Here is a 139,722-nt window from a genome sequence, read left to right as displayed (position 1 = left end):
GGAGGCTCTGGGAGAACATGGTGAGGATTAAGGAGCAGAGGCTGTTCACAATGCAGAGTTGGTTTCAGTTTTCCCATCTTGCCACAGAAATGGCCTACAATTCTCTTTTGCAGGAGCTGCCGCGTGGCCCCTCTCATCCAGTGTGACTATTGCCCCCTCCTGTTCCACATGGACTGCCTTGAGCCACCGCTCACTGCCATGCCCCTGGGCAGATGGATGTGTCCGAATCACATCGAACATGTGGTGGTAAGCGCAGCATCAGCGTCGCCCCTTCACTTCTCTCTGGGCACAGCTGGGGCATGGACTGATTCGGTAGAAAGGGTAGGGTCAGCTTTGTACAGAGTTCACTATAATCTCTCAGATACTAGATTCTGCAGACCATCCTACTCAGTTCTGATTGTTTTGACATGCCTCAGCTGTGCATTTCGCCTTTTCCCACAATGCCTTGTTTTAGCTGTACAGGCAGACGTGGTTGTTGATGCATAATTTCTTCCACAGTGAATTAAGCAGCTGATGTTACAGTTCTAAAAGGGGAGTATGTTAGATCCAACTTTTGGGAATAAATGCTCTCATGGTAGTTGCTTCCGTATTTTCCTGCCTCTTATTTTTAGAGGAGACAAACTAAGAAACTCTAAAACGTTTATTCTCCTATCTCAGGAATTATCACAGGCAGTCAACTCCCAGTAACTCGGGAGAGTTGAAGAATTGGCGTGGATAACAGTGTTCCAGTCAGCCATTTATTGAACGCCGATGTGTCCTAGGCACCACATGAGGCTCTTTCCTGTCTCTCTAGTTTTTAACACCCACCTTGTCATGGTACATAATAGGTATTCAGTAAGTAAGTCATTGAATGAGTGAATGGTGTGAGGGTCCTTTTATCTTCTCTCCCGGGAGTCTTGGGTGCATTTTCCAGATGCTTCCTGGGGCTCAAATGGAACTGTCGTTTGCTCTCTCCAAAAGAGGCTTAAGCTTAGTCCCTTTCCTGGTAGGCCCTAAGAACAGTCATTTACAAGGTTGAATGGGTGAGGGCTTCAAAAGAGCAGCCCTTCCAGATTCACAAAGAGATTATCGCTTAAGACATTGTCTATCAGATGGTAATATCTTTTGACCCTCAGCTTGACAGTGTGCTCTTCACGTTGCACTGAGGGACCGTAGTTATAGACTTGCACACGTGGGCAGAAAGGTTGCTTTTGGCCTCTTCATTTGGCTAACACTGCTCAGAAGGGCTTAGCTAGGAGGAAGCATCTCTCTGAGGCGCAGTTATGAGTGTTTCGTTTTGCCTCCTGCTGAACCAGGAAAAAACAACCATGAGCAATATGCCCAAATATGAATCTTAAAGAGCAGCTTTCCAACAGATGAAAAATTAATTAGGTAATTTTTTTATTAGCCACTTAGGGGTTTTTCCTACTTGACTAATTAGGCAGCTGCGGCACAGATCTTTTCTTTTGAATTAAAGTGTAGTGGACCAGATGTGTAGAAGCGGAAAAGCGGCACAGGGTTTATGCGCCTTCTGTATGCCGCTGTGTCAAATTCATTCTTCCCTCCCTTTGGCCTCTTGGAGCAGTCCAGGTTTTCCACCTTCTCTAGGGCAGGACTGTGAGATCCAGGTGGACTCGCTAATATTCCCTGGTATGTTGGAAGAGGAATAGGGCAGGGCACACGGGATTCTGGTGCTGATTCCTCCTGTCAGCCAGGCTCCTATATAGGAAACCGTCCTGCTTCCTGTGGGAGAGAGTGCCTTCTAGAAAGGGAGTCTGGGTGTCGAGGGCCAAGGCCTACATCTCCACTGAAACCTGTGCTCTGTTAGGGTACACTGGCAAAAGGCGATGCGAGCTGTCAGAGGCTGAATTTGAAGGGCATTTCTTGGCTAATATTCTATTTCTTGTCTCCCTCAAGGCTCTCTAGGGAAGAGAACATACCAGTTTTCCCTTGCTAGACCAGGCAGAGCTGAGGGAAAAAGTTTTATCCGTGTTCCTTGGCCCCCTGACAGGAGTGTTGACATACCAGCTCCTGACAGAAGGAACCTATTTGGCCAAGGGCTTCTATTTTTCGAACCTAGAGAATAGAGGTTGTTGGGAAGGGGATGCCTTTTGAGGTTCGTTGCAAGAGTGTGTCTGCTTTGTCCCTAGCTGAACCAGAAGAATATGACGCTGAGCAATCGGTGCCAGGTTTTTGACCGTTTCCAGGACACCATTTCACAGCATGTGGTCAAAGTGGACTTCCTGAACCGAATCCATAAGAAGCACCCTCCTAACCGCCGTCTGCTCCAGTCAGTCAGAAGAAGGAGCTTGAAGGTGAGTCCCCAGCCTGGTGCGGGCAGAGTGGTGGGCTTTGATTGTTTCCAGGGATAGACAGGGTCATGGGCCCAAATTGATAGACAGGGAGGCTGAAGCCCTGACGTTTGTCTCTGGTGTCTCAGCAAGTGGTGAACGTGACCGTATGTTGTCATACTTGAGGATAGAGGTCAGAATTATGAAGGCCAAGCCCCAGACTCTACGAGTTTCCAGTTCTCCTGAGGATCGGTGCTCTTTAGCCCCTTCCGCCAAACAGAGGTGCTCTGCTGTTGCTAACCCCTCAGCGGGCACTCGTGCTCTCTGTTCCTGGGAGACGGCCCCTTTCCCAGAGCTGCCTGGTGGCCTGAAGGTGAGGGTGATGAAGCAGAGGACCATATGGAAAGTGAGGAGCTATCCCAGCTGAGGAACTTAAGAGGAGAATGACTGTTGTTCCAGGCTGCTGGTAATACATCATGAATACTCCGAATTGTGGCCTTGGCGGTAATAATACCTAACATTTGTATACACTTGACAGTTTGCTAAAGTGTGTCCGCAGAGATCAACAGAAAAAATCCCTTTGTTGAAAAGCATTTGGGGGTGTTGAGGCTGTTTTCATAGACCAGTCAGTTCCCTCATTCGTTTAACCTGGAGAGCCCAACACTGTACACCCACACATATGCTTGATCTTCTCTTCTGAGAAATCCCGCAGGCAGTGAGTGCTCTGTGCCGGTGGAAACCAGCAATTCTCAAATATGGCCACTTGGTGGCAGTCTCACTTTAATTCACTCACACCACTCCCGTCACTTCCAGTGGATGTCAGCACCAGCAAGATGGTAGCTGTTGGAAATTGTATAACAATCTCTTAACTGTGTAAATATTTATACTTCAGTGCAAACACCAGTTTCCAAAATTAAGTCAAGGTGTTTTCAGTTGGGGGTATTATAGAGGTGGCGTGTCTCATACCTTAGTGAAACAGATTTAAAAGTAATCTAAACTGTAGATTTGGAAGAGAGCCTGGTCGCTGAAATGAACAGGCCAAGAGGCCCTGATGAAATCCTGTCATTTTATAATGCCGCCTCCCTCTTTCTTTTTTTTTTCTTAGAAGAGCGGCGGTGGGCGGGGGGGGGGGAGGGGGGCAGAGAAAGGGGAGAGAATCTCCATGCCCAGCACAGAGCCCAACACTGGGCTCGATTTTACCACCCTGAGATCATGACCTGAGCCGAAATCAAGAATCGGACACTTAACCAACTGAGCCACCCAGCCCCCCCCCCCTTTGTAAAGGTTTCCCTGTTCTTGAGGAAAATCCAAGGGCATGAATTGCCTGAAAAGCATTTTGTACTTAGACAATTTGAGAGTGAATTGAGGACAGTGGTGGAGAACTGCTCAGCTCTGTCCTGGAACATGTTTATCGCTGATGGAGCGCAGTGCAGCAAAATCAGCTTAAGAACTTTGTGTTTTTGTTGGGGATTCCTCTTCCTGCTACCCCTTCACTCTTCGCCAGGGATTTGCCTACCATTCTATTCCTCCCCCTCCCATTCCTGGGTGACTTCGGACAAGCCCAGGGCACCGGCCATCACTGTTAATGGTGCTGACTCTCAGTTCCACCTGCCTTGCCTTTCTCCTGTCCAGATTCATATCTGCCTGCCCATCCCACAGACACTCCAGTCTCAACTTGCCCAAGACCAAAAGTCTTCTGCCTCCAAATCCTCTCTTCCTCTTATATTTCCTGTTTCAGTAAATTACCACAATTTCCACCCAGCCCCTCAAACCAAAATTCTGGAAAGCATTTTCAGCTCTTCTTCCCTTATCCTCCATAAGGACTCGGTCACCAAATCTGTCCTCCAAATGTTTTCCAAATCCACCAAGTGCTTCCACACCTCTATGCCTTATATGCTTCTCCCCGACCCTCACTTCCCCTTCGTCTGCCTGGAAGTTCTCAACTTCTAAGGCTCAGCTCTAATACTGCTTTCCTATAAAATCTTCCCTAATCCCAAATTCCTTTGCCACCCCCCCCAGACAGAAATGAACACTCTTCCTCTGTGTTTTTTATAGCTCCTTAGCCACCTCTCTATCCTAGGACCCGTTACACTGTGTTATAATGTTGCTCTTTATCTCTGCAACTAGACTGTGCGCTCCTTGAGGGCAGAGCTTAAGTTTTATTCATCTCTTGGATCTCTAGGACTTGGGGCAGTACCCAGACTCAGGAGGTGCTCAATAAATATTAGTTGAATGTATGAATGACTCTTTGCTTGTGTGGCTCTTTCATTCTTACATGGTATGATTCAGAATGTGTCTTCTGTCTTTGTACAACAAAGAGGTCTTCAGTTGTTTCATTAGTCATGAATGAATGGATGAAGAAAACTGACCTTGACTGAGTGCTTGTCACAGGCCAGGCCTCTTGCTGAGCATTTCCACTGTGAATAGGACCTCCTTTAACTTTGTACCTCTCCTCCCACACTTGATGCTGAGCAGCCTAGAGTGCCACTGGGAAGCTGTGTCCAGAGTCAGGCTTACACTTCTTAGGCCAAGGCAGTGGTTTCTGGCTTCTACTTGATGAAGAAGCGCTCGGGGGGTGGGCAGGGCCCATGCCTGCTGTTTCCAGTTCTGTGCCTTCTCAGGCGTGTGTGTGTGTGTGTGTGTGTGTGTGTGTGCCTTCTCAGGCGTGTGTGTGTGTGTGCCTTCTCAGGCGTGTGTGTGTGTGTGTGTGTGTGTGTGTGTGTGTGGCAGCCCACTGAGCCTTGTCCCAGTAGACCCCAGACAGGCGTGTGTGTGTGTGTGTGTGTGTGTGTGTGTGTGTGTGTGTGTGGCAGCCCACTGAGCCTTGTCCCAGTAGACCCCAGACTGCGTGACGGTCCCAAGATGCGGCCAGGGCAGAATCCGCGGGACGTGTCAGCACCATCTCCCTCCTCCTCCTATCTATCCTGAACAGGTTCCTGATGCTATCAAATCTCAGTACCAGTTTCCACCCCCTCTCATTGCACCCGCGGCCATTCGGGATGGGGAGCTGATCTGCAATGGGATCCCTGAGGAGTCACAGACGCACCTTTTGAACTCTGAGCACTTAGCCACCCAGGCAGAGCAGCAAGAGGTGAGTGAAGGCAGGGTCGGGGTTCCAGAGCCAGTCTTCCTTCCATCTCACCACAGCGGTGACTGGAGGTAGCCTCAGTGCCATTCCCATCCCCATCTTCTGCAACCCCACCCACCCCCACCCTCATCCCCCAAGAGTTGACTCTTCCAGAGAGAACTCCTGGCCGATATTCTGAGGCAAGTAAAAGAAGTACAGAGTCAACCTGTCTGCTTCTCTCCATTGGCCCCCCCAGTGTGCTGCGGGACGGGCACATCCGTCTCGTAGAAAGAGCTCAGTAGACCCGTAGAGAGGTTAGGCGGTAGTGCTGAACACACAGCAGTTGCTGCATATTGGTTCACAAGGTGAACCTTAGGGGCGGAGCCCGAACGGGAACCCCAGGCTCTGCTGACCAGGGTGCTGCCTGCTGAGCGTACCAGCAAGTCTCGCTTGGGACTGGAAGTGGAATCCCGGCAGAAGTCAAGCACACCTTTCCTGGGCATTTGCGATGGGACCTCGGAAACAGTGCTTATCAGCTATGCTGTAGCCCTGGCCACTGGGGCAGGAAGGACCAGCGCCTCCCAGGCCTCTCACCCTCCTCTCCTCTCCTCTCCTTCCGTTGCAGTGGCTCTGTAGTGTTGTTGCGCTCCAGTGCAGCATATTGAAACATTTATCTGCTAAGCAGATGCCTTCGCATTGGGACTCTGAACAGACAGAGAAGGCTGATATTAAGCCTGTTATTGTGACTGACAGCTCAATCACCACCTCCCTGCAAACAGCTGACAAGGCACCTACACCTTCCCACTGCCCCCTGTCCTGCCCCTCAGGGATTAGCACCCAGAATTCCCTGAGCTGCTCTCCACCCCACCAGCCCCCAGCCCTAGAGGACATCAGCTGCAGTTCTTGTGCGGAAAAATCCAAGAAAGCCCCCTGCGGGACTGCCAACGGGCCAGTGAGCACAGAGGTGAAAGCCAATGGCCCACACCTCTACAGCAGCCCCACTGATTCCACGGACCCCCGGCGACTTCCAGGCGCCAACACCCCCTTACCAGGCCTCTCCCACCGGCAAGGCTGGCCCCGGCCCCTCACGCCACCAGCGGCTGGGGGGCTTCAGAACCACACCGTCGGCATCATTGTGAAGACAGAGAATGCCACTGGCCCCAGCTCTTGCCCCCAGAGGAGTTTGGTTCCTGTCCCAAGCCTGCCCCCTTCCATTCCCAGCTCTTGTGCCAGCATCGAGAACACCAGCACTTTGCAAAGAAAGACTGTCCAATCACAGATAGGACCTCCGTTGACAGAGTCAAGGCCACTGGGCTCACCCCCAAATGCCACCCGGGTGCTCACTCCCCCCCAAGCAGCAGGAGATGGTATCTTGGCCACAGGAGCCAACCAACGATTCTGCTCACCAGCGCCATCATCAGGTGAGTGCTGCTCAGCCTCGGGGTAATTTGGATCCCGTCCTTTCATGTTCTTCCTGGCAGTTAAACTTCAAAAAAACACTTATATTCCTGTGAATATTTCAGAGGACTTCGGTCTCTCTCTTATTTGCCCTCCCCACTTGTATGTAAGAAGAGAAGGCACGTGTTAACTTGTCCCCGTTTCACTGGTGGGATTGCTTAGGCTCTGAAAGTGTAAGTGATTTCGTCTAGGTGACCTACCGAGTCAGTGGCAGGATTGGAACTACGGCATATTCCAGACTCTTTTCTCCTGACTCCCCTCCCCAAACCTTTCAGGCCTAGTCTTCTGCGTGTTTATGTTCTGTCTCCTTAGAGGAAGGCAGCCTGCTCTGTGGAGCCACTGTAGCCAGCCTGAGGTTCTAGGCGATGGCCTCCGTGTTTCAGGATCCACACCAGAGACCAGATCACACCTGATCTAGATTGGCAGAGCCCACTCATGTGAAGGAGATTCCAGGTCAGGGAAAGCAGGGATAGAAAGCAACACTGCCTTTCAGAATAGCTGCAGAGCAACATGCCCACAGAGGTTGGCCTGGCCCAAAAGCTCACCCTTGGGCCACACGCAGAAAGGCAGTCCCTTCTACCCATACTTGGCCTAGTGTGGACCTGCTCTCTCAGCCAGCTATCCCCAGTCAGCACTCCGGACCTCGAGATTGCTGACCCCAGCATCTGAACCAGGTTTCAGATGCTGCTGGAACCCCCTGTGGTCTCTCCTGTCTGAACTGAAGCTGGCCTCCTAGTCAGCTGGGAGTCTCGGTAACCAGGTGACTGTGACTTCTCTGCATGGGGGCCCCTGGTCCCAGGATGGCCCCTACCTTCAGACTCTTTTTCTGTCTCTGTTTACCTCTCAATACAACCAGGATAGGTGCTGCGCCCTGTGAGTGGAACTCCAGGAGGCAGGAGTTACAGGGGCAGGCATAGAGGCAGCCGGGAGGTAGTGACGGCCCAGAGAGCAAAGCCACCCCACCGCGTTCCCCAGAGCGGTAGATTTCACTGGTTCTCGGTGCTCTGGAGACTCCTGCGTGCCCGGGTGCCTTGTCGTTCCATCTGCCCTTCCTCACCACACATTTTTAGCTCTAGGAGTTCCAGATCCTATGGGGTGAGAGTCAAGAAGGGAACATCACCTTGGGTCCGAAATCCAGACCTGTCTCGGCAGTGGGGGATTGGACCGGTGGGTTTCCCTCAGGCGACGTAAGTAACAGTCTTCCTGCTCCATCCCCAGATGGCAAGGTCAGCCCCGGCACGCTACCCATAGGAAGCGCTTTAACCGTACCCTCTTTCCCAGCCAACTCTACTGCCATGGCGGACCTCACCAGCTCGCTGCGAGCGCTCACGGACGCTCATGGAGGTGAGTGAGTGAGCTGTGCCCTTCCACCAGCTGCTGCGGGAAGGTGCCGTCCCTGCGCAGCCTTCCAGCCCGGTTGGTTCAGAAAGGAACCGAAGGGATGCCTGAGCTCCCAGGGCTGGGGAGGCAGGTTAAGAAAGCAAGCCCCTCGTACCCCTGCCTTCCACACCTCATAATCAAGTGAAGGGAGAGCAGAGCCAGCTGAGCTTGTGAGGCCGACTAAAACCAGGAGGGCCTTGTTCCCCAAGTCGGAGAGAACGGAGGCACCGCTTGCCCTCTGTGAAGAGAGGGTGGGTAGAAAATCTAAGCCTCGGTGTCAGCCAGCCAGCCCTCCCCGCCGCATGCAAGCAGGGGATTTCTCTTGCTCTGCTTCCCCAGGACCACCGGACCTAAAATCAAGCCTCCCACCTCCAAGGGGCAGCTGCCCAGGTGGCGCCGGGGCCCATCTCTCACTGCAACATGGCTAGGGAGATGCCCAGCTCTGGATCCTTAGGCCACTTCGTACTCTCTGCTGTTCGAGAACAATCACTTGGTTAGATTTTAGAAATGCTAAACTATTTGCTCTGTGACCCTCACCTACTTCCGCCTTCCATTTCCTCCTCAGCTGCTTTTTAATCTTTTTCTTTGGTTAATAGAAATCGAGATAAATATGCTGGACGAGAAGCTGATCAAGTTTCTGGCCTTGCAGAGAATACATCAGCTTTTCCCCTCCCGGGTCCAAGCTTCACCGGGCAGTGCCGGGGCACATCCACCGGCTTCTGGAGGGCACCACACAGAAGGTGCGCATGCACACACCTGCCACCACAGCACACCGTCAGGTCTCCCCTCTGTGTGTGAGGGCTCTCGGTTTTCGGTATCTCAGTGCACCATGTGTACCTTTAACGGGCTTAATAAAGCACCAGGGTTTCTTCCCTCAGAAAGCAGGAACAGAAAGGCAACCACAACTTTCACGTCAGACTCGGTCAAGTCTGCTGTGACTTTCTTTCATGCTCAGCCACTTTGAGACACAGAGCGGCCACGAGTGCCTTTGGGGCTATGTGGTATGCTTTCCGCTGAACTGCTTTCAAGTATTTGGGTTACAAGTTTCCCAAAAGGGAATTTTTCAAGTTCAAGGTGAGAAGCAAAATAACAGTAACAGTTGAGCTAGCCTCCTGGAAGTTCTTCCCAAGAGTTTACCTGTTTAGGCTATTCCTTTGAGCATTAACCCTTAATGACCCTTACTGATTGAAATCGTGGGAAATGCAGAGCTCAGGCCCCACCTCTGACCTACAGCATGAGAATCTACATTTTAACAGGATCCCTAGTTGATTCATATGCACACGGAAGTTTGAAAAACGCTGCTCTGTGCGTTGTGTTTTGCATGGCCTCCCTATGGTATCATCTGGTCTATCCCCGATAAGCCGGTCAGCAGCCCAGGAACTTAAATTACTTTCATCTTTGAATTCTGTGACCATCTTCAAAGATGGCCCCTCTTGCCCCGTGTTGGAAGTGCTGTGGGTGGGGGGAGAAGCATCACCCCGAAGCAGCCCAGTGTCCAAGGTGAGTTGGGCAAGATGACTCATCTAGTGGGATTATTTTCTCTGGGCCACGAGCCGAAGGCCCGGGTTCTTCGGGTTTATGTTTGAGGCCTCAGGTTCTGAGTTTCTGAATGATCCTATCCCTGTGTTTGTCTTGTAGTGCAAAGAAAGGAGGTACAGGCCCGAGCTGTGTTCTACCCTCTCTTAGGGTTGGGAGGAGCTGTGAACATGTGCTATCGAACCCTCTACATCGGGACAGGTGAGCCCAGCTGAGAGAGGCACCGAAGCTCTTCAACCCTAAATACTAATAGCCTTTCCCACAGAGGCCAGAAAGGGGTGAGGGAAAACCCTCTCCAGGGCTGAGTGGTTTAACCCAGCAGCTATCCAGGCAGGAGGGACTAAGAAAGATTATCAGCTGCTTCTCTTCCCTGGCTCAAGCCCTTTTGCTCTGGGCCCAGCCATGACCTCAGGAGAGAGGAGAGTCAGCTCTGATTGCTGCCCAGTGAGCCATTTTAAGCACGCAGGAAATAACCGAGCAGAGGGCACATACTTTGTCCCTGGAAGTCTTTGAAAAAGTGATGGGGCTCACACACCCCTCACCTTTACTTAGTCATGTATCTTGTACAGAGGGACAGTCTGCTTAGCCCACGGCCCAGAGATCTCCTTTCTTTGCGATGACAGGCTTTATGAGCCCTGCACCCCATGTCGTGCTGTCACGGTAATAACCCCCCTTTTCAGGAGCTCACTCATTCCTTCTGGGCAACAGCCACACGTCCTAGACGAGATCAGCTGGCAGGGACAGCCGTTCTTTCAAAGGGGATTGGAAAAGAAACCCGTTTTTGTTCAAAAGTACAAGACTTTCGTACTTTTGGGGCCCCGAGCTAGCCCTTCCCCCCACTGAGGCCTTACAGTACCCGCCCAGGCACTGACTCCCGGCCCCCCGCCCTCCTCATGCACACGTCTTACAGTCTTGTTCTCTGCCTGCCTTTACCTCTCTTGCTGCCACTTGCAGGAGCTGACATGGACGTGTGCCTTACAAACTACGGTCACTGTAACTACGTGTCCGGGAAACACGCCTGCATATTCTACGATGAGGTGAGGGGTGGGGATGGGGTGGGAGGGAGCTCTCCCCACCTGAGGCCTCTCCTAGGCACTGGGGTTTTTTGTTCAGTGTCCTGGGTGAGGGGAAGGGGGGCGGGGAGGTCTTCTCCTCCTCTTCCCTCCCTGTCATTCCTGGAGAAGAGTCTCGGTGTGGAAGGGCGTCTTACCGTGGCTACCGCTCCCTGGGAGCAAGGCTGCCATTTCTCCTGAGATTGGTCACAGGCTCAGCAGGGGGAGCCCGCCTGAAAGTAGGGCAGGGGACCAGCATAGAAGGAAGCCAAGCCCTCTGCCAATGAATAGCATTTCAACAGGAGCCAGTGCCGAGGAGGCAGAGGAAAGGAGCAGTGGGAGAGCAGGGGTGGGGGTTGGGGAGCACTGGGAAGGAAGGCTTCCCTGAGGAGGTGAGTCTTGAGCCCTGTTCTAAAGAGACAGGGAAGGAGCGCCTGGGTGGCTCAATAGTTAAGCGTCTGCCTTCGGCTCAGGTCGGGGATCGAGCCCCGCATCGGGCTCCCTGCTCCGCAGGAAGCCTGCTTCTCCCTCTCCCACTCCCCCTGCTTGTGTTCCCTCTCTCGCTGTGTCTCTCTCTGTCAAATAAATAAATAAAATCTTAAAGAGACAGGGAAGCGGGGCTTGACTGGGGAAGAAAGAGCGCTCCCCAGGTAGAGCAGCACAGCCTTCTCCATGTGTCCTCTCTCCCCTTAGCCCCAGGCCCCACGCAGCAGACCACACATCTTATCTTCCCTCCTCCTCCTCAGAATACCAAACATTATGAGCTGTTAAACTACAGTGAGCACGGGACAACGGTGGACAATGTGCTGTATTCCTGTGACTTCTCTGAGAAGACCCCGCCGACCCCCCCAAGCAGTATTGTTGCCAAAGTGCAGAGTGTCATCAGTAAGTTGGACCCTGTGGCCCCAAAGCCGGCCGTTTTTGGACACATTGTGTTAAGACCCCCGTCAGGGTGGCTCAGGCTTGCTGCCAATGACCGGCTCTCTTGCCTTCCCGGTCCCGTTGGCCAAGCTCTCCTTGCTTGGGGGCCCAGGGAAAGCCACAGAGAAGCCAATGCTACGCGTGCACCCACCTGCCTGGGGACTTCAGACTCCCCTGGTCCTTTCCCGGTGTCCCGCAGCCATGGCAGACAGCGCCGGGTGGGTTGGTCGCTTCACTCTTCCTCTCCCGGTGACCACGCTCCTTCTTCCCAGGGCGCCGCCGGCATCAGAAGCAGGATGAAGAGCCAAGTGAGGAGGCAGCCATGATGAGCTCCCAGGCGCAGGGGCCACAGCGGAGACCCTGCAACTGCAAAGCCAGCAGCTCGAGCTTGATTGGGGGCAGTGGGGCCGGCTGGGAGGGCACGGCCTTGCTGCACCACGGCAGCTACATCAAGCTGGGGTGCCTGCAGTTTGTCTTCAGCATCACTGAGTTTGCGACCAAACAGCCCAAAGGCGATGCTGGCCTGCTGCAGGATGGGGTCTTGGCCGAGAAGCTGTCTCTCAAGCCCCACCAGGGCCCCGTGCTGCGCTCCAACTCCGTTCCCTAGGACTGGCGGCTGCCCCATCAGCCGCTTGTCTGCCCAACCCAAGACTCCTGCAATGCAAAAATGTACACAAACCAAGCCCGGGTTTTTTCTATACTCCACCAGAAACCCTTCAACTACAATCTTTGCATGAAATGAAGAAAACCTTTTGACTGTTTTTTAAAAATCCTTTTTCTTTTCTCAAGTTCTAGGGGGCATTTGCACATATATTTGTACTCAGCATTTCATGGGAAAGCGGCAGACCCGAGCCGAGGAGCAGCGAGGGCAGGGGGGGAAGGCCGATGGTCTGGACATTTCCTCCAACACGAAACCGTTCCCCACCCACCTCCTGCTCCCTCCCCCTCGCCCGCCGTTGTAAAATAATCAGAAACTTGTTCTATTTTGTGGCAGTGACAATAGTTTTATATTAAAAGAAAAAATACAGTTTTCATACAGCAAAATCTATACAATATCATTGTTTTATTTAATATAAAGATCGCTACCCACCCTACTTCCGTGGTTCCCACCCTCCAAGTTATTTTCCCTTTCTGCAGCGGTTGCACTACAGGTAGCTACTGTGTATTATGGACAAATGAGAAATGAATTCTTTTTCTGGCTGTCCATCTATTTTATTTCAAATAAGGAAAAGTGTATTTGGATTTTGTGTAAATACATCTAGTGATGACATTTTTTCAATGTTTTTAAAAACTGTACAGTACTACATGTGGTAGAGCGTTTTCCTCAAATTGTCTATTGTAGCAAAAACGTTTTTGTCGTAAACCTGTTTCGTCTCCTTTTTTTGTTCTCTTGCCACTTCTCTCCTGTTCCTCCCACCCCTGGCTCCCTCCTCCCCCCCCCACCCCAAGTAGTACCGATGTACATAGTAATTGTAATGTTTTAGACTTTACAGAAACTTTCCTGTATTCTGTATATAAAAAAACAAAAATACTTCAAATTATGTTTTCTGCCTGTCTGTCCTACCTGTCATCACACTTAGAGGGGACCCTCCCCAAGATCCTGGTCGCAGTGTCATTGAACTAGTCTCATTCCTAGACACTCAGTCCCCAAGGGAAGGCAGGAGAGCGGGGGTCTGGGAGAAACGTGAGCCCAAGGTGGATGTGGGAAAGTGGAGGGCTAGGGGTGCATCTGCGGGGTGGGGCCGGGGGGGGGGGCTCTTGTCTGGCTTTATGGGTGACTTGAGGGAATCATTTGACATGACCACATACTGCAAGAATCCGAGAGTGTGCAGGCCCTCGCTCTTCCCTGTTGACTCCCAAACCAAGATAATAAAACAGGAGCTGTCTTTGAGACCTCTGCATTCTGGTCTAGAAACTTTAACCTCAGGAGTTGGGGCTGCTTTTAGTTGCAGTTGTTTGCTATCATATTTGATTTATCAATCCTGGGAGAAGTCAACACCTGGCTCTCTCCCGCTGTCAGCCTGAGCGGGGCAGGCAGCAACTCCTTCAAGTATCACTTGAGTCCCTGCTCTGTGCATGGCCTTTGCTGGGACTTTGGGCTTGGTCTACAGAACTTGCTGTGAGCAGTCAACTAGACAGATGGGACTCCTGCCTCTTGGAGCTTAGAATGTAGTGTGGAGCAATCTGTCGATTCAAACGTCTCTGGGAAGCACCATGAAGAAAAAGGAGAGATCCGATCTCCAGACCAGTGGAGCCACAACTTACGTGACTAGCAATCCTAACTTCCCTACAATTGCAGCTCCTCATCAGAAGAGGAATCTACTGCATTACCTTAATTCTGAGGCCCTGAGAAGCCTCTCATCAAACCACGCCCCCATCCTTTCCACCTCTCAGACCTGACATGAGAAACTTGTTCTGGGAAGTTTTTCCTGAAGACAAGTCTTCGACTCCTTAGATAGAGATCACCTGTGTGTCTATCCCAGCAGTGTTCGAGGACGTGGTACCTGTTGGCATGTCGGGAATTTGCCTTGAGGATGGAGAATGCGCCCATTTGTTTCATTAATATTCCATTCCCAGCTTCATCCCACGGCGTCTACAACTGAACCCCAAACCCATGGTGCAGCCAAGTAGGAAACTTCTCCCCTCCCTGAATCAGGTCTGTCTCTAGCTTCCACCTCCCGCCTGGCTTTATCTCCACCACTCTGCTCCCCCTGCCCTGATGGGCAGGAACATAACATTGTTCTGCTCAGTATTTCCACGGCTAACCACACTGCTGGGCACACCATAAGTGTCAAACAGTGGGTGCTCAGTTGTAAAGGTTTTCTCAGGCAAGTCCTTGTCCTGGCAAGTCGCCTGGCCAGCAGTCCCCTTACCCGTTCCTCCCTAGCTGTACCCACCCACCTTGCCATCATAGTCACTTCTTCCACTGAGTCATGGAGCTTCTTTACCTGTTTATACCACCTGTGAGGACCATCCCAGAGAAATTTCCTCCTGGAAGTCAGGGAACAGATTTTGTATTTTATTCTCTTCCTGCTTCCCTTCGGAAATGTAGGGGATGGGGGGGTGGGGGACGAGCAAAGGCCGGGAGATAGAAACAGCTAATGAATGAGTGAATCCTAACAGCCCTGAACGGATGGTGCCACCCTGACCGCTGCGTCATCTCTCTGACCCTTATAGGAAGAACAAGGAAGAATTCTAGAAGCTGAGGGCTGGAAGTGAGGATAAGGAATCGAAGGACTTGTTTGTGGGGGGCAAGGCATCCAGGACCGGACTCTCTCTCTCTCTCTCTCAGACATAACAGCATTCGTGTACACGCACCTCTCCAGAAAGGAAGGACTCTGCTACGCACCGATGACACCCAGAGGGCTCACACACACCCTGTGAGCCCTTCCTGCGAGTCCTAAGCCACGGGGCATGCGCACAAAGGACACGGACATAGATGTTCGTTCGAGCTCACACATTGACAGAGACCACTGATGCATGCACACACCTGGAGGGGCTCTTGGCGCACATAGGCACAAACCTGTAAAAGGTGGTCACGCAGGCACCCACACCTCCGGGGTACTTCCTGGGCCTACAAGTACACACACACCTCCAAGCTGCCCACACACAGGCTCCAGAGGCGCACCCAACCTGAAGGGCAACCCCAGGGTCCATGGACACATTACACAGAGTCATTCACACACTCAGAGTAGGTGTGAATGCACACAAACACGCATCTGGAAGGAGTTCACGCAGGCACACACCTAGAGGGCGCTGCCAGGGCCCAAATGCACACGCGCACCTAGAAGGTATTCCCACAAGCACACACCCAGAGGACCAAGACGCATGCCTAGGGGGCGCTCGCAGGGCCCACGCTCACACGCACGCACACACACCCCTGCCCTGCCTCTCGCCCGCCTCCGCCTCCGCCTCCGCCTCCGCCTTCAGGGAGGCCCGAGCGGCTGCGGGGCGGATCGGCAGCCGCCGGGCGGGCGGCGATCCAGGGAGGTGCGGGGCCCGTGCGGGGGCCAGGCGGCGCGGCCGGCATGGAGGCGCTGCTGCTGGGCGCGGGGCTGCTGCTGGGCGCCTACGTGCTTGTCTATTACAACCTGGTGAAGGCCCCGCCCTGCGGCGGCATAGCCAGCCTGCGCGGCCGCACGGCCGTGGTCACCGGTGAGTGCCAGAGGCCCGGCGGGCGGCGGGGTGGCGGGGAGGCCGGGCGGCGGGGTCAGCGGCCCACGGGGCTCAGCGCGGCTACCGCCCGCCCACCGCAGGCGCCAACAGCGGCATCGGGAAGATGACGGCGCTGGAGCTGGCGCGCCGGGGAGCGCGCGTGGTGCTGGCCTGTCGGAGCCGGGAACGCGGTGAGGCGGCCGCCTTCGACCTCCGCCAGGTGAGGTGGGGGGAGGCCGGAGACGGTGAGAGGGTGCGCGGAAAACAGACACCCCGGGACACAGAGGGGCGAACAGAGCGCCTTCCTTAACTGGGCGTTAAGCGCAGAAGAGAGGGTCCGCGGGTGCTCTGGCCATACAGGGAAGGGGCACCAGACGCAAGCTAGGAAGTGGGCTTTCCAAAAGAAGTGATCGTTGTTCTAAGACGTTTCAGGATCGGTAAAACTTACATTAATGAAAGATGGTAGGGAAGGGAACAGCAGAGGGAACAGCATATGCAAAGGCTCTGAGGCAAGACAGCTGAATCGATTTTTAAAAAGAAAAACTGAAAGCAAAGGTTTATTGAGGCTGGATGGAGCACAAAATATGGGGTAAAGAGGCAAAATGAAGAGCCTGGAAGCTCTGAACCAGGGCTAGATTCTGGAGGCCCTTATAGACCCTATTGAGGAACTCAGATTTTATAGGATGAGCAGTGGAGGTCCCATGAAGGGTCCTCAGCAGAGTGTGGACTGTCAGAATAGCCTTCTGGGAGGAACCCTCAATGGCTGTACATGCCTGGACTGGAGGTGGGGGGTGGGGGTAAGAGTGGGTGAGGAGAGACCAATGAGAAAGAAGTCTGTTGTAGATTTTAGGATAAGCAAAAATGGGCAGAGGGAATGATAACTGTAATAGCAAGTACTACCTACACAGTGCTGACTGGGTGCCAGGCACTGTTCTAAGTATTTTACATATATTAACTCATCGAATCCTCACAACAACTCCATGAGATAAGGCATTACATTGTTCCCATTTTACAGGGAGAAAACTGAGCCCCAGAGAGATTAATGTCACAATTGTCTAACGTCACACTCTAATAAAAGACCAAGTCGAGATTTGCATCCAGAGTCCACATACTTGTCCACTACATTCTAATGCACAGGGGCAGATCTTAGTAAAAGTAGGAGAGGGACTCTCAAAATTTGGTACCTGGGGAGAGGGAAGAGGAGAGAGGTGCCTGGTGACAAGCCCAGCCCTTGCTGCCCCACAGGAGAGTGGGAACAATGAGGTCATCTTCATGGCCTTGGACTTGGCCAGCCTGGCCTCCGTTCGGGCCTTTGCTACTGCCTTCCTGAGCTCTGAGCCACGGCTGGACATCCTCATCCACAATGCCGGTGAGGGGCAGCAGGCCCTGCAGGGGGTGGTGGCGGGTGGGCAACTGTCCCCTCCAGCCAGGTCTTGCCAAGGGCCAGTGGATGCGTGGGAAGGATGCCCCCTACCACTCTCTCCCAGATGGGGACACCGAGGCCTTCGGGGATCCCTGTGGAGCAGTTGCTCATATCGAGCCCCTGCCCCAGGGATCAGTTCCTGTGGCCGGACCCACAAGCCGTTTAACCTGCTGCTGCGAGTGAACCACATTGGCCCCTTCCTGCTGACACACCTGCTGCTGCCCCGGCTGAAGACCTGCGCCCCTAGCCGCGTGGTGGTGGTATCCTCAGCCGCCCACCGGCGAGGGCGCCTCGACTTCACACGCCTGGATCGGCCGGTGGTGGGCTGGCGGCAGGAGCTACGGGCATATGCCGACAGTAAGCTGGCCAACGTGTTGTTTGCCAGGGAGCTCGCCACTCAGCTTGAGGGTACTGGTGTCACCTGCTATGCAGCCCACCCAGGTGAGGCCTGGCTCTCTGCTCTGCTCTGCTTTGCTTGAGTTCCCCGCTCCCATCCGCGACCCATCCTGTGCACCCCCAGCCTCTCATTGAGCCCCAGAATCGCAGAACAGGAAGGAAGCACCGTACAAGGAGAAACCTGTTCCTTGCTGCTCTTGGAAGGAGGCTCTCCTTGTCTACGTTCTTCCTCTCACACCACTAGCCTGGATGGTGACTACTGGATAGGGTATGGTAATGAATAAAGCCCAGGTTCTCCCCCCAGGGAGCCATCCATATGACTGAACTCCCTATGATATGAGGATAATGATGATGATGGCTAATAACTACTTATTCATTCGAAAAGCATTTACTGAGTACCTATTATGTACCAGGCATTAATCTTGGTGCTGGGAATATAGCAGTGAACAAAACAAAGACCCTTTCCTTGTAGAATTTACGTTCTAGTTTAAGGGAAGGGGAGATTGCTAATAAATATATACAGTGACAGATGGTGATAAAATGCTATGGAAAAGGTAAAGCAGAGTGAGGGGGCTTGAAATGACAGGAGGTGCTGTTTTTTTTTTTTTTGGCAGTCAAGGAAGGCGTATCTGAACAGGTGACATAGGCCTGAAGGAGATGAGAGAATGAGCCATGTGGTTTTCTGGGGAGAAGAGTGTAAAGAACAGAGCAGAGGGCAAGTGCAGAGGCCCTGAGGCAGAAGTCCCTGGTATGCTAGAGAAAGAACAGGGAGCCCCACAAGGCTGGAACAGAGTGAGAGAAGGAGAGTGGCAAGAGATGAGGTACAGAGATGGGCTGGGTCATCTAGGGTCTAGAGGTCCACTGTAAGCATTTTAGCTTTTAGTCTGAGTGAGTTAACTGATGAATAAGGCCCATCTCTGCCTTATGGAACAGATTATAGGATAACAAGATCTGTCCTACCCTTATTACCATACTGCATTTTTTTAAGATTTTATTTTTAAGTAATCTTTACACCCAGCGTGGGGCTCAAACTCACAACCTGGAGATTGAGAGTCATATACACCAATGACCAAGCCAGACGCCCACCATACTGCACTTTAGATAGTCATTGCCTAAGGCTCACTACTAATTATAACAGTGACAGTAATAATCACAACTAGCATTTATAAGCCTTTATTACACTCCCCATCTCTAATGTCCAAAACAGTGGCTGGGCTACCGTAGGCGTTAATACATGTTTGCTGGTTGAACAAAGGAGTAGGACTTGAGCTAGAAGAAAAGAGGTCCCCTCAGGCAGGGGATGCAACATGAGGGAAAATCTGGGACATGGGGATGTACAGGAGCTAAGATGGAGGAGGAGGCTTGCTGTTGAAATGAGTGAGGTCTCGTCGTGGGGACCCTGAATGCCCACTCAATACTGTCCTGGTCTGTCTGGAACTGGACTCTGTTCCCCACTCCCTCCTAGCCCTGTGTTGTTGCTCTGCCCCTGGGCCCTTGCCCACCATCCACACTCCTTCCTTTCTTCCTGTCCACAGGGCCTGTGAACTCGGAGCTATTCCTGCGCCATGTTCCTGGATGGCTGTGCCCACTTTTGCGCCCACTAGCTTGGCTTGTGCTGCGGGCCCCAAGAGGGGGTGCCCAGACACCCCTGTACTGCGCTTTACAGGAGGGCATTGAGCCCTTCAGTGGGAGATATTTTGCCAACTGCCACGTGGAGGAGGTGCCCCCAGCTGCCCGAGATGACCGTGCAGCCCACCGGCTGTGGGAGGCCAGCAAAAGGCTGGCAGGGCTTGGGCCCAGTGAGGAGGCCGAACCTGATGAAGATCCCCAGCCTGAGGACCCAGGGGCCCCATCTTCCCCGAGCAGCCCCCACCCTGAGGAGCTCACAGTTTCTGAACCCCACCCCAGCCCTCAGAGTTCACCAGACTTGTCTAAAGTCACACGCCGAATTCACGTTAAAACTGAACCTGAGCCCTAAATCTCTTAATCCAGGCTGGGATACTTTCCATGGCACTCGGTGGCCCTTGAAAACCTTAACTGCATGCCAGGCCATGCCCTGGGCACTGAGGGGTTTGCAATTTTTACCTCCATGGTTCCTTTCTGGGGCTTCAAATTGTGTTCTGAACAGCCCTTTTCCTGGTGGAAGGAAATCGTGGGTAATGATTTCTTCCTGAGAATAACAATAATCCCAGATTGAGAGGTGAGGGATAATGTGCCAGACATTGCTTCTGAGGAATTTGAATTCTGTACTTCCAGCCCCCACTCTGGGTGATGCTGATCCGCTAGGCTCTGGATGAGGGCCTGGGGGCGAGGGGGGGTGTAATTTGTAATTACAGTGCAACACTGAAAATTACTGAACTGGGCCCTTTGCAGCCATGTAGCCACGTGGTTAAATGACCCCCATCCGCCGAGGCGGGATTAGGTTGCAGAGGTAAGGGACTCACTCGGACAAGGTCTCACCGCCGCTAAGGGGGTAAGGGCAGGAGCGGTGTGACTCCAGGGCCGACGGCGGTCAGATGGCTGCGGGGAGAGGTGCGGCAGGGCCGCGGGAGCCGGGGGCGCCCCCCGCCCCGGGGGTGCTGCGGGGCTGGGCCCGGGGAAATAAAGCGTGTTGACTGCCGCGCCTCGCCTCGCGCTCGCTGCCGCCGCTGTCGCCCGCCGGCCCCGCCCTCCGCCGCCACACTTCCGGCGGGGCTGCGAGCGCGGAGGGGCGCGGGCGGGCGGGCGGCCGGCCGCTGGGGGTGGCGGGATAGGCTGGGCGCGGCCGCTGGTGCGCGCGGTGCGGTCCAGGTCCCTGCGGTGCCCGCGGGCCCTCCGTCCCGCCGGCGCCATGGGCAATTGTCACACGGTGGGGCCCAACGAGGCGCTGGTGGTTTCAGGTGAGAGGGCGGCGAGGGAGGTGGGGCTGGGGCTCCGGGGCTGGGAGGGTGTTGGGGTGCGCGGGCTCTGCCCGCGAAAGGTGGTTGGGGAGGGGGCTCGGGGTGGGTGCGGGGCTGGGGAGCGAGCGGGGACGGGCTAGGCCGGGGAAGGAGGGTGGAGGGCGGTGTGGAGGGTGAGGGACGGGGTAGGGGGCGCCGGTGTTGGGCCTGAGAACCTTCCAGGAAGGCCCCCCATTCTTACGCTTGCGGTGCTCCGCGCGCTCGGGACTCCCCCTCCCACTGCGTGTTTTCCCGTGTTTATTCTCTCCTTTCTCCGCCCCCCTCCCTGGGCACGGTCTCCTCCCCTCTACTCCACGGTGGCCTAGGGGGTCCCGAACTGAGGCCGTAGGGAGGAGACCCGTGGTTACTGGAACACAGCGGTTTGGCTGGATTCCAGCGCCCGGGCCTTGGGGCGGGTTTCGCAGCTTTGGAGGGCAGGTGCCTGCCTGGGGAGGGGCCCTGGTCCAGGGATCCCTGTGCTCCCGTTAATTCTGAGCAGGTTGGGGCTTGCTGGGGTTTACTGGCACTGCCCGCCCCGGAGGTGCGGGTGTGGCCTCTACAGGTTGAGAAATCGGGCTCTGGGCTGTGTCGCCCCGATTGAAAAAATGCTACAGGCTCCAGAATTTCTGGGAGCTTCGGCGGGGCCCGGGGACTGCTGTGCTGGGGAGGGAGGAGGTACCTTTGCCTTAAGGCTGCTTTTTAAATTGTATATTCGGGTATCTTGAGAGGTGGCTGAAGCCTTTGAAGCCCCCAGTTTGTGAAGCCCCTGACTCGCGGGTGCCTGGGAGGGTGGTGTTTCCTGACAGCTTGGAGGCCTGCAGCTGCGGGAATCCTTCAGGTCTTCCCACTGTGGATGCCAATTTCCAGCCTGTGTGCAGAGTTGTTAGGGCTGCCTGTAGAAGGGGGTACTCTAGACCAGGGTTTGTAGCTGCGCCTGGGGGAGGTGTGATCAATCCATTGGAAACTTTTAACCCAGAACATGGCCTGTGGCTGAGTTTGGATCTCAGAATCAGTGTCTCCCCCCAGGACAGGAAATCCCCACTCTCCCTGATGGGGGGGGGGGGGTGGGGGGGCGGGGGGAGAGAACAGTTAAGACCAGAGGTGGCCTTGGGATTAGGAAGGAGACCCCTCAGAGAGCACTGAGGCCAGACTTGGACCTGTCTCCCAGGCCCTGATCCTAAAGACAACTTTTAGAACCCAAATCTGCACCACACTTTGTCTCTCTTGTAGAGTTTCTTTCTGGAACCCAAGACTCTGGGCTGAGGAGACAAAAGCTCCAATCCAGTCCCTGTGGAGAGCTTTGAGACAGGGCTGAGAGGAGCACCGGACCCTTGCTGGAAACCTGGTTTTCTGGCCAGAGGCCAGGGCAGTGCTAGCTTCAAAGCTGTCTTAGGGGTGGGGAGAGGAGACTGTGCTGAGAATGGAGGGTGCTGGAGTCAAGGAAGGATGGGAGGGAAGTGGGAGGGGTAGTGCCCAGCATCACAGTACCTGGGGATTTGAGGTGGTCCAGCAGAGATGCAGCTCCCTCCGGCACGGAAGTCCCCGCAGAGCGGAGCAACCACTCCCAGCCCTGACCCCACCTGGTTCCTTAAGTGGGCGTCCAAGTCCAGAGGCATCTCGTTCGGCCCAATTTGAAAAGGATGCTGATGCATCTCCTGGTCACTTTCTCCACCTGAAAAGGCTAGAAGTTTTTCTGGTTGTCTTACCTCCCTCCTTCGGTCTGTAATATAACACCCTTTTCTCTATTTCTACTGTCGGGAATTTAAAAGGGGAATCCAAACACCATATACCTTTCTCTTGTCTCTATAGTAAGTCAGAGGTTCTTAACCTGGGGTTTGTGGGTAGAATTTAGAGGTCTGTGCATTTGGATAGGGAGAGACGTGAATTTTTATTCTCACTAACCTTAATCGAAATTTAGCATTTCTTCGCATTATAAATGTCAGCCACAACCCATGATAGTATTAGGAGATATTTTCCTACCACACCGCAGTTTTTGTAGGTACCTTCAAAATCATTCATGCTCATTATGACTTTGAAGTTAAGCTAATTATTAAATCTACCACTAGATTTTATTATTTAATGTTTTACTGTATCACACGTATTACCATGTATTACCTATCACACATTTGGTTATTTTAATATCCTGACAACTTTCAAGATAATTTGTTTCCTATGTATTTTATGCATTTATGAACATTCCAGCATTGCTGGACTACTAAGGGGGGTTGTGGCTCAAAAAAGGCTAAACCCCCCTGTACAGTCTGGTCTTCTGGAGGAATGGGAAGAAGGGAGAAAAGATCCAGGAAGGGAGGGAAGTATTCCTGAGAAGGCAGAGGGATGGGCTGGGTCTGGAGGGGCTGAGAACGGGGCAGAGGTTATCATGGGATGTTTTGTGATTCTCTCTCTTTTTTTTTTAAGATTTCATTTATTTATTTGAGAGAGAGAGCATGAGGGGAGAGGCAGAGGCAGACTCCCCACTAAGCAGGGAGCCCGATATGGGACTTGATCCCAGGACCCTGGGATCGCTTAACCGACTCAGTCGCTTAACCGACTGAGCCACCCAGGCGCCCCTGTTTTGTGATTCTTCAGCTTGGGTGAAGACAGGGCAAAGGAAAGTAAGTTGGCTTAGAAAAAGTGAGATAAAACTACGAGAAACTTCCAGGTCTAAAGAGAGTGAGAGGGGCGCCTGGGTGGCTCAGTCGGTTGGGTGTCTGCCTTCAGCTCAGGTCATGATCCCAGGGTCCCAGGATCAAGTCCCGCTTCAGGCTCCCTGCTCAGCGGGGAGCCTGCTTCTCCCTCTCCCTCTGCTTGCCACTCCCCCTGCTTGTGCTCTCTCTCTGTCAAATAAATAAATAAAGTCTTTAAAAATTAAAAAATAAAATAAAAATAAAGAGAGTGAGAGCAAGGGAGATCAAGGAAGGGGCACCTACGTGGTCTCTTTGGGGAGTGGTGCTCAGACTCAGGGTGACCAAGAATCTGGGAGGAAGATGCCTTCCAGGGGAGGAGGCTGCCGGGGGCGGGGCAGGCTGGAAGGCCCAGCTTCCTGTTGTTGCTACTCCTGGGAACCTGGCCATGTTGCCCTTGGCCAAGGCCCAGCTTAAGTGGTGACAGCCTGCTCCCAAGGTCAAAGACTAAGTTAAGGGTAAAGCGTGGACCCCCCCCCCTTCCCCTACCCTCATTCCTCTCCACCACTACCACCTCCACCCCCAGCACACGGAGAAGCGCCCTGGAGCGGGCCAGAGGCAGCTGGCCCCCAGCCCTCACTGGGCTGGACTGAAACAGGCTGTGATGTGTGACCCTCTCAGTTTCTCTGGACCCCAAGATGGCTTAGGTTTCAGCTTGACTGCTTGCCCTTAGAGGCCTCCTCACCCCACTCCCCAGGGCCGAGAAGCCTGCAATAGCTTCCCTTAAGCAGCAGCCCTGTGGGCTGGTATTTCCACCACAGAAGCGGACAGAGCTCCTCGTCCCACCCCCGACTCATAGTGTGGGGCTGCTCTTTGCTCCCTGGACTTCTGGTGAGGCTCCTTGTGCACCGTGCGGGCCCTGGAGGCAGAGGGGGCTGCCCAGCAATCTGGCTCAGATGCCAGCTCTCTGTACCAACAGGCGCTCTGCACCCCCTTCGCCTCCACCTGTCCAGAACTCGTCTCCAGCTCCCTAGTCTCTCTGTTGTCTCTCTTTCCCTTGTTTGGCTTCCTCACCCACTCCGACCTGGACTCCAGAGCTGCACCGATATGGTAACCACTAGCCCCTTAAATTTAAGTTCATTAAATTAGAAATTTAGTTCTTGGGCCGCCTGGGTGGCTCAGTCGGTTGGGCGTCCGCCTGAGGCTCGGGTCGTATCCTGGGGTCCCAGGACGGGCCCCACGTCGGGCTTCCTACTTGGCGGGAAACCTGCTTCTCCCTCTCACTCTGCTCCCCCCGCCCCCGCTCGTGCTCTCTCCAATAAAGAAATAAAATCTTTTATTTTTTTTTAAGATTTTATTTATTTGACAGAGAGACACAGCAAGAGAGGGAACACAAGCAGTGGGAGTGGGAGAGGGAGAAGCAGGCTTCCCGCGGAGCAGGGAGCCTGACACGGGGCTCGATCCCAGGACCCTGGGATCATGACCTGAGCCGAAGGCAGACGCTTCATGACTGAGCCACGCAGGTGCCCCAGAAATAAAATCTTTAAAAAAAAAAAAATTAGTTTTTCAGTCACACCAGCCACATTTCAGGTGCGTGGTAAGCCCATGTGGCCAGTGGTTGCCATATTACACACTGCAGCTATAGAACGTTTCCACCATCACAGAAAATCCTCTTCCACAAGATTGCTCTGGAAGTTAATCCCTAATATCAGCCACCGTGTCTTGCTTAGGTCACTGCAGAAGGCTTCTACCCAGTCTCCTAGGCTACCCCAGCCCTATCTTCCTTGTGCCAAGCAGTGTTTCTAAAATGCAAGTGTAATTTTGTTGCTTCCCAGCTTAAATCCTTGTATGATCCCCCCATCACACACTCTCTCTCTCTCTCTCTCTCTCTGTCTCTCTCTCTCTCTCACACACACACACACACACACACACACACACACACACACACACACACACAGCTTCTTGGCCTGATACCTGAGACATCCCATAATCTGCTCTCTCTGCTGTGGGTCCTCAGAGACACTGTAACCCAGCTACATGAAACTACCCCTGACCCTTGCCCATTGGGGGCACACACCCCAGGGCTTTCCCGAAAATTCAAGTTTGTAAATACAGACATGACGACACCCACTGGCTTTTTCCCAAATCACATTTCCTTTGAATCATCTATTTCCTGTACGTTTGTTTGTTTTTTGTTTTCTTGTGGATTTTTTTGCGCTGCAAGGAAACTGCCCCTCTAGCTTTTACTAAAGTTTCCTTGAACTTGATGACTAATTTTGGCATTCACAGGAGAGTTCACAAGAATTTCAGGAATTGGTTTTTCTCACTTCTGCATAGACAGCATGCCGGACATGTCTACAGCTAGATCCAAGTTGAGGCCTGATTCAACATTCTGTTTAGCTGACAGAGTTTTCAGGCACCACTTCCTTTTTAGACCTTTTCCCTTTCCCTCCACTTCTCCCATGGGTGCCACAAGCTAGCCTTTGTTTTGAGGCCTTGCCTTCCCCATTCACTCTACTTCCCAGAGGTACACAGTCACTGTGCAGCCCTGGGAATAGAATACCAGCCTTACTGAGATATGTCTGCTGGGCATGAGCAAGGATCCCATCTTGGCTCCGAGACTCTTCCTTCCCATCAGCCTCCCAGGGCCCCCCAGGGCCCCCCAGGGCCACCTGCGTTCCCTCTTGGTCTGCACACGCCCTGATAACAGGCAAATCACACGGTATTAGTACTAGTTATCTCAAGGAAAAGTTCCCAGCTCCTTTAAGATGCGAATTGTATTTTCATCTCTGAATCCCTAGCACAGAAACCTACTCTACTTGTTTGCCGAATGAATGGTTGAATGGAAGATCGAAGTCTTTCCTGCTTGCCCCTGCCCACTGACTTCTTCTGTCCTCTGAACACTTACATTCAGAACCACTCATTGGATATCTTCCTTTTTGTGCAAATTACCTGTCTACTGAACTAGAGTCCCAGGCCCTTACAAGCTCTCTCCAGCTTCTGTGTGACCTCAGCACCCAACAGTGGGAGTTGTCAAGTGTCAGGGCAGGTAAAGGGCCAGAGTTGCTGTTGAAGGGACAGGGACCCAAGAACTGACTGACCAGCAGTGATTTGCTTTGCTCTCCAGGGGGCTGTTGTGGTTCTGACTATAAACAGTACGTGTTTGGCGGCTGGGCCTGGGCCTGGTGGTGTATCTCCGACACTCAGAGGTAAGGGCTCGGGGGCCCCCGGGGAGCCTGGCATCCAGGTGGGCAAGGGAGAAAAGGATTTCCAGCCTTCCCTCCCCCCGGCCCCCCAAGTCAGCTAGAGCATCCACCACTTGCCACATTCCATGCTGGCGCGGGGGGCCTCCTAAGACCCAGGTGAGACAGGTGGCACAGGGGTGCAGGGGGTCCATCTGGGTACCTTCTCCTTAGTGGGGGTGCTTTTTTCCACTGGAGACATCAGTTCTGTCCCAGAGAATCTGGGGGTCGTGCCCAGGCAGAATCCTCATTCCCTAGGTCTAGTTCAGTTATTCACAAAGCCTTAATTATCCTCCCTGTGGAGAGGAGAAGCTGTGCAGGCCCGGACAACGCAGGCCATGGCCAAAGAGCAGGGAACGGATCTGCAGTCTGAAGCGGCCCTGTGGCAGTGGCCGCTTGGGGACAGGGGGAGGAGAGCTAAGGAATTGGTGCTGGGCCGGGCAAAACAGATCTGGACCTCCACGGTCAGTCTGGAAAGACTCACTAGAGGAAGGAAGACGTCATCGGGCTCTCCGGAGCTCTCCCAGGACCCCCAGCAGGCCCAGACTTGGCCTGGGCCCTCGCTGCCCCGCCCCAGGAGGAGATAAGTCAGGCCAGCCACCTTTCCACCATCACCCCCTTCCTGACCGTGCCCAGATCCTTCCAGGCCAGGACCCAGGCAGCAGGGGCAGCAGAACTGGGAAGGTGTGGGAGGGGAAGTGGCGGTCACCCTGAAGGGAAGCAGTGGTGGTTCCGGTGGAAAGCCCCATCCTGCCCTGAGGTTGAGGGTGTCAGCTAGGGCCAGGGGCAGGGGAGGGAGGTCAACTTTTTAACTTCACTGATTTCCCAGTAGCCCCCTCTGCTCTCCCCTCACTTTGCTCCGCCTGAATTGAGGGATCCTGGGGGACTCTTATGGCCAAAGATGTCCGAGAGTAACGCTGCTGGTCACAACTTCCTCTCAGGAGTGGGCCAGTTGGCCTGTCAGAAGCCACGGGGTGCCCTCTCCAGAGGCACTGCCACCCCACCCCACAGGCCATGCAGTCCTGGGATGACAGAGAATCTTGTCCGAACACCTTGACACGCAGCCAGGCCTGGAGAGTTTGCAGCTCACCCAGACACTTGTCCTGCGAGGGCAGCCACTTCTAGGGCCACACCCCTGCAGCCCTTTCTCAAATGTTCTTGGCACACACAGCACCCCTTGCTTCTTGCTCCAGGGAGCAGAGCCCCGAGACCGGTGTGGGGGGCGGGGGGGTGGCAGGCTTCTCTGACAGTAAGTTTGGAAGTAAGGAGAAGAGGTCTTTGTGCCGTGTCCTAGGAAACTGACCTCCCACACCCAGGCTTAGCGTTCTCCCTGTGGTCCCACTCGCTGGGGAGTCTGAGCCTGCGGCCCCTCCCCTTGTTGGACTCTGTTTCTGAGGGCAGCCCCTTCCCTGACCCCTCGCCCATTTGAAGGACATCTGTACAAGCTGGGGCCTCCATTTCCCTAGGCCGGCAGGAGCCTCTCAGGTCAGAGTAGAGACTTCTAACCCAGCCTGGATCCCAAGCCTCCCTTCGCACAGCCACCGTCCGTGCCCCCCACCTCTGTTGTCAGCCTTTCATCTCCAGGCTCAGTGAAGTCCCTCCTGCTGCACTTTGCGGCCACGTCCTGTGCGATGCTGAGGCCCTCAGCGGCAGCTCCCTCTCCCTTACCTGAGTGAATCCTCCACCTCCGGTGTCTGAGCTGCAGCCTCCTTCCCTCCCTCCTTCCTTCTCTCCTTCCCTCCCTCTCTCCCATCTCCCGCACTCCTCCTTACCCAGAAGAGAGCTTGGTGGGTTCCTGTCTGAGCGGGTTCTAGAGTCCTCTCAGGCCTAGGAATGCTAGTATCAGGGGCTCGAATGAAGGCAGTCTTTGCACCCCTGCATGGCCGGAGCTCCCGGGGCCGGTACTGCGACAGGTGAGGGCAGGGCTCCACTCAGCCTGCTGCTCCCATCCCCCAGTCCACCTGCTTCCGCTCCTTCGGCCTCCGCCGCTGTCCTCCTTTCCGCTGGTTTCAGGAAACCTCCCACACTGCCCACAGCCTGGCCCGGCACCGTGCACACTCACATGCACACACATGCTGCGCTAACGGAGGCCCGGCTAGGGTGGGCTGAGCAGCTTCAAGGCATCTCGCTTTCGTTGCCGTAACTCTCTCCTCTGCCTGTGCCCAACTTTGGAAATTCCAAAGTGAATTACTCCATCACCCCCCTGTTGTCCCGGTGAATATTCTGGCAGGGATGCACTTCCTCCCCCAGCCTTCCTTGACACCTTGCCCCCCAAAGCAGAAAATCCCAGGTTCTCTCTGGGCTTTCCTGACCCTAAATTGCCTTCTTAGTGTTAGGTAGCACAAACCTAAGCAGGATTCGGTATTTGCTGTGGCTCACTAATCCGCAGAGTGGCCTCTCCTGCCCAGTTTCTGAAAACATGGGTTTGCCTGTGTTTGGAAAGTAGAACTGAGGCTAAGTCTCCCAGACTGTGCCCGGACTGTCCTGGGAAAGTGAGGTGGTGGGCAACCTAGGTGCCCTGCGCACAGGCCTCCCCACCTCAGGTCATAGGCCCAGGGGGTCAGCAGGCTTTACCCCCAGCCCAGCAGCTCCTGCTTAGACGGGTATGGGGGCTAGGGAAGACATCCAGAGGCCAGCAAGGGGGTTTCCTCTGTCCCCCTACAATCCTAGGCTGAGCTGGCAGGAGAGGGCTCAAGTACTGAGAGCAACCCCCCCCCCCCGCCCCCAGGCATCAGGCATCGTTTGCTTGTCTGGTAACCACTGTGTGTGTTTGCTGTCCCCTCCTACCCCTCCTTTCCCTACCTCTCCCTCCCCCTGGCTGCTTCTCAGACTGTCTCTGGAGGTTATGACCATCCTGTGTCGCTGTGAGAATATTGAGACGTCGGAGGGGGTCCCGCTATTCGTAACAGGGGTTGCACAGGTAATAACCCACCTGCTTCCTCCTCTGTGTCTAACCTTCTCTCTTCCTGCCCTGCGGGGCCCGGCAGGCAGGAGCCAGATGGACTCTCCTCCTGAGAGTGTGCCTCCCTCCCCTCTGCTCCCACCTGTGCTGCTCTGGGTGCCAGGATGGAGCCCTGTAGATCCCCCGCTCCCCTGCCCTCACCCACTGGGGCTGCTAGTGGGGAAAGAGCAAGGGAATCTGGAAGCTCTGCCCGTCAGCCAGGGGGTGTCCTTGGATGCCAAGGGGTAAGTTGAGGCAGGAGACACAGGCCCCCACGTGCCAGAGCGAGGCTGTCTGGGTAGGGAGGGTTCAGTCCAACCACTCCAGGCACTGTGGAGCCCCTTGCTAGCCAGCCCCCACCTGTCCATGCTGACGCACGTCAAGCCCTAGCCCTCCTCCCAGAAGATGGGTCCCCTGAAGAGCTCTGTTCTACCAGCTCCTTGGCCTCCTCCGATCTCTTTGACAGGCCCTAGCAAAACGAGTCTTGGCTCTTCCCTGCCCCGAATTTTTGGCAGAAGCCTCTGAGCAAATCCCTTGTGACTCGTGTTAGTGTCCTTACGTGTGAAATAGGGGAATCCTGCCCACTCTGTGCTTTGTAGGGATATGGGAAAGGCAAGTAAAGCAACATGAGGGCTCTTTGGGATTTTTGGAAAAGTGCTGCAGATGGGGAGCACCTGGGTGACTCAGTCGGTTGAGCGTCCAACTCTTGATCTCAGCTCAGGTCTTGATTTCAGTGTCCTAAGTTCAAGCCCCGTGTTGGGCTCCACGCTGGGCATGGAGTCTACTAAAAAAAAAAGACGACGAAGTGCTAGAGAAACCCAAGCTTCATCATGAATCCAGTCTCCCTTAGAAAAGCAAGTGACTGGATGTCTCACTCTTCGCTGCCAGCGGCTGTAGCCGGTGCAGCCCTCTCCTGAGCCGAGGTGCGAGTGCCTCCCAGTGCTGTCGTTGGGCTGTGCCAGCGCTCACCTTGGTTGCCTCCCTCATCAGCTCTCTCTTGGGCTCCTTCCGGGTTCCGGGCACTGTGGACGCTGCCGCGACCATCAGAAGGCCCCGCCCCCTCAGAGCCTGCGCGCTGGGTCCCCAGACCGGAAGAGCCCTCCTCATCATCTTATCCGTGTCCTTCCCTTGCGTGAAATCGCCTTTGGGCTTCTCAGGCAAAACCCTACACTACCTCTAGCTCCCTCGCCCGTCCTGCGGGCTGTCCTCGGGCAGGGGACCGTCCCCACCTCATCCACTCCTTGTAGCCTCCAGCGGGCGGGCTTTAGCACAGAGGCCCGAGAAGCTCAGAGCACCCAGTGTGGAGCGGGTAGGGTCCCGGCCTCCCTCGACAGCCCTGGCGAAAGTGTCCCCGCTCCCCCTCCAAACTGCTGCCTACTTAGAACAACCGCAAAGGCCCACATCCCTTTCAGGCTAGGTGTTACGGACCCTTGAGGTGGTCTGGGCAGGGAGTGCTCGTGTGACCTCAGCCCTCGTTTCCACTTGAGCCACCTGGGCCCAGCCCCGGAGGGTCGGCTTCAAGGCAAGCCTGCCGCCACGTGAAGGGACAAAGCGGGACTTCCCCGGCAAGGGGCAGATGCAGGATCACCTCCATCGTGGTCCAGCAGTGGGCAGACTCCTAGCATGCCAGGCTAGTAGGCAGAGCTTTCCGGGGAGCCGTCCGGGGCATCTCGGGGTACTGAGCAGACCCAGGGAACAGGTGAGGGCCCCTGAGGGATGTTCCCGTGGCCCCCGTGGACGACCTACACAGGCACGGCCTGGGGCACCAGCACTTCCGGGGCGTTCCCAGGCCATACGCACACAGCTCCACCTGCACCCCCCCCCCACCGGCCCAGACCACCCCCAGCCACTTCTCTACTTCCTTTCCTCACGCCGCCGCAAGCCTGGCTGCTCTGAGCAGGGGACGTGTGCCCTGGGTAGCACGCTGCAGCCACGCTGCTCTGCCTTCCCACCATCTCCTCACAGACTCCTGACCCCAGGCCCTCAGAGTGCCCTCCCCACCCTCTGCAGCAGGAACCCCAGCCCGGCCCAGCTGGAACACAGAGGTACCGGACTCTTCCCCACACCCCAGGCCCTGGGCCCCCAGACCCATGCCCCTGTTTTGCATTTCTTGGCAGGATTTCCCTAGAGATTATGACGTTGCAGCCCCGCTGCGAGGACGTAGAGACGGCCGAGGGGGTAGCTTTAACTGTGACGGGTGTCGCCCAGGTATAGTAACTCAGCAGCCCCGCGCATGTCCGTTGAGCTGCCTCGTCCCTGTGCTGGGGTGTGGGGGGAGGAGGAGAGGGTAGCAGCCAGGGCCAGTCTCTCTCCAGTGCCCCTGCCCCTGCCCCCCTTCCACGAGAGGGTCGTCGCCACCGGAACGTGCTCGCTCGGCCCCTTGGCCACTCAGCAGGACTAACAGACACCCCTTCTCTCCTCAGCGGGCCCACGAGGGACAGAACCAGTGCTGAGGGCTCCTGTCTCACTAACCCCACGCGATTCTTTGCAGGTGTTGGAAGTGCCACACCCCAGAATCCAGGCCTTCCCTGTCCTCTGGGTAGGGGGCTAAAGGGGCGGGGACCAGAGCACAAGACCCTGTGAGGCAGAGGAACTCTGTCGGAGGTTGCTTTTTATTCCCAGCTCAGGGCTGGGCGAGGGGCTTCCTGCTCTCGTCCAGTTCTCAACTTCACAGGGCGGCGAGGCACAACCGTGTTAGAGGCCTCTGGTGAGGGGGTGGTTGGTTTAGTACTTACGGAAGGAAAGGCAGGAAGATACCCACCCTTGGTGGCGTCCCTCTGGACCTGTCTCCTGCCCTGTCCAGGCTCTCTTCCCTAGCCTGTATATCTGTGTCCCTATTGCTCATTCTCCTTTCCACCCTCTCTGCCCCTCAGCCTGCAGGTCTCCCACCTGTGGGGAGCCTGCGTGGGAGGAACCGGCTAATGAGGGAACAGTGAGTGGGCTGAGGGGTGGGGAGGTGAGCCCCAGATGCCTAGCAGACAGGCCGTGTCAGGGCCTGAGGCTGCCAATGAACATCAGATTTGTCAGTGTAAGAATTCCTGGTGTGCTCTCCCCACCAGAGGCCTCAGCCAGACTCGGCCCCCTCCTGGCCCCTAGGCCTGCAGGTCTGAAAAAAGGAGGGGAGGGGCACAGCCACCATCCTCCACACCTCTGGGTCTGGGGCCTCCGTCTGCCCCCCTCCAGCCTGGTTCAGACATCTCTGTGACCACTGGCAGGTGAAGATCATGACGGAGAAGGAGCTCCTGGCAGTGGCCTGCGAGCAGTTTCTGGGCAAGAACGTGCAGGACATCAAGAACGTCGTCCTGCAGACCCTGGAGGGGCACCTGCGCTCCATCCTCGGTAAGGCCCCGCCCTACCCAGGGACCCCTCTGCCACCTTCGAGAGCTTCACAGGATCTCCACGCCAGGGCCTGGGAGGGGCGCAGGGCAGGGAGGTCTGTCAGTCCCACCAAGACTTTCTTTTCAAAACTTCAGGTGACCTGAGGGAAGGGGAGGGCACTGGGATCAGGCCCCTGGTGGTGCTTGGGACGCTTTTGCCCTTCCAGCCTGGGCTCTGCAGAAGGAGGCTCAGCATTAGTGCACAACCCCCAGAAAGACCCAGCTCACACTCTACAACGTGTGCATGCACTCAGACCACTGCTTGCCTGCCTCCTCCTTTTCCTAGGGGGCTGGGCCCCCGGGGAAGCCAGCCCACGATCACTGTGTCCCCAGGGACCCTGACCGTGGAGCAGATTTATCAGGACCGAGACCAGTTTGCCAAGCTGGTGCGGGAGGTGGCGGCCCCTGACGTCGGCCGCATGGGCATCGAGATCCTCAGCTTCACCATCAAGGTGACGTGTGATAGGAAGGCTGCAGCCCCCCACCTCCCTCTGGGTGCTTGGCCCCTTTGTGCCTGTGACTGTTCCCAAGGATGACTCCCCCTTCCCTCCCAGGATGTGTATGACAAAGTGGACTATCTGAGCTCCTTGGGCAAGACACAGACTGCCGTGGTACAGAGAGATGCGGACATTGGGGTGGCCGAGGCCGAGCGGGATGCAGGCATCCGGGTACACAGGCTTTTCTTCCCGCCCCCGGGGACAGGGAATCTCAGGGGTGGGGGGACCCTGGTGGCTTGGGGGATCCTCAGCACCTGCTCCTCCGGTTGCCAGGAAGCAGAGTGCAAGAAGGAGATGCTGGATGTGAAGTTCATGGCAGACACCAAGATCGCCGACTCCAAGCGAGCCTTCGAGCTGCAAAAGTCAGCTTTCAGTGAGGAGGTCAACATCAAGGTGAGGCGCCGTCGGGCATCCCAGGTTGGGGCTCAGGGCTCGGCACCTGGCAGCCAGCCTCTGACATGGCTGCCCATCGTCCCGCCACAGACCGCCGAGGCCCAGCTGGCCTATGAGCTGCAGGGGGCGCGGGAGCAGCAGAAGATCCGGCAGGAAGAGATTGAGATCGAGGTGGTACAGCGCAAGAAGCAGATTGCTGTGGAGGCGCAGGAGATCCTCCGCACAGACAAGGAGCTCATTGCCACGGTGCGCCGCCCCGCCGAGGCTGAGGCCCACCGCATACAGCAGATCGCCGAGGGTGAAAAGTGAGCGCCCCGGCCGTGGCAGGGTGGGGACTAGTCGGGCTTTCCCGGCCCCAGCTTGGAAGCCACCTCGCCCTGTGCCTCCTTACTGACTGTGAGGTGGAGGTGACCTTCCTCCCCCATGGGCTTGGCGCTGGGAAGACCGGAGGAGATAAAGGAGGTTTGAGGGCCCACTATGGGGCTTGGCTCAGTGGGCATCCTGGCTAGTGCCCCCCCCCCCATTTGCATCTAGCAGCCAGTGGCCTCCCCCTGGCCAGAGCCAGAACCTCCCTTCCTGGGTCCCCACGCCAACCCCGTCAGAGCGGAGGGCTTGAGGGTTTGCCAGCCCAGGCAAGGCTTGAGGGGCCCCTGGCTCTCGCCACTGATCCCGCCCGGCCTGAACTCCTGCAGGGTGAAACAGGTCCTCTTGGCTCAGGCAGAGGCCGAGAAGATCCGCAAACTCGGGGAGGCGGAGGCAGCGGTCATCGAGGCGATGGGCACGGCAGAGGCTGAGCGAATGAAGCTCAAGGCCGAGGCCTACCAGAAATACGGGGATGCAGCCAAGATGGCGCTGGTGCTGGAGGCCCTGCCCCAGGTGAGCCCCACCCCCACCCACCCACCCCCGCCCTGGGGTGGGTCCGGCGGGGCCTTGGCAGGAGCGCAGCCACGGGCTGGCTAGAAGCATTCAGCGCGGAAGTACCCGGCAGCGGGGCAGGACCCCTATAGCACGCACAGGCTCACCTGGCCCCCTGGGCCTCCCTGACCATGGCTTGCAAATAAGAGAGCCACCCAAGCTGCGCTGGGGTTGGGGGAGGTGGAAGAAGGAGGGAGAGATACCGGGCGGGGCAGGTGGACCCAGTCAGAGCACCAGCCACGCTCTCCTCCCACCCCCCACCCCCCACCCCCTAGATTGCTGCCAAAATCGCCGCCCCCCTGACCAAAGTCGATGAGATTGTGGTCCTCAGCGGGGACAACAGCAAGGTGACATCAGAAGTCAACCGACTGCTGGCCGAGCTGCCTGCCTCTGTGCATGCCCTCACAGGCGTGGACCTGGCCAAGGTAAGTGCCTGGCTAGCCGCGGGTGGAGCCGTCCCGGGGGCCCAGGGCCCCGGCCTCACGACATCTCCCGTCCTGGCAGATACCCCTGATCAAGAAGGCCACCGGTGCGCAGGCGTGAGGCTCCCGAAGGCCTGCACCCCTCAGCAGCCGTTTTCCTACCACAACGACAATGGGAACGCTACTGACTCTGGTGCCTTATTTTGTAGGGACCAGACGTGCTGCGTGCTCAGGCCTTCTCCGGCTGTGTGTCCCCGCCCCCCCTCCCCCCCCCCCCCCCCCCGCCCCATCTCTGGCTCTCTCCTTTTTCTTCTCCCCTTCCCACACCTTCACTCTCACTGCCACCTCCATCCGGTTTGTCTCTTCCACCCTCGTCTCCCATCTCCCTGTTCATCTCCCTCTGTCTGTCTGTCGTTTGCTCTCCCTCTCTGCTCCCGCTCTCTACACACCTCATGTAGTTTAAGCTGAAGACGTTTATTATGACCACTGTCTGTCTGTGGGGGGTAGTAGCCCTGCTGCTCCTCAGAATCCTGGTGCCTTGAAGTTCTCTGTGCATCTGTCCATCCTCCCTGTGGCCCTTGCCAAGACGTGGCATGGGTGCGGAGGGTCGGGGTAGGATGGCCACCCTCCCCTGCCCTGGCCTGGTCTTCCCAGCCCTGAGTCCTACCCGGAAGTCCCCAGCCTCCCGCACTCCGGACCCCCTAGGTCTCGGCCATTGCCCTCCCCAGCCCCAGGCCTGCTCTCGGACCTTACCTCTCTTTCCTTACCTAGGGGCACAGAGGCAAGGCCTCCTGTCTATAGCAGCTCCCTCAGTTTACTACTGCCTTAGGAGGCCCCTGCTTGTGCTCAGGGAAGTCCCCTTCACGGACATATCCCTACTAGGTGGAGTAGGGCTTGGTCCCAACTCTGTTAAGCCTTTCTGGGATCAGGGTCTAGCCCTGTTGGGGACTAGAAGGTGTGTAGACCCTCTTCCTGCTAGGCCTGTGCTGTCCTGGGTATGGGGCCAGGCCCTTCCAGTGGGCATGGCTGCACCAGCCCCCTGCAGAATTGAGTGCTGTAGACTGGCCAGACTCCATACCCCTTCTGCACTTTTCCCTTCTGACCAGAGTGATAGGGTTCCAGCCGTGGGGAAGCAGCCCAGCCCTCTGTCTCCTGGCTCTCGTGGAGACAGAAGAACCCAGAGCCCAAGCATTCTGGCAGGGGTGCTGTGGGTGTCCGGTGGTCCCAGTCTCCCACTTCTGGCTCTGCCCCAGCCTGTGTAGCTGTTCCTGCATGTGGATGCTGCATGTCTGGTCTGGGGCTTCGATGCTGCACTGCCCCGCTGCCTGTCCCTTCTAGTAAAATAAAGATCTGTTATGCCTATGCCCTGGACTATGTCTTCTGTGAGGGAAGAGACTAAGGAAGCAGGGACGAACCAGGTCCCCACCCATACACCCATTCAGCCTGAAGGCTGCATTTTGTTCTTCCCCAGTATAGCCACTGGGGGGCATCAGCACACTGGCCTTGTCCCCAGTAGCACCCTGGGGCCGGATGGCCATTGGCCCAGGTGCTGCGGCCAGATCTGAAGATCTGAGCCTTGGCAAACCTGGCTCCACTGCAGGCAGATGATGGGGGTGGGGGGCGGCCTGCCGGATTTGCTGCACCTCTGTGTCCATCCTGAGCCCCACTGAGCCCCACTCAGTAATGGAGCCCATTTCTCAGGCTTAAGAGCATGAACTCTGAAGTCAGACTGCTCGGGTTTAATTTTTAGCTCTGCTGGTAATCACCTGTGTGACCTTGAGCATGTAACTTCATCTCTCTGGGCTTTAGTATTCTTATTCATTTTACAAACTTATCTAATGCTTGCTGTGTGTCAGGCAGGCATTGTCCTACTAGATGGTGAGGAGACCACAGTGGACAACACAAACCGCTAGCTTTTAGAACCTGCATTCAGGTGGAGATAAAAGAATAGGAAGTTGGGGGGTGGGAACGTTAGGGCGTCAAAGGAAGGCCTCATTGAGAAGGTAGCGCTGAAGAAAGTAAAGGAATGAGCCATGCCTGGAGAGCTTCCTGTCCAAAGACCCTGAGGTAGAAGTGTATCTGGCAGGATGCCTGGTGGCTCAGGCTCAGGTCATGATCCCAGGGTCCTGGGATGGAGTCCGGAATCGGGCTTCTTGCTCAGCAGGGAGCCTGCTTCTCCCTCTCCCTCTGCCCCTCCCCATGTTCATGTTCTCTCTCGCTCTCTTTCTGTCTCTCTCAAATAAAAAAAAAATCTTAAAAAATAAAAATAAAAGAGCCCATTCCAAAATGTTACATACTGGGCGCTTGGGTGGCTCAGGTCATGATCCTGGAGTCCTGGGATCGAGTCCCACATCGGGCTCCCTGCTCAGCAGGGAGTCTGCTTCTCCCTCTGACTCTCTTCCCTCTCGTGCTCTCTATCTCTCATTCTCTCTCTCAAGTAAATAAACAAAAAATCTTAAAAAAAAAAAAAGAAATGACAGAATTTTAGAAATTAGAACAGATTGGGCACCTGGGTGGCTCAGTTGGTTAAGCGACTGCCTTCGGCTCAGGTCATGATCCTGGAGTCCCGGGATCGAGTCCCGCATCGGGCTCCCTGCTGAGCAGGGAGTCTGCTTCTCCCTTTGACCCTCTTCCCTCTCATGCTCTCTATCTCTCATTCTCTCTCTCTCAAATAAATAAATAAATAAAATCTTTAAAAAAAAAAAAAGAAATTAGAACAGATTATTGGCCGCCAGGGGTGGAAGTGGCAGGAGCGAAGTGGGTGTGGTTATAAACATTAGGGCCCCTTATACTGTAACTGTTTGGTAACTTTACCGTGGTGGTGGATACGTGAATATACACAGGTAATAAAATTGCATGGAACTTACCACACACACACACACACACAAGTGAGCCCAAGTGAAGCAGGAAATCTGAATAAAATGGGTAGATTATATCAACATGAACATCCTATGATATTTGGCTGTGGTTCTGCTATGATACTGTAGTTTTACAAAATGTCACCATTGGAGACAGTGGCCAGGGTATGCAAGGAATCTCTCCATATTATTTCTTACAACTACCTGTGAATCTATAATTACCTCAATAAAAACTTCAATTAATACTCATGCACCTGCGCTCACATGAAACCCCATTGAGGGAATGAGAAAACAAGCCTCAGGAAAATGGGAAAAGACGTCTGCGATATGTATATCGGGGGGGCGGGGAACTAGCATCCAGAATATATTTTCCAAATCAATAAAGAAAAAGGCAGATGACCCTGCAGAAAAAATAGACAAACTGATGGGCTCAGGCACTACACAGAAGGGCCGATCGACATGTGTGGCAGATCGTATTTCCAAAGATGGTGGCAACAGTATCATCTATGTCTTTTTCTTATGGTGACTTTGACAGTCCTTCTGATCAGAAGTAGAGCCTATGCCCCCTTCCATGAAATTGAGTAGGCTTTTGTGACTATTCAGGTCAATAGAATATGGCAGAAGTGATACTATGTGGTTTCCAAGGTTACATCACAAAAGACGATGTAGATTTTGCCTGATTTGCTGGAATATTCTGTCTTTAAGCCTTTAGTCACTTGTAAGCAGTCTGACCGTTCCGAAGCAACCTCACTGTGAGGAAGCCCAAGCAGACAGACCACAAGGACTGGCCCTGAGCTCCAAGAAGAAAGAGATGCCTGGCCAGCCCCCAGGTGCTTCAGCCCCCATCTGACCGCATCCTCACGAGAAACACTAAAGCAATCTCTTGAAATCCTGACCCTCAAAAACTGAAACAGTGCAAGATAGTAAAGGGACTGTTCATTGTCCGAGCTTCTACATTCGGGAATGATTCGTTACACAGCAATGATGAGAATAGCAGCCTAACTCCATTAGTCTTCAGGAAAATGCAAATTAAAACCAAAATGAAAAGAAGAAAAAGGTATCCCCACACACCCACCAGAATGACCAAAATGGGAAAGAGTGACAATTTCAAGTGTAGGTGAGGATGTGGATCAGTTGGAACTTTCATATACTGCTGGAAGAAATGTAAATCGAGGGCGCCTGAGTGGCTCAGTCGGTTGAGCGACTGCCTTCGGCTCAGGTCATGATCCTGGAGTCCCGGGATCGAGTCCCGCATCGGGCTCCCCGCTCAGTGGGGAGTCTGCTTCTCCCTCTGACCCTCTTCCCTCTCATGCTCTCTGTCTCTCATTCTCTCTCTCGCAAATAAATAAGTAAATAAATAAATAAATAAATAAATCTTAAAAAAAAAAAGAAATGTAAATCAATACAACCACTCTGAAAACCCACTTGATGGAATCCTACAGCTGAACATAAGCATATCTTTTGACACAACCATTCCGCTCCTAACAGAAATATACACATATATCCATACAAGAATATTCTTAGCAGTATTATGAATAATGGCCCCTAAATTCAAACAAACCAAATGTTTAAAAATGGTAGAATGAGTAAAGTGTAGTATATTCATGACTTTGAATGCTCTGCAGTAACAAAAATGAACTATTGATACATGCAACAATTTGTATTTTTTTAAAGACTTTATTTTTTTAAGATTTTATTTATTTATTTGAGAGAGCAAGAATGAGAGAGAGAGAGAGCACATGAGGGGGGGAGGGTCAGAGGGAGAAGCAGACTCCCCGCCAACAGGAAGCCCAATGTGGGACTCGATCCCAGGACTCCAGGATCATGATCTGAGCTGAAGGCAGTCGCTTAACCAACTGAGCCACCCAGGCACCCAAATTTGAGCTTGCAAACATAATATTGAGCCAAAGAAGCCAGACAAAAGAATACATAGTGTATCATTCCATTATATGAAGTCCAAAAAAGCAGGCAAAGCTAATCTATGCCTTTAGAAGTCGAGATGGAGGTCACCTTTGGACAGGAAAAGGGGAGTGACTGAGAGAGGACACAGGAAGCTCCCGGGAATATTCTGGTAATATGCTGCTTCTTGGGCACCTGGGTAGCTCAGTTGGTTTAGCATCTGCCTTCAGCTCAGGTCATGATCCCAGGGTCCTGGGATCGAGTCCCGCATCGGGGATCCCTGCTCGGCCGGGAGTCTGCTTCTCCCTCTGCCCCTCCCCCCGGCTCGTGCTCGTCCTCTCTCAGAAATAAAAAAATAAAAACTTTTTAAAAATATACTGCTTCTTGACCTGGATGACTGTTACATGGGTGTGTTCACTTTGTGACAATTCTCTTACAAGTTGTACACTTTTTTAATGTATGTTGTCTTTCAATAAAAAGTTAATTTCGGATACCTGGGTGGCTCAGTCGGTTAAGCGTCTGACTCTTGATTTTGTGCTTTTTGGGGGTTTTTCTTTTTAAAAGATTTATTTATTTAAGAGAGAAAGAGAACCCTAGAGGAGAAGCAAGCTCTTGGCTGAGCAGGAAGCCCGACACAGGGCTCGATCCCAGGACCCTGGGATCATGACCCGAGCCGAAGGCAGACGTTCAACTGACTGAACCACCCAGGCGCCCCCAACTCATGATTTCGGCTCAAGTCACGATCTCAGGATTGTGAGATTGAGCCCGGTGTCGGGCTTTGCGTTCAAGGAGTCTGCTTGAGATTTTTTTCTTCTGCCCCTCCTCCTGTGCACGTGCTCTCTCTCTCTCTCTCTCTCTGTCTCTCTCTCTCCCTCTCATTAAAATAAATAAATCTTGGGCGCCTGGGTGGCTCAGTTGGTTAAGCGACTGCCTTCGGCTCAGGTCATGATCCTGGAATCCCGGGATCGAGTCCCGCATCGGGCTCCCTGCTCAGCGGAGAGTCTGCTTCTGCTTCTCACCCTCCTCCCTCTCATGCTCTCTGTCTCTCATTCTCTCTCTCAAATAAATAAATAAAATCTTTAAAAATAAATAAATAAATAAATAAATAAATAAATCTTTTGGGTGCCTGGGTGGCTCAGTCGGTTAAGCGACTGCCTTCGGCTCAGGTCATGATCCTGGAGTCCCAGGATCGAGTCCCACATCGGGCTTCCTGCTCAGCAGGGAGTCTGCTTCTCCCTCTGACCCTCTTCCCTCTCGTGCTTTCTATCTCTCATTCTCTCTCTCTCTGAAATAAATAAATAAAATCTTTTTAAAAAAAATAAATAAATCTTTTTTTTTAAGATTTTACTTATTTGAAAGAGAGAGAGACACAGCGAGAGCAGGAACACAAGCAGGGGGAGTGGGAGAGGGAGAAGCAGGCTTCCCGTGGAGCAGGGAGCCCAATGCAGGGCTCGATCCCAAGACCCTGGGATCATGACCTGAGCCAAAAGCAGCTGCTTAATGACTGAGCCACCCAGGCGTCCCTAAAATAAATAAATCTTAAAAAAAAAAAGAGCAAATTTAACAAACCTCCAAGGTTTTGGGCCTGCCTGGAAGAATGGAGTTGTTATTTACTGATACGGGGAAAACAGTTAAAGGAGCAGATTCAAGGTGGGATCAGGACCTCAGTTTTGGACTTGCTAAGTCTAGTGCTTATTAGAGAAACTGGCAAGTAGGAGATTCACTCTTTAAGTCAGTGTAGCGGAGAGGCTTGGCCTGGACGTATGGACCTGGAAGTCACCACTATGCAGATTGTATATGAAACCTTGAGATGAAAGGAGATCAGTGAAGGGATGAGTGCAGGCAGCAGAGAGAAGAGGTTCAAGGATTGAACTTGGGGCCATCTATGGTTGGGGTTGTCATGAGAACTAAATGACACAGCTCATGTTAGCATCAAGCATGGCCCTTGGTGAGCACTTAGAATGTACTACCTGGTATTATTTGCTCGCAGCTGGCTTATAAAGTCCACTCACAGGTATTTCTTTTTTCTTGTTATTTTTTGTCAGATTTTATTTTTTTATTATTTTTTTGTCTTTTTTTTTTATTAACCTTGTTTCAAACTTTATTCCCAGGCTTTTTCAGCTTAATTAGCTGCAAAGAATGAATTGTGTATAAGCAAAAACTGAAAAGAGCAGCAGTGTCCAAGAGGCTTGGGCTTAAAAATATTAGAGATCTAGATTTTATCGGATCCATGAGCAAAATTTTAAAAAGCAGTCATAATATAAAATAGCAGCTCCCAGTAACTTCTTCAAGTTTTATCGTCTTCAGAAGTTGACTCAATTCAGTTCACTTCATTCTTGGAAGCTTCATCAAAATTCTCCACAAGATCTGGAACCTTCATCATCATCATCATCATCCTCTCTGGTAGCACGTGGTGCTGTTCCGTCCACAGACTGTTTGGGCAGAGCTTCAGCCAGTCTTCTTCAACTAGTCAGACTATCGGCTCCGAGTTGGTTTAAGATCCTGGGTAGCCTTTCTGTCCGCTGCTTTGTCTCAGCGTGGCCTGGAATGGTGGAAGTGTTCGTGGCAAGCGATGCCTGAACTTTGGGGTTGTTAAAGTGGAGCACTGGTCCTTGGTCTGTGAACATATTCACTTCTTCAATACCAGAGATACTGTTTACCCCGAACTTCTTTAAGGAGAACTGAAGTTTTGGGCGCCTGGGTGGCTCAGATGGTTAAGCATCTGCCTTCGGCTCAGGTCATGGTCCCAGAGTCCTGGGATCGAGTACCGCATCGGGCTCCCTGCTTCTTGGGAGCCTGCTTCTCCCTCTGCCTCTCTCTCTCTCTGTCTCTCATGAATAAATAAATAAATAAGGAAAAAAAGATTCTATTTATTTATTTGACAGAGACACAGAGAGAGAGGGAACACAAGCAGGGGGAGTGGGAGAGGGAGAAGCAGGCTTCCCGCGGAGCAGGGAGCCTGATGTGGGGGCTCGATCCCAGGACCCTGGGATCATGACCTGAGCTGAAGGCAGATGCTTAATGCCTGAGCCACCCAGGCGCCCCAAGAGCTACTGCTCTTTTATCAAATGAGGAAACAGAGGGGCCTGGAATTAAAGGAACTTGCCCAAGTCACAGTGTCTGAGCCAGAACCAGGACTGCAAGCCAGATTCGCAGACTCCCTGCTCCCGCTCTTTTCACTCCCTCCTGCTGACCTTCAGGAAAGGGAGGCCCAGGGAGTTGAGTGGGGCCCGACTAGGACTCGGTTCTGGTTAGCCTTAGTATCTGGGACAGTGGCTAGCCCAAGGAGATGAGCGAAGTGGCCCGGAAAAAGGCGGGCAGCAAGAAAATAGGCAGGAGCCCTGCCGACAGGGGCTTGAAGGATGCTGCAGAGGAGGAAGGAGCCATGATGTGGGGGTGGGAGGAGGGGGGTGATGTACTAGCACCTCTGCTGAAGCCAATGGACCCCGAGAGTGCAGCCAGGCCTCCGTCCCCAGAGCCTGGAACTAGCCCCGGGAAGGGGGAGTAGAGAGTATAGGGCCTTTGGTCTAAGCCCTTAAAGGCCTCCCAGGGTTGTCCCTCCTTACCCTAGGCTGCCATGGACCCAGGAAGGGCAGGAGAGGGCCCAGTGTGTAGACTGGGCTCCTGGAGGACACAGGTGATACTGTACCCCACTTCCTTGTGCTCATGACTCCAGTCTTGGGAATTGGATATGGAGGCACAGGGCCTACCCCCTTCCCTGCTCTTCCTAGTTCCTGGGCCTGAGGGCCCAGCACAGATGGGGTTAAGGGCCCTGGAACCTTTGCCTGGTGGAGGGGGGGCACGGGGAACTGTCACGAGGAGCCTTGTCTGGCCCGATAATCCAGGCAGCCTATCTCTTCCATAACAGCTGTGAGGCAGACAGGTTGTCCTGGCCAGGAGGGAGGGAAGCAAGGGCCTGGCTGATGGCGGGAAGGATTTGAGGAGGGAGGGACGCCCAGGCTCCTTGGGGATCCTTTCCCACCCCATAGCCATCTTCAGGACTGTGCCTGCAGACCAGAGGTCAGGGCCCAGGTCTGAACGTGGGGGTTCCTACTAACCCAGAGACTAGGAGGTGGGAGCTGATGAACAAACAGACTCAGGGAGGTGTTGATTGGGAAGTTTCTATTTCTGACTCAGTGCGGGCCTGGGCAGGGGTGTGAGGGGTACACTATCACATGCATCTGCATAGGCGTCTGAGTGAGCACAGGGGCTCCCATGGGCTCCTGCCACACTGGAGAGGGCCAGTAGGGAAAGCCCACTGCAAAGCCAGAGGGAAGGAAATCCGACATTTGTGGAGCTCCTATATGTGAGCCAGGCTCTACCTAGAACTTTCCCTCTCTACTATCTATCTCATTTCATCTGCACACCAATCATGGAAAAGAAGGCGTTTTAAGCCCATGTATCTGATAAGGAAGCCAAGGCTCCAAGAGCGGGCAAGGGCCCGGGCTACCCAGGAGGTAGGAGTGGAGTCCAGGGTCTCACAAATCCAGAGCTGTGCTTTTCCTTTTGGGCTCTGAGTCCCTCCGGGGCAGGTGGTCTGGAAGAAAAGGAAGAACTCTAAGGCACAAGCCCGGAACTATACAGGCTAAGGCTCTGGTTCAAGCCAAGGATGGCGTGTGAGTCCAGGGCATGTGAGCTCCAGGCAAGGGCCCGGCTCACAGGAAGCAGAAGTCAGAAGAGAGAGGGTTATTGCTGGGTTGGAACAGCTGTGGAAGAGGCTAAAAAAGGGGTTGGACAGGTGGGAGATTCTGAGCTAGTGGGAGTGAGGAGGGCATCCTGAGTCACACAGAGGCTTCACACACATTCTTTTGCCAAATTTCCCCAGGGTCTCGCGAGGTATTATTGTCATCCCCATTTTAGAGATGAGGAGACCAAGGCTCAGAGAGATGAGGCAACTCACTCAGAATCATATTACCAAGTGGCCAGAACTCAGGTCTGATTCTCTTGCCTTTGAAACTCAAAAAGTTGGGGCACCTGGGTAGATCAGTCCGTTAAGCATCTGCCTTCGGCTCAGGTCATGATCCTGGAGTCCTGGGATCAAGTCCCGCGTTGGGCTCCCTGCTCAGTGGGGAGTCTGCTTCTCCCTCTGCCCCTCACCCCACTCAAGCTCTCTCTCAAATAAATAAATAAAAACTTAAAAACAAAAACCTCAAAAAGTTCTCACAGAGACACACACAAAATCCACCTCATTCATAGCAAGTTTGTGCACAAAGCCTGGGGCCTGGAGTCTGGAGAACAGAGTTGTAGTCCTGCCTCATCTCCCAATTTACCGGATCACGCAGGCCATGTGTTTACTCCAGGAGCCTCAGTTTCTGTACAACAAAATTGGCCCATAGGGGCGTCTGGCTGGCTCAGTCAGCAGAGTGTGTGACTCCTGATCTCAGGGTTATGAGTTTGAGCCCCACATTGGATGTAGAGATTATTTAAAAATAAAATCTTTGGGGCGCCTGTGTGGCTCATTGTTAAGCGTCTGCCTTCGGCTCAGGTCATGATCCCAGGGTCCTGGGATCGAGACCCACATCGGGCTCCCTGCTCGGCGGGAAGCCTGCTTCTCCCTCTCCCACTCCCCCTGCTTGTGTTCCTTCTCTCGCTGTCTCTCTCTGTCAAATAAATAAAAACAATCTTTAAAAAATAATAATAAAAATAAAATCTTTATCAAAAAAATAAAATTGGCATGTAGTCATCTTTTGGAGACTGATGGACGGACATTGGCAAAGTCCCCAGAGAAGACAGGGCTAAAACCCCACCGCATCTGTGTTCGTTGTGCGACACGCACACGTGCCCATGGGGCTGGCTGAGCGTCCCGGAGGGTGTATGGGAGTGTGTCGGGTACTTGAGCGCTAGCACGGTCTGTGGGGTAAGCATCTTTCCAGTGCAAACGTGCTCTCTGAGCACCTCGCAGGATGAGACCCGTGAGGGGTGCTGCGGCCACAGAGAAGAATCCCACAAGGTGCCTGCTCCCGGGGTAGTTGGGGACAAATAAGGGATCAGATGAATTCTCCGTGTGATGAGAAAAACCGAGCAGGTTCAAAGCCTGGACTTAAGGAGGCAGGTGTCAGGGAGGGTTGGGAGAAGCTTCACAGGCTGGCCACGGTGAAACCAAGCAGTCATCTCTGATAGGTCCCCCAGATCTCAAGCCCCAATCTATCACATAGAGAATAAAGATTAGAACAGTGTTCCAGCTTTTCTTTCTCACACCTGGTAAGCTCCTGGGGTTACACCAGCCTCTTGCTTTGGGTTCCCAGCATGTAAAGCAAAACAGGAAAGCAAGAACCTCCCGGAACTTCTCAAAGTCCTTGGTTCCAGGATGAGTTTTGCTGTTGATTGTACTTTGAGTGGGACACTAGTGACCCTATGATTTGGCCACCATCATTGTGCAAAACTGTCAACTCCATGGAACTTAACAGAGTAACGACGAGGGAATTGAGAGTAATTTTACTAGCTGAATCTAGTTTTTTAATATGTGTGCTGTGTATTTCTGTGTGTCTGCGTCTATGTGGGCATTACACATGTGTGCTGTGCACGTGTGTGCCACGTGCTGTGTCCGTGTGTGAGTACTTGCAGCTGCTGTTCTTCTTAGGCTCACGGGTTCCCAGGTGTGGAGAGGTGGAGGGGACGCTGAAGCTTTGGGGGGCGATTCGCTCCCCTTCTCTAGGCCTCGGTTTCCTCTCCTCTATAAAGGGATTACTTGAATTCCATGATTTTGAAGGATTCTTGCAGCTCTGACCATCCTTAACTTTGTCATTCACCATATGGTTTAAGGAGTTCATCTGAAGATCAAAATAAGAGTCAAAGGCTCAAAGCTGCTGCGGCAGGGACTGAAATTAGACATGAGAAGGTTAAGGTCCCAGACCAGTCCACACTGGCCTCAGGAAAGCCAATGGAGCTCCTGATTTGAAGCAACAGTTGTTAGAATGCAAGGCCATGGGCGCCTGGGTGGCTCAGTCAGTTAAGCGTCTGCCTTCAGCTCAGGTCATGAGCCCAGGGTCCTGAGATCGAGCCCCGTCTCAGGCTCCCTGCTTCTCCCTCTCTCTTTGCTGCTCCCCCTGCTTGTGCTCTCTCTCTCTCAAATAAATAAATAAATAAAATTTAGAGTGCAAGGCCAGGTCCAAGGACCTGGATTGTGTCCCCGAACCCCATGCTGGCCAGGGAAGGGGCAGAGTCTCCATTGGACTTCCAGAAGGGTTCCAAGGAGGCAAAGGGATGGAAGGGCTGCCATCCAGGAGACAGCTCTGGGCGGGAAGTGTCCTCAGGCCCTCGTGGCCCCTGCAGGCTCCCGATAAGCACAGGGCCTCCACCCTGATAGCCCCAAGTCCACTTATCAGGGTCCCCAGACTACCCCACCCAGGTTCAGACTCTGCTCCAGCCCACACCCTGATGACAGCACCCTCCACCCCAGCCAGGCCAAAGCCACAGGATCTCTGGCTGGCTGAGATATCTCTCTCTTCTACCTTCAGGACCCCTGGTTTCTGCCCATGTTCATCTTTGGTCTTAGGACTAAGCAGGGACTAGGCAGAAGCCTAGGCAATGAGTGGCGTAAATCTTGGTCTCGGTGCATGAAGCCTTTACTCTGGTGAAGAAGCCTGACCTGTCTGTGGGGTCTCTGAGTAGAGGTGGCATGGCAGGAGGGGTCACAGGACAGGAAAAGGGGCAAGGAGCAGACATATGATAATTTCTCACCTGGCTAGAGTGCCTGGGTTTGTAAATGTTTCTCAGCCATATTTCTCATTTCTTACAACATGGTGAACTATGTGTTACCACCAAAGCTCAGAGAAGTGGCACTTTGCCTCTAGTCAAACAGCTAGTGAGTGAGACAGAGGAAAGAAGGGAAGGACATCAACATTGGTTCCACAGGTACTAAGTCTGACCTGGGAGTCTGAGATGAGCACGCACATGACCCTGGTCACCCCCACAGGAGCTAGGGATGGATTGCTCCCATTGTACATACAAGAAAACTGAAGCTGAGAGCACTCCATCTAAGGTTAAGGTCACAGAGCTGGATGTGGCGGCCTGTGGGGACTGTCACTCGGGACCTGTGCTTCCTTCCTCCCTCTCTCCATCCCTCCCTCCCTTTTTCTTTCTTTCTTCCTTTCTTTCTAAGATTTTATTTATTTTTTTTAAAGATTATTTATTTGACAAAGAGAGATAGCGAGAGCAGGAACACAAGCAGGGGGAGAGGGAGAGGGAGAAGCAGGCCCCCCGCAGAGCAGGGAGCCTGATGCGGGACTCGATCCCAGGACCCTGGGATCATGACCTGAGCCGAAGGCAGATGTTTAACCAACTATGCCACACACGTGCCCTCTTAAGATTTTATTTTTAAGTAATTTTTTTTTAAGATATTATTTTTTATTTGTGAGAGAGAGAGAGCACAAGCAGGGGGAGCTGCAGGCAGAGGGAGAGGGAGATGCATGCAGGCTCCCAGATGAGAAGGGAGCCTGACATGGGACTCTGATCCCAGGACCCTGAGATCATGACCTGGGCCGAAAGGCTGATGCTTAACTGACCGAGCCACCCAGGCGCCCCTATTTTTAAGTAATCTTTATACTCAACGTGGGGCTTGAACTTACAATCCCGAGGTCAAGAGTCACATGCCTCACTGACTGAGCCAGCCTGGTGTCCCAGGGCCTGTTATTTCTAAACCTGGGCTCTCTCAATGGCCTTGAGCGGCTTTCAAGAATATTCCATGAAGGGCATTTGGCTAAGTGCTTTGCCAGTAGCTAGGCACCTAGCTCACAGTTCTGAATTGGGGACTGTTGTTACTGCTGTCTACAAGGAGAACGGGAAGGGTCTGAGAGAAAAAGACTTGCCTAAGAGCTACAGTTTTATTTGCCTGCCTCCCCAGGCCAAAGTTTTTCTCCTCCATCACATTGAGTTTAGCTCCATGTCAGACATTTTTGATATGATTGGCCAATAACCAGGCCCCCGTGATTATTTGCCTAAATGATTAATCACACAAATAAATGAGCCCATAACAGGTAGATTTAACTAGCCTGCAGAGGTGTTACTTACATATGAAGAGGGAATAGGAGTTAACTAGATAACAAAGGAGGGAAGATTGTGCCAGAGGGAAGAGCAGGGCCCCTGGTTGCCTCAGTCGGGGGTCATGGGGTCGAGCCCTGCATTGGGGTCTGCACTCAGCTGGGAGTATGCTTAAGATTCTCTCCCTCGGGAGCCTGGGTGGCTCAGTTGGTTAGGCGACTGCCTTCGGCTCAGGTCATGATCCTGGAGTCCCGGGATCGAGTCCCAGGCTCCCTGCTCAGCAGGGAGTCTACTTCTCCCTCGGACCCTCCCCCCTCTAAGGTGCTCTCTCTCTTACAAAATCTTAGAAAAAAAAAAAAGATTCTCTCCCTCTCCCTCAGCTCCTCCTACCCTGCATCCCCCCCCCCCCCGACCTCATAGGCACACAATCTCTCTCTCTTAGATGAATAAATAAAAAACGAGGAGTGCCTCGGTGGCTCAGTTGGTTAAGCGTCCGCCTTGGGCTCAGGTCATGATCCTGGAGTCCCGGGATCAAGTCCCGCATCGGGCTCCCGGCTCAGCAGGGAGTCTGCTTCTTCCTCTGACCCTCTTCCCTCTCATGCTCTTTCTCACTCTCTCTCTCAAATAAATAAAATCTTAAAAAAATAAAATAAACAGAGCTCCCTCCCCCATTCTGAGAAGTCTCCACACCAGGAATCTTGCCTAGCCCAGAGGCAGAGAACTGAATACTGCAAGGCTCACACTGTAAGTGGCTTGAGCTCTGAACAGGCCCCTACCCATTCTTATGCTGGCTCTCAGAAGAGCCTGAATTCCCCTGCCCTCAAATGACTCGCCAAGGACCCCGTCCCCCCAGGGGAACTTGCCATAGCAGAGGTAGCCTAGGCCTACCCTCCTTGGGCTCAGCATAAACACAGGCAGGGGCCCAGGAACTGAAATTTAAGCCTGAGCTTGCCCCAGGAATCCAGCTGTCAGGACCCTTCCTGCCTTACAGAGTTTCAACTAACAGTTCACCGCCACCACTGCCACCACCATGACTGCCACCACCAGCTGGGCTACAGCCAACAATTAAACCCTGAAGGATGGGGTGAGGCTGTTCCTCCTCCTCCCAGGCCCAGCAGAGAGATGATCAGCTTCACGGGGAAAGGAGTGAAAGACCCTAGTCTTAGCAAGGGCCATAACATTTATGGGAGAAAGGGCCTAGGAGAGAGAGGGGCCAGTGACCCTTGTTCCAAGGAGTCCAACAGGGAAAGGGTTAAGAGGCGGGGCTTTCTAGAACCAGGGGAAAGTGCCCCACCCAGGGGAGGGGCCAGTGGATTAAAAGGCCAGCAGCTTGCGTGGAGAGGCAGGGTCAGGGCCTCCTTACCTATGAAGGCCTCCCCAGTCTGCAGTTCCAGCCGGAGGTAAGTACCCTCTCCTGGGCCTGTCTGTCTGCTTTTTGGTCTGACCAGAGGGAACCTTCTGCCTCACTGTGTGATCTCCAGCTTGTTTAATTCTGACACTGGGTCCCCAAGGAGATCTCAACAGACCCTAGCTCTGCAGGGTTCTCCAGGCCAGGCCCCTTCCCTACCTGACTCGGGCTGCCCTTGACCACAACCATCAAGGAGCTGCTGGCTCAGGAGCTATGGAGTGGGGAGTGGGGAGCTCTGTGTGTCCCGCACTGACCTGTCCTGCTCTGTCCCAGCCCCTGGCCCTCCCTGCCACAGCGCTCTCCAAGCCATGCTCCCTGTGCCTGCTGCAGGGCCCTGGCTGGGATATCATCATATACTGTAAGTTTGCAATGAGATACTACAGTATAGATGATGTACTAGTCCGGGTCCCCACAGCTCTGGAGCCAGATGAGGGCAGGGGATGCTGCAAACCCGCCGGGCTCGCCGCTCAGCCTATCACAGCCTGCTGACCACCGGGACACTTGGGGATGGCGAGGAAACCGTTACCATTACTGAGTTTAGTAATGGTAACGGTTCTCTTGCTGTACCCAGAATACGTGCCAAGAAGAGAGCTCAGGACCCTGGAGCAGACCACTGGAAGGGAGGGAGACTCCAGCTCAGACAATAGGGTCGGGGTGAGGGAATGGGTTCTCTCTTTCTGCTTATAAGAAACAAAGATGAGGGCGCCTGGGTGGCTCAGTCGGTTAAGCGTCTGCCTTTGGCTCAGGTCATGATGCCAGGGTCCTGGGATCGAGCCCCGCGTCAGACTGCCTGCTCAGTGGGGAGTCTGCTTCTCCCTCTGCCCCTCCTCCCACTCGTTCTCTCTCTCTCTCAAATAAATAAATAAAATCTTTAAAAAAAAAAGAAATAAAGATGAGAACCAGTATGCTTGTTTTTTAATTTTATTATCATCCAAGACTGGGGAGACAGATGGAGTGAGCGGCACTATCTCACTTAGGACCCACAGGTTCTTATACGTGGCTTTAAGGTAGAGGAACTGAGTGGATAGGAAAAAGTCCTCTCTGCTAAAACTGGCAACTCAGGGAGGAACTCTGGGTTCGCTGCCAGCCAGAAGTGGGGTGGCATTGTTCCTACCAAAGAGCCAACTTCTAGACCTAAGCAGCTGGGACCCCAGGCAGGGGAATGAGCTGGGAACTGAGCTAAGATAAGTTCCTTCCTCCAACAGACGTGGTCAGGCAGGGGCTAGGCAGACTCAGTAAGGCCAAGCCAGCCGTCAGTCAGTCAGCCAGGCAGGCAGTGCCCACGCCTCTCACCAGTCCCTGTCCTTGGGCAGGGGCCGTCCTGGTCAGTGGGCCTGCCAGCAGCTCTGGCTGAGACACCCTAGGCGAGGCAGCAGAGGGTGGTCACTTGAGAAGCCTCACAGAGAGGCGGAGCCGAACATCGCAGAGGAAGATGTCCATGAGGTGGCGGCCCACCTCCTGTGCAATCTGGGAGATCAAGTGCCCCTTTGGACCAATCAGGATCCTCTGAGGGTGGGGTGAGAGAGAGAGAGAGAGAGAGAGAGAGACACAAGCCTGCTCTCAGGGCTCCCAAGCAGCGGAGGAAGAACCCCTGCCTAATGCCCTGGTTCTTTCTCCAAGCCTAACCCGGCTTACCACATGAGATTCTTTGGGCACCAGAAGCTTCTGTTCGATCACCAGCTCCCCGCTTGGCCCTTCCTCCCACATCACTGTCCTCTGCACAGGGAGACATCATGATTAGTCAGACAGACCCATATCCCTACGTCTCCGGGCCCCAGGTGTTCTGTCTTGGGTGTGTGCATGGTGAAGAGCCCCCAGATTCCTTCATTGTGCCAGCACCTGCTGCACACTATAGGGCATCTCCTGGGGCAGGTGTTCTAGGAGCTTCTCTCGGATGACGTTGGCACAGATCTCCTCAGGCGTCTGGCTAGTGAGGACTCCACTGTGGAATTCCCAGGGTCCTGGCCGGGCCTGTGCCAGGAGGTAATGCTGTGGGTACAGAGCGGGGTAGATGGGCAGCTCAGTCCCAACCAAGACTTACCTACTCATTCTCACTATCAGGAGGGACTCTGAGGCTTGTCTTCACATGGCAGAAATCAGAGGCCAGGCTATGGCCAAGGCTAACTGACCTTTAGTGTTTTCACATCCTCCTGGCTTAGGGCTGACAACATGAAGATCTCCTGGAAGTGGGGCCAGCCAATCCTCTGAGGGCCTCCCACAGACCCTGTTTTTGGGCCCTTAGCTGCTGGGCTAGGGCAAGGAGTGCCAGGCTGTGAGCGAAGGGCCTGCCGCATCTTGAGCTTCTTGCCATTGACCACACCTTCAGTAAGGGCTGCTGTGAGCTCCAGGAGAACAGACTTCTGCTTCAGGCAATCTACCTGGGCATGGAGGACGGGCAGAGGGTGTGTGGTCAGTGAGATGGGCACCATGGAGGAAAGTAGACCCCTTCTTCAGGTAGGTGGTGCTCACCTTGTTCATGACAAGGATGCTAGGGACTTGGGAGAACTGGGTCAGGCACTGGAGCACCTGGGGCCTGAGCTGGTTCCGAGTCCACTTGTCTGAGACATCCACAAGGACCACAACTAGAAGGTGACAGGGTGGGCAGCAGGACAAATATATGACCACTCTCTCCCCACCCCCCCCAAAATGTCCATGATATGGGCTCTGGGCCAACCCCCATCCCCCATCCCCCAAACTACCAGGAACAAGAGGTCATGACCATGTAAATTGGGCTTCAGATTCCCATTATGAGTCTAACCCAGATCAGCAGATTCCATGCTCTTCCATGGATCTTCCAACAAAGAAAGCTCCAGATGGTGCCTGAGGGACAAACTTAGGTCAGGAAGGGTCTTATGACTGGTATACTCCTAATGAGGGATAGGGTATGATAAGGGGGTTTTCCAGCCCCTATGATGGAATCTCCTCACCTTCTCCTCAACACCTTTCCCTCTACAAACCTGTTTCCACAGCTATTACCTTTTCTGTTTAACAGGGCTGATGAGGCCAGGTGTGTCAAGTAGAATCTAAAATCAGGAAAGAGAGATGCCCACCCCCCCAGATGGAACGATTATAACTGGCGAGTGAGAGAAAGGCCACCATTGATGTCAGAAGCCTGCACCCACTCTAGGCCAGGATGACTTTAGATTTTTACCCTCCAGCTGTTTTAATTCTAGATAGGATCCAAGAAAAAGATGATGACTGTAAATACATGGAAGATTAGGAAGGATTTAAGAGGGAAGGAGATCTTTCTGACTAGATGCCAGAGGGGGGAAGTAGAGAGAACTGCACTAGGCCTAACGAAAGAGGAGACCTCCTTCCCTCAGAAAAGTGAATTTAACATTTTCTTCAGGTCTAACTGTAAGGGAGACCCTCTTAAGTTCACCCGCTGTCCAGTTTCCTGGACTTCCTTTGCAGGTACCCACCACCTGGGCCTCTTTCTCTGTGATGACCCCCAGAGCTTGGCAGCGAGTGGTGTGCACCTTCTTGGAGACAGGGAAGACCTGCCAAAAACAAAGAAGTCCCAACTGAGATCCCAGATCACTGCAGGACAATTCATGAAGAAAGAGAAAAAAGTAAGAGATAAGGGAGGCGGGGGGAGTGTCAAGGATGCAGCATACTTTCCGACCCAGCAGCTGGTTGGAGAGTGTTGACTTCCCTGCATTCGGGGCACCCAGGAGGACCACTCGTAGGACCCTGGAGTTCTCAGGCATGTCGGGACGATGGACCAAGAGGAGATCCTGCTCATCTGTGTGTGGGGGCAGGAGGGGAGTGAGAGGTAGTGCAATCTGGATCCCTTGTCAGGTACTCAGTCCTACCCACCCACAAAGGAAGTAGGGAATACAAGATTAGTGGACCAGGTTGAAGCTGAGACCTGGCTTTGAGACTTAGCTTGTCCATTAATTTGTTTATATGATTGTATCAAATTCTCTAACTTCTCTAAGCTCCTCAGTTTTCTCACATGTAAAATGGAGATAGTATTAACAATACCTACTTAAAACCTTCTTTTGACGGGGCACCTGGGTGGCTCAGTTGGTTAAGCGACTGCCTTCGGCTCGAGTCATGATCCTGGAGTCCTGGGATCAAGTCCCGCATCGGGCTCCCTGCTCAGCAGGGAGTCGGCTTCTCCCTCTGACCCTCCCCCCTCATGTGCTCTCTCTCTCTCTCTTTCAAATAAATAAATAAATAAATCTTAAAAAAAAAAACCTTCTTTTGACAATTGGCAATTTTGTAGAAACAATCAACACAATGCCTGGCGGTTACACAATACTCAATTACTGTGTGGAATTGTACCGTGCCTGATAAATATATGTACGTGTGTGAAAGTACAGCTAGGTCAGATAATGCCAGAAATCCCTCCAGCTCGGACAATCTCACCCTACTAAGGGTGTTATGAAGGCTTTACAAGGTTTCTCAGTATTTATAAGTATTAGTTTCTTATAAAACTGCATTACAATGACCAGTTTTTGGGTGCAGTCTCCCTACCAGAGTGTAGTCTAGCTACTTGAAGAACAGAGGGTGCTATTTCCCAGGTGTAACTCAGTCTCTTGACAAGTAGATGGGGCACTTATGGGACCAAGTTTGCTTCCCATCTTGGGGCAGAGAGCCACAATTCGGCCTTGCTTGTGGCCCTTAATCTCTTGCTCTTTCTGAGCGTCTCTGATTGTGACCATAACGGTTCCCTCTGGCTCCCAACTCTTAAAACCTGGTATCTCTTTCCTGTGAGATCCTTCAAGGCTCGCCTCTCTATCGAGGCCTCAAGATCGTTTTCCACAATATAGGAACAATGATGATATCCCCAGAGACTGAGGAGTTTCCCCGACCCGGAACTTTCACTGCTAAAACCGTGACAATCCGGGACAAGCCTATCCGGGCCCTTTACCTCTGTGCATGGACACGCCGGGAGGGTGAGAAGTCAACGAACTGTCTGGCTCAGAGAGTCCAAGGAAGCGGTCCAAGGCTGAGCTCTGCCCATAACGGCGAGAGGCAGAGGCTAGGCGGGGACCAGAGAAAGCGGAGCCCGCGAAACAGGACACGCACCTCCGCTGACAGTCAAAGAGCGAGGAGAGCCGGGCCCCCCACTCCCTCACGGCATCTGGGCCCAACTGCCGGACCCCTAACACCGCCCCAAGAAGCGCAGCCGCGCGCCGGCTGGGGGCAGCCATTACAGCCGCAAGGCACTCCGGGAACTGACCAGGAACTCACCTACGATTGGATAGAGCGGTGGAAAAGCGAGCGAGCAGGAGAAAGCTAGATTGGCCCAGAGTGCGGAGATACACGGGATGTTGGAGGTGTGAAGGAGGGGACGCTGCTCTGGAGACTGACCGAGGCTAAGGAAAAGGAAAATGTGTATTTAGAGTTTGCGTGGACATGATGATCGTTTTGGACTCCCATACACATCCTGTTTTCTTCTTCTCCTGCCAAAGTTTTGTAAAAGGTCCTTCTAGCCCAGGCTTCTGAGAGACTACATCTCCCGTGAGGCCAAGCGGCAGAAATCTTTCTCAGTTTCTGACTTCTCCCAGCTGGGGAAACTGACGCATCTAAGGAGGAAAGGTCGTGAGAGCCAGAACGGGTGCTTTTTGGTTCTGCCTGGTTTCAGGCTTGCAGGTTCTCTCCCAGTATCCCCCTGGCTTGGCCCAGCGGTCCGCAGCGTTCTCCGACAGTCTGCATCATTGTTTCATACGAGCCTCCTGTAGGGAGTACTCCCCGGGTCGGTGTTCCCGAAGAGCTGCCGACCCGATTTCCCAACTATGAACCTCCGTTACTATCTCCTCCCTGAGGCCATTCCTTTCTTTCTTTCTTTCTTTCTTTCTTTTTTTAAGATTTTATTTATTTGAGAGAGAGAGAATGAGAGACAGAGCACAAGAGGGTCAGAGGGAGAAGCCGACTCCCCGCTGAGCAGGGAGCCCGATGCGGGACTCGATCCCAGGACTCCAGGATCATGACCTGAGCCGAAGGCAGTCGCTTAACCAACCGAGCCACCCAGGCGCTCGAGGCCGTTCCTTTCTGAAGAAAAACCAGAGGGTCTGTAAAGGGGAAGACGCTGCGTAGTCACCTACAATCCCCCAGATTGCCTTAGCGGCCTGAGGAACTTGATATAAGTCGTTTTGCGGCCTGAAGCCTTAGTCATTCTTTGAAGCCTCTCAGTCAAACTCTTGAAATTGAGAGAGAAATGTTGCGAGGATTGGAGGGATGGGGATTTATTCATATGCTATGTACAGGCCATGTCCAGGTGCGGGGATACATGAATTAAGAAAATGGGGGAACGCTGGGGTGGCTCAGTCGGTTAAGTGTCTAGACGCCTTCTGGGATCGAGTCCCGCATTGGGCTCTCTGCTCCGTGGGGAGCCTGCTTCTCCCTCTGCCTCTGTCTCTCCTGAATAAATAAATAAAATCTTAAAAACAAACCAAACCAAAAAAAAAGAAAGTGGACAAAAATCTCTTTCACAGGACTTGTGTCCTGGAGGCCATGCGCGCGCGCGCGCGTGTGTGTGAGAGAGAGAGAGAGAGATGAGAGAGAGAGAGATGTTCGTGACCTGACAGGAACAGTTCAGGTAGCACGGTCCAGGTGAAAACCTACATGGATTGAGTTTAAGAGAGAATGAGAGATGGGGCACCAGGCTGGCTCAGTCCGTAGAATATGTGGCACCTGATCTCAGGCTTGTGAGTTTGAGCCCTACCTTGGGTTGGGCATAGAGCTTACTTAAAAAGAGAGAGAGGGGCTCCTGTGTGGCCCAGTCAGTTAAGCGTCTGCCATCGGCTCAGGTCATGATCCTGGGGTCCTGGGATCGAGCCCCCTGTCTTGCTCCCTGCTCAGCGGGGAGCCTCCTTTTCCTTCTCCCTCTGCCTGCTGCTCCCCCTGCTTGTGCTCTCTCTCTCTCTCTGTCAAATAAATAAAATCTTTAAAAAAGAGTGAATGAGAGGAGATGTAATTGAGGGAAGCCAGGAAAAAAAAAAATATGTATATATATATATATCTTTCCAGGGGAGCAGAGCAAAAGGGAGTGGTAACAGAAGAGGAGAAGAGAGGTCGGGTTAAGAAAATATTTTTTCTTTTTAAAGATCAGAGATTTTTGTTTGCTCGTGGCAGTGACCAGGTGGAGAGGAGAAAATTGATGATATAGGACAGAGAGAGCAGAATTGTTGGGAGGATGGTGGGAACCAACTGGCTGGGCTGCTCTTGTGGGAGCGGAGGCTAAGTGTCCAGAGTAGCTCTGAGTGACACAGGATTGACAGAGACTGGCCGCTAAATGCACTGATGGTTTGCAAATGGCGCCAGGCTCTAGTTTTCAGGCTGCCTGCTCTATGAGCAGAGGAAACAACCTTTCTGGAACATGATATTCTGGATGTTTTTTGGGCATATGGGTGCCCAAAGAACAAAATACCACTTAATACAGGGCAGCTGGTAATCAGAAAAATACGAATCTTCTTCCATGGACACTAAGGTGAAATGCCATTTCAACTGTAATTAGGATGAAGGGCAATTTCAGGTTAAATGGTGGTTGAAGAGCTTAATTAAATAAATGCAAAATCACCCAAGGAACACAAACTAAGTACTACAGCATTGGCAACAAATAACACCTTGGGACAATCCCTGGGATGACACAAAAACTTAGAGGAAATGTGTCAAAGTGCTTTGTTAATTCTCTTCTTTCCCCCAGATTTTCCTTCAAGGATATTGTGGGGAAATGCATTTTGTGAGATTAGGAGAGGCTAATCAAATGAAATAGACTGCATGGGTTCATATGTTAACTTGCTACTTATTAGCTGTGCAAGTTTGGACAAGTTATTTCAACTCTCCAAATGTCAGTTTTGTCATCTGTAAAATGAAGAAAATAATAAACACATCTACCTAATATCATGTGTTCATTTGAATCTAGGATTTAGAACAATGGATGATTTAGAACAATGGAGGCTCTCAATAAATGTCCTTATCTTAAAGCTAATTGTTTTAATCTTTCTTTTCTATATAGACAATTTCTCTCTGTATTATATTCCTCTCATCAGCATTTATTTTAAAAATGCTTGATCTCGGGATGCCTGGGTAGCTCAGTAGGTTAAGTGTATGCCTTCGGCTCAGGTCATGATCCCAGGGTCCTGGAATTGAGCCCCGCCTCTGGCTCCCTGCTCAGTGGGGAGTCTGCTTCTCTCTCTCCCTCTGCCCCTCCACGCCCCCCCTTCGTACTCTCTCTCTCTCTTTTTAAAGATTTTATTTATTTGTCAGAGAGCGAGAGCACAAGCAGGGGGAGCGGCAGGCAGAGGGAGAAGCAGGGTCCCCGCTGGGCAAGGAGCCCAATGTGGGACTCGATCCCAGAACCCTGGGATCAGGACCTGAGCTGAAGGCAGATGTTTAACTGACTGAGCCACCCAGGCGTCCCTTAAATAAATAAAATCTTAAAAAAAAAAAAAAAAGATGCTTAGGGGCATCAGTTAAGCATTAGACCCTTGATTTCGGCTCAAGTCATGATAATGGTGTACTGGGATTGAGCCCCGCCTTGGGCTCCGTGCTCAGCTCATAGTCTGCTTGAATTTCTCTCCCTCTGTCCCTCCTGCTTGCGTGCTCTCTCTCTCAAATAAATAAATCTTTTTAAAAATTAAAAGAAAATGCTTAATCTCTTCCATTTGAAAAGCAAAAATCCAAAACTTCCCTGATCTGGAAGTCCTTTTCCAATTGGGTGTCACTGTATGTTCCTCACTAAAATAGTAGTGAAGATGGTGGAGAGACAGAGATGGGTTCTAGAGATTAAAGGGATAAAAATGGAAGGATGTGATTAAAACTCTTCAAAGGCTTTTTCTGACAGCTAGATTAACCCAATGTCCTTGAGCCCTGCTTCTACTCCCAAGGCTTCCAGCACACTTTCTTTCCATCTCTCTCTTAAAAAAAAAAAAAAAAAAAAAGACTTTGTTGTGTGTGTGAGAGAGAAAGCGAGCACAAGCAGGGGGAGTGACAGGCAGAGGGAGAAGCAGACTCCCTGCTGCGTAAGGAGCCCAATGTGGGACTTGATCCCAGGACCCTGAGCCAAAAGCAGATGCCTGACCAACTGAGCCACCCAGACATCCCTCTTTCCATCTCTTGAATATGCCAAGCTCACTTCTGCCTCAAGGCCTTTATATCTGCTACTCCTGCCTTCTATGTTCTTCTAGATTTGGTTTCTGCTCCCTATTCAGGTATCAACTTAAATATCATTTCCTCACAGCATTTATCACTACCTGCAATGATCCTATTGCAGTGCCTGAAATGCTATAGGAGCATCATCAAGAGTCTTCACAGTCTTACCAAGCCCTCATGGCCTCCATCTGAACAAGTCACTCCCTTGCTTCACTGCCCTGAGAATAAAGTATAAACTAATGTGGCCCTGGCTTACTTTGCCAGACTCATCTCTCTTTGTTTGTTTGTTTTTAGTTTATTCATCTATTTTTAGTAATCTCTACACGCAACATGGAGCTCTTTGGACTGAGCCAGCCAGACGCCTCCACTAGTCTCATCTCTTGTCATTCCTCTTTTTCAGCTTAACTGAATTTTTTTCAGTCTCCCAGTTGCCCGCTATTCTTTCTCACTTCCAGGTATCTCCTTCGGTCGTTCCTTCCATGACTGATTAACTTCTCTCTGAGGACCCTTTATTCCCCCTCCTATGATAAGGCAGTTTATAATATATGATTGAGCACAAAGATTATTGAGCCAGATATACTGTGTTGATTTTCAGCTCCATTATTTACTGCGTGACCAGGACAAGCAACTTCTCTCTCCTTCAATTTCTTTATAAAATAGGGATAGGGTTGTCGTGATGATTAAAAGAACTGGTATGTATAAAGGACTTAGAACAGTTCTTGACACATAGTAAATGTTATTCAAGTGTTTGTTGTTATTATTATATGTCCCTTACTAGACTGTAAGTTCTATGAGGACAAAGATAATATATATTGTTCACTGCTGTATCTCCTATACCTACAACAGTGTCTAACACATAATGGGTACTCAATAAATATTTGCTCATTGAATGAATAAATGATATTTCTATAGATAGATTGGCTCTACCTTTGTGGTGTCAACATGGTGCAGCATCTCCAGGATTTTACATCTCCTCACATCCAGTTTTAGTCAGAAAGAGCCAACAGATTTCCCCTGAAGGAAAGTTCACCATGTGCATTTAGGCTCTGACTGGGTTACACGCCTATTCCTGACAATCACTGTAGCTTAGAGAATGTTACGTGCTGAATCACTTGGGTCTGGGTTATGTGCTCCATGCCTGGGGTGACCTCATCCAAATCACAGGGTCTGAAAATGGAGTAGAGGTAGTTCTCAGAATGATTATCATTGGATATAATGATACTTGGCAGAAAAAAAAAAATCTGCTATTCTGCCCTTGGTAAGAAATTCAAGTAGGTTGGTTTGCCTGGCTGGCTCAGTTGGGAGAGCATAGGACTCTTGATCTTAGGGTTGTGAGTTTGAGCCCCACATTGGGTGTAAAGATTACTTAAAAATAAACAAACCAACAAACAAACAAATAAATAAGCTTAAAAATAAATCTATATAGGGCGCCTGGGTGGCTCAGTTGGTTAAATGACTGCCTTCGGCTCAGGTCATGATCCTGGAGTCCCGGGATCGAGTCCCACATCAGGCTCTCTGCTCAGCAGGGAGTCTGCTTCTCCCTCTGACCCTCTTCCCTCTCGTGCTCTCTATCTCTCATTCTCTCTCTCTCAGATAAATAAATAAAATCTTAAAAAAAATAAATCTATATAAAAAGAGAAATTCAAGTAGGGAAATGCTTCAGGAGACCCTTATGGTTCAAATATAACGAGATATGCTGTTGGGGCACCTAGCTGGCTCGGTTAGAGGAATGTGCAACTCTTGATCTTGGGGTTGTGAGTTCGAGTCCTACACTGGGTATAGAGATTCCTTAAATAAATAAATAAACTTAAAAAAAAAAAAGAAAGTATGTCATCATCATGTAGATTCCAGCAGAGGACTTCATGTGGTGGTAGAATTAGGAAAATATGGTTCCCAGAAGCTTCAGGGTCAGCTTTGACCTTTTTTTTTTTACACATCCATTTATCAGAACATAGTGTCAATATTAGTTCTTCCTCCTTTCTCTGTGGTGCTAAATGTGCTCTTGTTCCAAAGGGTAATACTTTTGCAACTAATGACAACTCTCCCAAGTCAGGAGCTAGCTTCTGGTTTTGGTCCTGGGCCCCACCACCCTACTCTGTCAGCAGTTGTATTTTACTCTATATATGTAAAGAGGTGGGGGGCAGTTCAGACATGAGGCATGCACTTTTGGGTAGATTTGCTTCTCTAGGGACTGAATTATGCTAATCTATATACTGTTTTTCCACAGCGACATATAGCTGTCTACATAAAAGTCACATGCATCTGATGAGTAAAATATCCTCAGGTTCCTAGGTGCTACAGGGTCTAACCCTTCATTTCTTAGGGACTTGAGAATTCCATTATATGCATTTTTAAAAAGATTTCTTTTTTTAAACTTTAAAAAAAATATTATTTATTTGACACAGAGAGAGCACAAGCAGGGGGAGCGGCAGACAGAGGGAGAAGCAGACTCCGCTGAGCAGGGAGCCCGATGTGGGACTTGATTCCAGGACCCTGGGATCATGACTGGAGCCAAAGGCAGATGCTTAACCAACTGAGCCACCCAGCACCCCAAATTTATTTCTTTTAGAGAGAGAGAGAAAGAGAGAGGAGAACGAGCAGGAGGAGCAGAGGGAGAGGGAAGAGAATCTCAAGCTGACTCTGCTGAGCGTGAAGCCCCATGTGGGGCTCGATCTCACAATCCTGAGCTCACCACCTGAGCCAAAACCAAGAGTCAGATGCTTAATTGACTGTACTACCCTGGCGCCCCTATATGCATTTTTTAAAAAGATTTTTATTTATTTATTTATTTGACAGAAAGAGACACATCTAGAGAGGGAACACAAGCAGGGGGAGTGGTAGAGGGAGAGGGAGAAGCAGGCTTCCCACTGAGCAAAGAGCCCGATGCGGGGCTTGATCCCAGGACCCCGGGATCATGACCTGAGCCGAAGGCAGACGCTTAACAACTGAGCCACCCAGGTGCCCCTGCATTTTTAATTAGTAATTTGTAATTAGTAATGTTAGTGACACTCCATTTTCAGCATTCTCAAACTTTACTGTAGAGCTTATTCTTGCTTCTTTCCAAAATGAGGGAAAAATTTCCTTAGTCTTAGATTAGGAATTGAAACATTCATATCAGATCCTGGGATCAGGAGTAGTTTTTCTTTCTCTAGAAGTACAAAGAATTTAACACCTTTCACAGAAAGAATAGAACTGCTCCCCCCCCTTCTCCTCCTTGATTTTCTTTTGCCTTACATTATATTTTGTCCCTATCTCTCCAAACTCTGAACTGTAGAGTTCAGAACTGGGCTGGAGATGGAATGGGGGTCATGGTAATAAGGAGAGTTTAGCCCTGTGTCTCTTCTTCCCTTCTACTTAAGTGCACTGCCCTCAGCTGTCAAGTCTGTACTGGATTTCCAAGACTCAATTAAGTCTAGTCTTTTGTTTGCCTATGCCAAGGCCGCACAATGGTCTAGGAACTGATGGTTGGGTCTCCATGGGCTAAAGGTCTAGTTTTTGTTAACCAGTTTGCACAAGGGCCAGGCTTCATAGCGAGAGCTGGAAAGTAGGGGACTATTAGCCTGCAAGTCCCTCGATGGCACATGAGATGCCTAGAACATTTTTGTCCAGTAAACAGTATGCGCTTGATAAACAGACTGAACTCAGCAGTGTCCCAAAGAAGTTTAAGTGCAATCACCGCCTTGACAAGATCCTCGGGGCTTCTGAGCACCTCCTGGCCAGTAGTGTATTCTGGGATGTCAAAGTTGCCTCTTACACAATTAGCCGCAATGCATTCTAGATGTGACCGTCTTCTTGAAAGAAATCTCAAGTTCATTATCAGTCACCTCAGAGCATCTGCACTCAGGCCTTCAAGAATAAGTAGGATCCAGAATCTTGAAAGTGTCATTATGTCTATGGCTCCTTATGGGCATCGTGGTCCAAGGGTTTAGTAAACTAGACAAGGTAATCCAGAGGCCTTGGACCTGGGGTCAGCCGCGAAAGCCTGTAAGCCTAACCACTCCTCCAAGCCAGCGGCCATGTCCACCCGCGATCGGGAGGTCCAGGGCATCAGGCACTGAAGAAGACGCCTCGGCGCGGCCTGCGCAGGCGCGGGCGTCCGTAGAGGGCCCCGGCACTCCAGGTTGCGCAGGCGCATGAGCGGCTCCCGGCGAGTCCCGACGGCGGCGGCGGCTACTGAGGGGCCGGGGCGTGGAGCAGTGGTGGCGGCGGCGGGCGGCAACGGAGCAGCCATGAGGGCCGGGCCCAGTCACCGACAGTGAGTGATGGTGGAAGAGGGGTGGGCCGCGGGAGAGAAGAGGGGTGGCCCGGTGGAAGGATACCTCGACCTGGGGGGGGGCTCTGTCGGAGGCGAAGGGGCGTGGGGGAGGGACAGTTTGAGGTGATGATGGGATAATTTGGGGCATAGGTGGCCGGATCGCCCGCGCCAGGGCTGGACAGCTTGGCGGAGGGAAGGAGCTCACGGCAGGGGCAGTGTCCCGCGCTTCCCGGTTTGTCATCGTCCCTTCCCCCAGGAGCTTTTGGTCGCCTCTCCCTTTCCGCTTCTTTCAGAGAATGGTCGCGGGGGGGAGGGTGGTGGAGGATGAAAGCCCTGCTGGAGCTGAAGAAGCTAACTCTGATCCAGGCAGGGAAGGGCCGGTCGCCCCGGAGTCATGGGCTTTTCTGGGCGGAGGCCGGGTGTCAGGAGCCCTCTGTTTAAAGCTGGGAGGGATCTAGGGAAAAAAGCTAGGGCTTAGGGTCTGACAGGTTTCCGAAACCACGTCCACCATTGATAAAGCTGATAGATAACCTTGGGCAGGTCCCGCTTAACCTTTCTGAACCTCTGAAAGATGCAGTGCTTCAGTGGGCTATTGGAAGCATCATGTATGTGATTGAGATTGCTGATGAAAACTGTAAATTGTAGGTACTATGCCGATGGTATTATATCACCAACAATATTACTGGATTTTCGACCTTACGTTATTAGTAGAATGATTGATTTCTTTGTCAAGGCGAAGCATATTGTTTGTAAAACCTCGGTAGGCACATATGTGCGTTCTACGTAGGCACGGTAGATCATGTGCAAAAATACCAGTTTGTGATGTGACTAATTAGCCATCAGACTGGTGTAGGAAAAATACCATGCTCTTGGGCATTTTTACAAATGGTGTGTAGCTCCTACTCAAGAGGAAGGAAATAGAGAATGGAGGGCCAATCTGTTAAATGCTTTCAGAACATAGCTCACTTACGTTCCTTGTAACACAGTTCGTACTAATGTGCTTTATTATAACTCGAGAAAACTAGTTTGAAACAAGCTGGGAGGGCTGCACAATGAGGGATGTGCAAATACAATTTGTTATTTTTAAATTGTAAAAAAGTTTTCTTTTGCAAGGGCGTTTCTGGTTGCCCTAGGGCCCTGTCTCTATTTTGGAGGTCAGATAAGCATATAGCAGCTTTTCAGCTCCAGTTTTTGTTACCCTGCCTGTGGAACCTCCAGGGTGGAGTGTCTCTCAGAGAAAGACAGAAGCAGCTGTGCAAGAGCCCAAGAGGTGGCTGGTTCTTTTCTGAGAGGCTGAAGGAGCACTCCTGAGGCTTTGTTGTTCTTGTTGTTATTTAGGGTAGACAAAGCAGAGGACAGAGTTAAACCGTGTGCTTCTAGAGAGAAAATGGCTTTCTAGCCACAGCTTTTGAAAGAGGTGAAACTTCTTTCAAAAGGACAGAAGGAGACAGATGCTTCAGCTTTGCTGGCTATGAAGATTGAAAGCTTGAAATGGCGAGGCCTTTTGGAAATTAGTGAGTGGTTTGTCTTTCATCTGAGCAAAGGTAGGGAGTGGCTGTACTAGATCCTTGAAGATTCACAGATAAGAACAGTGAATTATTTTATAGGAATGGGGGAAATGAATCCTAGTTGTCTTTAACTTCTCCATCTGGTAAAACGTGTTTTACCTCTCTTTCCTGGAAATGCACAGTGATACATTATTTTTAATTTTTTGCTCTAGTTCCTTGGCTCTCCCAGTAAGTATCCATAACACCAATTATTCTTTTTTTTTTTTTTTGAGGGTAGTTTTAAAAAGAAAGAACTTGTTACTCCAGTCATAGGTCATTTACAGAATACAAATTTATTCTCTTTTGACTTCCACACAGAAGATGAAGTAGAGGTATAAAATGTTAGAGCTGGCCTAGCTGTCCTATTTTATTTTAATAATTGGGCATTTATTTTTGATTTTGGTAATGTATTCTTCCCTCTACTGGAAATTTCCATTGGTTCAGACAGGTCCATAACGCAGTCTGTGTTGTTAAAATGATAGAGGTTTGTTCAGCTGTGATGAGAATTTCCTGTCCTTCTCTCTATTCTTTTTCCTATTTGTGGTTATTTTTATGTAGTAGATGACTTATCAAATGGAGAGTCTTCCCCTGGGGGAGAGAAAGGGCATGGTCAGTGCTTGATTACCTGTTGTGTGAGCAGTCTGTCTAAAGTGGGGATGTAAGGGGTGCCTGGGTGGCACAGTCTGATAAGGGTCTGACTCTTGGTTTCAGCTCAGGTCATGATCTCAGGGTCCTAAGGTCGAACCCTGCACTGCGCTCAGCGGGGAGTTTGCTTGGGATGCTTTCTCTCCCTCTCCCCTTCCTGCTTGTGCTTGTGCGCTCTCTCTCAAATAAATAGATAAATCCTTGTTTCTTTATTTTTTTTTAAAGATTTTATTTATTTGACAGAGAGTGAGAGAGCACAAGCAGGGGGAGCAGCAGAGGGAGAGGGAGAAGCAGGCCCCCCCGCTGAGCAAGGAGCCCGATGTGGGGCTCGATCCCAGGACCCTGTGATCATGACCTGAGCCGAAGGCAGAAACTTAACCGACTGAGCCACCCAGGCACTCCATTCTGATAAAATTAAAAAATTTTTTTTTAAGATTTTTATTTATTCACTTGAGAGAGAGAGTGTGACAGAAGGAGAGGGAGAAGCCAACTCCCTGCGGAACAGGGAGCCTGATGTGAGACTCGATCCTGGCACCCTGGGATCATGACCTGAGCCAAAGGCAGACACTTAACTGGCTGAGCCATCTAGGTGCCCCCAAATTAAAAATTTTTAAAAAGCATCTCATGCCTCAGGGGAAAACTTTATTTATTTGTTTGTTTGTTTCCTTGTTTATTTATTTAGTAGGCTCCACACCCAGCACGGAGCCTAACTCAGGGCTTGATCAAGTGTTGGATCCTTAATCAACTGAGCTACGCAGGTGCCCCAGGGGAAAACTTTTTAAAACAGTCTATTTAAAAACAAAATTATGGTGCTAAAAAATAAAAACAAAATTACGGTGTTTTTACCTCTCTCTCTTTTTTACTTTGAATATCTGCTTGTGAACAGAATCTTTGTTCCTTTAGAGCCCTTTTGATCTTGTCACCCATTCCCTTTTTTTTTTTTTTAAAGAGTTTATTTATTTATTTGAGAGAGAGAGAATGAGAGACAGAGAGCACGAGAGGGAAGAGGGTCAGAGGGAGAAGCAGACTCCCCGCTGAGCAGGGAGCCCGATGTGGGACTCGATCCCAGGAACCTGGGATCATGACCTGAGCCGAAGGCAGACGCTTAACGACTGAGCCACCCAGGCGCCCACAAAGGTTTTTTTTTGTTTGTTTTTTGTCAGTTGTTTGGTTCTTGATAGAGCGATAAAAACTTTAAAGGAGGGCTGTATGGGAAGATGTTAAAAAGGAAAAGTAAGGAGGAAAGCAGATTTAATTTAGTGAATTTGTAGGTTGTTCTGTTGTTTGGAGGGTGAAGTATTCAAGAGTGTGTATATGATTCAGAATAGCCTCCTGAGGACCAGGTTTTGCTTACCAGTGTTTAACAGAGTGCATAGTTGCCCTAGAGTAATTGCTTATTAAATATTTGCTGAATGAGGGGGGCGCCTGGGGGGCTCGGTCAGGTCACTTAAAGTGCCTGACTTTTGATTTCTGTTCAGGTCATGATGTCAGGGTTGTGAGATGGAGTCCCCTGTCCGGCCGGTACTCCGTGGGGAGCCTGCTTGAGATCCTTTCCCTTTGCCCCCCCCGCCCCAGCTCTCTCGGCTGTGCTCTGTCTCTGAAATAAATAAATCTTTAAAAAAATATTTGCTGAATGGAAAAATGATAACCAAAAATATAAATCATAATCAGCAAACATGAGTTCAAATCTTCTGCAACTTTGTGTATCTTTGAATGAGCTTACCTATGTTTCTTTACCTCAGTTTCTTCATCTATAATAACTGTACTTACTGCACAGGTTGTTGTGAGGGTTAAATGTGTTAGTATATGTAAAATGTTTAGGATAGTACTTAATACTTAGTAAATGCTAAATAAGTACTATCCAACTAGTGTTGTTGGGTGACACTCTTTTTGTGCCCAGATTTATGCTGGTCAGAGATGTTTATAATGTAGCCCCTGCCCTCTCAGTTCACAGTTTAGCAGAGGCAACAGAAGTATATAAGGTAATTATTATAGAATATAATACCTTTTTTAAAAAATTTATTTGACAGAGAGAGGGAACACAAGCAGGGGGAGCGGGAGAGGGAGAAGCAGGCTTCCCGCGGAGCAGGGAGCCCAATGCGGGGCTCGATCCTAGCACCCTGGGATCATGACCTGAGCCAAAAGGCAGACGCTTAACGACTGAGCCACCCAGGCGCCCCGTAATACCTTATTTAATCAAATCTGTGGTGACAATGATTGTAAGGCTCACAATTCTTTAACAAGAAAGAAAAAAAATGCTGCTCCTGAGACTGGCATGCCATCAGTTGTAAGGTATATCCTGTTTTTAGAGAAATGTGGGAAGGAAACTATGTCTTAGAATTGATGAAATACAGGGCACCTGGGTGGCTCAGTTGGTTAAGCGACTGACTTCGGCTCGGGTCATGATCCTGGAGTCCCAGGATCGAGTCCCACGTCAGGCTCCCCGCTTAGCGGGGGTCTCCTTCTCCCTCTGACCCTTCCCCCTCTCGTGCTCTATCTCATCCTCTCAAATAAATAAAATCTTAAAAAAAAAAGAATTGATGAACTACAGTAAGTTCTCTACTAGAGGGAGGTACAGCGTGTTGTGAGAGTTGATGGAAGGCTGGGTACAGGTATTGTCAGTAAAGGCCCCTTGCATAACCTGCATGATATACTCTCACAGATGGAGAAGGAAGATAGGGCATTCCAAGCAGACAGTAAAGTCTGAAAATGGAAAGGGAGAGGGCATTATCAATGTGTACCACGACATCAGGACAAGAGTGAGGAGGAAATGAGCTAAGACTTTGGCAAAGTAACATTGTATAATACAGCAGAGCAGGACAGGAAGCTTGGAACATTTTCAGAAGAGACATGAGCCTAAGTCTTGGATTTCAACTCCTAAAATGTAATAGCAACTCTAAAAAGATGATACTAATATAATAAAGTGGGAAGTGAGAGTAGTGTGAGAAGCAAAGTGGCCAGGGGAAGGATTGAAGCTTCACAGCTGACCAGAGTGCGGAGAAGTGTGAAGTCACTGTACTCATGGTGAGAGGTGAATGCTTTTTCAGCAGAGAAGTGTTTAATATCTATTTCTGTCTTTTCACTGCCTATCAAGGTCTTTATTATGTTCCTTTTAGAGCTTTGTACCTTAAGAGTGACAGGAAATAATACAACTCAAAGAGGAAAAATGCTTAATTTTCTTTTTTTTTAAAATATATTTAGGGGCGCCTGGGTGGCTCAGTCGGTTAAGCATCTGCCTTTGGCTCAGGTCATGATCCCAGGGTCCTGGGACTGAGCCCTGAGTTGGGTGCCCTTGCTCAGCAGGGAGTCTGCTTCTTTCTCTACCCCTCCCCCTGGCTTGTGCTCGCTCTCTCTCAAATAATTAAATAAAATCGTTTAAGAAATGCATTTGTTTTTTAATTTTTAAAGTTTCCGTTATTTAATCTGTGTACCCAACGTGGGGCTCAACGTGGGGCTCAAACTCATGACCCCAAGATCAGGAGTCACATGCCCTTCCAACTGAGCTAGCTAGGTGCCCCTAAAAATGCATTTATTTATTTATTTTTAAGTAGGCTCCATGCCCAGCGTGGGGCTTAAATTCACGACCCTGAGATCAGGACCTGAGCTAAGACCAAGAGTCATACACTTAACTGAGTCACCCAGGCGTCCCTAAAAATGTATTTAATACAAGGAGGGTAGTAAGTTACCAGATTTAAGGTTCAATTATAAAATGGTGGTTTAGTATAGCATTGTATTGTACTGTTTCATGGGAAAATATAGGTCAGTTAAGGAGTGGTTTATAAGATTTAGTTACTAATTTTCTGGCAACTAACCCTAAAGCTAGTAGGGAAAAATATGAAAAACTAGAAATAGAATAAGCATGGCTTTGTGTGGTGTCATGCTCGGGGCGCCTGGGTGGCTCAGATGGTTCAGCGTCTGCCTTTGGCTCAGGTCATGATCCCAGGGTCCTGGGATCGAGCCCCACATCGGGCTCCCAGCAGGGAGCCTGCTTCTCCCTCTCCCTCTGCCTGCCGCTCCCCCTGCTTGTACTCCCTCTCTCTCTGTCAAAATAAATAAAATCTTAAAAAAAAAAAAAAAAGTTGCATGCTCTACCAACTGAGCCAGCCAGCTGCCCCTAAAGAGTGCACATTTTTTGGGTGCCTGGGTGGCTCAGTTGGTTGGGCGACTGCCTTCGGCTCAGGTCATGATCCTGGAGTCCCGGGATTGAGTCCCGCATCGGGCTCCCTGCTCAGCAGGGAGTCTGCTTCTCCCTCTGACCCTCTTCCCTCTCATGCTCTCTATCTCTCATTCTCTCTCTCTCAAATAAATAAATAAAATCTTAAAAAATGCACATTTTTTCAAAGATTTTAATTAATGTGTTTTTTTAATTTTTTTATTTTTTAAAGATTTTATTTATTTGAGAGAGAGAGAGCACATGAGAGGGGGGGAGGGTCAGAGGGAGAAGCAGACTCCCTGCTGAGCAGGGAGCCCGATGCAGGACTCGATCCTGGGACTCCAGGATCATGACCTGAGCTGAAGGCAGTCGCTTAATCAATTGAGCCACCCAGGCGCCCAATGTGTTTATTTTTTAATATTTAAAAAGTGTTATTTATTTATTTTAGAGAGAGAGCGTGCAGTGGGGAAGGGGCAGAGGGAGAGGGAGAGAGACTGTATAGCCGACTCTCTGCTGAGCCGGGAGCCCAATGCGGGGCTGGATCTCAAGACCCTATCATGACCTGAGCCAAAACCAAGAGTCGGATGCTCAGCGGACCGAGCTAGTTCAGTTTTAAAGAATGAATACAATTTGGCTGCTTCAACAAAAAAGGATTAGAGATGATAGTGTTTCAGATACAGAGAACAGCTTGCACAAGGGTACAGAGGTATATGAGTATGGACCTTTGGGCCAGTGGTTTAATGTGGCTAGATTATGGGGCATGAGGAAGGAATGGAAGGAAGTGAAGTGGAAGAAGAGTTGGAGCCCAATTGAGGATGGCGTTGGTTAGGGGTCTGAATTTTATTTTATAGATACGAGGGAGTCATGGGAGACTTTTAAGCCAGGTAAGGAATATGTTTAAGAAAAGTAACACTGGGGGGCGCCCGGGTGGGGTGGCTCAGTTGTTAAGCGTCTGCCTTCAGCTCAGGTCATGGTCCCAGGGTCCTGGGATAGAGCCCCCTCTTCAGGCTCCCTGCTCAGTGCGGAGCCTGCTTGTCCCTCTCCCTCTCCCGCTCCCCCTGCTTGTGTTCCCTCTCTCACTGTCTCTCTCTGTCAAATAAATAAATAAAAAATCTTTTTTTTTTTTTAAAGATTTTATTTATTTATTTGAGACAGAGACAATGAGAGATAGCACGAGAGGGAGAAGCAGACTCCCTGCCGAGCAGGGAGCCCCATGTGGGACTCGATCCTGGGACTCCAGGATCATGACCTGAGCCGAAGGCAGTCGCTTAACCAACTGAGCCACCCAGGTGCCCAATAAATAAAAAATCTTAAAAAAAAAAGAAAAAGAAAAGTAACACTGGGGGAGCCTGGGTGGCTTGGTTGTTGAGTGTCTGCCTTTGGCTTGGGTCATGATCCCAGGGTACTGGGATCGAGCATGGGCTCCCTGCTCCGCGGGAGGCCTGCTTCTCCCTCTCCCACTCCCCCTGCTTATGTTTCCTCTATCACTGTGTCTCTCTCTGTCAAATAAATAAGATCTTTAAAAAAAAAAAAAGTAACACTGTTGGCTGTGTGGAAGTTAGATTTTCAAGGGTGAAATTGGCTGCAGGGAGACCAGTTGGTTATGAGACTGGTGTGATCACTTTAGAGACACTGAAGATCTCAATTACAGTATTAATGGTGGAACTCTAGACAGGTTAAAGAGCTTTTTAGGAGACTGACTTTATGTTGGGGAGTGTGTAAGGGAGAAGGAGTTGTCAAAGATGAATTTGAAATTGCTTGCTTGGGCGACTAAGTAGATGGTGATGTCATTAACCAAGGTAGGGAATACAGGGGTAAGATGGTGTTACATTTGAGGGAAAATGAGTTTGATTTTGGTATATTAGATTTGAGGTGTCAGAAAATCCAATAGACTTCTAGATATTTGGGTCTTGAGTTTAGTAGAAAAGTTTAGAGTGGAGATACAGATCTAGAAATCATTAGATTATAAGTAAGAGTTAAAGTGAGTGTGATTACCCTGTGAGTCTGTGTTCCAGTTGCTTTATATGTTCATTCACATCATCTGGAGGGATTGGCTTTATGGGAATGTGGTACTAATTATCTTCTCTATAGTAGTAATTCATATAGTGCTAATACTTTTCCTTATTTTTCTTTAAAAAAAAAAAAGCTTTGGGGCACCTGGGTGGCTCAGTTGGCTAAGTGTCTGCCTTCAGCTCAGGTCATGATCTCAGAGTCCTGGGATCGAGCCCCATGTCGGGCTCCCTGCTTAGTGGGGGGGTCTGCTTCTCCCTCTCCCTCTGCTTTTTCACCAGTAATATAAGAACTGAAAACACTGAAATAATGTATTTATTTATTTGAGAGAGAGAGCGCACATGCATGCACGGCAAAGGGGAGAGCCAGCGGGAGACGCAGGCTCCCTGTTGAGCAGGGAGCCTGACACAGGGCTTGATCCCAGGGTTCTGGCATCATGACCTGAGCCGAAGGCAGATGCTTAACCGACTGAGCCACCCAGGCGCTCCATTTTTCCATTTTTTTAAAGCTTTTTGTTTATTCATTTATGTAATTTCTACACCCACTCAACATGGGGCTTGAACTCATGACCCTGAGATTGAGTTGCATGCTCTACCAACTGAGCTCCCCAGTGAAATTTTCTTTTTCTTTTTCTTTTCCTTTCCTCTTTCTTTCTTTCTTTTTAAGGTTTTATTTATTATTTGACAGAGAGCAAGCGAGAACACAAGCAGACGGAGCTGCAGGCAGTGGGAGAGGGAGAAGCAGACTCCCCACTGAGCAGGGAGCCCGATGCGGGACTTGATCCCAGGACCCTGAGATCATGACCTGAGCAGGCAAATGCTTAACCAACTGAGCCACCCAGGCCCCCGCTTTTTTTTTTTTAGGCTTCACACCCAATGTGGAGCTTGAACTCAAGGATCCTGAGATCAATAGTCACATGCTCTACCGACTGAGCAAGCCAGGTGCTCCGAAAACTGCCTTTTCTAACATCAGTTCCATTGTAAATGTGAAGGAAAAAAGAATCTATTCCACTGATTGCTTCTGATTAGAAACTAGATGGTTTTTATGAACTAGACCCTCAGCAGATTTGGTTTGAAGACCACAGGACAATTTTGAACCAGTGCCATGTTAGTTCAGAGTTGGGATTAGGAACTCAAGCCAACTAACTGTCTAGTTGTCTGCTACCCCATAGCTTTTTCACCAATTATATAAGAACTGAAAACACTGAAATAAATATACCTGATGGTAAGTGAAAGATACAGATCTGTTGTTGCTTTCTGGAAGGACAATTTGGTATGATTTAGGTGCTTTTTTTGTAGTTTATGATTTTGAAATAAAAGCAGAAACATGTTTTATGAAAGAAAGAAATATGCAGAGTATCTAAAGTTGTTGGTTGATTTTAGCTAAACATTTTAATATTGACATTAAGCAGGATTTCTGGCTTTGACAGAATCAAATGCTGGAAGTTGCAGACATCCCTAGGGTCTCAACTTGATTCAAGACTTAACTCCCCGGGACGCCTGAGTGGCTCAGTTGGTTAAGCGACTGCCTTCGGCTCAGGTCATGATCCTGGAGCCCTGGGATCGAGTCCCACATCGGGCTCCCTGCTCAGCAGGGAGACTGCTTCTCCCTCTGACCCTCTTCCCTCTCGTGCTCTCTATCTCTCATTCTCTCTCTCTCAGATAAATAAATAAAATCTTAAAAAAAAAAAAACAACTTAAAAAAAAAAAGACTTAACTCCCCATATTTCTACTTTTCTCCCTTTCCTTGGGAATTTAAGGTTAAAGAGAAAATTAATTCTCTAATAGGTTTTCTTTTTTACCTCTTTAGCATGGAAAATTTCAAATAAATGCAAGAGTAGACATCAGTATAATGAATCCCTATCACTCTGCTACAGTAATTGTCAACTTGTGCCAATCTTGTGTTATCTATGTTGCTCCTACCCACTAACCCACCCTAAGTATTTTTAAACGAATCCCAGATTCATAAATCAATAAATATTTCTGTACATATCTCTAAAAGATAAGGACTAAAAGAAAAATCCCACAAAAAATTAACCATTTTTTATTTTTTTAAAGATTTTATTTATTTATTTGACAGAGATAGAAAGAGAGCACAAGCAAGGAGAGAGGGAGAAGCAGGCACCTTGCTGAGCAAGGAGCCCGATGCAGGCCAGTCCCAGGATCCCCGGATCACTACCTGAGCCGAAGGCAGATGCTTAAATGGCTGGGCCACCCAGGCACCCCAACAGGCACTTTTTAAAAGGCTTTATTGTTTGTTTATTTTAAATATTTTGTTTATTTATTTGAAAGAGAGAGAGAGTGTACCTCTGAGCAGGGGGAGGAGCAGAGGGAGAGGGAGATAATCTCTAGCTGTCTCCTTGCTGAGTGCAGAGCCCATAGCCCATTGTCCATTGTGGGGCTTGATCCCAGGACCCTGAGATCATGACCTGAGCCAAAACTAACAGTCAGACACTTAACTGACTGAGCCATCCAGGCACCCCAAGATTTTATTTTTAAGTAATCTCTACACACAATGTGGGGCTTGAACATACAACCCTGAGATCAAGAGTTGCACGCTCTTACCAACTGAGCCAGCCAGGTGCCCCTAACAAGCATTTCTTAATATCATCAATTATCCAGTTGGTTTTCACTTTTCCCCCTTTATACCAATAATTTTTCAACTGTTTTTTGAAACAGTATCCAAATAAGGTCCATACATTATGGTTTTCTTACATCTACTGTTTATCTTTTAATCTGTATGTCTGTCCTCCGTTTCTTCATGTATTTATTGAAGATCTCTTTTAAAAGCTGCTATCACTCATTTTATAGTATGTCTGCAAAGTCAGATAGCCCTTTTTCAGCTTTATTCCTTTTCTTGTTGTCTTTCAAAGCAACAGCTCATTCAAAACAAAGATTTATGCATTGCCCACTCTGTGCTAGGAGCTAAGAGGTAGCTAGTGTAGTTAACTCCTGCCTACCCAGGGTTTATGTCCTGATGGGAGAAACAAAGTTAACTGTCAGTTATAGAGTATAGTGTATTAAGAGTGATGTTAGAGGACCTCAGGGTGCAGTGGAAATGTGTTAACCTTTAACCCATATTTGGGGGATCAAGAAAGGCTTGTGGATAGAGGAATGTCCAAGGTAAGACCTGAAGGATGAGTAGGAATTAGATGAGGAATGAGGGAAGCTTACTGACGCAGAGGGACTGTTGTTTGTAAAACACAAGAAGTTTGGGGTACCTGGGTGGCTCAGTTGGTTAAGCCTCTTACTTTGGCTCAGGTCACGATCTTAGGGTCCTGGGATTGAGCCCTGCATCAGGCTTTGTACTCAACATGGTGTCTGCTTGAGGATTCTCTCTCTCCCCCTCTGCCCCTCCCCCTGCTTGTGCACTCGTGCTCTCTAATAAATAAAATCTTTGAAAAAAAACCAAAACAAAACACAAGGGGGGTGCCTGGGTGGCTCAGTCAGTTAAGCGTCTGCCTTTGGCTCAGGTCATGATCCTGGGGTCCTGGGCTCAAGCCCCGCATCGGGCTCCCTGCTCAGTGGGGGCCTGCTTCTCCCTCTCCCTCTGCCACTCCCTCTGCTTGTGCTCTCTCGCCCTCTCTCTCTCAAATAAATAAAAGCTTTAACAAAAAAGAAAAAAACGCACAAGTTTAACATTTTTATTTTCACTATTTGAAATAAATAGCATGTCTTTTAGAAAAATTGCATTTTCAACTTTATTGTGCCATATATATATTATAAATATATTTATGTGTAATGTATAGTAGTATATAATATATAATATGTATTATGTTTTTTTAAATATTTTTATTTTATTTTAAAAAATATTTATTTATTTGAGAGAGACAGAGATAGAGCACAAGTGGGAAGGAGAGGAAGAAACAGATTCCCCGCGGAGCAGGGAGCCCGATGCGGGGCTCGATCCCAGGACCCTGGGATCATGACCTGAGCCAAAGGCAGGTGTGTAACTGACTGAGCCACCCAGGTGTCCCTATTTGTTTATTTATTTTAAAGATGTATTTTTTTTTAAGGTTTTATCGTAAGTCATCTCTACACCCAACATGGGGCTCAAACTCACAACCCTAAAATCAAGAGTCACATGCTCCATGGACTCAGCCAGCCAGGCACTCCTATACAGAGTATTTTTCTTTCCTTCTGCACAACTTAGGAAATCCCAGAGCAGCTGTGCAAGTGAAAAATCAGAACCTTAAAAAATAAACATAAGCTTTCCAACCTTTACAATACCACCGTCATGTTTGTTAAAGTAATCCTAGGCAGCTTATTCCCACCTAAAATACATTTTTGCGGATGGTTTAAAAAAGTCTTTGGCAGCTGATTGTAAAATTTATATAGAAAGGCAGAGGGACCAGGATAGCCAAAACAATTTTGAAAAAGGACAACAAAGTTGGAAGATTCATACTGCCTGATTTCAAAACTTACTAAAGAGGTACGATAATCAAGGCAGTGTGATTTTGGTGAGAGGATAGTTTGACAGATCAGTGAACAAAATAGAAAGTCCAGAAATAGACCCACACTATTAAATATAGCCATTGATTTCTGACAGAGGTACAAAGGCAAGTCAAAGGAGAAAAGATAGAGTTCTTCTCAACAGTGAGTTGTTGGAACAACTAGGTATCTTTAAAAAAAAGAAAAAATGTACCTCAACCTATACTTCATACTGTTTGTAAAAATTAACTCAAAATCAATCACAGACCTAAATGTAAAATGGAAAAGTATAAAATATTTGAAATAAAACAGTAGAAAATCTTTGTTATCTTGAGTTAGGTAAAGAGGTCTTAGATACAACACTGAAAACAGATCCATAAAACTAAAAAAAGAATTGATAAACTGGGCTTCATCAAAATTTAAAACTTTTGCTCTGCAAAAGATACTGTTAAGTGAATGAAAAGACAAGAGACAGGGTATCTGGCTGGCTCAGTTGGTAGAGCATGTGACTCTTGATCTCAGGGTCATGAGTTTGAGCCCCACGTTGGGCATGGAGCTTACTTTAAAAAAAAAAGTAAAAAAAAAAAAAAGATAAGACACAGATTGGGAGAAAATATTTGCAAGTCATATATCAGACATGCATAGACCCATAACTAGAACTTATAAAGAGCTCAAAGCTCATCAAGAAGCAAACAGCACCATTAAAAAAAAAAAAGAATGAAAGATTTGAATGGGGGCGTCTGGGCGGCTCAGTCAGTTAAGCCTCCAACTCCTCCCCCTTTTTTTTAAATTTTATTTTTTATTATGTTTAGTTAGCCAATATCTAGTACATCATTAGTTTTTGATGTTTAGTGTTCAGTGATTCATTAGTTGTGTTTAACACCCAGTGCTCATCACAACACGTGCCCTTGTCAGTACCCATCTCCCCCCTCCCCTCCCCAACCCTCAGTTTGTTTCCTGCAGTCCAGAGTTTCTCGTGTTTTGTCTCCCTCTCTGATTTCTTCCCATTCAGTTTTCCCTCCCTTCCCCTGTGGTCCTTGGTGCAATTCCTTATGTTCCACATATGAGCGAAACCATATGATAATTGTCTTTCTCTGTTTAACTTATTTCACTTAGCATAATCCCTTTCAGTTCCATCCATGTCGATGCAAATGGTGGGTATTTATCCTTTCTGATGGCTGAGTAATATTCCATTGTGTATATGAACCACATCTTCACCCATTCATCTGTTGAAGGACATCTCCTCCTTCCACAATTTGGCTGTTGTGGATATTGCTGCCATGAACATTGGGGTGCAGGTGCCCCTTGTTTTCACTACATCTGTATCTTTGGGTTAAATACCTAGTAGTGCAATTGTTGGGTTGTAGGGTAGCTCTATTTTTAACGTCTTGAGGAACCTCCATACTGTTTTCCAGAGTGGCTGTACCAGCCTGCATTCCCACCAATAGTGTAAGAGGGTTCCCCTTTCTCCACATCCTCACCAACATTTGTTGCTTCCTGTTTTGTTAATTTTTGCCATCCTAACTTGTGTAAGGTGGTATCTAATTATGGTTTTGATTTGTATTTCCCTGATAAGCCTCCGACTCTTGACTTCAGCTCAGGTCATGATCTCAGGATCCTGGGATCGGGCTCCACACTTAGTGGGAAGTGTGCTGGATATCCTCTCTCCTTCTGCTCCTCCCTTTCTCTCTCTCTTTCTCTCAAATAAATAAATAAATCTTTATATTTTTTTAAAGGTTTTATTTATTTGACAGAGAAAGTACAAGCAGGGGTAGTGGCAGGCAGAGGGAGAGGAAGAAGCAGGCTCCCTGAGGAGCAGGGAGCCTGATGCAAGGCTTGATCCCAGGACCTTGGGATCATGACCTGAGCTGAAGGCAGATGATTGACTGAGCCACCCAGGCACCCCAATAAATAAATCTTTAAAAAGAAAAAAAAGATTTGAATAACTTTACTGGAGAAGATAGTTGTTTTTTTTTTTTCCTTTTGAGAAAGAGTGAGTAGGGGAGGTGCAGAGGGAGAGAGAGAGAACCTTAAGCAGGCTCCACACTCAGCAGTGTGGAGCCTGACGTGGGGCTTGATCCCATGACCCTGAGATAGATCATGACTTGAGCCGAAATGTCAGATGCTTAACCGACTGAGCCACCAAGGCGCCCCCTGGAGAAGATAGATTGATGGCAGGTAAGTGTGTGAGAATGTGCTCAGCATCTCAGTCATTAGAGAAATGCAAGTTAAAATCATAATGAGATATGCCATTAGAATGGCTAAAAAACAACAGAAAGCTGACTAGATTATGGGCTGGCAGGGATGTGGAACGACTAGAACTTTGGAAAACGCTGTGTTAGTTTCTTACTAAGTAAAACATACGCTTAACATATGACCTAAGTATTTACCCAAGTGGAATGACAAGCTGTGACATAAAAACCTGTATGTGAATATTTATAGCAACTTTATTTGTACTCACCGGAAAACTAGAAACAACCTGAATATCCTTCAGCTTCAGTGTGGATAAACCAACTGTGGTATATTCACCCAGTAGAATACTACTTAGCAATAAAAAGGAACTATTTATATATATAGTAACATAAGTGAATCTTTTATGTATTATGGTAAGGGAAAGAAGCCAAACTCAAAAGACTCCTCACTATAATACTGAATTTATATGACATTATAGAAAACTTTAAAGTAGGGGCGCCTGGGTGGCTCAGTCGTTAAGCATCTGCCTTCGGCTTGGGTCATGATCCCAGGGTCCTGGGATCGAGCCCTGCATCGGGCTCCCTGCTCTGTGGGAAGCCTGTTTCTCCCTCTTCCACTCCCACTGCTTGTGTTCCCTCTCTTGCTGTGTCTCTCTCTGTCTCTGTCAAATAAATAAATAAATAAAATCTTAAAAAAAAAGAAAGAAAGAAAACTTTAAACTATAGGGGATGGTGAAGAACAGATCAGTGATTTTCTTGGGCTAAGGGTAGGGAATGTTTTGCTACAAAGGGATATCATGAGGAGATTTCTGGGGGGTGATGGAACTGTTCTGTACCTTGACTGTGGTTACACAACTGTATGTTTATAAGAACTTTTAGAACTGAACACTAAAAAATGAATTTTACTGTGTAAAATTTTAAAAAAGTTTGGGGATGGAAGAGGGAGACTTTAAAGGATTCCAGAAAAGTAATTTCCTAAATATATTTAAATTCTAACTTAATTTTATTACTTTTTGGAATATATTTTAAGTAACTTAAAAGATACATAGTGTGGGGGTACCTGGCTGGCTTAGTCAGTGGAGCAAAGGACTTTGATCTAGGGGTTGTGAGTTTTAGCCCCACATTGGGTGTAGAGCCTACTTAAAAAAAAAAAAAAGATGCATAGTGAAAAGTCTCTTAGTGGCAATTTTAGGTCCTTTAGAATGTCTTCATTTTACTTTGAAATTCAGTTGTGTACTCTTGATTCTTAAGACTTCAAGAATATTTTGCCATTTATTTTCTACTTTGTTAAGTTTGCTTATTCTCAAGCATGATGCTGCTAGCTTTCCTTCCCCACTCTTCCTATCCTGGGACACTGCTGTGTCACCAAAAGATATATTCTTGACTTCAGTACATGAAAAAGTATAGGAAGAGATTTGTCACGTTAATTGGGGGATATATGAATATCATCCAAAGTGTAGCCAACCTCTGTCTACTCTCCCAGGGATTACTTAATGAACTGAAGCTTAGACATCCAGAATATTGTGGCAGGACACATCCTTCAAATTCCTGGAAGTATTACAGCTTCTAGGTGAGTGTGGATTTTCGGATTTGGTAAGACATTGAGAAAATTGGCTGTGATTTTTTGGGCAGCTGGACCAGGCCCAATATTGATTAATAGTGTTTCCCCCTCTGCTCGGCCATCCATCCTTTTCTCTCTGCTGCTTTCTTGTGAGAGGCAGTTTGAACTATTTGCTAGTGTTTCTGGATCATGTCTCTGCTCTTTTTTCCCACAAGTACTCTGATTTTCCACCACATCTCAAATTTCTAAGTAAGGACTTTTATTTAGATAAAGTAAGATCGGGTGCCTGGGTGGCTCAGTTGGTTAAGTGACTGCCTTCGGCTCAGGTCATGATCCTGGAGTCCTGGGATCGAGTCCCACATTGGGCTCCCCCTGCTCTGTGGGGAGCCTGCTTCTCCCTCTCCCACTCTCCCAGCTTGTGTTCCCTCTCTTGCTGTGTTTCTGTCAAATAAATAAATAGATAGATAGATAGACAGACCAATAAACCCAAGTCAGCACTTGGCTGTGGCATTAAACCACGACAGCATAGTTTGACAGCATGCCCAGGAGATTACTTCAATCATGGAGGGTAGGGAACTTTGAGGTTTATGAGTAAAATGGGGTTTATGAGTAAAAAAGGAGGGAATAGGCCCTATGCTGTTTTGGTGCAAATAATAGCATTATTCTCTATCTTTCCTTTTTTAAGAAGACCCTGTCAGAGGAGGGTAAATGAAGCAGAAATCGTCCATAGGGAAAAGCAGCTGGGTCTTAAGGAGAAACCTGCTTTCTCACTCCCCCTGCTTGTGCTCTCTCTCTGTCAAATAAATGAATAAAATCTTTAAAAAAAATAATAGATAAAATAAGATCATTTCTCTTAGCAGAAGGTTGTTGGGTGACTAGTTAAGCTTCTATGTATCACCTAGATATCTGCCTGGTCTTGGTAAATTGTTAATCCAACTGATCTCTGGTCCCTTAATGTTATGCTCTCCCCTATCTTTCTCTCAAAAGCTATCAAATGAAAGTTAACCTTTACTTTTTTCCACACCTACAGACTTGACTATAACGATGTTGGCTTTTCTTCGCCATATTGTTAATTCCTCTGTGACCTTGTTGTATCACTGTTTCTCTTTAATCTGAATCTTCAGTCTTTATGTCTGTATTTTTTTTTTTTAAGATTTTATTTGTTTATTTGAGAGATCATGAGCGGGGGGAAGGGTAGAGGGAGAAACAGACTCCCCGATGAGCAGGGAGCCCGATGCAGGACTCGATCCCAGGACCCTGGGATCATGACCCAAGCCAAAGGCAGATGCTTAACTAACAACCGAGCCACCCAGGCGCCTGACTGTATTTATTTCTTTTCCCCAATTCTTTGTCCCCACCCTACCCCCAGCTACTGTTCAGTTTCTCTTTTGTTTGTAAAACTAGTCTTCCTCCTGCTCTCTTCACTTTCTCACAGCCTATTTATTACTCAAGCACGTAATTTGATTTTGTCCCCACCACTTCACTGAAATTGCTCTGCTCAGTGACCTAATTGTCAAACCCACATGATGCTTTTCAGTCCTTTGTTTTGCCTCTCTGCTTCTTTTATTTTTTAAAAAGATTATTTATTTATTAGAGAGAGAGACAGTGAGAGAGGGATCACAAGCAGGGGGAGTGGGAGAGGGAGAAGGAGGCTCCCTGCTGAGCAGTCAGCCCGACATGGGGCTCAATCCCTGGGTCCTGGGATCATGACTTGAGCGGAAGGCAGACTCTTAAGGACTGAGCCACCCAGGAGCCCCTGGTGCTTTTTTTTTTTTTTTTAATTTATTTTTTATTTTTTTGCCTCTCTGCTTCTCTGTTTTTTTTATTTTTATATTTTAGAGTGGGGGGCAGAGGGAGAAGGAGAGAGGATTCTAAGCAGGCTCCACGCCCTGCTCCATCTCAGAAACCTGAGATCATGACTTGAGCCAGAAGTAAGTGTTGGGGGCGCCTGGGTGGCTCAGTTGTTAAGCGTCTGCCTTCAGCTCAGGTCATGATCCCAGCGTCCTGGGATCGAGCCCCGCATCGGGCTCCCTGCTCTGCGGGAAGCCTGCTTCTCCCTCTCCCACTCCCCTTGCTTGTGTTCCTGCTCTTGCTCTTGCTCTCTCTCTATCAAATAAATAAATAAAATCTTAAAAAAAAAAAAAAAAGAAGAGTTGGATGCTTTAACGACTGAGCCACCCAGGGCAACCCATCTCTCTGCTTCTTTAAACTGTGGATATTGTCCACACTTGATTTTTCTCTTCCTATTCCTGTTTAGTCTCCCTCATAGTTTCCTTTTCTTCTGTCCAGTCTCTACATGTTAATGTTTCTGAGAATTCTGTTCTTAGCCACCTTTTTCTTCTTTTATTTTACACAGGTAATGTAATTCACTATACACAGAGACACAGCATCCAAATCTCTATATTTAACTCAAATCTCTCCTGGGATCCAGACCTATATTTCCAAAATCCACCTGGACATCTTATGGGCATCTTGGAATTCATTATTTTTCCCACAAAATCTAAACCTTCTAGATTCCCTGCTTATTAATAGCCATATAGTTGCCTAAATGAAAAACACTGGATTTGGGTGCCTGGGTGGCTCAGTTGGTTAAGCGACTGCCTTCGGCTCAGGTCATGATCCTGGAGTCCCAGGATCGAGTCCCACATGGGGCTCCCTGCTTAGCAGGGAGTCTGCTTCTCCCTCTGACCCTCCCCCCTCTCATGTGCTCTCTCTCTCTCTCTCATTCTCTCTCTCAAATAAATAAATAAAATCTTAAAAAAAAAAAAGAAAAACACTGGATTTGACCTTGCTTTTTCCCTCTCCCTTATCACTTGTATCTGCTTGATTCCTAGATCTGATTTTAACCTTGAAGATCTCCTTAATCTGCCTTTCCTTTCCAACCAACCAGTCTTAGATTAGACCATTTTTATTTCTCCTTGGACAGTTGCAATAACCTCCTAACTGGTCTTCATGCCTTAAGTCTTATCACCCCTTCAGTTGATCCACCACACTGCCACAAGAGTGATCTTCCTAAATTGTAAGATTCCTTAATGCCCTTTCCCTTTAGGACCCTTCATTATCCACAGTGCCTAATATATAGCAGATGATTGGTTCCATCTTCCTTCCTCCTTTCCTCATTATATATATATTTTAAAGATTTTATTTATTTATTTGACAGAGAGACACAGCAAAAGAGGGAACATAAGCAGGGGGGGTGGGGGAGGGAGGAACAGACTTCCCAAGGAGCAGGGAGCCTGATGCAGGACTCGATCCCAGCACCTTGGGATCATGACCTGAGCCGAAGGCAGACACTTAACGTCTGAGCCACCCAGGCGCCCCCCTTCATTATATTTTTGCTCAAGCTATTTCCTTTCTCTCCACGGATGCTTCCTTCCAAAACAGACAAACATAACCTGTAATCTGGTGAATCTCCTAATTAATCTTTAGGATTTAGCTCATAGCTCATTTCTTCTGTGAAGTCTTCCAGTTCCCAAGGCAGAATTAATCACTCCTGCTGTTGGGCTACTGTGACATTTCATTATCCTGCTAGCATTGCATGTATTATTTAAATGTTTTGTTTTTTTCAGCTGGACTGTGAACTCTTTGTGGGTAGGGGTAACTAAGCCTGCCAAAGTTATTGAGTTTCTAGTATGTGTAGAGCACTAGTAATACACTGGTAATCAAGATAGACAAAGTCCCTCCTCTTATGGAGCTTGTATTCCAGGGAGAGTAAACAGACAAGAAACAACTTTTTTAAAAGCTATTTAATGAGGGGTGCCTGAGTGGCTCAGTCAGTTAAGCGTCTGCCTTCAGCTCGGGTCATGATCCCCTGCATCCTGCTCCTTGCTCAGCAGGGAGCCTGCTTCTCCCTCTCCAACTTCCCCTCCCACTTGGGCTCTCTCTCCAACTTGCTTGCTCGCTCTCAAGTAAATAAAATATTTTTTAAAAACCCATTTAATAATAAATACTATGCCAGAGAATTAAAACAGTGATGTGTTAGAGAATGAATGGGTAGCTACTTCAGATTAGAATAGGGAATACCTCTCTGTGAGTGTGGCAGTTAAGATCTAGGATTCAGAGATTACCAGATCAGACATTCTAATACAAAGCTAAAGAGGAATGAACTCTGTATCGTGGAGGAATAGAAATAAGGCTAATATGGCTTGAATATGGTGGGTGAGAGGAAGAGTGGTGCCAGAAGAAGGCAGAGACCAGATGACATGGAGATTTGAAAGCTAGGGTAATGTGTTTTTTGGAGGTTTTTAAGTGGGGATACAATGTGAGTTGATTTGTAATTAGAAAGAATGTTCTGGGGGCGCCTGGGTGGCTCAGTCGTTGGGCGTCTGCCTTCTGCTCGGGTCATGATCATCCCAGGGTCCTGGGATCCAGCCCTGCCTCGGGCTCCCTGCTCAGCAGGAAGCCTGCTTCTCCCTCTCCACTGCCCCTGCTTATATTCTTGCCCTCACTATCTTTCTCTTTCTGTCAAATAAATAAATAAAATCTTAAAAAGAAAGAAAGAAAGTTCTGGTTACTGTGTGGAAATGGATTGATTGTAGGCGGATCCAGAGTAGTAGCAAGGAGACTAGATACAAGACTTGTACTAATTCAGATGAGAGTTGATGGTGACTTGGACCGAAGTGATGGTAGAAGACCTGTAGAGAAGTAGACCGATTTGGAGTTTCTTTTGTTTTTTTTTTTTGTTTGTTTGTTTAAAGATTTTATTTATTTGAGAGAGAGAGAGAATGAGAGAGAGAAAGCATGAGAGGGAGTAGGGTCAGAGGGAGAAGCAGACTCCCTGCTGAGCAGGGAGCCCGATGTGGGACTCGATCCTGGCACTCTGGGATCATGACCTGAGCCGAAGGCAGTCGCTTAACCAACTGAGCCACCCAGGCGCCCTGGAGTTTCTTTTGGAAATGAAGTGGACAGGGCTTGCTCAGGGATTGGCAGCAGCTAGGGGGAGTGAGGCAAAGAGAGGAATCATGCTTAACTTCTGCATTATTGGCTGGAGCAACTAGGTGGGTAAATGGTGATGATATTTATTGAGATGGGTAGGACTCTTGCAGAACATATTTGTTAATTTTGTTTTGAGGGGCACCTGGGTGGCTCGGTTGGTTAAGCGTCTGCCTTCAGCTTGGGTCATGATCCCGGGATCCTGGGATCGAGCCCCGCATTGGGCTCCTTGCTCAGTGGGGAGTCTCCTTCTCCCTCTGCCCCTCACCTGCTCATGCTGTCTCTCTCTCAAATAAATAAAACCTTAAAAAAAAAAAAGAATTTTGTTTTGGTTGGGGTGGCAGGGTGGCACAGTTGATTAAGTGTTAGACTCTTAGTTTCAGCTCAGGTTGTGATCTCAGGGTTGTGAGATTGAGCCCATTGTTGGGCTCCCTGCTTGGTACAATGTCTGCTTGAAATTTTATCTCGCTCTCCCTCTGCCCCTTCTGCTTGTGCTCTCTCTCTCTAAAATAAAGAACTCTTGGGACGCCTGGGTGGCTCAGTCGGTTAAGCGGCTGCCTTCGGCCCGGGTCATGATCCCAGGGTCCTGGGATTGAGTCCCACATTGGGCTCCTTGCTCAGCAGGGAGCCTGCTACTCCCTCTCTCTCCCTCTGCTTGTGCTCTCTCTGTCAAATAAATAAAAAATCTTAAAAAAAAATAAAATAAAGAACTCTTAAAAGAAAAATCTACTTAGTATTAGGAATTTTCTGATTTAAGAAAAAAAGAATTTTGTTTGGGTCCTGTCAAATTTGAGATGCTTGTTAGATGGCCAGCTGGAGCTATAAGATAGTTAGCTAGAAAAGCCTGGCATTCTTTGGAGAAATCTGGGCTGGAATCATAGACTTGTAAATCATCAACATGTAGATAGAATATGAAGTCCTAAAATTCAATCAGGAGGTCACTTAGGAATGGGTTGTGGCTAGAGAAGGGGGATCTGATGGAGAAGGAGCAGCCGGTGAGGTAGGAGGAAAACCAGTGATGTTACAGAAGTCAAGTAAATATGTTTCAAGGATGGAATGGGTTGGGACGCCTGGGTGGCTCCTTCGCTAAGCGTCTGCCTTCAGCTCAGGTCATGCCCCCAGGGTCCTGGGATCGAGCCCCACATTGGGCTCCTTGCTCTGCGGGAAGCCTGCTTCTCCCTCTCCTGCTCCCCCCCTGCTTGTGTTCCCTCTCTCACTGTGTCTCTCTCTGTCAAATAAATAAATAAAACTTAAAAAAGATGGAATGGGTCACTATATTAATTATTGTCTCAGAGGAGAAGGGAGAAGTACCCATGGGTTTTGGTGACTTGGAGGTTATTGGTGACCTTTAGTAGAAACACTCATTGGGGGGTGCCTGGGTGGCTCAGTTCGTTAAGCATCTCAGGTCATGATCCCAGGGTCCTGGATGGAGCCCTGCGCCGGGCTCCCTGCTCAGTGAGGAGCCTGCTTCTCCCTCTCTCCCCTGCTCAGGCTCTCTCGCTCTCTCTCTCTCAAGTAAATAAAATAGTAAAAAAAAAAAAAAAAAGAACCACTCATTGGACTGATGGAGTTAGAAGTCTGCTTGTAGTGGATTGAGGAGAAAAATAAGATGAAGTATTTGATCCTTTTTTGTTTTCAAATGATGACATAGAGGTTTTGGAAACCAATTTTTGAAAACTCCCTGTGTCATTATTATTAAATCCTTACCTATTTGTATTTGAATGTGGTTGTATATTTTTGTTGAAGTCCTGTAATAACAATGTTTTTGTACTACCATTTTAGGTGGATTCCTGTGCTCTAAGAACCTACTAAAACTAGGGTTATAAGCAATACAGGTACACTGGTTGAGTGAATGAGACTGTTTTTAAGGGTTAGGTTCCTGGTTTTGGAAAAACAGACTGGCTTGACCTTGGCCTTACAAATACATCAGTTTTCTCAGCTGTCAAATGAGGATAACAGGACCAGTTTAGCTCATGCGTGGTTGTGAGGCATGACTACTAATGAAAATAATTGTAAAACACTTTTGCAAGTTAAAGTGTGATATAAATGCTAAATAATAGTTCTTTATTGGGATGTTGTGAAAATTAGCAACATGCTGTCTGTTAGAGGCCTTAAGTTCATTTTGAGAAAGGTGATACATTTTTATAAATACTATTTGAAGAAAAAATAGCTCTGGATTTGGGAAAAGATACGCTACCCTCATTTCTGGAATGTAACAGTTATGGAATCACAATGAAACAAATTTTAGCCAAAGAATATATATATATTTTAAGATTTTATTCATTTGAGAGAGAGAGAGCACAAGCAGGGGGAGCTGCAGGCAGAGGGAGAGGGAGAAGGAGAAGCAGGCTGCCTGCTGAGCAGGATGAGGGGCTCAATCCTGCTTAACCATTTCAGTTAACCATTCCCTGCTTAACCTGATGAGGGGCTCAATCCCAGGACCCTGAGATCATGACCTTAGTCGAAGGCAGTTACTTAACCGACTAAGTCACCCAGGCGCCCCTCAAAGCATATTTCTAAAGGTAATATTATAATATCAGTTCAGAGGATTCGTATCACAAGAGTTTTTACCATTCTTGGCTTTTTGGTTCAAGTGAGGGTATGAATGCCACCGTATGGTAGTTATAATGCTGAATGTTTAAAGGACTGGTAGGGGTGATTTATTATCTATATTTAAAGCTTCATTGCCAGTTAGCGGAACCACTCACAAAAAAAAGCATTGAAAATGCATTTTAATTTATTTTAGGCGGCATCATATAGCCACTTCCATGAAGGCTTAGGTGATGGCTGCAGTTAGGCTTGGAGGAGGGACGTGGTGCCATTTCAGGCAATGCTAACACTCCTTGTTCCACACCTGAGGCTAAATATAGAATCCGGGCATCATTACCTATAATGTACTTAGCAAATGCTTGAAATTTCAGTCTGATGAACTAAATTTTTCTTGGCCTCTAAAGTGGCATTAACAATAGAGCAAACTTGGGATGTGGTTCTTTTATGTCTGAAACTGATAGGGGAAAACTGAAATGGTTAAGCAGTAATCTGCTGACATGCTTAGAACTTTACCCTGCTGACAGCTCAGTTGGGATCTTGTGTATTGTTTTTTTCAGTAGGGACCTGTGTATTGCTAATTTTAGAACAAAGTGACGTGAAGTTCTTAGCTTTACATAGATTGGAATTGAATCTTTTTTCTGGAATTTGAGTTCTCCCACAGTTCATTCCCTCTTTTTTTTTTTTTTTAAGATTTTTAAGTGATCTCTACACCCAATGTGAGGCTCAAACTCCTAACCCTGAGATCAAGAGTCACGTGCTCCACTGACTGAGCCAGCTAGGCGCCCCCATTCCGTCTTTGTATCAAGGACAAGTAAAAGGCTTAGCTTTCTTTTCCTCTTTGATGGGAAGACTTTTGTTGCATCCAGGCATCATTTGCTTTTCTTTTGCATTTGGTGACTGGAAACGGGGTCCCAGAATGGCCTATTTCCACAGCAGGGCAGTTAAGTAAGCTTACTTTCTTAGAGATGCTTTACCTCTGTGGTTGTATTTAGATTTTCTTTTATTTGCTTCCTTATCTCCCTTGTTCATTGTAGACTTAGGGATTGGCTTCAGCTGTTTTATGTTCACAGGTAAAGGTTCATCTTATATTCTTATTTTAGTTCCTTTGGATTTGATTCGCAGTTTACCTGTATCCATTTTTTTAATAGTTGCCTTCCCAGAGTAGATGTTTCACAAAGCTCCTGTTCTAAATATTTTTAGGACTGTATTACTTATGCTAGGCACCCTTACCTCTCCCACCCCGGCTTATTTGAGGTATAATTGACAACTAAAATTGTAAGATATTTAAAGTGTACAGTGTGATGATTTTAGGTACCATTATCTTTTGTTTTTTTTCATTCTGAGTAGCCAAGTTTCTTTGAAGTCTGCAGTTGGCAGTACTGTCAAGTCAAAATACCTTTAGAACTGTATGGAGAAGGCACTTTCCACTGCTTTCTAACAATATGAAGTACATATATCTTATTTGACCTTATATATTACTTCTGTGACTACTGGTTCATGCCTTTTGAAAATTTCCCCTTTGGTTGTCTTTTTCTTACTGACTTGTAAACATTGTGTTTTGTGGCCATCAACTCTTTTTCATAAGTGTTGCAAATTATTCTTTTTTTTTTTTTAAAGATTTTATTTATTTGTTAGAGAGAGGGAATGAGAGATAGAAAGCACGAGAGGGAAGAGGGTCAGAGGGAGAAGCAGACTCCCTGCTAAGCAGGAAGCCCGATGTGGGACTCGATCCCGGGACTCCAGGATCATGACCTGAGCCGAAGGCAGTCACTTAACCAACTGAGCCACCCAGGCGCCCGCAAATTATTCTTGAAGGCTATGAATAAGAAGTGAGAAAGCAGGCTATTGCATCAAATGCTTATCCAAGATGGTATTTGGTTAAAATGTTTGCCTTGGTTATTTGAGCAATAGTAAGCTTCTTTTGTCTCTCTCCTTCCAAAGATGCATAGAAAAGCTCCTTCTGTCTGAAGTAAAGTGTTGGCTCTGTGTTGGTTATAATTTGCTTTTTCTGGCTGGCAAAGCCTTCTTTTTGTTTTCTGTCTTCTGACAGATTATAGGATTGTGGGGAAACAGCGTCCAGGGCTTTTTCAGGAACTGTGCCATTTCATGTACGGGAGAAGCCATTGGCTTTGGCACTAGAAGAGAATCGGCTCTGCATTTAAAGATGCCAAATCATGCTTGATTCACAAGTTTGCTGCCTCATTTTGTGTATGTGTGTGAAACTTTTTCAGGATGTTGGCTTTTACTTTTTCTACCATGTGCTATCCCATGAGTATGAGAAATTTACCCTCAGTATGAGAAGTTAACAACTTGTTCCTTGTCTCCAACTCCCCAACCCAACCCACACAATCTAGACATCCCAGACCATAGCAAAATGTGTAACAGTCATTTTAGGATTAGGGGAAAATCTACCGCACAGATGTTTCCATCGCTCTTACGGTGACTTTGAGTTCAAGTCTTAGTCCTTCCTATGTAGGCTTGAATTATTTAGGGTGTGGAAATGATATGCTAACCAAGATGTCTCTTGACAAAGGCATCAGTGAAAGCTAATTGTCAGAGTACTCTTTCCAAACTTGGGAAGCTTAATTTGTATAAGACAGCACATTTAGGAAACTTCTGTTTATTTTTTTACCCTTGACACAATTTTCAGGGATGCATAGTATAATTTATCATGATTGCAAATGAGAATTTTTATTATCATGTAAGCAGTCTTAATTCCAGTTGTACCTGTTACCTTCATGTTTTTAAAACTCTATAATAGGGGGCACCTGGCTGGCTCAGTCAGAAGAGCAGGAGACTCTTGATCTCAGGGTCGTGAGTTCAAGCTCCACGTTGGTTGTAGAGCTTACTTAAATAAACTTTAAAAAAATTTCTTTAAAAACTGTGTAAAATAGATTTTTGAAACCTAGTCAATTCAGTATTTTAGCAAATCTTCCACATTTGTTAACACCTCATGCCTCTACTTTCTATAGATAATGGTTTAAAGATACCTTCTAGGTATAGGTTATTTCCATTTAGATTAAGGTGGGGAAAATAAATAGAAGAAACTAGTTTGGATAAGCTGGTTTGTCTAGTGTGAATTATCATATGGATACATGTTTTTTTCTCCCTCTGCTAGAAATGCTTCCCCTTCAGTCCTGCCCCAAACCCACAGTCTTGTAAAAGTTGGGTTTGTTTCTTATACACATTCTTTGTTGTAGTTTCCCCCCCTTTTTTTTTTAAACTGATGTGTTTCCCTTCATTAGATTAAGCACCTTAAAGACCGGGACTGTAGCTTATTCACTTTTTTTGTCTCTGGGTCTAATAGAGTTCCTGGTATATCGTAATGCAGTAATATATGATGATGTGAGTGAATGAATGAATGAATAAATTGAATTTCCAAAGATACAGTGAATGGATTTTACACTTCCCTCTAGTGTCTGAAAAAGAAAGTGCAGCCAGCTAAAAAAAACCACAACAAACTTAATACTTCGCTACATTGAAATCATAGTTGAAAGCATTGCCTTTTTATTTTTTTATTTATTTTTTGAAAGCATTGCCTTAAAAAAAATTTTTTTTACCTTTTTTTTTTACTTTCACATTTGTTTTTTTCAAATCTGCTGTTCTCTTTAAGACTAGTGGATAGTAAGGGGTTTTTTGTTTGTTTTTTAAATCAGAGTCTGTGTTCTCTCTCATGGGTGTTTGAATTCTATAAAATGTCACATAGCAGGTCTTTATGGGGAAAATGCCCTTTTAGTACTTTCAGCTTCTGCCTGGGATGGATCATTGTTATGGTTTTGTTTTTGTTATTCAGTTCTACTGAAAACTGTTTATTTTAATTGGAGTAAATTAACTGTCAAAGGCACTTTTTTTGGTGTTTTGTTTGTTATAAATGTCATTTGGGAAATTTGCCAGAGTACTCAAGAAATGTTGAAGTGTGATCAGATTAGTTGGTTGTTACCTGAACTAGTTTTCAGTCTAGCTCATTGATCTTTTCCTTCTGCTTCTGAAAGGCAGTGTGCTTGTTTTCTACTTTAATATCTTTTACTGATTATAAAAGTTAGATGCGTTCAACATAAAAAGTTTAAAAACTATAAAAAATAATCTGTTAATTCCACTACTCAGCTAATCTACTAAAATACAAAATTAATGCATGTTGTTTACTTTTTGAAAGATCCAGTAAAACGAATATTTAAAAAGTTCTCTGGGGCGCCTGGGTGGCTCAGTTGGTTAAGTGGCTGCCTTCGGCTTGGGTCATGGTCCCGGGGTCCTGGGATCGAGCCCTGCGTCGGGTTCCCTGCTCGGCCGAGAGCCTGCTTCTCCCTCTCCCTCTGCCTGCCTCTCTGCCTACTTGTGCTCTCTCTCTCTCTCTCTCTGTCAAATAAACAAATAAAATCTTTAAAAAAAAAATCTTTATTAAAAAAAGTTCTCTCCTTTGTTTCCCCTTAGCCCTTTTATCCTCTCAGTGGTAACCACTATTGACAGATTGGTGTATATATTTCCAGCAAATATTTTCTTGGACCTACAGACACATATAATACTCATATGTGCTTAGAAACAGATGTGATTATTTTATAATACAATCTGATATTTTAAAGCTTTTTATTGAGACAAAATATATAATAAAGTGCACATAAGTGTACAGCTCTGTGAATTTTCACAAATTGATACCTATATAACTAGTTCCCAGATCAAGGAACACTACCAGCGGGCGCCTGGGTGGCTCAGTTGGTTAAGCGACTGCCTTCGGCTCAGGTCATGATCCTGGAGTCCCGGGATCGAGTCTCACATTGGGCTCCCTGCTCAGCAGGGAGTCTGCCTCTCCCTCTGGCCCTCTTCCCTCTCGTGCTCTCTATCTCTCATTCTCTCTCTCAAATAAATAAATAAAATCTTAAAAAAAAAAAGAAAAACACTACCAGCTCTCTCTCTCTCTCTCTCTCTCTCTTTTTTAAGATTTTTATTTATTCATGAGAGACAGAGAGAGAGAGGCAGAGGGAGAAGCAGGCTCCCAAGGAGCAGGGAGCCCGATGCGGGACTCGATCCCAGGACCCTGGGATCATGACCTGAGCCGAAGGCAGACGCTTAACCATCTGAGCCACCCAGGCGCCCCACTACCAGCTCTCTTGAAGCTCCTCCTGTCAGTTTGTCCATGATACTGTTGAAGCACAGAGTGGATAAGTACTTAGTAATGGCAGAGTTAGAATTTGATTGTTGTATCATGAAAATGAATGAAGAGAATTATTAATGATTTCAACTTTAGTGGCTTTTATGAGAACTTGGGTCATTTTTAGGTGGTTTGGACCATTCTTTTGCTATAAAGTTTACTGATCTAAATATATATTGAGGACTTTACTATGTGTGCCTTATTATGCATAATTGGGAAGGGAGAAGATACACAGGCAAATATACAAGTTCTGAGTTACAATCTAAATTAGGAAGACAAATCACATATTAGACAACAGAATAAGTATTAAATTGTGTAGTAATTCAGAAAAGGAATCATTGCTGACAGCATCAAAGAAGGCTCTACAGGGGAGGTGGAATTTGAGCTGGGCCTTGAAGAATGGGTAGGATTTAAAGATTTTTTTACTTACTTGAGAGAGAGAGAGAGCATGAGAGGGGGGTTGGTCTAAGGGAGAAGCAGACTTCCTCCTGAGCAGGGAGCCCGATGAGGGACTGGATCCTGGGACTCCAGGATCATGACCTGAGCTGAAGGCAGTAGCTTAACCAACTGAGCCACCCAGGCGCCCTGAAGAATGGGTAGGATTTAAATCGCATGATTGTAACAGCACAAGTCATGGCATGAAAGTAGAAATGGATGAACATGATACACAGTGAGCAAGCAGATTAGTTTGTTTGGTGTGGGGAAAACAGGCTGAGGAAAGGTAAATTTGGTAATATGGGATAGTGCTAGATTATGGAATGTATAACTATAGAGCGGAAACTTGGCTGGATGACCTAAGTAAGAGAGAGCCACAGATAGCTTAGTGGATAAGAGTATTAGATTTGGAGCCAAGAAGACTCAAATTCTAATACTGACTTTTCCATTTACCAGCTATGTGACCTAGAGAAGATCCTTCAGCCTCTCTGGACCTGAGTTTCTTCATCTGCAAAAATGGGGAAAATGTCTATTTCATAGGTTTATCATGACAAAATAATAAATAAAAATACATAGTTCCTGACATAGGACCTTGGACCTAGTAAATGTACAATAAACTTAACTGTTTCTGTAGTTATTTATTTATTTATTTATTTTTTAAAATTTATTTACTTAGAGAGAGAGCACAGAGAGGGAGAAGCAGACCCCCGCTAAGCAGGGAGCCTGATGCAGGCTCTATCCCAGGACTCCGGGATCACAGCCCAAGCCGAAGGCAGACGACTGAGCCACCCAGGCACCAGTTTCTGTGGTTCTTATTCTTAAGAAGAGCAAATGGTTGAAAGCAGTGGTATGCAGAATGAGGGAGACTAGAAAGAAGTTATAGTTACCCCACAGACATGTTAAGGGTCTCTATTAGGGTAATGGTAATAAGACAGAAAGAGTACATTTGAGGGACATGAAAAGAAATTGGACTTGAATTATTTTTTAGGAGGAAATGTTTTGGGCTTCCCCAGTGATCTTTTATTAAACTGTTGTAATTCCTCTGTGGACTATATAGATACTTTGGCAAGGTGAATTTGACATTTTAATTTAGTTAAGGTATTTGCAACTCCCTAAGAGTTCCTCGTTTATATTTTAGAAGAGGATAGTAGAAATTTTATCTGAATTATCCTCTTGCTAAGAACATTTGTGATAATAGTGGTGAGATTGATATGTTTGTTTCTTTGTTTTTGATGTCTTGGCAAATTAATTGGGGCATGCATGATCTTGGAACCATTTAAGTTTTAGTTTCTGGGCCCTTGGGTGGCTCAGTCAGTTAAGCGGTAAGTGTCTGCTTTTGGGCTCAGGTCATGACGTGGGTGTCCTGGGATTGAGCCCTGGGTGAGTGGAGCCCACTTGTCCCTTTCCTCCTCCCCTTCTGCTCCCCTGCTGCATATGTACTCCCTGTCTCTCTCAGATAAATAAAAATCTTTTTTATTTTTTAAAGATTTTATTTCACAGAAAGAGACACAGGGAAGGAACACAAGCAGGGGGTGGGGGAGAGGGAGAAGCAGGCTTCCCACTGAGCAGGGAGCCTGATGCGGGGCTCAATCCGAGAACCCTGGGATCCTGACCTGAGCTGAAGGCACATGCTTAACGTCTGAGCCACCCAGGCGCCCCATCAGATAAATAAAAATCTTAAAAAAAAGAGCTGTCTTTAAAGGGGGCATGCCATACAGCTTTTCTATCTTACAAGAAGACTGTTACAGATATGAAATGCTTTGAGCTCCACAGAAGAAAGGGCTACTTAAATTGCAAGTGTTTTGTTGTCTTTTAAAAAGTATAGTAGGGTCCCTGGGTGGCTCAGTTGGTTGGGTGACTGCCTTTGGCTCAGGTCATGATCCTGGAGACCTGGGATCGACCCCCGCGCCCCGCATCGGGCTCCCTGTTTGGCGGGGAGTCTGCTTCTCCCTCTGACCCTCCCCCCTCTTAAGCGCTCTCTCTCAAATAAATAAATAAAATCTAAAAAAAAAAAAAGATTAAGGTTTTAAAAAAAAGCTACCTAAAGAAGCATTTCAATAGCAAAAAAATAAAAATAAAAATAAAAAAAGGGGGCGGCGACTGGGTGGCTCAGTTAAGCGTCTGCCTTCTGCTCAGGTCATGGTCCTAGGGTTCTGGGATCGAGCCCCGCATCGGGCTCCCTGCTTAGTGGAAAGCCTGCTTTTCCCTCTCCCACTCCCCCTGCTTGTGTTCCCTCTCTCACTGTGTCTCTGTCAAATAAATAAAACCTTAAAAAAAAATTATAGTACTACTTGGGGGGAACTAAGGAGGATTGTAGAATGTGATGTAGATACTTAACATTAGTTGCAAGAACTCTATGGACAAAGATAACAATATAGATAATAGCTTGCCTTCCCTAATCCCCATTGTATTTTACTTAAATGAGCCTCATGCACTGTTCTGCCAGTACACCTAAGAAAATAGTCTACAGTACTTGGCATATTCCATCCCAGCAGTGTTATGCCCCTAACGTTGGCATTAGTGATTGAAGTGTTGATGCAACCTGCCAGTTATCTAGCCACCTGGCTGTTGCTAAGAGTTTTTCCCCAATATTTGGTATATGGCTTAAACAAGACTTAGATCTTTGCTTCCTGATTGTACTGAAACCTAAGGGAGTGATTCGCTTGGATTTACCTGGATATAGATGTTTTATATACGAACTGGGTTGGAGCCAACTGTGTGTGTTTTGCAGATTATTTGATGTATTCCTTCTACCCCCACCAACTTCCAGATACATACCTTCCATACATGCCCCCTCCCTTCTTAATTTCTGCATCACAGGAAGCAGGAGTTTCAGACAGGGTGGGTTGATGTGTGCAGCTGATCTAATATGCAAACCTGTATCTATCCACTATGTGAAGTTGGTTAGTCTGAGGAAAGAAGGGCGAGGCCGAATGGCCCCGAGAGCTTCTTTTAACTGTCGGGTGTCATCTGGTGGCTATTGCTGTGTTTTCTGAGGCGTTCTCGGAGGTATCGCCTGGATGGGGGTCACTCCTAGCACCCAGGCAGAGAGAGTGGGCGGGGGAGCTGTAGAAGGAGCACTGCATCACCTGGCCCAGCTGTGGGATGCTTGGCTCCTGGCTTTGGGGTGGTAGCCAGGGGAGATGGGGACAGCTCTAACAAAGGGGAGCCGCGCAGGGGCCGGGGCCGCGGGTAGCTGGCCTATCCCCGGCGGCTGACCTCCCAGTGGGCCTCCCCAGTTGGCTGCTTGTCGGGTCGCTCTGCTGGCTCCCTGGCTTGCCATTGGCTGTGCGGACGGGAGGGGGTTTGCAGAGGGCCAGGATGGAGTTGAGGGGGCGGGGCTGGCTTCCGGCAGCAAAGGGGAGCAAGCGGCAGCCGGCTGGGGGAGGGGGTGTCGGCGCACCGCGGAGTGCTGTGCTCAAGAGAGCCTGGCGCTCAGAGCAGCCGCCTCCCCCTCCCCCTGCCAAGACCGCTATAAGCCCCTTCTCATCCCTCCTGCCCGGGCGGGGCGAGGAGGGTTGAGCTGCCCCAGGCGGGCGGGGCGGAGCCCGGAGCCCGGAGCCCCACCGAGTGCTGCGGAGCGAACCTCACCTCCCTTCCAGGGCTCAAGGTGTGTGTGTGTGCTTTTTCTAATGCAACCCGGACTTCAGCCGACTTAACCTTGTTAGAAAAGGGGAAATGGAATGGGAAGTAAGAGCTCCACATCCCATCAGTTTATTTTGATTTTTTGATTCTACCCTTCATTCTTCTTTCCCTCCCATCATCTCGCCCCTGCAGCAGGGTAAGGAGATTCGGGACTCTTATCTCTTTTTTTACTGATATGTCGATCTCATATGTAGTAAAATGAACAGAGAAGAAAAGAGGAGCCCTTTCTTGTGTGGCATCTGATGCAGTAAACCGCGGGGGGGGGGGTGGAGAAAAAAAAGGCTAGGAGTGGGTTTTTGGAACTGTACTGCATCTGTCCATTAGGGCTGTCTTCACCATTTTCATACTTGGGACTGCCTTAATCAGCAAAAACAATCTGAAAAGGAAGGAGGTGCTAGTGGAAAGAGGGAACAGCCCCTGTCAAATGGTGGTTCAAGGAAATCCTGATAGTTGTGAGAGATTAACTCTGCTAAATTCTCTTCCTGAGTACCTTGTCACCGGCTTTGTTTAGTATTCAGCCCTATTGGAGAAACCTAGCTAGAGTGAGCAAACTTACCTTGCTGTTAACTGAAACCTAAAAGTCTTGTCTATCTCTCCATAGCTTTATTTCTCACATCCATAGGTTCTCAGAGAGGCTAGTTTCGGTCATGAAAAACCAGACCAAACTTTAAAAAAATCCAGATGAATTTTGTTTAATTGGTTTATTTTTTAAAGTTTCCTTTCTGACCCAAACTTTATGAAATTGGGTGGCTGTAGCATTACAATTTAAATTATGTTTATCTTTTTTGAATTCTTTTGCTTCTACAACTATGGATCCCTTCTTTCTGAAGGACACAGGGCTTCAGCCAAAATCAGTTTTTAATTGAGAGGAAAGTTATCACTTGAAGATAGAGAATCCAAATTTTGTGATGTTAGAAACAAAGGGTATGTCTGTCTGTCTGCCTGCCTGCCATTCTGTGGTAAGTGGCAGTGTTCTTGATAAACTTGCTTAATTTAACTGTTTTTTTTTTTAGAGATTTTTTTTTAAGATTATTTATTTATTTATTTGTCAGAGACACAATGAGAGAGGGAACACAAGCAGGGGGAGTGGGAGAGGGAGAAGCAGGCTTCCTGAGGAGCAGGGAGCCTGATGTGGGGCCCGATCCCAGGACCCCGGGATCATTACCTGAGCCAAAGGCAGATGCTCAACCGACTGAGCCACCCAGGCGCCCCAGAACTGGGTGTTTTCACCAAAGGTGTTTGGACCAGATTTATCTTAATGTTGATTAGCAAAGGGCTAGAATGCCAGATGGGATGAATATCAATTTTTGGCAGCACTTTGGTAAATATTAATTGAAATGATTGAGAGTTCATTCTTATAATCCAGGTTCAGTTTCCACAGTTTGTTCTAACTGGAGTTCACTTTTGAAGACAGAATTGATGTGCTGGAGCTGTGTTACAGTTTTAACTGGATCAGTGTTTTTCCTTTGCATTGATATATTGGATCTCTAATAAAGGGCAGTTTTTGGTGAAAGCAATTGTTATGAAGAAGAGGGGTAATAGGATAAGAAACGATCTCAGTTGTGGAAACTTACTGGGGATCAGGAATCTATTTTTTTTAAATTTTAAGTAACCTTACTACAGAATTGTACAAAAAAGTGGGCACCTGGCTGTCTTAGTTGGTAGAGTATGTGACTCTTGATCTCAGAGTTGTAAGTTCAAGCCCTACATTGGGTGTAGAGATTACTTAAAAAGTCTTCAAGAAAAAAAGAGAATTGTGCAAAAAAGTAGATTCACAGTAAACTACTGTGTTGGATTTGAGATGTTTTGTTTATTACTCATTTATCCCTTATGATTCCATAATCATGTTTAAATTGAAAGGCTAAGAGGATCCCCTAGATGTTTTCTTACCTAACTTGTTACTGAGAATAAACTATTAAAAATCACTGATTGAAGCTTTGACAGCTAACTACTGTGTAAAACAAAATGCACTTTGATGTCTAAGCTATAGCAAGCTGAGGAAGTAACAACAACAAAAAAAAGAAAATACTTGGAGGCCATATTAAAGCATGTATCACTTCAGCTTGCTTCTGCTAAAAAATAAATTGCTGTCCTACTTGGTATCCTAGGTGGTTTTTTGTCTACCCATGGGTAAGCAATTAATACAGCTTTGTAAGTTTACTTAATTTTTTTATATATCTGTATTCTTGCCTGAATTGTGTAATCAATATTTTGCATGGTACAGTGATTTCCCCAAAGAATTTTCCCCAGGAGACAAAGGCTATGTATAGAACTAATCATAGGTGTATCTACACTGATCTCCAAATATCATTTAAAGGGGGATGGAAGTCCTCAAATTTGGTCCTCTGCAAGGAAACAATTATATGAAGCCATGACTTCCCATAATCTCTTAGGTTGAGGGGACATGGTGCCGCTGAAGTTAAAGTAGCTGATTTAATTTTCTTTAGCAATCTGTTTTTATCCATCCTGATTATTTCTGTGAGTCACAGCTTAGAATGTGTTAAGAAAAAGGGCCCTGTGTTCTCTCTAAAGGGAGACTCAAACCAGTCTCCCGTTCACATCAGAAGTATAAAATGATCCCCTTGAGAAGGTGAAGGAAAAGATGGGACCCTTGGCGTTGATTCTCATAATAATCAGCTTGAGTGTTGTAAGGTTTGGAATTGGGAAAAGCTTGCTCAAGATGGGGAAATATTAGAGGCAAAAAGAACCGGAATGCTGCTATGTGAGAGACTTATTTAGAGACAATGAATGCATTCATATGGAGATGTGGTTGGTGGTAGTTTTAAGCTATTCAGCTTTGTCAGTCAGGTGTCTGAGACAATATTTTGTGTGTGCTTAAACCCAACCCCCTCTCCCAGGGATTGACTCTTGGAAGCTGAATCTTTTGAGGAAGTTTCCTGTGAGTCTGAATCCAGAGGGTAGAGGACTTGGTAGGGTCTGTTATCTGCTCAGATAAAGACGTGGAATTGATTGCTGGTGAGTTACTGAACTCTTCCTAATGAATGGTTGCTAGGCAAAATGCATCTCAATCAGTTTAATCCCAATAGTTTACAGGTCTGCTCTTGGTGAGGGCCAGAGCTGCCTTTCTAATGATACTGCCCTTTAAGAATCCTGTTGGATTTGCATATATGTTGCTCGGTGGCTCACCAAAGGGGGGTGGGGGAAGGAACAGAATGACTTATGGATCTCACTTCATCCATCTAAGAGAATTTAGCTTTTGGTAACATTGGGTCAGCATTGTCTTTCTCCTGGATCAGCTGGTGAGTAGGGTTATTCTTCAATTGTAGGATACCACTGTATTTGATTATCTTTGGTTTTGTAACTAGTAAGGCAGTGAACTAACACATTCATTTTGGAAACAGGCCAGTGATAACACTGCCCTTGGGTCTGGATGGATGGAAAATAGGACAGAGTAAACAATTGAGGGCATAAATAATGAATCTTCCAACTGAGCCCTGGGAGAGTGAAGGAGATTATCCTCAGAGCTGTTCAATCTGGCAGCGAAAGGGGAAAAGTCCACTGAATTAATTACCCTATGTTTGATACTGCAGTTATTATGGTATTGTTAGAGCTATTCAAAACAGAGGTACCTTTTATTTTATTTTTTAAAGATTTTTATTTATTTGAGAGAGGGCATGTGCGTGTACAAGTGGCAAGGGGACACAGGGAGATGTTCAAACAAACTCCCTGCTGAGCAGGGAGCCTGACCTGGGGCTCCATCCCAGGATCCCGGGATCATGACCCTAGCCCAAGGCATACGGTTAACCGACTGAGCCACCCAGGCGCCCCCAGAGGTTTTAACCATTTTTTTGTTTTGTTTTTTTAAAACCACTCAAATTGCTCATCTTTTTAGAATACAGCCCATTGCTCCTTCCCCCAGCTTTGATCTATACGTTAGCATTCGGTTAATACTAGACAGTCTCTTTGGCCAGATCTTAGAATTTTACTTATTGGGAGGTTTCATTAGCTGTAAATACATGTGGTAATAGAAGAAAATGGAGAAAGCCTGTATCTGGTTTAAAAAATTTCTTTAATTTCTTTAGTACATATTGTATGTATCTTTACTACGTATTATACTTTGAAATTAAATGTGGAGTTGTAGGGTAGCATTATATAACAATTCACAAAAGGTTAAGACAAGAGTTTCTTCAACCCCAGAGTCATTTCCAGTATTGACATAAACATTTTTTACTTTTAGATTGGTTTCATTCAGTGAATGAAATAAGCAGTCTCAGTGTTTTCAGCATTTCTCTGAAGTAGAAAGAATAATGCCCTGAGAATGTCTAAATAACTTAATGATTCGGTAGTGAAGCCAGACCCAGAGCCAAGGTCTCTGAATTCTTCCTTTGAATTTCTAATACATTTTTTTTTTTTTAAAGTAAGCTCTGTGCCCAAGGTGGGGCTTGAACTTACCACCCTGAGATCAAGAGTCACAGGCTCTACTGACTGAGTCAGCCAGGTGCCCTGAATTTTTAATATATTTAATTCTTCTCTCGAAGAACTCCTTTCAGGATCCTTATTTGAAGTGACTTGAAATTTTCCTGTTTCTACCGTGAGAGGCTGTTTTTACTTCTCTAGTTGTGAAGGAAATCCAAAGACCAAGATGCCATTATCAGTCAAGAGAAGGAGGAAGGTTCAGGATGAGGTGTTGGAGGAGTCAAAGACTGAGCTGTAAGGCAAGGCCAAATTGAAGTTTTATGTTATTTGGTGCTGATGGATCTCAGGGAGGGAGCTTTGGGCCTATTAGATCAAATTCAGTCATGGTTGAGTTTGTTACATGTCAACCTAGCTGAAAAGGGCAGAGGCATCTTTACAACACATGGGCGGAACTCTAGTTAAGGATTCATTCCTGATCAGGGAATACAGTCGGGTCTTGATTATTCATGCAGAAGGGCCAACAGGCAAAGTACAGATAGGTAAAATCCAAAGATATTCCTACCAGTAGCTTTAATAACTTACTCTGCCTTTTTTTTCCCCCTTCCTCTGCTTTTTAACTAGGATTTTCTGAACAAACTGATTAGAGATTTGTTTTCTTTCTCTGGTCGTTCAAGAGACCAGTAAGTAAGATATCCACAAGCTTGAATTAAACTTACTGTTTTGATCATCAAAAGTAATATATAAGTCATTACTGGACCTAGAAAAGTTTAGCTCAGTTTAATATCCTTGAGATTATTTTTTTAAGACTTTGACCCTTGTTATCTAATTACACTGAGGTCCTATGGAGAATTGAGATCTTCCAAGTAGATCATAGATGAACTAGCTTTCGGTACTAGCATCTCCTGGCCCCACAGTATTGGCCCATCATTCATATGTGGGCAAGCCGTAGATAACCAAAGAAGTGTTACCAAAGCAAACCCCTCCTCTTAACATTGGACTGTATATACTCTAATGATGAGAACTGTTGGCCAAAATGAAATCCATTTAGAAGTCAGATGTCAGGTTGTGATTAAAGTAGTACTATACATTATAAATTTCAAAGCTAAGGATTTCTTTAAGTGCTGTTTGGTGGGAAAGTGCTTGTTTCTCTCTCTCTCACAGTGGAAGATCAGCTGACTATTCAGTAGATTTAAAAGGCAAGGTTTCCATGACCAATCACTAATTCTTTGCACTGAGCAAAGTGGTTTTGAAGATCAGTTGCTGATCTGAGTGAAAATCAGATTTTATGCCACTTGGAGAATTGAAGGGATTTCGACACTATCCCTGTTGCTTCAGAGGAGAAGCGTAAGTGTTCTTAGTCATAACTTAAGTTTCTTTCCTTCCAAAAGCTAAAGTATTTTTTCCATTGGCAGTTCACTTATCACTTACTATGTAAAGGATAGAACTTAATTTATTTTTATTTTTATTTTATTTTTTTTTTTAAAGATTTTATTTATTTATTTGAGAGACAGAGAGAATGAGAGAGAAAGCACATGAGATGGGGGGAGGGTCAGAGGGAGAAGCAGACTCCCTGCTGAGCAGGGAAGCCCGATGCGGGACTCGATCCAGGGACTCCAGGATCATGACCTGAGCCGAAGGCAGTCGCTTAACCAACTGAGCCACCCAGGCGCCCGAACTTAATTTATTTTTAAAGGACAGAGGTATCAAGACTATGAGAAGTTAAAGACAGCTCATCCCAGGTCACAGTATATCATTGGAAAAGATACATTTCCTGAGTTCCTGAACGGACTGTCTGTATTAACCAGCTCTTCAGCTGGGAGTGGATGTACTATTGTGAAGACATTAATTTTGTAGCTGTGAGGGTACTGGTTTGGCTTTTGCTTATCTTACTCTCCCAGAACCTTTTTCATTCAGCAGAAAGTGGGACTAGTGGATTAATGAAGAATCCGTATCTTGGTTTTAACCTGTCCTGCTACACTGTGCATTCACTAAAGTGCTTTACAAAGGATTTTGGTACTTAGGTTTCATTCAATCCCTGTGAGGTTATGGTGCAGTTGGAGTGTAGAGAGACAAAAGGAACCTTTCCTTTTAAGAAGCACTCTTCACCTATTTCCATAGTCCATGGCAAAATTAAGTTGGAACAAGTTGCTTTTTCAGCAGGCTGTATTTAATTTTTGCCTCTTCTCCAAGCTAAACAAATGTCCTTACTGAAATATATCATTCTTATCATAGTATATTTTGGGGAGGTTGTTCCAAGTGCACTTGTAAGTAAGAAGTTGATGCCACTTAAGTGTGCATACCGATTCTGTAATTCTCTGAAATTCTGTTTCCACCAACTGCCTCCATCCCCCCATCTATCCACATCGGCTCATCTCTCAGCTTCCCACAACTAGTTAAGAAAGTACCATTGCTCAAACAGGGAAATAGTAGTCTTTATCCAAGTCTATCAAAGTCAGTTGTGTGTGCGCGCACATGCAGACTTGCATTATTTTGTTGCATTATTGCTTAAGGAGTGTTTCTACATTACAGAAATAAGCTTCCACTCTTCTGAACAAGTTGGTAAGTTGCTTTTTTTTTTAGAAGGGCAAGTGTCTACGGTTAAGCTTGAAATGAGAGAGAGGACAACTATATTGATTATAGTTTAATTGCGTTAAAAAATCTGTTGTTGGGACTCCTGGGTGGCTTAGTCGGTTAAGCATCTGCCTTTGGCTCAGGTCATGATCCCGGAGTCCTGGGATCAAGTCCTGCATCTGGCTCCCTGCTTGGTAAGGAGCCTGCTTCTCCCTCTCCCTCTGTCTGCCGCTACCCCTGCTTGTGCACGTGCATGCGCTCATTTGCTCTCTTTGACATATAAATAAAATCTTAAAAAAAATCTGTTATGATATTAAAAGCTGTATTGCTGTCTTGCACTGAAACTAGCAGATAAGCCATGGAGAACTACAGTTTCTCAGTGAGGGCCACTCTTAACTAAGCCGTTTAAAATTGCTATCCCATCCAGTATGCCTCATCTCCTTACACTGCTTTATTTTTCTTTCCATAGCATTTATCACCTTCTAAGAGTCTATGTAACTTACCTGCTCATTAAATTTGTCTGACCCTCCGACTCTACCCCATGTAAAAATGGAAGCATGAGTTTTTGTTTGTTTTGTTCTTTGCTAAGTCCCTCACTCCTGGAGCAATGTCTTGTTACATAATAGGTGCTCAGTAAATATTGGTATGAATTAATTGGAGAGGTATTCTTTAAAAGATACCTGAGGATTAGAATTGGAGTATATGGGAAGAGATTATTGTCTTACTGGAGCTAGTACTAAATTAGGGATCACATTTCTTGACTAGCTTAAGGGAAAGACTATGTGAAAAAAAACTCAAGGAATTTGGGGTTAATTAGCCCAGATTAGGGAAATGACAGATATTTTATAGTATAAAATATGAAGGAGCATTTTATAACGATAGATGACTAGCTCTTACTCACCTTGAAGACGACCCAGGAATAGGCTGAAGCATAATAAGACATGCAGAAAAATTTCCTGATTTTGAAATAAATCCTGGAACAGGTGACCAAAGAAGGATGGTTTCTCAGAATTGATTTTCAACTGTGGCACCATGTTGGAGGCAGTGGTGAGAACAGAAAGAGAGAGCCAGGGGTCAGAAAACCTGGTTGTAGTCTCTAGGCACTTATGAGCTTTTCCTAGTTTCTTTTATCTCTGAAAATGGGACTGTTGATCCTTGCCCAAACTATCTCATAGGGCATTTGAGAAAATCAAGTGAGAAAATTCATGTGAAAGCACTTAGAAAATTATGAACCTTTCTACAAAAGGAAGCAGTCATTAATGACTGTATAAAATCACCTTTGTTAGTAATTTAGAGTCATGGAATCTGGAAGATGGTTTAATGATCGATCATCTAGTTCAGATTCTTAGCTCCTGAAAATAAATTTTCCATCATTTTTTTTTTCATGACCCTGAGATCAAGACCTGAGCTGAAATCAAGGGGGTCAGATGCTTAACTGACTGAACCACCCAGGCGCCCCTCTTTTCCGTCATTCTTAAAAGGAGTAGTCATGGCTTTTTTTTTTTTTAAGATTTTATTATTTATTTGAGAAAGAGAATGAGAGATAGCACGAGAGGGAAGAGGGTCCGAGGGAGAGGCCGACTCCCCGCTGAGCAGGGAGCCCGATGTGGGACTCGATCCCGGGACTCCAGGATCATGACCTGAGCCGAAGGCAGTCGCTTAACCAACTGAGCCACCCAGGTGCCCCAGTAGTCATGGCTTTTACTTCAGCATTTCTAGTACTGTGGCACTATTGAATAAGCTCATCGTTGTTTATGTTCGTCTAAAATTGCCTTTCTTCAGACTTTACTAATCTGTTTTTGAGCTCAGAAAAATATCTACTCCCTCCTTTGTATGATGGCCCTCTTAGGGCACCCTTGTTTAAGATCTTCATCATCTCTTGCCCCGAAATCACTGTAGCCACTTAACTGATTTCTGCCATCTCCTGTTTGTCTTTCACATTTTCAGCAGATTTATTTATTTATTCTTTGAATGACCCCATTTATTTATTTGAGAGAGAGATAGAGAAGGAGAGACAGAGAGTACAAGTGGGGAAGAGAGGGAGAAGCGGGCTCCCTGCAGAGCAAGGAGCCCGATGCAGGGCTTGATCCCAGGACCCCAGGATCATAACCCAAGCCGAAGGAAGACACTTAACCGATTGAGCCACCCAGGTGCCCCCCCCAGCAGATTGATTAAGACATTTGATCATGTTACTCTCCTTGAAACCTGTCCCTATCTCCCCATGGCTTCAGGATAAAGTCTGACATTAGCTAATAATAGTTATAACTACCATCATTGAGCATAGACACTGTACTAAGCACTTTATGAATATAATCTTACATAATTATCACACTCTGTAAGGTGTTGGGACTACTTTTACACTGTTTTAATGGTAAAAATATTGAGCTGTGACTCCAGCCCAGCTTTATTCTTTTTTTAAAATTTTATTTATTTATTTTGGAGAGAGAGAGAGAGACAGCACAAGTGGGAGAGGGAGAGAGAGAATCTCAAGCCAACTCCACGCTTAGTGCTGAGCCCAACGCTGGGCTCGATCCCAGGACCCTGAGATCATGATCTGAGCCAAAACCAAGAGTCAGCCGCTTAACTGTACCACCCAGGTGCCCCAACCCAGCTTTATTCTTGATCTGCTCTTCTGTCCCTCTAGTATGAAATATAAGGCTCTTCATAATTTGGCACATCAGGCTCATCTCCAGGTTTGGCACATACATCCAACACCCAGCTCTTCATACCATACCATACCATTTGTGGTTTCCCAAACATGCACTTAGTTATGCTAGTTTTCCAGCATAGTCGTGCATGCCTTTCATTATGCTAGTTTTTTCTGCCTAGAGTAGTTTACCCTTCTCAGTCTGGTAAATTCTTACTTGGCTTTCAGTGATCCATATTGTTGTTCTCCCTTCTTTCTCACTGTTCCTTGGAAGTATTTGTTTCGTTATTTTGATTTTCAAACAACTTTATCCACTTTTTTTTTTTAAGATTTTATTTATTTGTCAGAGCGAGAGAGTACAAGTAGGGAGAGCAGTAGAGGGAGAAGGAGAAGCAGGCTTCCCGCGGAGCAGGGAGCCCGATGCGGGGCTTGATCTCAGGACCCCGGGACCGTGACCTAAGCTGAAAGCAGATGCTTAATTATCTGAACCACCCAGGTGCCACCACTTTTTTTTTCTTATTGAAGTATAATTGATGTGTACAGCATTGTATTAGTTTAAGATGTACAACATAATGATTTGATATTGCATATACTGTGACACATTCACCACAGTAATCACGTTTCTCACCAGGGATTTTGTCTGCCATATTAGTATTCCCAGTGCATAGTACTACCACAGTGCCTCCTGCATCACAGTTGCTCAGGGACTGAATGAATGAAGGATGTTCCTACTAAGTGTTCTCTTTTTCCATTTACTATCCATATTACAGTTTCTAGGTCCCTCTCTGTTTATTATATCTTGGCTGAGCTATTTCTAGGCTTTCCTCTATTTCCATCAGAAAGTATATTTTAATGACTGCAGGAAGTGAACTGCAACCTTCCAAAATAACTTTTAACGAAAAATGTACCAAATGAGCAGGTTGTCCAGCTGCTGCTTTGGGAAAGGTTCTTATTACATTAATTTCTAGCCACCTCCTTGCCAGAATAGAGCCCAAATAAAAAAAATAAGCAGAGAAGGGGCACCTGGCTGTTCAGTTGGTAGAGCATGCGACTCTTGATCTCTGGGTTGTGAGTTAGAGCCCCACATTGGGTATAGAGATTACTTAAAAATAAAAAAACTTGAGGGGTGCCTGGGTGGCTCAGTCGTTCAGTGTCTGCCTTCGGCTCAGGTCATGATCCCAGGGTCTTGGGATCGAGCCCCGCATCGGGCTCCCTGCTCTGCGGGAAGCCTGCTTCTCCCTCTCCCACTCCCCCTGCTTGTGTTCCCTCTCTTGCTGTGTCTCTCTCTGTCAAGTAAATAAATAAAATATTTTTAAAAATAAATAAAAATAAATTTAAAAACTTAAAAAGAAAAAGAAGCAGAGAAAAAACAAGCAGAGGTAAGCACTTTGTACCTGCTTTTCTCTTTTACTTTCTGTCACCTCAGCAGGGTCATCCCAATTTATAAGTCACTGTTGATATAAAGACCACAATTTTCCCCTTTCTGTAAAACAGAATGGTTTCCTAAGGGAGTCTTAGTCCCTTGGGCTGTCACACAATTGAAAAGCAGAGTCTGGTACTAAATTCCAGGGGAAAGGGTGTAGCTCTCATCCAGAATTGAAGGTGAATGAGTCAGGCAGCAGGAATCTATCAGCTCCAAAGTCTATTCAAAAGTGATTTAATCTTTGCTGTTGAAGCAGATTAGCAATGCCATTTGCCTGTCTAAAAAATGAGGTTACACAGGATTCTCTTAAAAGAAGATAAATTATTAGTGTAATAGTAGCTCCTGGCCTTGTATAACGTCTCTTCTTAGTACTACATGTTAGTGTCACAGGGCGCATCTGCTGCATCTAGGGTATAGAGATCAGGCCACAGTGCCTTACTTAGGGTGGTTAGGGTAAATATACCAATTCTCAGCAACTCTCAGCCTAAATGGACTTCGTTATTGTTAAAATTCATCTTTATCAAAGGAAGCACTGGTGAATGATTTTTCTCCTGGCTCAGCATGCTGGGCATTAGCTGGAATTGCTGAGTGATTTGCAGTGGGGAAACCATGAGACCAATTTCTTGTTTGTCCACAAATTATCATTAGCAGTTTCATTTGCAGATTGAAGAAGCAGGAATGGGCTGTGTGCCAGTTGCAGCTTCCCTCCGATTAGGGCGTTAGTTCAATTATGTCCAATTAACTTTTATTGCAGATAGTGGTGATAATTACTTGCAAGTCAGTTTTTTGGCTGCAGTTATCCCAAGGCTGAAGTATGAACTTGATGGATTTTAATAACCAGAATGACACATTTTACTCCCTCCCTCCACTGTAGTTATTTCTTTTTTCCAAGACCTCTTTTAGATCAAAGCATTGTAAAAGTTCATCTCACAATTAAAATGTATTGTCCTTCTTTTGAAGAGCTGTGTAGGATCATATTTTAGAAGAATCTGTTAGAAGCAGCTTTAATGGCTTTTTATATTCTGAGATCATACCCTTGAGTTCATTGCTGCTTATCGTAAGAGAATAGACTGAGATGGAACTGAATGTCATTCACAGCAATATGTGCTTATTGTAAGATTATAGTAATTGGCAAGGTGCAGTCTAGTCTTCTGCTTGCATATGAAATTCTCTTTGAAGTGCAAAAGTAAGCTTTTGTTTGGGGCACTTTTATAGATTTATTTATTTATTTTTAATATTTTTTTAAGATTTTATTTATTTATTTGACAGACACAGCGAGAGAGGGAACCCAAGCAGGGGGAGTGGGAGAGGGAGAAGCAGGCTTCCCGCCGAGCAGGCAGCCCGATGCGGGGCTCAATCCCAGGATCCTGGGATCATGACCTGAGCTGAAGGCAGACACTTAACGACTGAGCCACCCAGGCGCCCCTATAGATTTTTTTAAAGACTTATTTATTTGGGGGAGGGGAGAGGCCTGCACAAGTGGGGGGAGGGGCAGAGGGAAAGGGAGAGAGAGAATCTCAAGCAGACCCCATGCTGAGCATGGCGCCTGATGTGGATTGATCCCACGACCCTAAGATCATGGCCTGAGCAGAAATTAAGAGACAGCTGCTTAACCAACTGAGCCACCCAGGTGCCCCTGTTTGGGGCACTTATTTATTTATTTGAGAGAGAGAGAGAGAGCACAAGCAGGGGGAGGGGCAGAGGGAGAAGCAGACTCCCCGCTGAGCAGGGAGCCTGACATGGGGCTCAATCCCAGGACCCTGAGATCATGAACTGAGCCGAAGTCAGATGCTTAACCGACTGAGCTACCCAGGCACCCATTTGAGGCACTTTTAAAATCAGTAGCACACTAAGGATACATTTCGTTAGCCTATAGGAATTTTATATGTTATTTAAAAAAAATTTTTTTTTACAATTACAGAAGTTTATGTAACAAAATAGTCCAATATGAAAATGCTTATGACCTGGTTTTTATATTGTAGTAAAACAGGTGCTGTGGAGAGGGGACATGTGGAAGCAGTTGATTTCTTCTGGTGAACACACCCATTGGTTTTTTTGTTTGTTTGTTTTTTAAGATTTTATTTATTCACTTGACAGAGAGAGCACAAGCAGGGGGAGTGGCAGGCAGAGGGGGAAGGAGAAGCAGGCTCCCTGCTATGCAAGGAGCCCAACAAGGGGCTACATCCCAGGACCCTGGGATCATGACCCAGGCCAAAGACAGCCGCTCAACCGACTGAGCCACCCAGGCAACCCAAACGAGCACCTGTTTGTGCTCGTTCCAAGGCTTCTAACATGATGGTGTTATTTCCTCCTATTATCACCATTCCAGTATTGTTCTGTTGCACACTAGTTGCCATCTCCATACATTCACCTATCACAAGATTCATAAAGGTATTAAACCCTTGCAATATTCCTTGGACATGTCTGCCACCATTTAATTTCAGTGACAATTTTTTGTCCATAAATTTTTTTCTATTTGGGAGGGGGAGCTTTGCTCTTGGTGTCTACTCAGTAAGCTCAAAGATGCCTCCCTAAAAAGTTTTTTTATTTTAGCTGTTATTTTAATAGAAAGTTGCATAATACCTTTGGAAACATCCTTGCTGGGTGGAGAGAGACAGAAGGAATAGTTTGTCTTTCTCTGAAGATGACCAAGTCCCTTCGCTATTTTTTTTAAGACTTTCCCTTCATTATTGTTTGATGGTAATCCTGAAAAGTAAATGGTGTTATAAGCAAAATCTTATCTCCTTAACATGCAAAAAACTAAAGTCGATTCCAAACTGGGACTGTTCCTAGATCAGGTGGCTTGCTGTTTCTTTCATTTCGAATGTCCTTGCTCCCCTTAGTGTCCTTTGTTGTTAGTCTTTCTTCCCAAGGGCTCATCAGTCTTCTTAGATACTTCATGGATGTGGATGCATAAAAGTTTTGTTGAGAATAAGTGGCCAAGGAGTATGGCAGTGCATTTTTTTTTTTAAAGATTTTATTTATTTATTTGACAGAGAGACACGGCCAGAGAGGGAACACAAGCAGGGGGAGTGGGAGAGGGAGAAGCAGGCTTCCCGTGGAGCAGGGAGCCCAATGTGGGGCTTGATCCCAGGACCCTGGGATCATGGCCTGAGCCGAAGGCAGATGCCGAATGACTGAGCCACCCAGGTGCCCTGCAGTGCATTTTAAGAGCTTGCTTTTCTGGACGCCTGGATGGCTCAGATGGTTAAGCGTCTGCCTTCGGCTCAGGTCATGATCCCAGGGTCCTGGGATCGAGTCCCACATCAGGCTCTCTGCTCCTTGGGAGCCTGCTTCTCCCTCTGCCTCTCTCTCTCTCTCTCTCATGAATGAATAAATAAAATCTTAAAAAAAAAAAAAAAAGAGCTTGCTTTTCTTAGTGTTTGTGTGAAGTAAAGGAAGAAAGTTCATGGTTGCTTGGAGAAGGGCCGTAATACAGTTGCTTCTCCTCCAAAGCTTCCCTGATCACACTAAAAAGGAAAGAGGAGGAAAGGGTGAGTGATAAACATCATTGTTGCACAACTCAAAGCTCTTCATTGACTGTTACTGAAAACCTTTCTGCTGTAGAATAACCAAGACTCTGCCTGCCGGCTGCTGTTGGTGTAAAAGTGGAAACACTAGTTATAGTGGGTGCTTTCAGGAAGTCTGGAGATAAAGTTTATGGTGTCATTTGAGACTTTTTGTATAGTGAGAGGAAAGAGTATCAAAACTCTGTTCCACTCTGGAAGCTGCAAGGATTTCCCTTAGAGCATAGGGGTTTGTGTGACACTTTTCATGAGGTTCAGGATGTGTGCTTAGAAGGAAAGGCCTTGCAAAACTCTTATTGAAACATGAACATGAACTTGATGGAAATGCTAGTGAATGTCAGGCCTGAAAAAGGGTTATTACTAGGGCCCCTTCAGGATAGACATTTCTTTTGGAACCTTTCCAAAAGTGAAATTCTCCATCTCTAAGTAAGAGGGTGGCATTGAAAGCCACACAGTGGAAGCATTGCCAGAACAGAGTGGAGGTTGGGAGAGAATTTGAAGTATAGGCACTGGAGAAAATGTGATTTAGGTAAGTGTTGAAGAGAAATTGGAAGTTGATGAGGCAGAAAGATACAGGAAACCTATTCCAGATGGCAAGAACCCCACATGTCAGCACTCACCAATGTAGAGGGAAGTTACCTGCATTAAGATGAAATATAATGGCTGCCAACAGACCATTCTCTCCAACTCTTCTTTATGATCTCCATCCCCAACCCCTTTGCAGACTTCAACACTGCTGCCTGTTTATTTTTTTTATTTTTGTCATTTTTGTTATTTTTTGGAAGTGAAAGAGTTTATTGAAGATGTAGAGAGATACAGATGGAGTGTCTAGGAGACTCAGAAAGGAAAAAAGGAGCCATGAGTCTCCTTTTTTGTGTATTTTTTGTTTTGTTTTTAAAATAAAATGGCTAGGGGCGCCTGAGTGGCTCAGTCGGTTAAGCGTCTGCCTTCAGCTCAGATCATGATCCTGAGGTCTTGGGATCGAGCCCTGCATTGGGCTCCTTGATCAGCAGGAAGTCTGCTTCTCCCTCTCCCACTCCCCCTGCTTGTGTTCCCTCTCGCTGTCTCTCTCTCTCTGTCAAATAAATAAAATCTTAAAAAAAAAAGTGCAAAATTTTTGTGTGTCCTATTTCTGGTCATGTTCAGTCACTTAAGGTGGTGCCTACTAGGCATTTCTAATGTAAAGTTACTCTTTTTCCCTTTTTAATTAGTAAGTATTTTGGAAGAAGATACCTTTTTTTTTTTTTTTAAGTAACTCATGACCCTGAGATCAGGAGTCCCATGCTCCACCACCTGAGCCAGCCAGATGCCCCTGAAGGGAGATACTTTGAAACTATGCAAATATCTTGGGGCGCCTGGGTGGCTCAGTCGGTTAAGTGTCTGCCTTCGGCTCAGGTCATGATCCCAGGGTCCTGGGATCGAGCCCTGCATCGGGCTCCCTGCTCCGCGGGAAACCTGCTTTTCCCTCTCCCACTCCCCCTGCTTGTGTTCCCTCTCTCACTGTGTCTCTCTCTGTCAAATAAATAAAATCTTAAAAAAAAAAACCTATGCAAATATCTTGTTCCTCTCCACTCTTTCAATTTATTAGTTTATATATTTACATTAGTATGGACTCATGATTTTCTAGTAGAAATTTTTTTTTCTAATTTGAGTATAGTTGACACACAATGGTGCATTAGTTTCAGGCATATAACAATAGTGATTCACTTTTTTTTTTTAAGATTCTTATTTATTTGAGAGAGAGAGGTAGCAAGAGAGCATAAGCAGGGGAGAGGGGCAGAGGGAGAAGGAGAAGCAGGCTCCCCACTGACCTGGGAGCCTGAAGTGGGGCTTGATCCCAGGACCCTGGCATCATGACCCGAGCTGAAGGCAGATGCTTAACCAACTGAGTCACCCAGGGGCCCCGTGATTCAGTTTCTTTATGCATTATGGATTTTCTGTTTTATTCAGTAGACTAATCTGTTATCATCATTTGCTTGTTGTTTTTTTTTTTTTTTTTTAAGGATTTTATTTACTTATTTGAGAGAGATCATGAGCGGGGGAGGAGTAGCGGGAGAGGGACAAGCTGGTGCCGCACTGAGCTCGGAGCCCGATCTGCAGTCATGACCTGAGCCAAAATCAAGAGTCAGATGCTTAACTGACTGAGCCACCCAGGCGCCCCTGTTTATTTTGATGTTCACATTATCCCAGAATTTGTCAGTATATCAGGAAAAAATTATATACCTATATATTTAATCCTAAAGATGACTAAATGATTTGTTGTCCTTTTATTTCAAAGGATTGGCTGATACTACCCAAACTGATATCTTATGAATAGTGGTAGTAAACAAAAGTTTTTAATTCTTCTATTGCTAGGACATACCTCCTTCACTCATGTACCTGTTCATGTACCCAGTTTCCATTATGTAAACTTCTCCTTTGGGGGTTTCTCTCACAGTTTGAGCATTCCATAGCTTTTGTGTTTTTTGACATGTCACCATTAGTCTTTGAACACTTCCTTCCTTTCCTGCACAGTAAGATGTTCTAGACTCATTTCTCTGTCTCAGCCATTTCTCCAAAGAGCCTTTGTTCCTGTTAATAAATTTGGAAATCATGTGTCTAGAAATCAAGATCTGTTTGGACCTTAATGAGGCTCATTGCTATTGGATGTTGGAGTCGTTATTCCTTCCCTCTGGGGTTGCTCTCATACCACTTGGTTTCTGACTCCCCATAACAGGCCCCCCACCACTTTGTGGCTGACATCTTCACTCTGTTGGGGTACTTTCTATTTCCAATCTAGTTGAAGTGATTTAACAGAGGGAACTGGGTGAAGGCTGGGAAGGATACTCAGTTGGTGAGGGAGGCCCTGGAGAGAGTAGTTTACAGAGGAGAAACTAGGACAGGGAAGGGGCATACTGAGTGAAGGAGGCAATGTACCAGAATAGAAGAGTTACGAACTTTTGTTTGCTGCTGCTGTCCAAAAGATGTTAATTTGGGTAGTGTTAGTCATTTCTTTGAGGTATCTTTGAGGTAAAGGAAAACACATCATTTGGACATCTGTAGGATAAAACATGTATTTTTACATTTTTTTTCTGATTCATTCAATGCTAAAGTAATCTTGAGTAATATTCTTTGTTTGGATGGGGCTTAATATGTGGTATAAGACACATAGTTGACCAGTTAGAACCAGTCACACACTGATTTAAAAAAAAATCAGTGCTGGGCGCCTGGGTGGCTCAGTTGGTTAAGCGACTGCCTTCGGCTCAGGTCATGATCCTGGAGTCCCTGGATTGAGTTCCGCGTCGGGCTCCCTGCTCGGCAGGGAGTCTGCTTCTCCCTCTGACCCTCTTCCCTCTCGTGCTCTCTATCTCTCATTCTCTCTCTCAAATAAATAAATAAAATCTTGAAAAAAAAATAAAAAATAAATAAAAAAATAAAATCAGTGCTGTGGGACACCTGGGTGGCTCAGTTGGTTAATTGGTTAAGCGTCTGCCTTCGGCACAGGTCGTGATCCCAGCGTCCTGGGATCGAGTCCCACATTGGGCTCCTTGCTCAGTGGAGAGCCTGCTTCTCCCTCTGTCTGCTGCTTCCCCTGCTTGGGTGCTCTCTCTGTCTCTCTCTCTCTCTCTCTCCCCCTGACAAATAAATAAATAATCTTAAAAAACCAGTGCTGAATGATTATGGAATTTTTCAGGGCTACAGAAAGGAGCAAAAGAATTCTGATCAGTGAATGAGTTGTGTACTTTGAATCTTTGAGAGGTTTAAAGGACTACTTTTTTAGTTTTAGTTTTGTTTTACAAGGCAATTCCTGAAATGAGGAAGCCTCCTGAAGCTCAGTTCAGAATTTTACTTCAGTGGGTGTTTACTCTAGCTATAAAAGTATTCTTCCAGCAGTGACTGTCTGTTCTCTCTTCTTTCTGTGGATTGAACCAGTATTCCAAATTTCATCAGCTAGTTGCAGCGATTTGTAGGGAGTAGAAGAAAGGGGGTGCTCCTCTTCCTCAGTAGGCTTTCAGTTTCTCTGTGGTTTTGAGGCTTAGCAGCCTGTCCCACTTTCAGAGACCCTTTAGCTTCAGAAACCTGGTAATTCCTTGGTTTTGTGGGGTGTGAGCCATAAAGCTTCAGGTTATAGTGAATCTCAGTGAAATGGGGAGGTCAGATGTTGGGATTTTTGCTAAGGTTACAGAAGCCGTCACCCCAAATTGTTACACATCAGGTTCCTCATTGTCCTCTACTTCTGCTGGCAGAGAAGGGAGGGCCTAAATGAACAGAATATATTAAGATAGCAAGTATGCCTTGTCCTCTTACCTTAAAATCTGCCTACTGCCAAATTAACCCTGGATGGCAGCAGACTAGAGGATAGAGTGAGGGCAATGTGTTAACTATAATATAAGTAAAACTTCATTCCCCATCTGCACTGAATTTATTAGCCTTTCTGAAACTTCACTAGATGTGTAAGGCACATAAACTCAAGGCATTGTGTTCAGAGAGAAAGTTCTGAGAAAGTAATAGACCAAATGAATATAGAGTGGATATAGATGTGTGGATGGAAAAGTATGAGCCCACCCTCCCTCTGCCCTCGCTCAAATTTAAAACACTTGAGAGAGCAGAGGGACGTTTCCTGACGGAGACCTGGGTGGGCTCTGTGATGCCCAGCTTCCAAAAGCTGTCATAGTACAAGTGTCCAAATGGAAACTGACTTAGAAAAGGTATGAATTGAGAATAGGTTCAGATTTAGAGTTCAGGGAAGAGCATGAGGATAGGAGGGGTAGAGTTTTCTGTCCCAGGATTGTTTGAGAATGAGAGAGACCCATGTTCCATTCATTACTTTTATTCTTGGATATAGTTTCCTCAATGTAAATTGATACAACTTTTCCCTGAAAAAACAGTTTGACAAGTCGAACATAAAGTTTGCTTTGTCTTTATGTAGACACTTTCCCAGTGCATTCTTACCCTTACCTTGGTTAGAGTTGCTGGCTTTATAGTTCCATCTTGAAAGAATTTTCACTGAGGGCTGATTGGAAAGTGTTAGGCTAGCCAAAGGATAGTAGAGTTTCAGTGCAGAGTGCTGATCTGGGACAGGCAATTCCCCAGATCCATAGGAAAGTCAATAATTACATTCACACTTAAAAAACAAAACCATGGCTTTGAATTGAATGTTTTTGTTGTATATAATAGTGTAAGAAGAGGGATATAAGTGGTCAATAAATACTGACTTGAGGGACAGCTATGGTATAGTGCAGTGTTTTTCAGACATTTTTGTCTAAGCCCACAATAGGGATTGCATCCCAGTAAAGTATATATAAATGAGATAATTGAAATGAGAATCATGAGACAGTAAGTATTCTGACTTTGTGAATTTTTTTTATTCAATTTTTTAAAAAAGGCTGGTCACAGTCTGCAGATTAGAAAATACTTTTCTAATGGAATGAGCCACAAGTCTAGGACTTAAGACAGAGAATTTAGTATGAGGTCCACTGTCCCAGCTGCATATCACTGGACAGGTAATTTAAATCTTTCTGAGCCTGGGTTTCCTAATTTATAGAAGGGGAATGATACTTCTTCCATCTCAAGAGATTGTTCTAAATTTCAAATGAAATTATTTGTATAAACTTGTTTCAACATATAAAGAACTATAAGATGTGAGGTGATAATCTGGTTCTGTTGGCAAAATAAAAAGTGATGTGGGGGCACCTGGGTGGCTCAGTTGTTAAGCATCTGCCTTCGGCTCAGGTCATGATCCCAGGGTCCTGGGATCGAGCCCCGCATCGGGCTCCCTGCTCGGTGGGAAGCCTGCTTCTCCCTCTTCTACTCCCCTTGCTTGTGTTCCCTCTCTCGCTGTGTCTCTGTCAAATAAATAAAAATCTTAAAAAAAAAAAAAGTGATCTGAATTTTAGTAGGTTATAGGAAGGTGATAATAGCCAACATTTAAATAATGTTCACTATATGTTAGACACCAATATCAGGCACTTGAATGGAATTTTTTTTTTTTTTTTTTAAGTAAGCTCTATGCCCAACGTGGGGCTCCAACTCACGACTTTGAGATCAAGGGTCTCATGCTCTGCCAACTGAGCCAGCCAGGTGCTCCAGGCACTTGAATGTATTAAACTCATTTAATCCTCACAACAGGGGTGCCTGGGTGGCTCAGTGATTTGAACATTTGTCTTTGGCTCGGGTCATGATCCCGGAGTCCTGGGATCAAGTCCCGCGTCGGGGCTTCCTGCTCAGTAGGTGAGTCTGCTTCTCCCTCTCCCTGTGCCCCTGCTTGTGTGCTCTCTCTCTCGCTCGCTCACTCTCCCTCTCAAATAAATAAAATCTTTAAAAAAAGAAAAAAAAGAATCCTCACAGCAATCCCGTGAAGTGCATTTTACAGATGAAGTTAAGTGTCTTTCCTAAGGTCGTACTGCAAGTAAGCAACAGAGCTGGGATTTGAACCTAAAATCTTGTCTTAACTACTTTGATATAGTGCCATTTGTTAATCCAGGTTTCTTGGAGGTGATTTGAACTGTGGTTGACATTTATCTGCATGTGAATTTTCCCCTTATAAAAACTTATCAGAAAATGACTTGCCTTTGCCACTCACTTTTTTCCTAAGTTACTTCCTTGCCTCTCTTGGCTTTATGTTCAAGAAGTGAAAGCTAATTAGAATGTTATCCTAGGGATGCCTGGGTGGCTCAGTCAGTTAAGCATCTGCTGTTGGCTCAGATCATGATCCCAGGGTCCTGGGACCCAGGGTCGGTGGGCAACTTGCTTCTCCCTCTCCCACTCACCCTGCTTGTGTTCCCTCTCTCGCTGTGTCTCTGTCAAATAAATAAATAAAATATTAAAAAAAAAACATAAAAAAAATAAAAAGAATGTTATCCTAAACTATATGGTCCAGGAATGAGCATTTATCCCCACAAAGTGCTATAATGCATTTAATGGTCAAATACAAACGACTTGATAATTTGTGTGTGTGTGTGTGTGTATATAATAAATTTTACAAAATTATTATACCATATTTGTCTATTGTATATACTTTCTTAACCTAGCATTTATATTATAAGCATTTTTCTTTGTTTTTAGATAATTCTTTAACAATTAAAAATTGAGAGGCTCATGCTAACTTTATTAGATGAATATCCCATAATTTATATAACCATTTCCTTGCTTTGGGACATTTAGATTGTTTCCACTTTCTACACAATTATGGGAAGAGAGTCATATATAAATCTTTGTTTGCATCTCTCATTGATTGTTCCTTAAATTAGATTTTAGAAGTGCAATCACTGTGTTGAAGAATATGAATATTTATTTTTTAATCTTTTTTTTAATTAAGATTTTATTTATTTATTTGACAGAGAGACAGCGAGAGAGGGAGCACAGGCAGGGGGAGTGGGAGAGGGAGAAGCAGGTTTCCTGCTGAGCAGGGAGCCCAATGCGGGGCTCAGTCCCAGGACTCTGGGATCATGACCCGAGCTGAAGACAGACACTTAACGCCTGGGTGCCTGGGTGGCGCAGTTAGTTGAGTCCGACTCTTGGTTTCTGCCTTCGGCTCAGGTCATGATCCCAGAGTCCTGGGATCGAGTCCCTTGTCAGGCTCCTTGCTCAGTGCAGAGTCTGCTTAAGATTCTCCCTCCCTCTGCCCTTCCTCCCCCCTTTTCTCTTTCTCTCTCTCAAATAAAATCTTTTTTTTTTTAAGATTTTTTAAAAATTTATTTGACAGAGAGAGGGAGAGAGACAGCGAGAGAGGGAACACAAGCAGGGGGAGTGGGAGAGAGAGAAGCAGGCTCCCCGCCGAGCAAGGAGCCCGATGTGGGGCTCGATCCCAGGACCCTGGGACCATGACCTGAGCCAAAGGCAGACGCTTAATGACTGAGCCACCCAGGCGCCCCTCAAATAAAATCTTAAAACAAAAAAACAACCCAAACAAAAACTGTTCATGCTTATTTCCAGAAAGAATGTATCTATCAATTTAAACATCTCACTTTAGACTCAATCTTAGGAAACAAATAGGGTTGTTGGAGTGGAGGGCAGTGGGAGGGATGGGGTGGCTGGGTGATGGACATTGGTGAGGGTATGTGTTGGGTTGAACGCTGGGTGTTGTGTAAGACTGATGAATCACAGACCTGTACCCCTGAAACAAATAATACATTATATGTTAATTTAAAAAATAAATAAAACATGTCAGTTTAGTGATTTTTCTTTTTGTAAAGATTTTATTTATTTATTTATTTATTTATTTATTTATTTATTTGACAGAGAGAGACACAGCGAGAGAGGAAACACAAGCAGGGGGAGTGGGAGAGGGAGAAGCAGGCTTCCCGCAGAGCAGAGAGCCCAGTGTGGGGCTCCATCCCAGGACCCTGGGATCATGACCTGAGCCGAAAGCAGATGCCCAACCAACTGAGCCACCCAGGCGCTCCATGATTTTTCACTATATCCTTAAATCTGTATATTTTAGATTTTTTTCAAACATGTTTGTCATTTTTTAAGCAAAAAATAAAATCTCATTACACTTAATTTACATTTCTTTATTAGATAGTTGCACTATTTCTTCATATATTTAGTAGTTGCTTATATTTCTCTATACAACTTTGGTGGGAGCCATGTCTTCACTCCCCTTGCATGGATTCAGATGTTGCTATGGATCCTGTCCCTGTCACTGCTTCCATTCATAACTCTTCCAAACTTGTTCAAAATTTCGTTTAAGCTATTCTCTGTAGTTTTGATAAACTACCTTCTTATGCAGTGTAAATCAGTGTTACTTATTACAGAACAAACATACTGATCTGTAAATGTCTTTTGAAATTTCTAAATGCAGCAGTGAACTTTGATGAGGCACATTAGACTCAGAAAAGAAAGACACCTCTGTACCAGGGTGAAGAAACAGGCACACATGGTCCAAATGCTGTAACCCCAGCTTATTTCAGAATAACGCCTTCGAGTTGTATACCCAGAATGGGGGCGGCTAAGTGCCCGTAAGCCTCTTCAATTTCTGTCACCCTTCAGACTTCAAAAGACTCTAGACTCGGGGCGACTGGGTGGCTCAGTCAGTTAAGCATCTGCCTTCGGCTCAGGTCATGATCCCAGGGTCCTGGGATCGAGCCCTGCATCGGGCTCCCTGCTCCACAGGAAGCCTGCTTCTCCCTCTCCCGCTCCCCCTGCTTGTGTTCCCTCTCTTGCTGTGTCTGTCAAATAAATAACTAATCTTAAAAAAAAAAAAAAAAAAAAAAGACTCTAGCCTGGCTTAGAGGGCCTGCTCTCTGGTGAGGTGATCCTGAGGCAAGGGAATCACTAGAGAAACTGGGCCTCTGTTGTACCTTGTGCAGTTGAGGGGAGGAGAAAGGGCATGAATAAGCAACTTGTTTAGCTGTTCTCTAAACATATGCTGCCAAAATTTTTTAACAGCCTGCTAAATTCTTAAAATTCTTTTTCTGTGTTGTAGCTGTGGGCTATATAAGTTTACAGAAGCTAACTGGGGAACTGCCTTTTCTATTTTTATCAAAATGAATAGTGTCTGTGGTCTGCCTTGTTTTGTGCTTCGTCAGGGCCTGTTGAAGGTCTTTTTAGACACCCTAAGACTTAAAATTGTACCCAACCTTGATATCTTTTTAATAGATTCCCTTTTTAAAAAATAGTTGGGTCTGTTGCCTCAGTTTCCCCATTTGAGTTTGAGTTAAGTATTTCTCTGTCACTGGGCAGCTTTTCCTGTACTCCTGTGGGACTCAGGGCTTTGAAGATTAAAAATTGCCACAAATTGTAATATTTGTTGAATTAATGTTTCTTTTTTTTTAAGATTTTATTTATTTATTTGATAGACACAGCGAGAGAGGGAACACAAGCAGGGGGAGTGGGAGAGGGAGAAGTGGGGTTCGATCCCAGGACCCTGGGATCAGGACCTGAGCCAAAAGCAGACGCTTAACGACTGAGCCACCCAGATGCCCCTGTTGAATTATATTTCATCTGAATAATAATTTGAAACTTTTTGATTCAGAACAAGTTTCTACAGAAAATTATAAAAGGTAAAAATCCAGTATTTGTGTCTTATCTCAAGGAAGCAGTTTCTTCTGGTTTCTTGTTCTCCTTGTCTTGCTAGGCACAGTCCCAGGTACTTGTGAATAAAATTCTACCCAGTCTGACAGCTCTGCTTGTGATTATGAATGGGTTAAATGCAAAGGTCAGTCTTTCTTTCTAAGGTGATTCATCTTAAGTTCTAGTGATCCAGTCCTCATAGGCCTTTGGAAACTCAAACCTTATTACATACCATGATGAAAAAATGGCAGGTTCTGATTTAGCTGCCTACAATGAACACAGCCTGCATTTTCAGATTTTTAGGAACACTTATTTCTACTTAATGGAGATTAAAGTACAGAAATCAAATGATACTTCTCAATATAGTATAAATAAAAAGTAGTACCTGGCGGGGGGAGCACAGAGGGAGAAGGAGAAGCAGGCTTCCCACTGAGCAGGGAGCCTGATGCGGTGCTCAGTGGGATCACGACCAGAGCCAAAGGCAGATGCTTAACCAACTGAGCCACCCAGGCACCCTGGGGCTTTTTTTTTTTTTTTGGTGGTTGACATCTTTATTGCTTTGGGGGTGCAAGGCAGGTGCTCAGGAGCTCTTGGTGGGGGCGGGCTGCTGCTTCTGGCTGCACAGGATGGCACTGGCTCTGTGAATGGCAGCCATGCGCAGATCTGGGCAGTACTTGTTCTTGCAGATCAGGTGCCGGATGCTGCCGAAGGTGGCATTCATGTTAGTGGTGGTCCCTTGTAGGAGGTGGAGGGTTTTCGCTGGCTGGATCTCGGCTTCATGACCACCACTAACCTTTGCCATTGGCCACCAGCTCCACACCCACAGCCTTGCAGTGAATCGGGTGGAAGTGGTAGTGGAAGAAGCTGTGAGCCTTCAGGTTATTGGGCTTGGTGCTGTATGTCTGCTTGTTCCTTTGATCAGGAAGCTGGAGCAGTTGTGCAAGGACATTCATTGCAGGTGGGTGGGCATGGCAGCAGCTCCTCTCACTATGGCAGCCAGAGCTGGAAAGAGCCACCTGGGCACTTTTTATCTCCTCTGGCCTCTCAAAGAGCCAAGGTACCTGCCCCACACACATGCACAGGCACTTGGCACTTTTATTATCCATGTCTTGAGGATGTAAATTCAGATAATTTCCAGACCCTGAGATTAAAGTATATGCTATTTTCTTCAGGAATGTGAGCTAGTGATATTTATTCAGTATCTATTATGTGATAATCTTGTTCCTGATTCTGTAACGTAGGATAAAATAAAAGGCTCTGGTTTAGAGAAGCTCACTCACACTCAGGTTGAAAAGTTAGAATGTCCAGGGAGAACGCTTTCCTGGTACCAGAATAACACATTTCAAGAGAAAGCACTGGGTCATAGATGAGTTAAATAATTAAAGGATCCAGGAAAGAGCATCCTTGCTGAAGAAGAGAGAGTGCCTTTAGGGAGGGGGGTGGGTCGGGACCTGGACAGGAAAAGGACCTGTTGTCATAGGTTCTAAAGGGCAGTTAGTAGAGGAGTAATGTTTCCAAACCCGGAGTGGGGATGGTTTGCAGTAGGCGTGGTTCTGGGCTTTCAGAAAAGTAAGCCCTGGGCACCTCGCTGGCTCAGTCTGTGGAGCATACAACTCTTGGTCTCAGGGTCATGAGATCGAGCCCCACGTTGGTCATAGAGATTACTTAAAAAAAAAAAAACACGTAGGGGCCCTGGGTGGGTTAGTCGGTTAAGTGTCTGCCTTTGGCTCAAGTCATGATCCCAGGGTCCTGGGATTGAGCCCCATGTCAGCCTCCCTGCTCAGCAGGGAGCCTGCTTCTCCCTTTCCCTCCACCTCTCCCCCTGCTCTTGGTCGCTCTGTCTCACACAAATAAAATCTTAAAAAAAAAAAAAAAAAAAGCCCAAAGGGAACATTTGTTTTCTTCCCTGCCTCCCTAGAGTTGTGAGGTCACAATTCCAAGTGAATTTTAGCTCCCCTTGTAGGTTAAAGATAGAAAAGAAAGATGCCTTTGAGCAATGGCTGAACTTTATTCAGGTTGGATAATTAATGAAAAGTTGAATTTAGTTGGAAGTTCACAGTTAAACCTGGACTGACAAAATTACCTGTTGAATAGATTGTTTTATTGTAACAGACCATACAGGTGACTGACTTTGCAGAGTCTGATTGGATAAACATGTAATTTTTGCTGTATTTCGCCTTGTTTATTTTCCCCAGAGTGGTATTTTGGTGTTTGCCTTAGGTTTTAACGCCTAATTTCTTGGACCCCAGGAGTAAAGGAACAGGGAGAAAGCAGTAGGATAAAATTTTTTCCCTGTTATCAAAAATAGTCTTTTTAAATAAGCCTTTAACTCACAGATGAGAAGGCTTTAATCGGAGATACTGAGGACTCTTAATGCAGTTTTGCGGTATTAATCATCCTCTCTTCAGATGCGTGTCCGCAGGATTTTCACTGTTGGATATATTTTATAAAGTGAACTCAAATAAGGAGCATAACGTTTCTTAACCGGTGGTCACAGAGATGGCACTGGTATCAGTTTCAGTTTTTAATTAAAGACCACAAATGACAAATCTGAACCACAGCATGAATCAGAAAGTCGGCTAGTCAACCTTTTTTTTTGAGGGGGTGTTCTTTTTGAAGATTGGGGTTGCAGGCAGGGAAGGGAAAGCAGGAGAGGGAATTGGCAGAGAACTGTAGTGGGAGGCAGTAGATTGTGGGTGGTGAAACTGGGCTGGAAGTGATGGCTCTAGACCACTTCTCCTCACCCCAGAGCCCTGAGTAAAAATAAATCCCTTTTCTAGCACTTGATCTTCTCTCCTCTCCCTTCCCTACCTTTCAGTGGTCTTAAGCATGAGCAGGGACAAGTGGCACAAACACAACTGAGGTTTTCTTACAGGCACAGAGATAGTCCTAAGGTAGAGATAGTCCTTTATCAGATGCCACCCAGGAAAACAGAGTGTGACATCACACTCTAATGTAACCTCTGGCTGTCTTCTGACAGGGATGGCGGAGGGTGGGCATAGAGGGGAGCAGATGGAAGTACTTTTGGAATTTTCCCAGTGGGCACAAGGGGTTCGTTCCTTAATTAGAGGTAGTCTGGTAAATGCTCACACTGGTGCTAATGCCCCAGGAGAGTTTGAACACCTTTGTTCTGGGCTTACTGTGATATTATAGTCCCCCTGCTTAGGGGGCAGACCAGCTGGCGGCAGGAAAGCTGGCTGAGAGCTCACTTGGCCTGAGCTCTAGATTACTACTTGATTCTGTTTAGAAGTCAGGACCTGAATTTTGAGGTCCCTTCAGAAGGTAATGCTAGTGTTGATTTCTGGCCCTGCTTAGGTGCTTCTGGAAGTAACAATTGTAAAATTAGGGCACCTGGGTGGCTCAGTTGGTTGAGCGACTGCCTTTGGCTCAGGTCATGATCCTGGAGTCCCGGGATCGAGTTCCCGCATCGGGCTCCCTGCTCAGCGGGGAGTCTGCTTCTCCCTCTGACCCTCTTCCCTCTCGTGCTCTCTATCTCTCATTCTCTCTCTCTCAAATAAATAAATAAAATCTTTTAAAAAATTAAAAAAAAACAACTGTAAAATTATATCAGAATTTGCTTTTTAGAAAAAGCCAGGTGGTAATCAGAATGTGTAGGTGGTTTGAAGTTTGTTTTTTTTTGTTTTGTTTTAAGAATTATTTATTTTTAGAGAGAGAGAGTGTGTGTGAGTGGAGGGAGGGGGCAGAGGGAGAAGGAGAGAATCCTCAAGCAGACTCACCACTAAGCACTGAGCCCGACATGGGGCTGGATCCCAGGATCCTGAGATCGTGACCTGAGCCTAAATCAAGAGTTGGATGCTTAACCTGCCGAGCCACCCAGGTGCCCCTGGTTTGACGTTTTTAAACAAAAGTCCTGTGCTCTGCTACCAGGCCTCCAGAAGAGTACTTTATATTGTGCATATCTGCTTCTAGAATGGGTTCTGGAAGGAAATTGCGTCCTTCCTGTTTCATCACAACCCTTGTGACCTTGCCATATTCCCTGCCTTCCCTGCCCTAGCAGAATCTGATTCTTAACTTTGCTTGAAACTGGTCAAGGGGCTTGAAGTCTTCCTTAAGTACAGAGGGCAGTCTTTTAGAAGGGATGACAGATAGATCCCTGAACCATACCACCCTGTACGCTCCTGATCTCGTCTGATCTCCGAAGCAAAGCATGTTCGGGCTTCGTTAGCACTTGGATGGGAGACCCCTGAACTCTTAAAGGGTCACAAATTGGTGGCTGTACCCTTAGCCGCCTAGATGATGAGTTTTCTAGACTTGCTGGGTGGTTTTTGTTGGGGACATCATCATGGAGGGCCCCAAGCTCTGGTATCTTTCTTCCTCATTCGCCCCCTCCTGTCCAAACTAAAAGTTGACTTTTTGGAGTCTTTTTTTCTTTTTCTTTTTTTTTTTTAAGTAAACTCTACACCCAGCATGGGGCCTGAACTCAACCCTGAGAACAAGAGCTTCATGCTCCACTGATTGAACCAGCCAGGCGCCCTGACTTTCTGGAGTCTTTACAGAATTCATCTATTATTTTTGCTCCTACGTTCGCTATTAATAAATCCATTACTGTGTCTTTGCCACAGTTTAGCTGGTTTAATTGTCTTCTCTTCTTCCTGTTGAGATCTGGAGTTGTGGTTTTGAGGGGCAGTATGTTATGGTCAACTTGTAGGATCCACAGTCCCCCACCCTCATCTCTTGGTTGTAGGCATCAAGATTTAATGGGTATATCAGAGATTGCAGTGATCGTGCATAGATTGGTTCCTTCCAGAAAGTACAGGGGAAGAGTGTATCTGCAAGACAGCTTAGTGAATGTGTTCTCTGAGCCTCCGTCATCACAGCATCTTGGCTGTCCGGATGAAATACAAAGCAAAATGTACTTGGCTCGTTGGAGGGTCTGCAAGGAGACCACTGTGGCTGAAAGTCAAATCAAAAGGAGCAGTGGGGTTAGAAGATGAGGTCATTGAAGTAGTAGTAACAGATCGTGGTAGGCCTTGTGGACCTGTTAGGATTTTGTGTTCCAAGTGAGATGAGGAATCATTGGAGATTTTTGAGTTGATAGGATTTCTAATTAAAAAAGTAAATTACTCTGGCTGCTGTGTGGAGAGTAGACTGCTTGATAGGGGCAAGGGTGGAACAGAGAAACCATTTAGAAGGCTAGTGTAGCAATCCAGGCTAGAGATGATTAGATGACAAGTGAAATTATTACCTGTCTCCAAGAAAGGTTGGGAGACCTAATTAAGAAAACCTCACTAATGCCCCTCATATAGCCCATCTCACAGTATGAGGCTCCAGTATTCGCTAATTCCCTTCCTTTCCTTGGATTTTGCCTTCTCCTATATTAGGACCATAGGGGAGAGGGTATTAAATAAAGAACAGCCTTCACAAGGGAAGGAATTGTAAGCAGGACCTCAGTCATTTGACCCCAACAGAAGCCTTTTTATTTCTTGAGGCACCGTAGTTGGCGCCTTGTGTACATTCTGTTATCCCGCCCACCGGAGACCTGAAAAGGCGGGGTCTGTGCCAGAACTCTGGGGCAGCTCGATTCTCCTTGAGGCATTCAGTCTTTAGTTCTCTCTGCAGTTGCTATCTTAGACACAGTTTGAGCAGCCTCTTTTTACAAAGTATCTTTTCAGCCAGGAGGCCTTGCAAGCTGGAGCTCTCTGATTCTCATTGCGACAAGGTAGTTTCACATACCTGAGAGGGCCCCCAAAGAGAGAGAAAGAGGATTTGTGGTCTTTGTTTTACACTTGAGCTCTTTCCCCACTCCTCTTTTGTTGGGATTAAAGCCTTAACATGCCACCTGGATTTCTGGGTTTTGCAGTATGGAAAAGGAATTCCATGTATTTTAGTACATTATACTTGTTTGAGAAGAGCTTGGTCCTTGGTACACAGGGAGCTTATTCCCTACAGAGGCCACATCAGGTCTACTTTCTCGGGTAGGTCTTGTTGGTAGACGTTACTGAGGAAACCATGCCGTCTTGACATAATGTCAGGATTACTTGCCTAGAGAGGGCTGCTGGCAGCCTACAACCTCCTTGATTTATTCTGGGAACAATGCAGTTTTTTTCCTGGTGGCCAGGAGGTCTAATTGTGTGATAGGCAATAGGAAAGCTAAATCCCCAGAAACTTACAAACTTTGCTTTAACAGTAGTTAATTGTGTCTCCTAGGATGCTTTGCCCCTTCTTCTAAAAGTGAGCTCAGATTACTGCCATTTCAAGTTGGACTTTGGGTACCTTTGCAGCTCATATACTGTACTGCTTCTGGAAATGTCTGACTGCTCCCGCCCCAGTCAGGTCTGTAAATAGACTGAGCCAGGACCTAGGAAGGCCAGCTCTCTTCAGGAACCCTGTTCTATTTTCAGGGAGAAATAATTTTTCCCTTCACGTCAGTTAGAATCTGCGCTAGCCTTTCTCTTCCTGCCTTCGCTGGGGCACGGATGAGAGCTAGCATGCCCTGTCTCTGGCAATCCCGTGGGCCTACCCAAAAGTAGTAGGGAGAGGCCATCTACAGGAAGTGCACATGCTGAAAGTTCATCCACAGCTGGTGAACATAAAAGACTTTATAGATGCACTTTATTTTCCAGTTATTTGTGTGGATAGGTATTTCCGGTTTTTATTTCTCCCCACCCATGCATCTGTGCTGACTGAAACATCATTTTAGCCATAGTAATAGTTGGGAGCAAATTGTTGCTGCAGATAAAGACATTGATGTATTTTTAACCAACATGCTGCTAATTAAATTGCTTTATCTATCGGAACATGGGCCTTTGCTGCTCATACCCGATGTCCCCGGCATCTTCCTTGAGTGAGTTGCCTTGTATTCTGTGACCTTGTTCTTTCGTTCATTGCAGTGTGAGTGACTGTCCCATGTTGTGTTGATGCCAGTCTGCCATGCTAGCCTGTCTACCAGGGCCAGGTGACCTGTCCTTTCAGCTTCTTTCTCACACGCAGATGAACACTGGACTTCAGAAATGTAAGTAATCTGGATCCCAGGGAGGGATGTGACACTTATTTTGTCCCTACATTTGGGTAATCACAGAGGCACATCAGGGGTATGTTGACCATGAACTTTGGTACCTCCAAGATATTCTTCAGCACAGACAGCAGGAAAGCAGCTGCCAGGCTCTTCAGCAATGTGGACACTTTTCTGATCAGAGAGATCCTCTTAAATACTAGAATTCCTCAGTGTATAACATCTGAATTACCATTGTTGCTGATAGCTATCTGTTGAGCCACAAAGCTGTAAGGAGTTTTACACAGTATGTATGTTACCCCTCAAAAAGGTGTTTCAGTTTGAACCCCCATGAGGAATTGAATGAAAACTCACACTCTTGATTACTTACTGTATCTCTGAAACGAACTGTTTGCCCTTTTTTGTTGTTTTGGACTCTCTGAGCATTCTCTTCCATGGAAACCGTTCCCTTTGGCTTTGCTGTCTGCTGAACGAGTGACCTCAGTTCACAAGTGAAGAAGCTTTCACCTCCGGAAGGGATAGGGAGCTTTCTCAGCCTCTCTGGGTGTATTCCTGCTAATAAACTTGCTCATAAGATTGAACTTTTGAGAACCTATTAGATTCCTGTCTTTTTTTCTTTTTCTTTTCTTTTCTTTTCTTTTTTTAAGTAAGCTCTACGCCCAACGTGGAACTTGAACTCACGACCCGAGATCGAGAGTCACATGCTCTACTGACTGAGCCAGCCGGGCGCCCCAGATCCCTGGCTTCTGTCCCTGCACTACACTGATGTGCAAGGAAAAGATTCTTTTCCTAGCTCTTTACTGTGTCCAGTGTCTTCAAGTATAAATGTTGCCCTAAATTTGGGATAGACTTTCCTTTCAGAGCAAAAGGCTCCTAGGCTTACCCCCCCCCTTTTTTTTTTAAGATTTTATTTATTTATTTGACAGCGTGAGAGGGAACACAAGCAGGGGGAGCAACAGAGGGAGAGGGAGAAGCAGACTCCCTGCTGAGCATGGAGCCCGATGTGGGGCTGGATCCCAGGACCCTGGGATCATGACCTGAGCCGAAGGCAGCTGCTTAACCGACTGAGCCACCCAGGCGCCCCGGTGCTTCAGCACCTTTATGACGGGCCGACTGGTAAACTTCTTCTGTAAAGGGCCAGATAAGAAATATTTTAGGTTTTGTGGGCCACATGGTCCCTGTTGGATCTACTCAGAGCTGCTGTTGTAGGGCAAAGGCAACTGGAGACTGCGTGTAAATGAATGAGTGTGGCTGTGTTCTGATAAAACTTTTTACAAACACACAGCAGCTGTATTTTGGCCCACAGGCTGTAGTTTGCTGACCCCTGCTATCTTCAGAAGTTAAAAATGGTCTAGCCTCTTGACTTCCTTTCTTTGAAGGAAAATAAGACTCGAAGCCTGGCTAGTTCTAAAATTTGGCCAGTGAATCCAACTCACATAATGACAAAGCTGAAAGTAACGGTCTTCCTTCTGCAGCTGCCTGACCCAGTAGGCAAGCTATGCTCTGCTGCAGCAAGCTTTCCCCCCAGTCTTCCTCTTAAGAAATGGTACCTGGGTGATAAAGTTGTATGTGCTCCCTGGCCACTGAAATCTGCATGCTAACTGCATTTTGACTGGTCCTGGGGTTCCAGGGACACAACTGGAGAAGGAGGTATACTTGGAAACATGACAGAGGAGCTCACTGACTTTCTTCTAGTTTCCTTCGTGTACTCCCAACAGCTGTACCCAGAGATGGGATATCAAGGATGAGTCATTTGGGAGGAAAAGCAAATTGGCAGCTTTATCTTGGGTGCTGACTTTGGATCTCCACTCCCTTTGTGCCCAAAGCAGCCTCAAAGTAGCCTCTGCCAACCACTGTCTTCAAATTTTATTCAAGAATTGAGATAACCTTCTTCCCTAGTTTCAGGCTTGTCTGTTTGGGGGGATAGTGTATTGGAATCCCTTTGTCTCACTTGTTGCTATCTTTAACTATACCCAAGCCGTTGCAGAGAAGAAAACCTGATGGTGTTTTAAGCTTACTTGCTTGCTTCTCACCTCTCCCAAAATGTGTAAGAAAACAAATTCTGCCATGTCACTTTTAGCTGTTAGCATTGAACATTGAAGGTGAGATGGAGCATAAGCTCTCTCCTTTGGGAGCTAGCACCATGGCCCTGCACAGAGGCCAGGCCTCTCAGCTATAGAGACCTTAAAACCAGTTTTGTGACTCTGCTCTTCAGCCTTTTTCTGCCCCTCATCCTCAGGAGGGTCTTATGAGTTGTTAGAAACACAGAGCTTGATGTCTGGCGGGGCAGGGATGGGGTACAGATTTGTATAGATTATTGTGCTTTATATTGTAAGAGCTCAAGGCGGGAGAGATGTATCAGGGGTCCGGAGTGCTTGGCCAGCATTCTGAGTCACCTGGCTAATCGCTTTCCCCGGCTTAACCCACTACAGGTACAGAATCACAGGATTGAGCCCTTCTGACTCCAGCATTTCCTCATCTCCCCTTCCTTTGCTTCGTGTGTAGGAGGATGTAATGTATTTCCCGTCCTAGATGTGGCATTTGCCGTGGGGCAGTCTGGACTAAGGAACATTTGGGCTTTGGTGGGTCCTGCACTCGATAGAGGACCACAGTTTGGGTTAGGTGGATACCCTCCTAGAGCTTTTCTAGATTGTATATTCCATGATGTCACTTGCTTTGAGAATTCTTAGCTGTTTTGGAACTTTACTTGGCAAAACTTCCTCTGACCCGTCTTTTCACAAGTCCCCAGAAAATGTGTTTTTGAACATTTTTTTCTTCATTAACCCCAAGCCTCTGCTCTTACTTCCCCAGCTCACCACCAGGTACATCGTAGTGGCTCAGTAAATATTTCTAGGTGAGTGGCTGAAATGGCCAAAGACCCTTGTTCCTCAAATCATCTTTTAGACAACAATTTTGACCTCCTTCGTTATAGACTATCAGGGACTGAGACAAACGTCAAAATTACCCAGTTTTACTACTACTTTCTGTGCCTATCTGCCCCCTAGTGGAAGGGCCTGGAAATGGTGAATTGGCCCAGTAACGGGATAAGCCCATAGAAATCTCAGAAATACTAGTTAATATTTGTTGATTGCTTACTATGTGCCAGGCCCTATTTTGAGTATATTTATGTATGTCCTCATTCGTTCCTCAGTAATCCCATACGAGAAACTCTTATCTTTCTTTTGAGGAGGAGATGTAGAGTAGCACTGCCAGCATCATATTACTGTTCAGGGACTAGGCTAGAACTCACTCTTGGGTCAGACTCCAAAGCCAGTATTTGAGACACTGCCTGTGCCTCTCCACCTGTGATAGAGTTTCCTGCTGCAGATGGTCCTTGTGTCTTCTGACCTTCAAAAGGGAAGGACAAACAGGGAGTCCCCTGTGGGGGAGCTGGGATTCAGGGAAATATCCACCTCCCCCCACCCCCACCCCACCCCTGGCCTCCTGCAGTTCCTGGAATAGACAGCACTGCTTTCTGCTACATTTAACTCCCAGACTCCAGTCCAGTGGGCTTTCTTGGTCGGGTTACTTTTTCTTGTCTGTGTGCAAACTCAACCAAACATGCTCTCCTTGAATAATAACCTTTGATAGTCATGATTCCTGTTCGCAGAGCTTTTCCCTATTCACTGAATCTCTTGATCTTAGTAAGTATGTGAGGTACGAGGGCGCCTGGGTGGCTCAGTCGATTGAGCGTCCGACTTAGTTCCGGCTCAGGTCATGATCTCAGGGTCATGAGATCAAGGCCCGCATCGGGCTCCACGCTCAGCATGGAGTCTGCTTAGGATTCCCTCTCTTCCTTCTCCCCACTTGCACACATGTGTGCGCTTGCTCATTCTCTCTTTCACTCTGAAATAAAATAGAGAAATAAACTCTTTTTAAAAAATACGACAAAAATGGTACGACAGCAGGTATCATCCCTGTTTATAAATGAAGGATGACTGAGACCCTGAGTAGTAGATAACAAAGCCAGTATTTGAATCGGGATCTCCAACTTTGTTCTAAGCACAGATTCCCTATTCTCTACACTGCCTTATGTCCCAATTAATGACACCTTTGGTACCAGATATTTAAATAAGTTGCTTACAGGGGCGCCTGGCTGGCTCAGTCTGTAGAGCACACGACTTTGGATCTCAGGGTTGTGTCTGAGCCCCACGTTGGGCATAGAGCTCACTTAAAAAAATAATAATAAAAAGAAATAAGTTGCTTACAAGCTGTGGTACCTGCGTTAGCTGTACACATAGGGGAAGATGTTACAGAAGAAAGAAGGCTTCCAGGATGCCTGTGTGGGACTGAGATAAAGTGTTGAGAAAACGGGCTTTTTTTTTAAGGGCTAGGCTTAAGTCTGATACATGAGGTGGGTGGTGCTAGATTCCAAGAACATAGCCTCTTTTTTTTTTTTTTAAGATTTTTTTTTTTAAGATTTTATTTATTTGAGAGAGAGAATGAGATAGAGCATGAGAGGGGGGGAAGGTCAGAGGGAGAAGCAGACTCCCTGCCGAGGAGGGAGCCCGATGCGGGACTCGATCCCAAGACCCTGGGATCATGATCTGAGCCGAAGGCTTAGATTGCTTAACCAACTAAGCCACCCAGGTGCCCAGTATAGCCTCTTTTTTATCCAGTATACTCATCTCATCCTAAGCAGTGTAAATGTCCCATTCCATACTCCTGAATCAAGCCAAGCTACCTTCTGTCTCTGCTAGAAAAAAAAAAAAACACCCTGAGACTTGGTACTGACTTGGAACAAAGGAACTCTATCAGTCAGCAAGCCACTTTACCACTCTCTCTTACCTGACCTTCAAGGAGGGAAGCCCACCAACATGGAGGAAAGCCCAGGAGCAGACCTGTATTACCTGTCTGAACTAAAACCCAGCAGCTTTTGACTGGCATTACTCAGCTGAACCCGTTCAGTCAGAATAAAACCTATACTGATGACACTGAGTCTTCTCCACGTCTGCTCTGGGTAAGGCACAGGGCTAGGAGTGTCACTTGATTTTGACCAGTCAGACACCTAAGTACAGTGGCTGATCTGGGCAGTTTCTTCTTTTCTTTTCTTTTCTTTTTTAAGATTTTATTTATTTTTTGACAGAGACAGCGAGAGAGGGAACACAAGCAGGGGGCGTGGGAGGGGGAGAAGCAGGCACCCTGTGGAGCCGGGAGCCCGATGTGGGGCTCGATCCCAGGACCCTGGGATCATGACCTGAGCTGAAGACAGATGCTTAACTACTGAGCCACCCAGGCGCCCCTGATCTGGGCAGTTTCTAATGGAATTCTGGTGTCTTGAGGGACTATCAGTGATCCCAGATTTTTTGGTATTTTCTTATCCAGGAGAATGTAGCAACGGTCAGAAAATGGCCCCACTTTATGGAGACTCAAGCCCATTGAGAGTCAGTGGCTAATAAGCAGCAGAACTCAGACTCTGCTCTCGGGGCTTTGATTCTGCTCACCAGCTGGTGCTTCCTAGTGAAGGTTTCTGGGCCTCTGGGCCTCCCTCTCCTTCCTGGCCTCAGCTGTCACTGTCACATTCATCCTTTTAAGATCTTCTCCAAATCTGTCATCTTACAAACATTTCATTTATGGACAGAGCATCCATTTATATGCGGTTAATAAAGCAGACCTCAAACATGTGGGAATGCCTACTACATTGCGGCATTGTGCCCCTGAGAGCACAACTCTTTCTGTACTCTTGTGCTCAGTTCTACCGTGGTGAGCGTGGGACCAAATCTCTCTGCGCCTTGTGGACCTAAGCTCTCTTTTCCTGCCTCTAAGAGCAGCATTTTCTAAGCAGTTGCTGCCAGGCTAACCAGCAATGCCATGAAATGAGGGCAGCTGTGCCCTTTTCCTTCTAGCCCACTCCTTGAGCCACTTCCCTTTCAGTTGATGCCCAGTGACGTGACTGAGTGGGGTCTCCTTGGGCCAAGGCAGCTGAGGCCACAAGCTGGGCATTCAGTCAACTTAGTCCTTGCTCTGTCCCGGCTGCCTCCTGCAAAGGGAGGAAATAGGGCGGGAGTTCGCTAGCTGAGCCTGGGCTCCCCGCCAAGCCCCTTCCTTCTGCTCGGGCAGTCTGGGGGTTTGCTCACTCAGCAAACCTTTATTAAGCACCTTCTGTGTATACTTAGGAGAGACCCTACCTCAGAGAGTGGGGAGAACAGAGCTGAGACCTTTTGCAGGAGCCTGGCATCCTTAAAGAGCTCTCGTTCTCAGAACCTTTTCCTTTTTGACTGCAAGTCCGACATCCGCTGGAGCCCCTCTGATGGGTGGCCGCTGGAGATGCGAACAAAGAGACTGTTAACGTTAATGAGGCACATTGAGTGAGGGGGTATTTCCGCAGTCTCCAAAGGAAGGCAGGTTTTTCTCTTTCATTTTGGAAAGTGACAGCTGACGAGAGCCGAATACAGACTATTTTTAGCTCTCAGGACTTAAAGATTCTCTGAATCCTTTCTTCTCAGCTCCCTCTGTGCTGCTCTGCCCCACCAGCAAATAAATAAAGCCTTTTGATCTTCACCCAGTCAGGCAGAGAGTGAGCTGTAAACAAAAGTGAACTTGTGACATAAGGCTAGAGGAGAGATGTCGGCAACTTTTTTCCTCTGTTCCTGGAAAAAAAAGAAAAGCATCCTGTTTGCTGTGCCAGGGTACCCACCCCGGGTATGGTGCCCCAGCTGCCAAGGCACAAGAGAATGCTGCCTCCCTGGCCACCGCAGACTGAAGAGGTGTCACTGCGGGCACCCTCTTCACCACGGTGTCACAGGAAAGGGATCGAGGGGCCACAGAGGGCCCTGACAAGCAGCTTGGTGTAGAACCTTCACCCCCAAGGCCAGCTTAGGCTGGTAGGAACTTGGAGAGAGTTCCGTGTAGGGGAACAACTGTCAGTTACCTTTGTGAGAATTGGCCAGGTTCTTGCTTTCCAAAATCCGGGACCTTGAGAGTTGCTCTGCTCTTCTGATCTTTGGTGGCCTCATTTATAAATGAGAATCCTGATTGTAGCTGCCTTCTAAAGCCGGAGTGAGGGTTCATTGAGATAGCCTGTCATTTAGCACAAGGCCTGACCGGTTATACGTATTGAATAAACGTTAGTGGTGCTTGTTACTGTCGGGGTTCAGGGAGACTGGGTCTGAGATGAAGACCAGGGATGACTTCCTTATCCCCCACTCTACCCTACAGCCTCAGAAGGGGAGTCTAGAAGGGCTGGTTGGCTTGGCACTGATGAGCTCCCTCTCCCTCTTTGCTCTCCTTACCCTCTCTCTCTCTAGGGGACACTACACAGAAAATGAGAGCCGCTCACTGCCCTACCCCAGCCGAACTGGACGCGTATGCTAAGAAGGTCGCAAACAACCCACTGACTATAAAAATCTTCCCCAACAGTGTGAAGGTTCCCCAGCGGAAACACGTTCGTCGTACTGTGAACGGCCTCGACACATCAGCCCAGCGCTACAGCCCCTACCCGACTCAGGCTGCCACCAAGGCAGGCCTGCTTGCCATTGTCAAAGTGCCAGCCAAAAGCATACTCAAGGACTTTGACGGCACCCGAGCCCGATTGCTCCCTGAGGCCATCATGAATCCCCCAGTGGCACCCTATGCTACTGTGGCACCCAGCACTTTAGCCCACCCCCAGGCCCAGGCTCTGGCCCGCCAGCAGGCCCTGCAGCATGCACAGACCCTGGCCCATGCCCCTCCCCAGACGCTGCAGCACCCTCAGGGTATCCCGCCACCCCAGGCGCTGTCCCACCCTCAGAGCCTCCAGCAGCCTCAGGGCCTGGGCCACCCTCAGCCCATGGCCCAAACCCAGGGCCTGGTCCACCCTCCGGCCCTATCTCACCAGGGTCTCCAGCACCCCCCCAATCCCTTGCTGCATGGAGGTCGGAAGATGCCAGACTCAGATGCCCCCCCGAATGTGACCGTGTCTACCTCAACTATCCCCCTTTCAATGGCGGCCACCCTGCAGCACAGCCAGCCCCCGGACCTGAGCAGCATCGTGCACCAGATCAACCAGTTTTGCCAGACGAGGGCAGGCATCAGCACTACCTCAGTGTGTGAGGGCCAGATCGCCAACCCCAGCCCCATTAGTCGCAGTCTGCTCATCAATGCAAGCACCCGGGTGTCGACCCACAGCGTCCCCACGCCAATGCCTTCATGTGTGGTCAATCCCATGGAGCACACCCATGCGGCCACAGCCGCATTGCCTGCCGCAGGCCCTGTCAACCTGCCCACGGGCATCTCTCGAGCCCCCACTGGCTACCCTAGCGACCTCAAGCCAGTCGCCTGGAACCAGCACCAGCTGGCCCACCTACAGCAGATGTGCAGTGAGGCTGGTGGGACGTCGGCCCCTGGTCTGACAGGCAAGCATGCAGCAGGACGCGAGGTGGCAGGGCCTGGCTTTGTGGGCAAGGCCCCTGCCTACCCGCAAGAACTCTGCCTGGCACAGTCCTTCCATCTGAAGCCACCCCTGGAGAAGCCAACCCCATCCCCACCCGTCAACGGCCTGGCAGCCCCACTGGCCTACCCCAATGGTCACTACTTCCAACCCCTGTGGAACAACATTCTGCCCACCCCCAATAGCGACAGCTCGGGGTCTCAGGACCTCGCCATGCCGTTCCATGGTGGGCAGCCCACGGGTGCACCCCTCGACTGTGGGACGGCTGCTGGGGCCCACTACCGAGCAGGGACCGGGGGCGGTCCAGTGGCAAGCCAGAACAGCCTGATGCAAACGGTGGATTACCTAAGCGGGGATTTCCAGCAGGCCTGCTTTCGAGAACAGAGCCTGGCCATGCTGAGCAAGGCCCACCGAGCCCCTGGCAGCCGAGCCCCTGATCCCACAGATAGTCGAAATCTTCATATTCAGCACCCTGGGTATAGATAGGGAGCCCTGGTGCCCTCCACGAGCTACACATCGTACATCACCCTCCTAGGTTTAGACTTACTTTTGAGTAATTGGATAGTTTCAAAATTTCACCGCTCCAATGTGATCATTCTTACATGTCTAAGAAAGGGAATTTGGTGGGATCTGATTGAGGACAGCAGGGGGTCCCCTGTGCCCTCATTCGCCCCTCCACCATCCCCAGCAACTTCTGGGTTTATGTGAGGACCTAGCCTCAACTCCAGGCTTTTCTCTCTGCTGCCTCTCGGTCCCTTCGCCTTGGCCGTTTCCCACCAACCACCTCCCGTCTTTTCTTGCACCTCTGCCGGTTTTCCTTAGGACTGAGGTGTGGGGAAGGGAAGGGCCCTGGGGAAGGTGGCTGTGGTGCCCAGCCCCTTCAGCTAGGCCTCTCCCTGTCTGTCTCTGTCTTCTTGGGGACTAAGAAGCCAGACTTCCCAAGTGCTCTGGAAGCTAATTCCTTATTCACCCAAAGATCTCAAATTAAAACTGACCCAGTCTGCACCTCTCCCACCCCTCTCCATTCCTCAGGGCTTTGTTGTACACCTACATTGATTCCAGAGCCACTGCACTTGTCCTTGCTACAGTCCTCCAGGGCACCCTGCGGGCACTTAGCCTAGAGGCATGGGGAGAAGATCTTTGTATTGGCATCTTAGTTCCTGACTGCCCCCTCTTCCAGCCCTAGGGAGAGGTGGTAAGGTAGTGACCGTTCAGCATACCCAAGATCCCTTTCTCACTGTTGTCTCCTAACACACCTGCTGCTCCCGTCCCTCGTGCCCCTCCAGAAACCAAGCAAAACAAAACAGGATCTTGAGGAACTAACTAGGTAAAGGATGATCACATTGGAGTTCGGAATTAAAAACACCAAAAAAAAAAAAAAAAAAAAGTTAAAATGCATTTGGTTCTCTCTACACTGGCTAAGAATATTGCTCTACACTGTAAGTTTTAAATGTCCTGTTTCTGTATGAATGTAGTGTGGGTTTGAGTAGCGTTGTGTGAGCGGCCCCACAGGTACATTCACCCTCTCGTGACGTCCTTTTGCAGCCCCTCAGTTTAATGAAGAAAGAAGAAAAACAAACACAAAGCCTTAAGCTCTTTGAATTCTTCCTTTACCAAATGAGCATGGTTCTAACAGCTGGAGGTGGACCTCCGTGGGAAACAGCCCCTCCTGCCCTTGCCCGCCCTTCACACGCTCATCCTTCACCCCATGCTCAGTGTGTCTCATTCCCAAGTGGCAAATAGTTGGCTAGAAATTTAAAACTTTTCTGTAACTTTAAATTTAGATCATGTTTTGTAATTTTTTGCACCCTTCTGTTAAAGATACATAGTTGGGCTCTGACTTTTTTTTTTTTTTTTAAACCAAATTAAGCCCTTACCTTTCCTCTTGTCTCTGGGGAATGTGAGCTGATGTTCTTATTTAAGATTTGGGATTTTGTTTACTATTCACTGTTCTTTAGCCAGAAATTCTCTAGTGATCTGAAGCAATGTGACTGAAGACCAGTTTTTAAATTATGTGTTGGCAAGTTGCCTTATATTTAAAAAGAAAAAAAAAAAAGAAAAAATGCCTGATTGTGTTATGCCAAATGATAGTAACATGAAGTCCTAATTTATTGTTCCTGATTTCCCTGCTGTCTGTGAACACTGGTACCTCCCTGTCCCTGAGCCCTCGGGGGTTCCTGCAGCTTCTGGGCAGGGCTGCCCCCCAAGGCATTGACCACCGTCTCACCCAGGGCCCCCTTCCTGTTCTCGCTCCTTGGAGTTACATTTAAAGAGCACCACTGTCTCCCCTTATCCCTTGTTTGATCTCCAAACCAGATATTTTTGCCGCAATTATTTCCAATGCCTCTCCCTGACAGGTGAGCTGCCATCTTAGGAAATTGACCAGACACCAACTTGGGGGCTTTAAATCAAACCTCAAACCCTCAAATCTCTTCCTGTGTAGGGGTGCAAATCTCTGAAGCTCTCACTCCCACCCCTAGTCTGCATGGAAAATGTACTGTGACCCCCCCCGCAGCCCCCCCAACTGCCCTTGCCTTTGGTGTGAGATGTTTCCTAGTTCACCCTGAGCCCCTCGCCCCCTCTGCCAGCCAACCCCCAACCAGCAATAAGGGTCCAAGCCAGGGCCTCGTATCCACACTCCCTGCCTCCACCCCACACTGCCCCTAGGGAATACCGGATTCTGTACGCTGTCCACATACTGTAGCATTCATTCTCCAGCTCCCTCATCTTCTCACCTGTGGTGGTTTATGGGTGTGATGGGGTTTTTAAGATTATTATAAACCAGTAAAGAGAAAAAACTCACTTTCTGATCTTGTCCTATTCGTTGAATGCTGTGAATGTTTGAGGTGATTTTTCTTGTAGTGGTTTTTTTTTTTTTTGAAGATTTTATTTATTCATTTGAGACACAGATAGCATGAGCAAGGGGAGAGGCAGAGGGAGAGGGAGAAGCAGGCTCCCCACTGAGCCAGGAGCCTGATGTGGGGCTCGATCCCAGGCCCCTGGGATCATGACCTGGGCCGAAGGCAGACGCTTAACCATCTGAGCCACCCAGGCGCCCCTCTTGTAGTGGTTTCTAACATGTCTCATTTCCAGAAGGGAAGCCACTCCT

The 139,722-nt window shown here is 47.6% G+C and overlaps 5 protein-coding genes and 2 pseudogenes across 13 annotated transcripts in view; 4 read left to right on the top strand and 3 right to left on the bottom strand.

Annotated features, from left to right (window-relative positions):
- PHF12 (PHD finger protein 12) overlaps positions 1–13,222 on the top strand; it is a 41,130-nt gene extending 27,908 nt beyond the window's left edge. For 2 of the 3 annotated variants that reach the window (XM_028109045.2, XM_028109046.2), the window contains 10 exons: positions 114–246; positions 2,130–2,294; positions 5,203–5,361; positions 5,963–6,758; positions 8,014–8,139; positions 8,772–8,915; positions 9,814–9,912; positions 10,666–10,748; positions 11,510–11,648; positions 11,957–13,222. In XM_028109045.2, the coding sequence (XP_027964846.1) occupies positions 114–246; positions 2,130–2,294; positions 5,203–5,361; positions 5,963–6,758; positions 8,014–8,139; positions 8,772–8,915; positions 9,814–9,912; positions 10,666–10,748; positions 11,510–11,648; positions 11,957–12,291 (2,179 nt within the window). In that variant the 3' untranslated portion in view covers positions 12,292–13,222. Of the gene's footprint in view, positions 1–113; positions 247–2,129; positions 2,295–5,202; positions 5,362–5,962; positions 6,759–8,013; positions 8,140–8,771; positions 8,916–9,813; positions 9,913–10,665; positions 10,749–11,456; positions 11,649–11,956 lie in introns of those variants that run through there. The other variant, XM_028109047.2, reaches the window with a different exon arrangement.
- A 2,368-nt stretch (positions 13,223–15,590) lies between these two features.
- DHRS13 (dehydrogenase/reductase 13) lies at positions 15,591–20,011 on the top strand. Its single transcript, XM_028109055.2, has 5 exons — positions 15,591–15,839; positions 15,941–16,059; positions 17,085–17,208; positions 17,392–17,703; positions 19,194–20,011. Exons 1-5 carry the CDS (start codon positions 15,713–15,715, stop codon positions 19,634–19,636), a joined length of 1,125 nt encoding a protein of 374 aa, XP_027964856.1. The 5' UTR covers positions 15,591–15,712; the 3' UTR covers positions 19,637–20,011.
- Positions 20,012–20,376: 365 nt separating this feature from the next.
- Positions 20,377–35,248, top strand: FLOT2 (flotillin 2). 5 transcript variants are annotated; one of them, XM_028109050.2, is made up of 11 exons: positions 20,398–20,537; positions 26,328–26,409; positions 31,501–31,591; positions 32,599–32,722; positions 33,094–33,212; positions 33,315–33,428; positions 33,531–33,650; positions 33,741–33,955; positions 34,343–34,526; positions 34,841–34,990; positions 35,070–35,248. In XM_028109050.2, the coding sequence occupies exons 1-11, from the start codon at positions 20,489–20,491 to the stop codon at positions 35,106–35,108; spliced, it is 1,287 nt and encodes a 428-aa protein (XP_027964851.1). In that variant the 5' UTR covers positions 20,398–20,488; the 3' UTR covers positions 35,109–35,248. The 5 variants fall into 5 exon arrangements, with proteins under 5 accessions (XP_027964853.1, XP_027964851.1, XP_027964852.1 ...); XM_028109051.2 differs by lacking the exon at positions 31,501–31,591 and adding an exon at positions 29,272–29,362; XM_028109052.2 differs by lacking the exon at positions 26,328–26,409 and having other exon boundaries at positions 20,377–20,537.
- A 15,788-nt stretch (positions 35,249–51,036) lies between these two features.
- Positions 51,037–55,301, bottom strand: ERAL1 (Era like 12S mitochondrial rRNA chaperone 1). The gene is made up of 10 exons (XM_028109429.1): positions 55,011–55,301; positions 53,749–53,876; positions 53,554–53,631; positions 53,108–53,154; positions 52,890–52,951; positions 52,601–52,713; positions 52,261–52,509; positions 51,971–52,120; positions 51,767–51,847; positions 51,037–51,637 (listed from the first exon to the last, which is right to left on the bottom strand). Exons 1-10 carry the CDS (start codon positions 55,291–55,293, stop codon positions 51,515–51,517), a joined length of 1,314 nt encoding a protein of 437 aa, XP_027965230.1. The 5' UTR covers positions 55,294–55,301; the 3' UTR covers positions 51,037–51,514.
- Positions 55,302–63,379: 8,078 nt separating this feature from the next.
- Positions 63,380–139,415, top strand: FAM222B (family with sequence similarity 222 member B). Of its 3 annotated transcripts, none has more exons than XM_028109322.2 (3): positions 63,380–63,491; positions 128,124–128,245; positions 135,493–139,415. In XM_028109322.2, exons 2-3 carry the CDS (start codon positions 128,164–128,166, stop codon positions 137,097–137,099), a joined length of 1,689 nt encoding a protein of 562 aa, XP_027965123.1. In that variant the 5' UTR covers positions 63,380–63,491; positions 128,124–128,163; the 3' UTR covers positions 137,100–139,415. The 3 variants fall into 3 exon arrangements, with proteins under 3 accessions (XP_027965123.1, XP_087884520.1, XP_027965125.1); XM_028109324.2 differs by lacking the exon at positions 63,380–63,491 and adding an exon at positions 96,627–96,699; XM_088028394.1 differs by lacking the exon at positions 128,124–128,245.
- LOC114213856 (small nuclear ribonucleoprotein G pseudogene) lies at positions 109,978–110,214 on the bottom strand (annotated as a pseudogene).
- Positions 121,853–122,242, bottom strand: LOC114213951 (large ribosomal subunit protein eL28 pseudogene; annotated as a pseudogene).
- Positions 139,416–139,722: the final 307 nt, after the last annotated feature.

This window comes from Eumetopias jubatus, unplaced genomic scaffold, assembly GCF_037043125.1.
Source record: "Eumetopias jubatus isolate StellerSeaLion01/CBP00866 unplaced genomic scaffold, mEumJub1_p1.0 scaffold_10, whole genome shotgun sequence".
In the NCBI taxonomy this organism is placed as follows: Eukaryota; Metazoa; Chordata; class Mammalia; order Carnivora; family Otariidae; genus Eumetopias; species Eumetopias jubatus.
The sequence above is the reverse complement of the archived record's forward strand: the minus strand, read 5'-3'. Positions and strand labels throughout refer to the sequence as shown.

Excerpts from the sequence above, each read along its gene's own strand:
- DHRS13 (XM_028109055.2), top strand. The coding sequence starts at position 15,713 with ATGGAGGCGCTGCTGCTGGGCGCGGGGCTGCTGCTGGGCGCCTACGTG. Across the intron at positions 15,840-15,940 it reads CCGCACGGCCGTGGTCACCG|GCGCCAACAGCGGCATCGGG; the intron begins GTGAGTGCCAGA and ends CGCCCACCGCAG. Across the intron at positions 17,704-19,193 it reads CTGCTATGCAGCCCACCCAG|GGCCTGTGAACTCGGAGCTA; the intron begins GTGAGGCCTGGC and ends TCCTGTCCACAG.
- FLOT2 (XM_028109050.2), top strand. The coding sequence starts at position 20,489 with ATGGGCAATTGTCACACGGTGGGGCCCAACGAGGCGCTGGTGGTTTCA. Across the intron at positions 33,213-33,314 it reads TCCTCAGCTTCACCATCAAG|GATGTGTATGACAAAGTGGA; the intron begins GTGACGTGTGAT and ends CTTCCCTCCCAG. Across the intron at positions 34,527-34,840 it reads TGCTGGAGGCCCTGCCCCAG|ATTGCTGCCAAAATCGCCGC; the intron begins GTGAGCCCCACC and ends CCCACCCCCTAG.
- ERAL1 (XM_028109429.1), bottom strand. The coding sequence starts at position 55,293 with ATGGCTGCCCCCAGCCGGCGCGCGGCTGCGCTTCTTGGGGCGGTGTTA. Across the intron at positions 51,848-51,970 it reads TGCCCTATAGTGTGCAGCAG|AGGACAGTGATGTGGGAGGA; the intron begins GTGCTGGCACAA and ends CTCCCTGTGCAG. Across the intron at positions 51,638-51,766 it reads TGCCCAAAGAATCTCATGTG|AGGATCCTGATTGGTCCAAA; the intron begins GTAAGCCGGGTT and ends CCCCACCCTCAG.
- FAM222B (XM_028109322.2), top strand. The coding sequence starts at position 128,164 with ATGCTAGCCTGTCTACCAGGGCCAGGTGACCTGTCCTTTCAGCTTCTT. Across the intron at positions 128,246-135,492 it reads GAACACTGGACTTCAGAAAT|GGGACACTACACAGAAAATG; the intron begins GTAAGTAATCTG and ends CTCTCTCTCTAG.